Source organism: Equus asinus, chromosome 13, assembly GCF_041296235.1.
Source record: "Equus asinus isolate D_3611 breed Donkey chromosome 13, EquAss-T2T_v2, whole genome shotgun sequence".
Classification (NCBI taxonomy): domain Eukaryota; kingdom Metazoa; phylum Chordata; class Mammalia; order Perissodactyla; family Equidae; genus Equus; species Equus asinus.
The window spans coordinates 30,594,296-30,720,831 of record NC_091802.1 but is presented as its reverse complement, the minus strand read 5'-3'; the positions used below and the strand labels follow the sequence as shown (position 1 = coordinate 30,720,831).

Genomic DNA, 126,536 nt, shown 5'->3' with positions numbered 1-126,536 from the left:
GTTAATTCTTTAATGTTTGGTAGAATTCTCCTTGAAACCATTGGGCTTGGATATACCTTTTTGGGGAGGACTTTTTAAATTTAATAATTACTTCATTTTTAAAGCAGTGTTAGGTTTAGAGAAGAGTTGAGCCCAAAACACACACAGCTCCCATATATCCTCTGTCTCCCGCTACCCAACCACACCCCAACACACAGTCCCCATTATCAACATCTTACATTAGTGTGTTACATTTGTTACAATTGATTAATGACTATTGATACATTATTATTGATATGTACTATTATCTCAGTGTTGGCATATATTGGTTGTCTTTTTTCAGTTTGAGATCTTCCTTATTCTTGATATGATGAGGGATTTTTTTTTTTAAAGATTTTATTTTTTTCCTTTTTCTCCCCAAAGCCCCCCGGTACATAGTTGTATATTCTTAGTTGTGGGTCCTTCTAGTTGTGGCATGTGGGACGCTGCCTCAGCGTGGTCTGATGAGCAGTGCCATGTCTGCGCCCAGGATTCGAACCGACGAAACACTGGGCTGCCTGCAGTGCAGCGCACGAACTTAACCACTCGGCCACAGGGCCAGCCCCTGATGAGGGATTTATGGTAGAAATCTGAACATTTTCATATTATGTTCTGAGACTCTGGATCTTATTTGTTCTGTTTTAGCTGGCTTCCTCTGACACTGCTCTGGTCAGGGAGGGGAGGTACTGCCTCTTTCCTGCTAGGTGGGGATGGTCCAGTTTCCCTACTAGGGCTCTGTTGACACCTGAAGGCAGGAGTGTGGGGAGGATCCTTATTACTGCTGGCCACTGCTGCGAGTTCCTTATATAAGGTCTTGTTACTGCCAAAGGGGGTCCTCTGCCCACTGCAAGACATGCCAATAGTCAGGAGGCAAGGTGGTAGAAGAGAAAGGACTTTATTAGAGGTTGCTAGCAAGAGGGAAGATGGCTGACTCATGTCCAAAAGAACCATCTCACAGAACAAAGACTACAAGCCAGTTATACGTGGAACTGGTCTCCGGGTTGGGGAGGTGGCTGGTCTCTGAGTGGAGCAGACATCTGGTCCCAGCTCCTGATGGGCCTCTGTTTTACTGGATCTGCATCAGAGAATGGAGCAATCTTTCAGTTGTCATTGATGATGGCTGTCAGCATAGGCTCTCTGCCTGGAGGTCATCACATTCCTAAGGAACTCAGAAGAACAAAGTTATCATCTTAAAGCAGCTGGGAGGGGCCACAAACTCTATAGAGTATGTCTTGGCTAGTTAGTCAGAGGTCATTTAGAGTTTCAAAATGGTTTCCTTTCTACAATATGCCTTCTCTAACGTCAACCTTGTGTTGAGCCGGTATCAATTCCCCTGTCAGTTATACCCCTGGCATAATCGTATGCTGGTGTAGAGAATAGGGCTGTTGTGTTCAATCTGGCTACTTCCTGCTGAATCAGGGTGATGTGAGGGGGCCCTGGCATTGAAGAAAGTTACCCTCTTCTTAAAATGGGCCAGGGGGTTTCTAAGAGGGAGTTGTGCTGTCAACCTGGACGCCTTGGTGGTTAAGGTGGATAAACACTTTATTCCCAATGTAATCACTAAGCATAACAGTAGACCTATTAGTACTAAGGTGAGGCCCCCTTTTATTATACCCACAAGGACCGATCGGATCCCAGCTGGTATCAAAGAGAAAAGGTTAGTAAACCAGCCACCTAAATCTCATAAGAAAGAGGTTTGATGGTTTATAGTTGTCTGTGTCCAGGTGGCTTGTTCCTTTATTTTACTAATGCTGGTTTCTACCTGGAAAGAAGTATGGATATAAGTGCGGCAGGCGGGCTCCCAAAGTTAGGCCCATACTGTGTGAGCAAGTAACCAGGTGTTTAATGAGAAGTATTTCTAGAGAGACAAAAAGAGAACAAGGCTAATGGTGGGAGCAAATTATAAACCAAATCTGAGCCCAGGCAGCAGCCAGTCAAAAAGATTTTGAGCTGTCAGAGTTGAAGCATATTTTGCAGTTTGAAATGTCTCTGATGGTGTCACCAGGTGTTCAGGTATCTTTCTGAGGGCTTACACAGCAGCAGACATGAATCTTCTCTCAAGTTGATATCAAGTCCTCCAGCTTCTGTTTGCAAGGCTTCAGGAAAAGGGCGGGGTCTGCTCTCAATGATTCCGAATGGAAATGATGGGAAAAATCGAAAATGCTAGTTTGGAGATTTGCAGCCAGATATTTCAGGAGACAAAAAGAATTCACAATACAGTCCAGTTAACAGATATAACAAAAACCTCAAAGACAATTAACAGAACTAGAATCTAATATCCATGAATGTGTACTATCACTTCTACTGAAACATAATTTTTCTCTCTAAAATCACCCTCATTCTTTTTATAAAAGATAGCCAAAGTAAGATCAAGTGGTTTGCAAAATAAGTCTTGTTTCAATAAAACTTGTTCCAATTATTTACATAAGTGCAGCAAGAAGAGCAATTGATCATATAGGCTCTTTTAAATCTGCTTTGCTGGAACTTTTTATAAGAAATCTCAAATTGAACGTTAAAGGCCTCTCAAGGCCAGAAAAGCCAAGTCAAGGACTTGCCATCAGATTTTGCCTGCAATACCTATAGATTTGGGTGGATTCCTCTCTTTTCGAGGTCCCCAAAAATATTGAGGTTCCAGGCACCTGCCAGATAAATGACCTTCCTTACTTACCAGGTAGGTTGCTAGGAAACAAGATACCAGGCCAATATTTCCAAGTGGCTTTATTCTAGAAAGTCAAACTTATTCTTCAAAAGCTGTCTTGTCATATCTGAGTCTGTATGTTTCTCTCAAATATGACATTCCAGTCAAAGCCTTGGTTATATAACCAGTGTTTCTAACTGTGCCCTGTTTTAAGGAGAACAGATTCTTATTGAACTTATGCAAATAACTATATTGCCATGAAAATAACCCTACTCACTCACTCACTAAGAGTTTCCAAATTCTGGAGGCATCAAGTAGGGAAAAAAGATAAATGTTTCAATTCTGCTCACAAAGGTATAATTGTACCAAATTACTATAAGTCATAGTTAGCATAAGAGAAAAGAGAAAAAGATTCCCTTAAATCTGAGAAAACAAAACAACCAATAAATCAGCAATATAACAATGAAAAGCCACAAATTATAATCATCCTCATCGGTTCATTCAGTGCTGTGTAGTCGATTCTTGACCTTAATCTTGTGAGCAGTTTCATGAAGTCAGTTTCTCCGTTAGAGTTCTGTAATTTCTTACCCAGTTCAGTTTATGATATGAAAGTTTATCAGAAACCTGTACTCTAGAGTAAGTGCCAGAGTCTTTTCCATGAATTTCTCTGAAGATGAAACATATTTGCAAAAGCATCAGAGCAAAACAATAACTGTCTGTAAACAATGAAAGACTCAAAAATGGAAATTGATGAAGAAATTTGGTTAATTTTGTGACACACAACACTTTAAAATAACCAGAATTATGGCTGAAACCCAGGACAGATCAGAATTTTAGGAATGTTATACAATTTCAATACACCTGTATCAATAGCATTCACTCACATAATACCACCTAAGAAAGTTTATCATCACTTATCTGACAATGCTTCCCATGTAATTTAACAGACCAAATAAGCCTAATTAGCTTAGTACTTTCTTCCTTACAGGAAGAGAGAGCAAATTTCTTTGGGAAGTCTCAAGGGCCCTCTAAAAACCCTCAGAGAAATTCTCTTCCTTCTTTCAGGTCAAAAGAAAGCCTTATTCAGGACTTGAGTATTTTTTCAGGAGTGGGGGGACCTCATCAGAAATATCAAAAAGTTTAAAAACACTTGTTCAGATAGAAAACAACACTCAGTTATCTATTCAAAGTGACAACAGAAACGGTCAAGAGCAGTTAAAACAGTCAAAAAATCTTAATATAGAGGGGCCGGCCCAGTGGCGCAGTGGTTAAGTTCACACGTTCTGCTTCTCGGTGGCCCAGGGTTCGCCGGTTTGGATCCCGGGTGCGGACATGACACCGCTTGGCAAGCCATGCTGTGGTAGGCATCCCACATATAAGGCAGAGGAAGATGGGCACGGATGTTAGCTCAGGGCCAGCCTTCCTCAGCAAAAAGAGGAGGATTGGCAGCAGTTAGCTCAGGGCTAATCTTCCTCAAAGAAAAAAATCTTAATATATAGACCTCAGTCCTTTTGAACATAGGAAATTATTTTAACAGATTTTCTGTCTTTTAGGTAGACTTAGACTTAGTTCAAGAAAATTATCCTTTGAGAGAAAACCAAATTTTAATTTTTGCACCATCTTATTTTTGACATTAAATCTCATTTACTCAATTGGATTTACTTTCATCTTAGTCAATTTGACCAAGCATAAATCTCTCCTCAGAATTTCCCTTCACAAACCTTCAACAACTTTCTTTTTACCTTCAGAATTTGTCCCACGCTTTCTTTCTTCCCTTGTAGTACTTTAGAACAAATTTATCTTTCTTAACACAACAAACAAAAATACTTCAATTCCTTATAACTTCTTTACTGAAAACATATATTTTACTTTCCTAAGAATTAACTATATCACAAAGGCACAGGAAAATCCACTCAAGTTTTCGCCCAGATGGAGTTTCTTGGGCACAAACCACCCAGTTAAAAGTGTTTCCAATTAGTTAAAATGCACCCAAGGGGTGAGTCTCCGGGGATGCTTGAGACATTCCCCATGGCATTGAAGCTGGTGTCCGACAGACAGTGGGCAGAGAAGGGTGCAGAGCCTGAGTGCAGGCATCAATAGTGTTAAGATTTGGTCAAGTCCCACTCAACCCAGGGCACTTAGTCCCTGAGCCAGCACAAGGCAAGCCAGGGAAGCAGGAGGCAAAGGCCTGGAGCTGGCTGGGGACTGGGGCTCCCAGTGCTGGGGTTGAGAATTAAGTCCAGAAGGTCCAGGTTCTGCTCAGGTCCAGCCTGAACTTAACCTCAACTTGCTGACAACAGAGGAGGTGGTGAAGGAGACAGACAAGGAAGGGAAAAGAGGGGATCAGGCCTCACCCTCATGGCCTCTTCCCAAGGGTTATGAAGATAAGGGTCACACAAACAACAATTCCCACACTGGGACACACTGCCCCAGCAGGACAGTTCACAGAATAAATTACAGGTTTCCTACCCTCGTAACTGACTCAGCAGGTGCCTAAAATATTTGACGAGTCAACCATCAAGAGAGAGTACCCCACTTGGGGTTGCTGGGGTGATCAAGCCCAGAAACCAGATGGGGGGCTCCCAGGGATACAGCCTTTGACTCTTTATAGATTTCTTTGTTTCTTGGTTTGAAAGCTCAAAAAGAGCCCAAAATGGCCACTCTAACTTTAAATTATCCTGGGTTATCTTGCCAGCTGTTTACAGTTATCTCCAATTTTAGGGGGCCTTTCCCAGGTGGCTGCAAACAGCAAGGTAATTCCAAAGATGGTTTGTTACAATCACCAAGAAACTCAGTCCCCAAATAGCCAATTTTAATCTATTTACTGACAAAGACACAGACACACAGGAAGACAAGATACCAGTGAACTAGTTCCCAGATTTAGGGTATAAAGTCCTACAACTGTTCCCACTCCAAGTGTGTGCCCAGATGGTCCTATTGGACCCCAGATGGCCCTGCCATAAACGGAAGGACCCCAGATGGAGGGGAAGGGAGTTCACAAGTGTCCTCGAAGCAACTTACCCTTTCCAGATTGAGCCCATGGACTCACCAGATGTAGCCATTTCTCTCTCTACCATAATCAGCATTAGGAGGCAGCCGGTGTCGGCACGGGAAAGCAGGAAGGGCAGCTCCCAGAGACAAAGAACCTCAGCAGCCGCTAGGGACCTACCCAAGGGGTTGCCCATCCAAGGTTGAGTGGCCACGAGCAGGACTCAAGGGTCCCTTCTTGGTCACCAAATTGTTACCGCCCAAGCTGGGGTTCTCTGCTCGCTGCAAGACATGCCAATAGTCAGGAGGCAGGTGGTAGGAGAGAAAGGACTTTATTACAGCTTGCTAGCAAGAGGGAAGATGGCCGACTCATGTCCAAAAGAACCATCTCACAGAATAAAGACGACAAGCCAGTTGTATGTGGGGCTGGTGGCTGGATGTGGCTGGTCTCTGGGTGGGGCAGACGTCTGGTCCCAGCTCCTGATAGTCCTTTGTTTTACTGGATATGCATCAGAGAATGGAGCAATGCCCTATACCCTGATCTTTCAGTTGTCATTGATGATGGCTATCAGCACAGGCTCTCTGCCTGGAGGTCATCACATTCCTAAGGAACTCGAAAGAACAAAGTTATCATCTTAAAGCAGCTGGGAGGGGCCACAAAATCTATAGAGTATGTCTTGGCTAGTTAGTCAGAGGTCATTTAGAGTTACAATATGGTTTCCTTTCTACAATATGGCTACTCTAACGTCAACCTTGTGTTGAGCTGGTATCAGTCTCATCCTGGCTAACGTGTACAAATGGACTCAACTTAACTCATTAATCTCTGGTTCCTGATTTGCTTTTATTTGAGTTTGGAAATTCAAGAAATCAACTGTATTCCAACGCATCCCACATATAGAGTTGAACTCTCATTTCTGTTGTGGTGCCTACAGGAATTTACATTTAGAAACTGAAGCTGAAAATAGGGAGCACAAAACATCCCTCTGGCCTATCTGGGTTTCCCTGGCTCATAAGAATGTTTTCTAGTCCATTTCTTCTCCCATATTTTCCTGCCCTCAATCAGCTTTGTCCAGCACATCTACACCTTGCTCCATTCTTGACCTGGGGACTTCGTTATGAGCCCCTGACTGCCATCATCCTAGTGGAGTTTGTGTAGTTACTCGCTGTGGCAATTAGTCCTGTTCCTTCAGGTAATTAGTTCCTTCAGGTGACTAGCTTTGAAGAGGAAGGACACCTGTCATTGCACTAACATCATAAAACTAACTGACTATGTGACTGCCTGCCCAACCCTCTTCCCTGGATTCGTCTCACCTTTGGTGAAGCCTAAATTGGTAGCATGCCAGCAGTCAGTCGGCCCAGACTTACCCAAGTTCTCTTAGACTTTATTCTCCAACAATTCTCCCATTACTTGTAGCTCCCTGAATATGCTGGGGCCTCTCAGGCCCTGCACATAGCAAAAGAATAATTTATTCCAAACTTGGAAAAAGGTACAATGATGACTGCTTGGCTTTCCGATATCGAGGTATAGCATCTTCCAATAAGCCTGTGTGTCTCTCCCGTATGACACTCTCAAATACTACTTTGTGATCAGGGACTATTTGGCCAACCATTCAGGACAGCCTGATCCTCAACTCACGGAGTTCACAGTTTAGCAAGGAAGATAAAATTAATAAGATAAATAACCACACAAATGATTATTTAAAAACAGTTATGATGAGCATCATGAAGGAGACATACAGGATGCAATGAAGATCCATTAAGAGGTTCTAGTCTTAATCTAGTCTGCAGTGTTAAGAAAGACTTCCCTGGGAAGGGACATTTAAACTGACTGCTGAAGTTTCCACAGTCACTAGGCAATGTGCAAGGGAGAGAAAAGGTGCAAAAGAGCATTCCGTGCAGGTAGAACAGCACAGCACATGCGAGTGCACAGAGAAAGACATGCACAGAGGGAAGATGAAGTGAACACACACCGGGAGAAGACAGCCACGTAACACCAAGGGTCACCCGCAAGCATCTGTACCCAAAATTCACTGGAGGGGCCTCCAATGAGCCCCCAACCCACCTCCATCATCTTCTCAAACCCTTCCCAAAATACACATAACAGTTTAAAAAATAATTTTTGCAAACACTGTTTTGAGATAAGTTCCCAGTATCTTTCTTCCAATCCTATTGTGTCCTGTAAAGCCCTATTATATTTTTGATCTGCCCCAAGAGGACAAGTTTACATCAAAGAAACGCAAGCAAGTTCAAATTGATCTACAAGCATCACCTTTTAAAAAATGTTCTCTAGCCGCTCCCCATCAGAGACATTTCGGCTGCCTCTTTACCCAGCCTTGAGTCTCCTTGGCTGGTCTTTCTCTCTACACAGACTCCCTTCTTTTCATCGATCTCCCTTCTTTCCTCTCTTAGGAGCAGAGCCACTTTCTCTCACAGTCCTGTGCTGTGCAGTTCAGTAATTCTTTGTTGCCTTGACTGACGCCCTATGCTCTCAGCTCCCACCTCCTAATCTCAAGGAACCTGTAAAGAATTTTTCTTAAACAAAGACCATTCCAGTTTTTAACTGAAATGTGGCTGCTGGCTATTAGAAGAATAAACTTTCACCTGGTTCCCAGGTGTATTTTTATGGTTTCATTTCCGTGATTATAAACTGTAATGAAAAAGGGAAATGTTAGTGTTTGCCCCAATCAAAGACCATCTAGTGCTGAAGGCCAGATTACAGAGCAGATTATAGGGCACTTACTCACAGCTTGTCACACTTACGCCACACTTGTCAACACTTGTGGCCACCATAAGTGCCCCATTGTTTGATGATCCTTGTGTCACAAGTGCAGTTTGGGGGTTCCAGAACTTGATGAGCCTTTGCCTATATCATCAAAAGCCTCCACTCTGGAAATAATATTGGTTTAGAAAATAGACAAAATAATATGTGTTTCAGCGTCAAGAGCTAAGACATCTTAAGAATGGGCTTCTAAAATCCACCAGGGGTCTGGTCTCCCTTTTTTCATAGCTGACTTTTCCCCTACATTTTATTATAAAAATATTCAAACATAGTGAAAGGTTGAAGAAATTTTGTAGTGAGCACCCATATATCCACCACCCATATTCTACCATTAACATCTTACTGTGATACTTGCTTTGTCACATATTTATCCCTCTATTCATTCCTTTTTCCATCCATCAATCCAACCTATATTTTGGACGCATTTCAAAGAACATTGCTTGCATACACTGATACACTTCCCCCTAAACTCCTCAACAAGCATATCATTAATGAGAGAGGAATTTTTGTTTACAACTTTTTCCCTTTTGAGGCAAAATTTGCATATTATAAAATGCATGAATCTTAACTGCACATTTGCTGAGTTTTGACAAATATATACATCTGTGTAACCCAACACCTATCAAAATAAACCTTACCATTACCCTAGGAAATTCCCTCAGTTCCCCTCTCTGTCAATGCCTGCCCTTTATCCCCCAGGGGCAACCATAGTTCCTAGTGGACGTTTACAACATTGTTTTATCAGGCAATTCCCTTGCCCTTATCAGTTTCCCCATCATCCCTACTGAATAAGCCCATCCCATGAGGAAAGAATAATAATAATTTTAAAGTTATATAATACATTTTTAGCCTTTTATGCAATAGTATCACTTCTCCTATTTCATCTTTGAGAAATAATGCCAAATATGAAAAATACCATATGCAAAAATATACTTATTATAGTGTTATTTTTACAGTGAAAAAGTGAAACCCTAAAAATCTCTTTTGGGGGGGGTGAGGTGAGGAAGATTGGCCCTGAGGTAGAATCTGTTGCCAATCTTCCTCTTTTTGCTTGAGGAAGATTGTTGCTGGGCTAACATCTGTGCCAATCTTCCTCTATTTTGTATGTGGGAGCCTCCACAGCACAGCCTGATGAGTGGTTTGTAGGTCCGTGCCTGGTATCCGAACCTGCAAACCCTGGGTCGCTGAAGTGGAGAGTGTGAACTTAATCACTATGCCACCAGGAGGTCCCTAAAAATCTAACATAGTGGAATGGGTGTGTGTATCTGAGACTCTGGTGACACAGACCATCTTGGAAGCTTTAGATAGGAAAGGCTGAGAATAATGTTTGTTACTGTCAATGCAAATAATCCACAGTCAATCTATAAATCAAAATTGGAGTGAGTTTATTATGAGCCAAGTTGGAAGACTATAGCCCAGGGCTTTCCTTCCCCAGGGAAGGAAGGTCACCAAAGAAGAGCAGTGTGCAGAGTGGTTATATACTGTCTTGGAACAAAGAGCATACATCCCATATGACAGAGATATCTCTTTTACTACTGTCACGAGATGCTCAGCTGGCACAGCAGGTCAGTGGTCACAAGGTGAGCACAGCAGGTGGTAATTAATCCTTAGTTTCCAGGAAGAGATGCTTATCCTTAAAGAAATGCCAATATGGGAGGAGTTATATTCCTATCTTTAAGAGCATCATTCTTGTCTGTGGGACATAGTAAACGTTTAAAGCAGATGTATAGTGCATGCTCAACAGGCCACATCAGGCCCTTTTGGAAAAACAAGGTCAGGCCAAATGTTTTAAAACAAGTGGCTTCCTCATATACTCCAATATATACTAATGCCTTTCATTTGTTTATCAGTTACACAGTTATTTCTTTTTGACTAAGGGTTTAACTTTTTTTTTTGAGGTCACATTGGTTTACAATTGTGTAAATTTCAAGTGCACATTATCGTATTTCAGCTTCTGTACAGACTGTGTCATATTCACCAGCAATCATCTAGTTTCCATCCATCGCCATACACATGTGCCCTTTACTCCATTCACCCTCCTCCTACCCTCTTCCCCTCTGGTAACCACCAATCTGCTCTCCTTGGCTATGTGTTTGTCTCTTTATCTTCCACATATGAGTGAAGTCATATGGTATTTGTCTTTCTATGTCTGACTTATTTCACTTAGCATAATACCCTTGAGGTCCATCCATGTTGTTGCAAATGGCACAATTTTGTCTTTTTTTGTGGCTGAGTGACGTAACTTTTATGTATATCTTTCATACATTTCTCTGGAGGCCCGATCCCAGCATCGGCATTATGGGATTTTACAGGAAAGGGAGAGCTGCGGTCATATGTACTTTGTTTTTCTGTTTTGTTTTTTGTCTTGTGCACTTTCGAAACAGAGTATTTAGAAGTAACCCAAGGGGCTGGCCCGGTGGCGCAGCGGTTAAGTTCACCCATTCTGCTTCTTAGGGGCCTGGGGTTCGCTGGTTCAGATCCTGGGTGCAGACTTGGCACCGCTTGGCACGCCATGCTGTGGCAGGCGTCCCACATAGAAAGTAGAGGAAGATGGGCATGGATGTTAGCTCAGGGCCAGTCTTCCTCAGCAAAAAGAGGAGGATTGGCAGTAGTTAGCTCAGGGCTAATCTTCCTCAAAAAAAAAAAAGAAAAAGTAACCTGAGCGTCATATAGCCTCTGCATAATCTTGTTTTCTAGTTCTGTGAAGTGAGTTATTCAGTATACCCTAAAGTAAACTGACCTTACACACACACACCCACGAAAACATCTCTCTCATCCTTTTCCTCCCTTCCTCTTCCCAAACCTCCAATTCCCTCTTCAAAATGACGGTTGTGAAGATAATGTTAACACAGAATTACGCTGATGACAAATTATCGAGAGGAAAAACACAATAAAAATTTTTATTGTATTTCAAAAGATGAAGTTAAAGACTAGAGGAAAAAAATATCCCAAAAGCCAACAATGATTATGTAAGATCTAAAATTTTTTTCAAATTTCCGAAATATCTAAAATATACATAAGTTTATAAGAAAAATAATTTTAAAAACAAATCTGTGAAAATGGAATCCCCCAGTTTCCAACGACCACCTGGTTCAGGCTTAATCTGATTTGGGGCAGATGTAGCAGTTTTTGAAACGCCAGGCCTTTTGTTAGGGAAAGAAAGGATAGGCGGGGCAGGAAGCATCGGCCTCGTGGTGTTCCTCCGTCGCACAACCCAAGTCAAATAAACGCACTAAACGCCTCTTCCTCTCGGCTAAATCCACCAAAAGGCAAAGAACCACGTGGTTGTGCGGACAGAACACCCACAGCGCCTTTGCAGAGGTTCTGGTTGGCCCGCCCCGCAGAGGGCGCGCGGGACATTGCTAGCCGCCTCGCCCCCCCAGGCCCCGCCCCAGCCCCGCCCAGGCCCCCCCAGGCCCCGCCCCGGCCCCCCCCAGGCTCCGCCCCAGCCCCCGCCCCAGCCCCGCCCAGGCCCCCCCAGGCCCCGCCCCAGCCAGGCTCCGCCTCAGGCCCCGCCCCAGCCAGGCCTCGCCCGCCACCGTCACGTGCTGTGGCGCGGAGTCCAGCCTGTTGCCGATGCTGCGCCTGGTATTCGTCATGGAGCTGGCGCCGCGGAGCTCTCCCGTCCCTCTGCTCCTGCTGCTTCTGGGCCTGAGCGCGGGTAGGTTGGGGCAAAAGGTGCATCCGCAGCCGGTGCCTTCTTCTTTCTTCAGAGATGAAAGTCTATTAGTGGGATTGTGCTTCTTAAAGCAAATCTCTTCCCGCGGTTTCTACCTTGCGTAACTATGTTGCTTTTGAACTTCACCCTTTTTTTTTTTTTTTTCTTTAATTCACAGTGCTTTTTCTACCCTTTTCTGGCTCTGGGTCCTCTGGGGCTCCTTTCTTCCCTGCGCCTAGATAGTAGCAGTTGTGCAAAACATGTGATTTGGAGAAACTGCTGATCAATGAGATTTCCACGATTTTAAAGGCACCTCCCTTTTCCTGCCGTGATTGGCTGCTAAATGGGATTATGAGGTTTTACTATTTTCTGCTGAAACATGCGGCCCGAACGACCCCGAGAAATCCTACCACGAATGGGACGTTTCACTGACGTTCGGCCTTTCTCCCTCTACTTGATCAGAACGGACAAAGTAACATCTCCCCTCACCGTGCTCCTTTTGGTAAAAACAAATTCGTGTTTAATAGGATGACTTGCAAATTGATTTTTAGTCTTGTCTTTGAGCAGAGTATCTCTTGGTCTGAATCAAGAACTGAGAATTCGAACTAGTCACAAACTTGCCTTGTGATCTTGGGCAAGTTGCTTAACAGTTCTCGTTTTCCCTTTTGTAAAGTGGGAATCATGTGGCCTTCCAGCTTGTGTCTGGGAAATGTTGTCAAATATGTTGACCCCCACATTTTAGCAGTGGTCACTGCCAGGGAAGGGAAGGGTGCCAGAAGTTAGGTCAAAAGGGACCCGAGCCTTATCTGTCATTTTCAAGGAGACTGTAATCTCGTGTTACTGGTAGGTAGAATCTTATAGCCACATCTGTAATATTCTAGCCGTTTATTTTGCTCCTGAAGCCACTTTCTGGTTTTCTTAACCCCTGTCCTTATCAGTTACACAACAGCATTATCTATCTCCTCGTCTACTCCCTTCTCTTTTGGAGATGAGTTTTTGTTCTTTTACTTGCCATAGGGGTTTGAAGGGCTTAAGAAAGGAAGAAGTAGAAGGCAGAAAACTCCAGTCACTAAGGATCACCCCTCTCATTACCTTTTAACATCCCCTTTTTTTACCCACAGAATGGTATTTCAGAAAAAGATACTGTAATTTGAAAGTTGTTACTTTAGCAGAGTTGACATAGAAAATGTATTTAACCTACCCTCTTCCAATACATAGTTTACAGATGCTAGAAAAGTTAACTAAGGAAAATTGGAGACGCAGGATTAAAAGATATACACACACGCACACACTCGACTTTTGATATACTTTTTGCCAATTGCCTTCCCCAAAAGTTATGCCAGTGTGCACTCTTGCCAGGAGTGCTGAGGGCCAGTCTCCTGTCTCCTGTGGACATTGAGCACCTGCCATCATTTTTTGCCTATCGAATAAGCAAAGCTTTTTAGTGGCCTCATTATTGCTTTAATTTTCATATTTTTGGATATTAGTGATGTTAACCATTCTTTCACAAATTTATGAGACATTTGTATTTCCTTTTTCATAAATTATTTCCTCACAGACTTTACCCATTTAACTGTTAGGATCTTCCGTTTTTGAATTGATCTACATGATTAAGGAAAATTACCTTTTTTCATATTTGTTGCAGATCTTTGTTGTTTGCCTTTTAATTTTATTTTTGATGTACAGAAATTTTGTTGGACAGGAATGTAACAAGTTTCTGTCCTCAACTCTGTTGATATTTTTCTTATAGTCTCTGGTGTATGCTTACATCGTTTTCCTATCCAAAGGTCAGAAAAACATTCAATTGTATTTTCATATTTTTTTAATATTTAAAATTTAGATACTTGATTCACTTGGAATTTATTTTGGTTTATAGTGTTAAGAGAGGACTACATTTCTTTTTTTTTTTTTCTTTCAAAAAAGCTAGCACTTGGGGGCCGGCCCGGTAGCATAGTTCAGGGCCAGTCTTCCTCAGCGAAAAGAGGAGGATTGGTGGCAGATGTTAGCTCAGGGCTAATCTTCCTCAAAACAAAAAAAACTAGCAGTTGTTCCACAATAATATAGTGAATAATATTGGCCCCACAAATTTGTTATGCCTCTTTAATCATATAGTAAATGAGATATAAAAACCAGCATGTTGCATTTTGAGATTTTTCTTTTTTCCTTATCTCCACAATATATTAGAGTGAGTAAATTGCCTAAAAGGTAAACCAAATCGTCTCTAGCCTAGCGTGGCCATCTCTACTGTGCTTGGAATTTGCCTGGACATTAGACATTCTTCAGGAAAACCAAATCGTGCTTCTGTTTCAGGAGCTGTCATCAACTGGCCCACAGAGGAGGGCAAGGAAGTGTGGGATTATGTGACTGTCCGGAAGGATGCGCACATGTTCTGGTGGCTCTATTATGCTACCAGCCCCAGCAAGAACTTCTCAGAACTGCCCCTGGTCATGTGGCTTCAGGTAAAAGTGGCTTCGCTGCCTGGCCAGGGTGGGCCAGGTTTCCCCCACTTATCACTTTGCTTGCTCTTAAGGGCTCACAGCCCAGGGGTGAAGGCCTGAGCTGGTCCAGCAGTCAGCTGGGGATCGCCTAGGCTTGGGGGCTCCGACATCCTTCCAAGACAGGCAAAGGCAATTGTAGAGCCAAGAAGGCCAAATCAGAAGGTGGGGGATCCTAGCCTTTTGCCAGGGTCTTTTATATTATATTGCCAGGCAGTGGCAGGAACCCTTCCTGGAAGCTCCTGAAGACATAAGCTGATAGGAAGTGTTCTGAAGGATTCCAGAGCAAAGTCCAGTCCTCCTCCCCCCTTTCCCTCTCCTCCCAGTCCTTCCCTACACCCTAACGTCTTGCCCCCAGAAAAGCTGACCTTGGAAAGGACTCAGCCTTTTGCATCTTAGTGTTAAATATTGGGCCCTATCCTTCTCCCTAAGTGTGTTGCATTTTTTTTTTTTAAAGATTTTATTTTATTTTTTTCCTTTTTCTCCCCAAAGCCCCCCGGTACATAGTTGTATATTCTTCGTTGTGGGTCCTTCTAGTTGTGGCATGTGGGACGCTGCCTCAGCGTGGTTTGATGAGCAGTGCCATGTCCACGCCCAGGATTCGAACCAATGAAACACTGGGCCACCTGCAGCGGAGCGCGCGAACTTAACCACTCGGCCACGGGGCCAGCCCCAAGTGTGTTGCATTTTAATTGACCTCTGATTGTAGGTCGGAAGGTGGGGAGCTGGTTGAAAGGTGTTTGGGGGCAGGCAGAGAATCTTTCCTTGCATTCCTAAAATATCTAGCCAGAGGTGGCCCACACCCTCCCCACCCTCCCTAGAGATCGGGAGGGGTTGAGGCACACAGTCTTGCTTCAGCCTTTGGAAAACGTAGGCATGGCCCAGCTAGGGCTTCACGTTGCTCACTGGTAAATAGGGCATCCTGGTTCTCGCCTCCATGAGATGCAAATGTCACCTCCTCTGAAAATGTCGGCCTCTTCATAAGCAGCCTCCCAGGCCAGTCCATGCAGACTTTCTGGTGAGACAGAGCGAAGATGAGCAGTTTGCAGGGGGGACCTTTATCTCTCAGGATTATCAGTGTCTCCTTTGAAGGCTGGTGGTTAGGCTCAGCCTGAGGGTGCAGATATGAAAATACCTCAGGAGAGGAAGCCATATATGTAGGCCAGGGAACTTCTGTCCACCCCGGGTGGCTGGAGATGAAGATGCAGCATGGGTGTCAGGAGGGGCGAGCGGGGGACAAGCCCAGGTCTGCCAGACTGGAGACCTGACTTCTCCATGCCTTCCTGCCACTTAACAGCTATGGTAAGACACTTCCCTTTGGGCTTTGGTTTTCTAATCTGGGGAATTTTAGTGGTTTTCAAACTTTTTATTAATCAGCAGAACTGAAAGCTTACTTTCAGAGCCAAAGCAGAAGAAAACAGAAGTGCTGAGGCTGGGGTGGGGGCTGGGCGCCGATCCCCACCCAGTCAGCTCCACTTTGTCACATGCTGCCCCTTGGCACTTTCTGGGCTCTCTGGAACACAATTTGTAAACCACCGAATTTCAGAGGTTGCAAACCTTCCTTTTGGTTGACTGCAGAGTAGGGTTGTTTTTTTTAATTAGTTGCCAACATTTTAAAATCAAGACATTTTCTTCCTTTTTCCAAAAATCAGGAAATGTAGCCAGTTGGGACCTGAATTTACTGTCCCAAAGCTGGGTGGTGGTGGCTGCCTTTCAGACGGGGCCTGAGGAGGAGCTCCTTTGAGAAGGGGATCCCTCTGCCCACACGTGACTTCTCTGCTCCATCTGGTGCAGTTTCTGGCCCCTGGAGGCCGTCTCATTTGTGTCTTTTGATTAGATTAACCCTACACCACTGAGATGCTACTTGAAGGTTATCAGCTGGCTAACTAACCAGGCTACTCTTCATTTCCTCAGAGGCCCAAGGGAGAAGAAAAAAGATTATGATTAAGGAAGAAATAATTTATCTAGATTAAAAGGAGATCTTTTAGGTAGCCTACTGAGGACGCGTACACTGACTGCTCTGGGCGGGTCTCTGAGAATCCAAGTCACGTCATCTGAGTGGAGCAGTAAGCTATGTTAGGTACACTTTCAAGTCGTGTAAGCGTTTCAGTTGGTCCGCTGACACATTTACCGTATTTCAGAGTCACTGGGTAGCCCGGGACTATGACAGCACCCCATCCCAAAGTTCTAGTCAAAAAAGCTTTTGTAGTGGGAAGTTCTCAAATAACAGAAGTCTCCTCCAGCCAGCTTCTCGTTGCCATTGTCGGGGACGAGGGGGGTCATTGATGCCACCACAGCTTATCAAAAGCAGCATGGGAAAATGGCATTTCTCCCACAAAGACCAAGCTCCCTAGGAGACCCAGCTTCCCTCCTTTTGCTTGGTCCTGTCCCATCCCATTAAGTCCACTAGGAAAAAGGGGCCCGGCTTCCATTCGAGGATGCATGCTTGCCCTTAATTTACTGCATAATGCATGATAAGCATTTTTCAGTGCTGCCACATAGTTTGTGATTCTAAATGGTGGTGTCACATTCCATCCTGTAGATGTGTCATGAGTTACTAACCTGTTTCCTGACTGGGGGTCGTTGGAGTTGGGTTTTAATATCACTGTGGTGAGCAGCGCCCTCTGGTTTGTGAGCTTTTTTACCACTACGTTAGGAAGTCTTAAGATCAGAGTGTGGACAATTAGAGGGATTTATAGCCTTCCACTTTTATAATAGTTAGCTTGGTTTAGGTTCAAAACATTAAATGGTTTCATAAAGTCTTTCCCTGGTAGGGTCCTCTCGTTACCCCTGAGCCCTGCCTCTGTGACATCTTTTGTCTTTTTTCTTTGGATTTCCCTGTACAGATTGCCCTGACTTCTGTTTGGCCTGAGCTGTTCCCTTTCATCTTTGCGTATCTCCATCTGCTATCCACTGTGCTCATGCACAGGGATGGAGCACCCTTTTATTTGAGGCCCCAGGCCTGTCCCCTTGCCTCAGCTGATCACGCTCTCCTCATAGCCTCCTCAATTCAGCTGGCCGCTGAGATTTTGTCCAGCAAAGCACTGACCATCCTTTGCTCTGACCATCTCCTGAAGGGCCTCCTCCCCTCTCTCAGCTGTCGGAACACAAGGAGCCTCTGCCTCTCACCGTCTGGGCCCCCCAGCCCTGACTTCTCTTCAGAATCCTACCTTGCCATTGGTCCTGGATGCCCGCAGTATTGAGTGCTCCGTGCTCTGGGGTGTCCGCATTTGCGACATTATATCCTGGGGATAGACTTGACCAAATTGCCCCTCAGCCTGGGTCCCTTGTCCATCCTCAGGGACACTGGTGGGATGGAGAGTCACAAGGCCCTGGGTCCAGTCCTGGCAGAGCCCCTAATTACCACATCCCCTCCCTGGGCCTTACTGCTTTGAAACGAGAGGAGTTGGACAAGATGTTCTAAGGTCAGTGAGCCCCATGGCATGCCAGAGTTCAAGCTCAGAGAATCAGAGGCTGGAAAGTTCCCTCTGGGACGCGCTTAGCCCAGGTTGGTTCCTTTTAGAAAGGTTTCAGCTGTTACTGGGGGACTCAGTGCAGACGCCCCTGGTTCGCTGGATCAGTTGTGTCTTTTGTGTGGGGTTGACCCAGCCATCGCTAAATCATAAATCATTTATAGTGGATGTGGTCATCATCGCCATGACTCACGTTTGATTAATGTTTTCTCTGGGCTTATGTTTGTTTCTTTTCTGTTCCACAGGGTGGTCCAGGTGGTTCCAGCACTGGGTTTGGAAACTTTGAGGAAATTGGGCCCCTTGACGTTGATCTCAAACCACGAAGAACTTCCTGGGTACAGTGAGAATGGCCCCTAACTGAATTGCCCAGTGGCCTCTCTGAGGCTGAGCCCCAGCCAGCCCTGCCCCTTCGTGGGTGGGGTCACAAGTTTAGCAGCACCATCCTGCCACCCCTCTCCTCCTCCCTCTGTAGGCTGGGACCTTGGGCACCTGTCCACAGGCCTCCTTTCTAGCCAGCTTCTCCCTTTTCTCGGGACAGTTTATCCCGAGATAAATTGTCTTTCTTGTTTTCCCCTCCTCAATGACCTTTCTCTCCACTGGCCTGCAGAAACCTTCTCTAGCAGACACCCTGGACCTTGTCATTTCCCACATATTGGCCATCTTTGCAGTCTGACTCCCACCCTCTGGCCACAACTTCCAGTCCTTCCCCCCTCCTCCTGTCTTGCTTCCTTACTTCATCAAGACTTCACACCCCTTGTCCTCTGCCCTTTGGCTGTCTCACTAGTCCCTCCCCTCATTCTTAGCTTCACTTCCTCCCTAACCCCTCTCTGATCCCTCCCCACCCCACCTCCTGGCTCCCTTATCTTTCTCCCTTTACAGCCTTGCCATGCCAACCTTGGGTCAGTCCTGTACATCTGCTTGGCCCCTGCCCCCAGGCCGCCAAACATTAGCGGGCAAAACACACTTCATTCCTTTGGCCACCCAGTCACACCTACCTAGCTATACTCACATCTACTCTTCTTTAAGACTCAGTGCAGGAGCCAGCCCCATGGCGTAATGGTTAAGTTTGGTGCACTCCACTTCGGCAGGCTGGGTTCATGGCTTTGGATCCCGGGCAAAGACCTACACCATTTGTTGGCCATGCTGTGGTGGCAACCCACATATAAAGTGGAGGAAGATTGGCAACAGATGTTAGCTCAGGGCTAATCTTCCTCAGCAAAAAAAAAAAAGAAAAGAAAGAAAGAAAAAAAAAACCCAAACACTCAATGCAGTTGACCTCTTCCTGAAGGTCTCATCAGTCCTTTGAGTCTCCCATCTGTCTCCACACTGGTCTTCCTAAAGTACATTTTACTCTTACCTCAAGGTTTTTAGACATGCCGTTCCCTCAGCCTGGAACATTCCTGTACTCAACTCCAACTGAAATATCACTTGCATTTGCAGTAGCAGAGTGCCCCACTGGCTTGTCCCCAAGGCCCCCAGAACTAAGAGGGTAATATAACTCAGATAGAGAACCTGAGTAGAAGTGAGGGGTCTGGGCCTCAGTCCTAATGCTGCCATTATCTACCCAACTTTGTGACCTTGGACAAGTCCTAGGCCTTTTCTGGGTTTTAATTTCCTAATCAATGGAGGGCATGGCTGGACTGTGTCATCACTAAGGCTTCCAGATGTAATATTCTATGACTCTAAGCCTCTTCAGGAAAGGTATTAGAATAATTCTTTTTTTTAATTTGAGGAAGATTAGCCCTGAGCTAAGTGCTGCCAGTCTTCCTCTTTTTGCTGATGAAGACTGGCCCTGAGCTAACATCCATGCCCATCTTCCTCTACTTTATATGTGGGACATCCCTACCACAGCATGGTGTGCCAAGCGGTGCTATGTCTGCGCCCGGATCCGAACTGGCAAACCCCGGGCCACCAAAGCGGAACGTGCGAACTTAGCCGCTGCGCCACTGGGCCAGCCCTTGGTATTAGAATAATTCTGTTCTCATAGTGTACAGGGAAGCCAGGCTCGGGTGGAAATTGGCTTAATCTTGAAGAAAACTGACATGTGGTATTCAGCCCTGGGCTGTACTCTCACTGCTTCGAGCTGTTGCTCGGACTGAAGCTGCCAGGTCTGCCTGTGCTAACATATTGCTTCTAGGGCATTTGTACCCTGTGAAAAGTGACAGCTGAGATGCTTTGATCCCCACGTATATGTTAATCTTTCCTTCCTGTCTCTCCTTTCCTTTGTCTGTCTTTGCTGTAGTAGTCTATGTTCTTGTCCCTTATTTTTTTAAATCCCTTTTAGAAACAAGATCATAACCACACCAATGGCCTCATATTTGTGTTTTTTGTTGAGCTCATGTAAGATGATCAAAAGTTAATTGGTGGCTGGCTGACTGATGGCAACATGGGATTTTCCTCTGTGCCGTGTAGCTCCAGTCGGCCAGTCTCCTGTTTGTGGATAACCCTGTGGGCACTGGGTTCAGTTATGTGAACAAGAGTGACGCATATGCCAAAGACCTTGCCACAGTGGCATCAGACATGATGGTTCTCCTGAAGACCTTCTTCGGTTGCCACAAAGAATTCCAGGTAAGCAAAGACTTAGGGACCGCTCAGCAAGGGCTGGGATTCACAGCACGGCGACCATCAGAAGAAACTTACACTCCCCCAAGAGTTCGATGCTCAGCGGGTTCCAGAGAAAACCTTTTTGCACCCAAGATCAGGTTGTGGACTTTTGTTTCTATCATCTCTAAAGATAATTTTTAGCTTGAAAGAATGACCCTGGTGCCAGTATTCTAATCAGACATAATAATCAGATATGGGAAAAACCAACAAAAGTAGACTTGTTGTGTCTGGCCATTACATGCAATAGAAACTTGAAATTAATTCCTGTGAATTAAGAGACATTCAGGGTATTTAATTCTTTGTAAATTTCTTTCTTGCTAGACAGTTCCATTCTACATTTTCTCAGAGTCCTACGGAGGAAAAATGGCTGCTGGCATCAGTCTAGAACTTTATAAGGTAATGGGGATATGACTTTGTTGTTTTGGTTTCAGACAGAAACTGATTGTGTTACTTTTTATACTCACCTGATATTGAATATACTTTGAATAGGACCTTGTACATACAAAGTAAGAATCTGTAATAATAACCATGAAAAGTTTCAAAAAGAACAGTAAAGGATGCCTTACCAGATATTGCGCAAGCTATAAACCTATAGGGAGTAAAACAACATGGTACTGGCCTAACAACAGACAAATAGGTTAAATGCAACAGGATAAAGAATATAGAAACAGATTTTATATATATATATATGTATATGTATCTGTGTATGTTTATAGCATATACATATGTATCATATTTACATATGGTCATATATAAGTACTAAGAGGGCTGGGGCCGGCCCAGTGGCACAGCAGTTAAGTGCGCACATTCTGCTTCGGTGGCCCAGGGTTCGCTGGTTCGGATCCCAGCTGCAGACATGGCACTGCTCATCAAGCCATGCTGTGGTAGGTGTCCCACATATAAAGTAGAGGAAGATGGGCATGGATGTTAGCTCAGGGCCAGTCTTCCTCAGCAAAAAGAGGAGGATTGGCGGCAGATGTTAGCTCACGGCTAATCTTCCTCAAAAAAAAAAAAAGATTTAGTCTTTAACAAATGAAGCAGTATATGTGCATAACAGAAAATTAGAAAGTACAGCAAGCACATATTAAAAAATTAAAATTTCTCCTTCCCACCAGATAGAGATCACCACAGTTAACACCTTTGTGTATAGCCTTTAAATCTCTTTCTGCACTTTTGTAAAGAAATCGCTTTTTTAACCAATATGAGATCATATTTTACGTGATGTCTGCAGCCTGCTTGCTTCCATCGCTAGTCCCCACCTTCCCACTTCAGCAAACTTTTGTCTCAAATATTCAGGCTTCCTTAATAATCCCAACGTGTCCTTTATGGCCAGTTTGGCTAAGCCAATACTCAATCCAGATCCGTGAATTACATGTGGCTGTGATGTCCCTAAGGTCTGTTTTCATCTAGCACAGTCCCTTTTTTATGACCCTGATTTGGTAAAGAATCCAGACTCCTCGATTTACAGAATGTCCCATTTTCTGGATTTGTCTGGTAACATCTTCACGGTGTAAATTTACTTTAGTCCTCTCTTCACTGTTTCCTACAAAACTGGAAGTTATATCTAAAGGCCCGATGCATTCAAGGTAAAAGTTTTGGCTAGATTATATTACAATAGGTCAGTCAGGAAACTGGGGCCCAGAGGTCATCTCCAGCCCACGACCTGTTTTTTACGTTTTCATGGGGTGGGGGTGGGGAGGATTAAAAGAAGGACATTTCATGACACGTGAAAATTATATGAAACTCAAATGTCAATGTCCACAAATGAAGTTTTACTAGAACTCTCATTTGTTCCTTGGTTGCCCGTGGCTGCTTTAGCAACACAGTGGCAGAGTTGAGTAATTGCAGCATAGACTGTTTGGTCTACAAAGCCTAAAATATTTAACATCTGGCCCTTTAGAGGAAAAACTGCCAAGCTCTGATATTGGTGATGTTGTACACTTCATTTTGCTTCAGATCAGAAGGCTCATGATGTCTCGATCTAGTCTGATCCCTTCATCACGTTCTTACACCCTCCCCAGGCCAGAAAGTTATCTGGGCAGTGTGATTTTCATACTATAGGGACGTCCGCTTCATCCATCTTTCACCGAATGACTTTAACATCAATTTTTAGTTCTCACATAAATCAGTAACTTCATTACGAGTTTCAAAGTGATGGTTTCCTCCTCCTGTCATTTTGTTCACGTCTCTTAGCTCATATTCTTAAAGTGGAACTTTCTCTCATCTGGGACTATTTAGGTAACTTGAAGTAAGTTCCTTCTGGAAAAGCCAGTTAAATGTGTAATTCTTTCTCTTTAATTACCAGTGTTCAGTCAGGATATTCATCGTTTTCTTATTTCAGCTCTCTGAATAGCTTGTGCATTCACCTAATTCAGAATTCAAGAAATGTAGAAGGTATACTGTAACAATCCTCCCTCTTGCCTCTGTCACCCTCCCCTAAGACACTCTGGTATTAGTTTCTTCTGGATCTTTCTAGAGGTATTTCATGCCTGTAAAAGCTAATTCATATATATTCTTTCTTCCCATTTTTATACAAATGATAATATATGCTACACTATATACTTTGTATGATATATTCTACAATAAATATATATCTACATACAGTCATGCGCCACTCAATGACATTCCAGTCAATGATGGATCATATATACGATAGTGGTCCCATAAGTTTAGTACCATATAGCCTAGGAGTGTAGCAGGCTATACCATCTAGGTTTGTGTAAGTGCCCTCTGTGATGTTCGCACAATGAGAAAATCACCTAACAACACATTTCTCAGAAGGTGTCTACGTCGTTAAAGACACATGATTGTATATTCTATGTATCTCTTTTTTAATTTAACAAAAATAAATAGTATTTTATATAAATGATAGTGCACACTACACTATACATACTACTACGTATATATTTTATATATCTCTTTTTTTTTTCTTGGTGAGGAGGATTGGCCTTGAGCTAACATCTGTTGCCAATCTTCCTCTTTTTGCTTGAGGAAGATTGTCACTGAGCTAACATCCGGCGCCAATCTACCTCTATTTTATGTAGGATGTAGCCACAGCATGGCGTGACAAGTGGTACTAGGTCCGCACCTGGGAGCCAAACCTGGGAACCCCAGGCTGCCAAAGTGGAGCGTGTGAACTTAACCAGTACACCACCGGGCCAGCCCCCAATCTCTCTCTCTTGTTTAATTTAACAATGTACCTTGGAGATCTTTTCATATCAGTCCCTGAAGAGCCTTGTTAATCTTTTTTCAAGGTGCATCATAGACCATGGAAATAACCATAATTCGTTTAGCCCATCCTATTGATAAATATTTAGTCTGTTGCTAATTTTCCGCTTCTGGGCAGATGTATTATTTTTAAACATATAAAGGAGCAGAGGGGCAGGAGCTCCTAGTCCTAAGGCATCAGCACACCCTCGAGGACCTCCTGAGGAGGCCTCCCAGCCCTTGAGTGACTGTCACTTGGACAGTGCTGATGTACCCAAGGAGCCCCCTGAGCACCTTGTGAGAAATCACAGACCTCAGGGGTGGCTGGGTCCCTCCTAAGGAAGATAGAGCTGCACTAGACCCCACACACGTCCTGCCAACCCCCTTGTGAAACGGTAGGGAGAAACTCCAACACCTCCTACTCATTTTGCAAATGGCGGCAGGAGAGAGTTACTCTTGCTCTCTAGTGGGTATCTGAGGTCTTTGGATGCCCAGGGAATCTTGGAAAGGGTGGGCAGAAGTTTGCTGTGCTCGGGAAAGGCAGCGTGTAAAGGCTTGGCTCCCTCTGTCGAGGACGGGATGGAGGCCCCTGGGTGCCCATGCAAGGCTGTTTCTTGGCTTCTTGTCCTTCAGGCCATTCAACAAGGGACCATCCAGTGCAACTTTGCCGGGGTCGCTCTGGGTGACTCCTGGATCTCCCCTGTTGGTAAGTACAGAATTTTCAGGTGTTTCTTTACTTCCTTTCCCCATCCTTCCCTGTGACTTTGGGCTGTGTTGTCCAGATCACACAGAACAAGGCAGCAGAATTTTCTGGGTCTTCAGAGAAGTCAGCCCAGAAAACATTTGCCTCCGGAACATCCAAGAAATTTGGGGATGAGAACTCGTTTACAAAGCACCCACCATGGGCTGCTACAGGCTGAAGCAAGTTCTCTTATTTGATTGTCACAACGAAAGAATCCAATGTTACAATTGAAGACGTTCTAAAGACTCAGAGAGGTGACAAAATCTGCCCTCTGACACACAGAATGAGTGGCCTGGTCGGGATTCAAACCCAGGTCTGTTTGTCACCTTGTCCCTTCCACCACCCTGATGCTAGAATGAACATTTGGGGTGAGATTCCCATATGTTGATGGGAATCACCATTATGTTGATGGTGAATCAAGCTTACTCTCAGGTCCTGCAACGCAGAGGGTCGCAGTTTCATGACCTTAGCATCGTTGAGAGTGCAGAGGAAAGTTGTTTATGTGGCAGACATCCAGGGTGTGGCTTCAGACACCTGAAATAACCACCTCGGTGGGGTTAAATCTAACACAAGATTTCTAAATCCTAGCACCATTGACATTTTCCTTCGCGTACTTCTTTGTTGTAGAGGCTCTCCTGTGCGTTGTAGGGTGGTTACCAGCATCTCTACTCTCTAAATGTATTATCACCCCAGTGTGACAACCAAAAATGTCTCCAGACATTGCCAGATGTCCTCTTGGTCACAAAATCGCCCCCAGTTGATGACTACTGTTCTCACCTAAACAAAAGGTGACTTTTCCCAGGCAAAACCAAACTGTACAGTGAGAAATCAGAAGAGAAGTTACCCCAGAGAAGTGAGGGGAATAAGCCAGGAAGGGACCTGAGGGAACTTTCTAGGCCGTCTGTGCTCCCTATCTTGATTGGGGTGGTCATTACATGGGCATATGCATTTATCAAAACTCATCTAAATATATTTATGACTTGTGAGGTATGATTGTGCCTCAGTTTTAAAAAAATAATTTATAAAAGATAATATTTCCCCCCTAAAAGAGAGTTGGCTCCTCACAGAGCCATGTCCCTGATGGATTCGGGCTATTCTGATGCTCCTCGGAGTGGTAATTTCTTGACCTCATTCTTGGCAGCTCCAGGGTAGGACTGACATAGCATAACTGAGAGCCGTGAGTCGGCACTGGAAGAAGGGTTGTTGGTTTGTCCTTCCTGGATGGACCGCTGAGGACATCAGGAAGCTGCAGGGCCTTGACCAGAGGCAGGAAGGTCCAGCCGGTTTCTTACCAGACGTCTCACTCAAAATGACAGCACTGGCCCTTACACTTCCTTCTGGGGTCTCATCACAGTTTCCTAACACCCCTGAGCACTTTGCATGTGTTAACTTCATTTAGTGCTTACAACAACTCCATCAGATGGATGCTGTCCTTATCCCGATTTTTCAGATGAGGAAACTGAGACTCAGAGGTTAAGCACTTTTTAGAGTCACACAGCTCAAGCCAGGATTCAAATCCAGCGTTCAAATCCAGGCAGCAGGCACTAGAATCCAGGCACCTGACCATTACACTACACTACCTCCACAAGACCAGCAAGTTTAGCTTCCAGGCTTTGCAAGGGCTAGTCATCCTGGCCAAAATCTATCTTTTCACTTTGCCATGACCCACCTCCCCTTATAAATCTTCCTGCCCAGCCCTTACTCCCTCCTTCCAGATCTACTTTAAGTAGCACCCCTCTCTCCCAGAAGTACTCCCTTTTTGAGGGGGAGATACTGTTAATTTTCATGAACAATAATTCATTGCTTGCTTGGTAATAGGTGTTGTGCTAGGTGCTACGAAAGATGCCCAGACACACTCCACGTCTTCAAGAAGCTCTGCCTGGTTCAGTGTGGTACCCAGAGCCACCTGCGACTGTTTACATTTAAATTAATTCAAGTACATAACATTTTCAATTTTTCAGTTGCACTATCCACATCGCAAGTGCCCAGTAGCTACACGTGGCTATTGGCTATCGTTTTGGACCACACAGATATAGAACATTTCTGTCATCACAGAAAGTTCTATTGGACATCTCAAATCTACATCAGAGGCCAGCAAACTATGGCCGACAAGTCAAATCGGTCCTGCCACCTGGTGACTAAGTTTTTTATTGGGACACAGTCACGCCCATTCACTTACATATTATGTGGCTGCTTGGAGGCTGCAACAACAGAGTAGAGTAGTTGCAACAGAGACAGGCTGGCCTGCAGAGCCAAAATATTTACTGTTTGTCCCTTTGCAGAAAGAGTTTGTCAATCCCTGGTGTAGATCAAGTAGGGGATGGAATCCATGGGAGAATAACAGATGATTCTATATTTGAAGAAAATAAGGCGCCAGCTTGAAGGTTAAGTGGAGCGGAGAATGGTACTAGGTCCTGGGAGACCCGGCATCCCTGCATTTCTCAGGGTGTACTCTGAAGAATACCAGGCCAATGAGGTGCTAGACAAAGGGCTCTGTGGTCAAATAAGTTTTGGAAGTGCTAAACAACTGCTCCATCTCCTCAAGGTTTCACAGGCACATTAAAGGCTCTGAGAAGTCCTGCAGTAAAGAAATGTGTTTTACTTTGTATAACCACAAAGACTTACCTGAAGAATCATTTTTTCTTCCTATCCCTAGATTAAAATCCTTCAGAACTGAGGTTATTTGAAAAATACTTTGAGATGCTTGACTTTAGGGAAGCATTGAAGGCTTTTAAGCAAAGAAGTGACATTCAAATGTGCTTTATAAATTGTGGTCTTTGATACTTTGTTGGCACTTCTCTTGATGGCACTAGCCTTACCTGGTGTCATGGTAATTGTGAACTTGTCTAAACCAAGCCCAACTATTCTCCTTGAGGGCAGGCATTGTCTTACTCATATTTATATCTTATAAAGCTCCATACAGGCCCTTAGTAAGTTCTCAAAATATTGGTGGAATAGAAATGAATTGATTGGCAGTATAGTAGCCACACACTCTTGAATTACAAAATCATTAGTCTTTCTTCTGTAATTAGCTCTTGGCAGAAGCTAATGTCCCCAAATTGGAGGAGTAGGCAGGATGCAGAGCAGAAATGCGGGGGCGGGGAAATATTTTAAGCTGGCAGAAAGTCTGGAAGTCTGCAGATAAGAGCATCCCCTGTACGTGCGTGGCCCGCCTGCCGTGTCATCACTGACTGTGACTCCCTTGCTGGGCAGTATCAAGCCAGGTTAGCGTGCCATTAGTCCTGAGTCAGTACAAGGGCCCCCACCCCCTCATCCCACCTCCCAGCCACCGAGACATCAGCCCTGCATGGGCACTGTGAGTTAAGGAGCCCTCAGACCCAGGGCTGTTGCCTTTCCGGCTTCTGCCTCTTTCTGCTTTGGGAAGGAGGTTAGTTAGGTTTTTCTTTGGGAGAACAGAACCACAAACTGACTTTGTACATCTGTGGTTTCTTTTAGACTCGGTGCTCTCCTGGGGACCTTACCTGTACAGCGTGGTAAGTAGATGAGTTCTTACTTCTGCACCCTCCGTGGTAAGTGGCCCAGCTGACCTCTTCTGGCTCTGTCCCCAGGAAGGACAAAGCTAGCTGGGTTTGCCTGTGTGGTTGACCCTGCTCCCTAGGGACTGTTAGTCCATATCAAATTGGAGCCCCCAAGCAGCAGCTGGCCTCGAGGACAAATTTAAAGAAACATCAGCACAGTTATCCCATTTCTCCAGGTACAAGAAACACCATTTTTCAAATCCCTCCAACTTTTTATTATAGAAATTGTCAAATATGCAGAAAAGACGAAAGATCATGGTGAACAACCATATCCCCACCGTCTAGACTCAGTTAACACATTGCTGTATTTCCTTCATAATAAATATGTGGCTTGTGATAGGATGCTTTCGTCTGTAAGCTCCCTTTTCTCCTTCCTCCTGCTCGTCCTATTACCCATCCCTAACTGAGCAATGCCAGATTTGTGTCTCTCAGCCAAGCGGGCCTTTCTGTTCTTGGTTTGCATTCCAGTCTCTTCTTGACGACCAGGGTCTGACAGAGGTGTCTCAGATTGCAGAGCAAGTGCTGGATGCTGTAAATAAGGGACTCTACAAAGAGGCCACCGAGCTGTGGGGGGAAGCGGAAATGGTCATTGAACAGGTATCAGGACACGCACGGGGGCCAGCCCACTTGGCTTTTTCTCGTGAGTGAAGGGTTCCTGGTTGGTGGTGTCAGGTTTGGTGTCTATGCTGAGACTCCCCACAAGTCTGAAAATGATGGCATCCTAAACAATAAATCTGACGGGTCTGAGCAGTGACAGGGTTAGACAGCCACCCAGGCCTGCAAGACTTGTCCCTTGACTGAATGTTTGGATTCTAGAAGAAGGACTATGTCTTGCAGAGGTGAATGTTTGGATCCTGGCCAAGCAGCCATCTGCCCAAAGTGAGCCAGAAGGGAAGAAGGCCCAGCTGAGGCCTCGAGTGTGTCAGACCCTCTGCAGCTCTGTTCTCCCTGTAAATTAACACATGGGCCTGTGGTTTTCTCCTGCAGCCTCTGAGCTCCACTCACATGAGCTGTTCACTACCCCTGGGAGACTGGGCTGGCACGGCTGGTCTCTGAGCCTCCAGAGCTGCATTTCTTTCTGGTCCAAGCAAATTTACAAAGTCAGAGCTATCCCCGGATAAGATGGAGGGCCGGGTTCTTTTCTGTTTTGCAACTTCGATAACAGATACATTAGGAAACAGCCAAAGGGGCCAGCCAGTGGCGGAGCGGTTAAGTTTGCACACTCTGCTTCGGCAACCCAGGGTTTGCAGGTTTGGATCCTGGGTGCGGACCTGCACACTGGTAATCAAGCCATGCTGTGGCGGCATCCCACATAGAAGAACTAGGACTTTACAATTAGGATATACAACTATGTACTGGGGCTTTGGGGAGGAAAAAAAGAGGAGGATTGGCAACAGATGTTAGCTCAGGGCCAATCTTCCTCACAAAAAACAAAACAAAACAAAAAAACAGCCAAATATACTTTTTTGTATTTCAGAACACAGATGGGGTGAACTTCTATAACATCTTAACTAAAAACACTCCCATGTCTGCAATAGAGTCAAGCCTAGAATTCACGCAGAGCCACCTAGGTGAGTGAACCTTAAAGTTGCTAGACTCCTGCCTTAGCCTCCAAGCAAGAGGCAACCAATTTTTTTTAAAACCTTTGTTGACCCATAATATACATACCATAGGATTCACTCGTTTTAAGTGTATAATTCAGTGGTTTTCAGTACATTCACAGAGTTGTGCTGTCATCTCCACTGTCCCGTTCTAGAATGTTTCCATCACCCTAGAAAGATCCCTTGTATCAGTTTGCAGTTGATTCTCCTGCTCCCAGCCCTGGGCTAATCTGCTTTCTGTCTCTCTAGATTTGCCTTTTCAGACGTTTCATATAGATGGAACGTTGCAATAGGTCATCTTGCATCTGGCTTCTTTCGCTTAGAGAGTGTTTTTAAGTTTGGAAACCAACTTCTGCACGCTGAATCACGATGTCAGTCCTCCTAAAGGCTGGACGGAGTTGTCTTTCGGCTGACTCAGCCTCACTGCGGGTGCCGAATGCTTGGCATCTTCCCTCCGTAAGAGGCGCATAAAGGCTGCAGGAGTCCTGGATTCCTCTTCTCAGCTGATTTCCTTTGGCCATGCCAGATAATCTCAGTGGCCCCGAAGGACATAAAATGCAGCAATCGGAACTATTGAAGCATCTCCACTTTCAATGTGTTTCAGACTTTGTCCCTCCATCTGGGGTGAATCAAGGTGATGCTTTTCATTTTCCAGCTGAATGCCTCCCTCTTATGCACAGCATCTCCAGCAGTTGGAAAAGAGGTTCTCTTGGTCTTATTTCCAGTCCTTTGACTCACCATGTACCAATTTGTTTTAGTTCGTCTTTCCCAACGTCACGTGAGACACCTACAACCGGACACCTTAAGTCTGCTCATGAATGGTCCCATCAGAAAGAAGCTCAAAATTATTCCTGAGGATTGCTCCTGGGGAGGTACTTATGTGACTTACTTAAGTGCAATTTGTAGGGTTGGGGGTGATAGATGTGCAAATTTAAAGGCCTTAAGTTGTAGAAAGTGTTTTGTTGGTGGTGATGGTATGTTGCAAATAGAACAGTGTTATTATCCACGTTTTATAGATGAGCAAACATATACAGAGACAGTAAATGACATGCCAAAATTGGTTCAAAATGAGGGGTTCAGTGGCCAGCCTGGTGGTGTAGTGATTAAGTTTGTGCACTCCACTTCAGTGACCTGGGGTTTGCAGGTTCAGATCCTGGGCGTGGACCTACACACTGCTCATCAAGCCATGCTGTGGAGGTGTCCCACATACAAAATAGAGGAAGATTGGCACAGATGTTAGCTCAGCAACAATCTTCCTCAAGCAAAAAAGCGGAAGATTGGCCACAAGATGTTAGCTCAGGGCCGATCTTCCTCACCAAAAACAAAACAAAACAAAATAAGGGGTTCATAGGGAAGTGAGTAGGGAGAGAAATGAAATGATCAGTTATGAGACTGGTTATAAGTTGATAATTGTTGAAGCCAGGTGTGGGTACCTGGGGATCATCAGTCCTCTATTTACTTTTGTATCAGTTTGAAGTTTTCCATAATAAAAACATTGAGATAAAAAAGCCATGCCCAAGACCACAGGGGCTTGCAGGTGTGGATTCCAGACAAAGGTCCTTTTGGACAGGCTTTGACCAGCTCTCTGTGGCCGGCCTCCCCAGGCATCCTGATGCTGGATATGGTCCAGCGTCTACTGCTTTCTGGTCTGAAGGCCATAGTGAGGAAATATTGGGGTCCCCAGAGACCAAGGCCAGGTAGAAATCTTGGCTAAGTTCCTGCTCAGTCCTATAGGGAGGCATGATGAGCAAGTGGGACTCCCAGGCTCCTGGAGGGGAAACGCTGCAAGCTGAGGAGGGTTTCGTCTGTGTCTAAGGTGCCCCAAACATGTGGTCGGGAGGCCTTTCTCGGGCGGCCCTGTGACAGCTGCTGAGAGGCTAAGATGTGGCTCTGGCCCTGGCTTCCTCGTGGGACACGGGCCATCCTCCCAACCCGCAGTCAGCGGAGAGCTCATCCTAGACCCGTGTCTTCATTCCCCCTCACCCATTAGAGCTTTCTAGAAATGAAGAAAAAAGTTAGATCAAATAAAAAGAATTACGGTGTCAGAGCTGTAAGGGATGGGTACAACTGTGGGGAGCTGTCATGGCACTGAAAAAAAAGCTCATGAGAACACATCTTGTCAGCTCAGTGCCCTCATTTTATCTTTATGATGGTGTTTCCAGCCCGAGCTTCTCTGCTTATAGGGGACCCTCCCCACCCCATTCCTGCCCGGTGTGGCTGGACAGGCAGGGTGACTACATTTTGGCAGAAGATGACTGATACAGAAAACTCTCTTTGGCTCTAGATGTGTCTTTGTGTGGTCTGGAAAGGACAAATTGTCCTTGGCCAGTACTCATAATGTCTTGAGCTCCAGTTTGTGGTTAAGCCTATGCATACTGTAGAGTCAGCCAGGCCTGCATTCATATCCCAGCTTGCCACTGACCAGCTATTTCACTCTGGGCAATTTTCTTAGCTCTCTGAGCCTCATTTTCTTTAACCATTGCACAAGTTAAGATTCTTTACCTCCCAGGATAGTGATGAAGAAGAAATGGGCTGTTGCTTGTAAAGTGCTTCCTTATTAGCACAGTGACTGCCAAATAAAAATAAATGTGGTGGTTGCTCAGTATTAGGAGGATGGTGGTGGTGGTAGGAATCCAGCAGGAATACCGTGCTGCCCGTCTCCTCTCTGGCCAGTCATCCACGTGGCTTTACTGAGGACCAGCTTGAATTGGTTTAGGTCTGATTTGGTTTATTACGAAGGTAGCCCCACTTGTTCAGAACTTAAAACTTGGCCCTGGTGTCATTCAGCAAAGGAGGAAAATGAACATTGGCCCAGAACCACGGTTTATGCCCTTAGAGGACCAGCCTAGAGGGTCTCCAGGTCTCGTTTCCTCACTAAAATGCATCCGATGTCATCACAAGCGCTTGAGTGAATAAAGCACATGTGCTGTTTGTGCTTCTCGTCCACCCACCTGCTCGGGGCACGGATTTCTGGGCGGTGGGTCCCAATTGGTGAAACAGCCCTGTCTGCAGTCTTTGTTAGATGCTGCACAGTGGTTGCATGTGGGTGCCAGAGCCCAGGATGCTCTTGGCTGAAAAGTGCCTCTTGTTCTGGCAGATTCCAAGCTGCTCCCTCTTTCTCCTCCCCCTGTGCAGGCCAGGCTACCGAGGTCTTCCTAAACATGGAGAAGGACTTCATGAAGCCAGTCATCAGCGTCGTGGAGGAGTTGCTGGAAGCCGGGGTCAACGTGACTGTGTATAACGGACAGCTCGATCTCATCGTGGACACCATGGGTAGGAACCCCCTCTGAGGGGCACATGGAGGCAATTTCATGGGTTGAGCTGGAAGGGGACTGGCCTTGGACACATCAGTCTTGGGGCTGGTGACACTGAAATGCCAGGAGGAAGCCATTTCCTGTTACATCCCTCCACCCCTGACCCTAACTCATCGAAGAGGGCAGAACTACCTGAGGCTGTGACCCCTCAGAGAAGCCTGGGCCCTTAGGTACGATTAAGGAAAAGAACAACACCTACCCCCATCACAAGAATAAAAAAGAAGACATTTTCTTGGCCATTGGACAAATACACAATTTAATTGAGGGAAAACCTCATTTTTGTGCATTGTCACAGCAGATGGTAAGCACGGCAAGGTGAGTTAAGACTAAACCCTAACAGCTCTGTAAACCCAAGGACCGAGGGGAAGTGGTCTTGATGGAGTTCCTGTTGCCCTGGCTGCCACCACGTGCTCCCTTCCAGTGTCAGTAGGGCCAGGTAGAGGCTCAGAGGCGGGTTCCCAGAACCAGCAGGCAAATCGAGGCACGTGGTCTGGTGGGTGTGATATGCTTCTTGAAGTCAGCAGGACTGAATATTTTTGCAACTTGTGAGCCAAGGGCACCAAGGGCACTTTGAAAAGGCTCCGCGTTTCTTCCCTGGACTGCCCAGGTGATCTGTGTTACTGTCCCCTCACCCCTGAGACTTCTCAGTCCTCCTGACAGCCCTGTCGCCTCCAGAGCTCCCCAAGCTTCCTCCCTGCAGAGCCTATGGCAGTGGGAGACTCACAGAGTAGCCACACTTCACAGTTCTCGGGTTTGCCCCGTCATCCTGGGTATCACTGGGAGCTTGCTAGAAATGCAGAATCTTAGGCCCCACCCAGCCCTCCTGAATCACATTTTGCATTTTAGCAAGACCCCAGGATGAGTTTTGTGCACATTGTGGTTTGGGGAACACCAAGTTGTAGGACCTGAATTTTTTTTTTCTACTCCACCCAGCTGTTAATGCCAGGCCCTTCTTTGTCCCTGTCGCCAGGTCAGGAGTCCTGGCTGCGGAAGCTGAAGTGGACAGAACTGCCCAAATTCAGTCAGCTGAGGTGGAAGCCCCTGTACTGTGACCCCAAGTCTTCTGAAACGTCTGCTTTTGTCAAGTCCTACAAGAACCTGTCTTTCTACTGGATTCTCAGAGCCGGACACATGGTGAGAGAGTCAGCTTTTGTTCCAGACTAAATGCTTCCGAGAGGGAAGCCACGGGCAGTGGATTATGCGCGCAGGCACTGTCTGGACTGGTCTTACGGGTTCTTTGGGCTTGGGCGTGTTTCTAAGTCTCTACCGAAATTCTGCTATTAGCACTTCATTCCTTTGGGCCTAGAAGTTCTCCTTTTAAAAAGCAAATCCTCCGAGAGAGTTAAGCCAGGCTCCCGGTCCTTTACTCTTTACCTTAAATGAATATAGTGCTACTTTCCTCTTAACAATTTGTCCTGAAGGAACAATTCGTGCTGCGGGAAGAAGGGAGAAATTGTCTTTCCTTGACATTTTTGGGGAGGGAGAACCAAGCTCTGGGCTCTGTAAAGCTGAGTCACAAGTGCTTGCTATAAGGTGGGGGCGTGTCGTCCAGCACCGGCGGCTCCAGAGTTTCAGTTTGGAAGAAGCTTTGGGTGCAGCGATGGGCAGTGAGACTGTGCCATTCCTGCGCCTGCGGAGCGAACTTACTGTTTTCCCTCAGGTCGTATGTTGACTGAGTGGCTATCCATGGGCTGAGGGAGATGATGGAGGGATGCATCCACTACACCCTCGCGTGTGCACACAGGTGTGCGCACACACTCACCTGCAAAAGAGTCAAAGTGGGGAGTGCCAGGAGGCAGGAGGGCCCAGATGCTTCCCTCATGGTGATGCCTTGATCTGGTCACTTAAAGTCAGAGTCTCTCTTCTCCCCTAGATTGCGGTTTCCCGGAGGAGATTAGTTGAGAGTGACGTTAAGGCTCCCTCCAGCCTGCCCTCCTCTCTTAGCTCCCTTGTGCCTCCGACAGAAACTCCACAGAGAAAGGGCTGAGGGCAGCAGTCTGGCTGGCAGGGGGGCCCAGGGAACTGGTCTTAAAGCTCTGTTGGCACAGCAGGCACATGGTGTGCTTAGTTGGATGGCTTAGGAGTTACTAAGAGAGATTTGGGGGGACCAAGGTGCTCTCTCCACAAGCCACTCCTTAGGGTCATTAGTGGTTCTCAGTTGGGGTCAGTTTTGCCCCTCAGGGGACTTTGGCAATGTCTGGAGACATTTTGGTTGTCACAGCTTGGGGAAGGGTGCTACTGATATCTAGTGGTTGAGGCCAGGGATCCTGGTAAACATCCTACTATGCACAGGACAGTCTCCCACAACAAAGAATTGTGCCACCCAAAATGTCAGTGGTGTCATGGTTGAGAAAGCCTGGTCGGGAGGGAAGGCAGAGCTGGGGTATTTGATAGACTTGGTCTCACAATATTTTTAGGTGTCTGACCGCAGACCACTTATTCTTAACCTCTCTGACCCTTAGTCTTCTCTTAAGAACTTCCCAGAAATGAAGATGCTGCAACCTTTAAGAGAAACCAGCATTTCTCTTTGGTTCCTTTATTTGATGAGCAAACCTTTGAGTGTCTCATGGCTGCTAGTCACAAAGATGGATGGTACCATCTCTGTCCTTAAGGAGCTCATGGGCCAGAGGGGCAGACAGGCAGAGGCTGTAATAACATGGGGCTAGAAGTGTTCAGATGGGCGTTGGCCGTGGGAAGATGGCCCAGCCCAGGCTTGAGGGTCTGGAAGACTGGGCCCTAAACGATGAGTAGGAGTTAGCTAAGTAAGGAGGAGGTGTGGGAGCAAGGACCATGGCTTGTGCAGGTCCAGGGGAGCCTTCAGACACCCGAGGCCTCGAGGGACCCTGGGAGAGAGAAGGCTGGGAAGGGAGACTATACCACGTTAAGGAGGTCAGACCTACCCTGAAAGCAATGGGGTGCCGCTGAGGGGTTTTAAGCAAAGGAGTCAAATTACCAGATTTGTCTAAGAGATAGCGTTCTAGCAGCAGAGGGCATGGGACAAGACTGGAGCAGAGAGCCAATCTAAGAGGCTCTTATGGGGGCTGGCCCAGTGGTGTAGTGGTTAAGTTCACCTGTTCCGCTTTGGCGGCCCAGGGTTTACCAGTTCAGATCCTGGGTGCAGACCTATGCACCGCTTATGAAGCCATGCTCTGGTAGGCATCCCACATATAAAGTAGAGGAAGATGGACATGGATGTTAGCTTAGGGCCAGTCTTCCTCAGCAAAAAGGGGAAGATTGGTGGCACATGTTAGCTCAGGGCTAATCTTCCTGGAAAAAAAAAAAGCAAGAGGCTCATATGGTAACCTAGAGGGAGAGAAGTAGAGGGATCTGATGAAGTGTTGGAGGGAGAATTGGCAGACTTGGTCCCTGCCTGCAGAACAGCCAGGTGGGATGTCCACAGGGCAGTCAAACGTGTAAAGTGTGTGTATATGGATCTGGAATCAAATGTTTGTCCTTGGAGATAGAGATTTAGGAGTCAAATATGGAAAAGCCTGGGGACACCAGTATTTAAGAAGCAGGAGGCAAAAGAAGGACCTGAGAATGAGACTTGAGAAAGGAGTGGCCAGAAAAGTGGGAGGGAGACCATGGAGACATGGCATCCTCAAAGCAGAGAGAGAGCAGTCGCGCGAATGCTGCTGAGAACTCAGATGAAGCACTGAAATATGAGCAGTGCTTTGGTTACACTGATGTCTGTAGCGGTCCTGGCGAGCATTTTTAGTGGAATGGCAGGTGCAAAACCCAGAATGGAAAGGCTGGAGCAAATGGATGAGCAGTGAGAGAGAGAAGACCACTTCCTCTAAGAAACCAGAAACGAGTAGCCCCACTCTTTTTTTTTTTTTAAAGATTGGCACTTGAGCTAACATCTGTTGCCAATCTTTTTTTCTTCTTCTTCTTCTCCCCAAGCCCCCCCAGTACATTATTCTAGTTGTAGGTCCTTCTGGTTGTGCTATGTGGGACGCCACCTCAGCATGACCTGATGAGCGGTGTGGTGAGTAGGTCTGAGTCCAGGATCCGAACTGGTGAACTCCTGGGCTGCCAAAGTGGAGTGCACGGACTTAACCACTCAGCCATGGGCTGGCCCCAAGCCTACCCTTTTAAGAAGTTTGGTCTGGAGAGAGAAAGAACAGGCAGCAGGACACAGGGTTATGAGGGCAATTTTTTTTAATGACCCTAAGTCTCTGAGTGCCTTCAATATTGACCGGGGAAAAGCTAGTAGGAAGTCTTGGAGCACACCACTATTACTAGAGAGGGGTCCCCGTGGAGGCAGGTAGGAGGGCAAGGGAAGAGCTGACCATGCACTTGCCCATTTTCTCTTGGTTTGTCACACATAGAACAAGAGGTCTGTTGGGGGCAGCCTTAAAATAGTTCTTGGAGACTATTATTAAATCATCTGCCAACCACTTCCCCTTTGGTTGAGTAAATGTCACTTTCGTATTCCCCACTGTGCCTGTGCCTCCTGGGGACCTTGCTTGGCAGGAGAGTCAAGGACAGGAGTGGGCTGTAGAAGATCGTGGAATTTCAGAACTTGGAGCCATCTATTATTCTACTCCCGTCTTTGTGGAGGAGAAACTGAGGGCTCTGCCCCTCCCCCTTTTAATGCTGGGTGGGAAGGAGGTTTTTTTGTTTTTGGGGGGTTTTTTTGGTGAGGAAGATGGCCCTGAGCTGGCATCTGTGCCAATCATCCTCTACTTTGTATATGGGACACCTCCACAGCGTGGCTTGGTGAGCAGTGTGTAGCTCCACGCCTGGGATCAGAACCTGCGAACCCCAGACTGCCAGCGTGAAGCGTGCAGACTTAACCACTACGCCACCAGGCTGGCCCCAGGAAGGAGAGTTTTTAAAGGAATTATTCGAAAAATCTAAGGGAACAACAGAACAAAGTTGAATAATAATACAAAAATGGGGTGCCGCTCAAAGTATCCTGTTTGTTTGTTTGTTTGTGTTTGTTGACACTTTTGCTGTTCGCTCCCCTCTCGGCCTGTTTTCTACTTCATTCCCAGTCTGGGATCCCTCCTTTGCAGAGAATCCTTGAAAATGGTTAGAATCTTCCCTCTTCCTTGACCAGGGTGGGTCCGAGAACCATCAGCACAGCCCTTATAAAGAAATCAACAGACCAGCCCCAAATGGAGTAGAAGATTCTTTCCTAAACACCACCTTCTCCAGAGCCACACCACCCAACACACCTGGGGCCCAGGAGAGCTTTTGTCTGGTGCAGGGGTCACGTCACAGAAGGGACCCCTCTGTAAGGGGTGCACCCAGGTGTAGCTGTCCTCCCAGTTTGCTATCAGAATGCTGGCATTCTTCCAGGGAGCAGGGTCTCAGGATGTTACCCCTAAACTCAGCCCCAGGAACAGAACCAGGGGTGCTAACTCCGATACTGCTTGGTTCTAGGTTCCGTCTGACCAAGGGGACATGGCTCTGAAGATGATGAGGCTGGTGACTCAGCAAGAATAGGACAGAGTGGGCTGGAGGTGAGCTGGCTCGGCCTTGGCACGGGAGCGGAAGCGAGCACCCTGAAGCTGTAGGAAGCACCGACCTCCCCTGGAATCCGCCCTGGACCGTGACTGTGAAGGTTCCGGTCAGCTCCACGCAGAACAAAATCATTGCCTCTGTGGCAGCTTGGAAATCTAGGGGTTTTTTTTTAATGGATTTGTTTTCATCAAAATGAAGGATTGAAATAGATTAACATTTTCTTATTACAAAAGCAAATTATGAGGCCGGCCCTGTGGCCGAGTGGTTAAGTTCGCGTGCTCTGCTTCGGCGGCCCAGGGTTTCACCGGTTCCGATCCTGGGCAAGGACATGGCACCGCTCGCTCATCAGGCCATGCTGAGGCAGCATCCCACATGCCACAACTAGAAGGACCCACAACTAAAAATACACAACTATGTACCAGGGGGCTTTGGGGAGAAAAAGGAAAAATAAAATCTTTTAAAAAAGCAAATTATGTGATTTATAGAAAAAAAGGGAAATACAGATAAACAAAGTCCAGGCTAAATACCCATGTACTCCTTTCTCAGGGATAAGCACTGATATCCTTGCAAATCTTTTTTTGCCATAAATACATATATATTTTTTACAAAAATGGAATCCTTACTGTGTCTTATTTCACTGTCTACTTTGTTCACATATCTGTATGGCCTAAACACCTTTTCATGCCAATAAATGTTCTTCTGTAACATTTTTAATGGCTGCTGAGCATTCCATTTTATGGATGTGCCATAATTTATGTATCAAATGCCCAATTGTTTCCCATAAGCAGTTTCTAGTTTATCACTATTATAAACAGTGCTTGGTGAGTCATCCTGATAGTTATATTTTTATGCACATCCTTATTATTTTTTTACAATGAATGCCTAAAAGCATGATCTTTTAGTCAAAGGATTGTAACGTTTCTTTAAAATTAAAATGATGGAGCCAGCGCTGATGGGCTAGTGGTTAAAATTTGGTGCACTCTGCTTTGGTGGCCTGGGTTCAGTTACCAGAACCACACCCCTCGTCTGTCAGTGGCCGTGCTGTGGCGTCTCACACAGAAGAACTAGAGGGACCTACAACTAGAATATACAACTGTGCACTGGGGCTTTGGGGAGGAAAAAAAAAAAGGAAGATTGGCAGTGGATGTTAGCTCTGGGTGAAACTTTTCCAGCAATAAAAAAAAACAAAGAATTGTTATTTAAATAACTAAAATTAAAATGAATTCAGGACTTGTAAGGGATTTTTTTGAATTTTGGAGGGTTTTTTGCTGACGAAGATTCACCCTGAGCTAACATCCACTGCCAATCTTCCTCTTTTTGTATGTGAGCCACCACCACAACATGGCCACTGACAGACGAGTAATGTAGGTCCACACCCAGGGACTCAACCCAGACCACTGAAGCAGAGCATGCCAAAGTTAACCACTAGGCCACCAGGGCTGGCCCCAGGACTTTTAAGTTTTAATTCGGGGCTCAGGGTCTGCATAAGGGACCTGATAGCTTCTATGATGGCCCTGAAAGAAACACCACCTCCTGTAGTTGTGGAGCTGAGATATTAAAAACCAAACCTAAGTCTATTCCTGCAAAATATGGCATAATACTTAATAGCAAGTTATGCCTACATAACCAGCCCCTTCTGATCTGAGACAGATGAGCTTCCCCGGGCAGAAGCTCTCCACACTTTCCCTATGGTTCGCTGTTGGAAAGAGAGCATTCCTCTGCGTGTGCCCTTGGACAAGGAAGAAGATGAGAGGCCTGTGCTGCATCTCCCTGGACTCCACCAATGCCTATCATTCTCCTGATGCTTTTGCTGGGTATCCTTTGCTGGAAAAAATTTTAGCTATGAAAATAACTAGTTACTGAGTTTTATGAGTCCTCCTGGCATTTGGTTACAACACAAATTGAATTCCTAACCTCACAGGGTCTCTTTTGTTAGTAGTTAGGGCATTGGTGGGGAAGGAATGCGAGTCTGAACATTAGGATGGGTCATATGCGCAGATTCCAAGGAAGCTAAGGACCTCAAACCTTTTTTGCCACTAGAAGCAGCCCTTCCATCCCTGCCTGAGGATGTTAATCATCTGTTACCCTGAGGTCTTATAATCAATTCCCAGACTTGCCCATGGCCCCTATTCTTGCTAGACTACATCCTCTCTCAACTGATACCCATGCCTTCATGGGGAGTTTCCTGTGATCAGTCGACTAAGGAAGAAAAGTCTTGGACTTGGTTTACAGACAGTCCTGCGTGATCTGTATGCATCACCTGAAAGTGGACAGCGACAGCTCTAGAGCCCACTCTGAGACAGCCCTGAAAGGTGGTGGTGAAGGGAGATCCTCCCAGTGGACAGAACTTGGAGCAAGTCACCTGTTTGTTCATTTCGCCTGAAAGGAGAGATGGCTAGAAGAATGAGTGCACCAAATCGTGGTTTGGCTGGGTAGTTGGACTTGAAAGGAAAGGGATTGGAAAATCGAAAGGAGGTCTGAGCAAGAGGTATGAGGAGAGACCTCCAGACGTCAGAGTATGAAGATATTTTTGTTCCAAGTGAATGTTCACCAGAGTAGAGGAAGATTTTGATAATCAAGTGGATAGGATGGCCCATCCTGTAAACATCAGGTAGCCTTTCCCAGCCACTCCTGTGGACTCATGAACACGGTACCCATGGTGACAGCGATAGAGGTTATTCATGGGCTCAGCAACATGGACTTGCACTCACTAAGACTGACCTGGCTACAGCCACTGCTGAGTGTTCATTCTTCCAGCAGAAGAGACAACACCGAGCCCCTCATATGGCACCATTGCTTGAGGGGATCAGCCAGCTACCCAGTGTTAGGTTGATTACATTGGACCACTTTCATTATAGAAGAGGCAGCAAGTTGTTCTTACTGGAGTTGACACTTCCTCTGGAAATAGATTTGCCTTCTCTGCCCACAATACTTCTGCCAAAACTGCCATCTGTGGCCTTACAGAAGGCCTCATCCACCATGATAGTCTTCACAGCAAGTGAAATGCAGCAGTGGGTTCAGGCTCTTGGAATTCACTGGTCTTACCATGTTCCCCATCATCTCGAAGCAACTGCCTTGACAGATGGTTGATTGGCTTGTTGAGGATTCATTTACAGTGCCAACCAGGTGGTGACCCCTTGCAGGGCTGGGGCAATGTCCTCCAGTATGTGGTATATGATCTAAATCGGCATCCATGTTTCTCCCATATCCTGGATTCAGGAGTCCAGGAATCAAGAGATAAAAATGAAAATCACTCGTCTCGCTATTAACCCTAGTGATCCAATAGTCAAATTTTTGCTTCCCATCCCTTCAACTTTAGCCTCTGCTGATCTAGAGGTCTTAGTTACAAAGGGAGAAATGCTTTCACCAGGAGACACAGCAAAGATTCCATTGAACTGGAACTTGAAGCTGCCATCTGGCCTATTTGGGCACTGAATCTGCAGGCACAGTACTGGCTGGGGTGATGGATCCTGACTATCGAAGAGAAGTTGGGTTGCTACTACACAATTGGGGTAAGGAGGGAGAATGCAGGAGAGCCTTTGGGGCATCCCTTAGCACTCCCATATCCTCTGATTAAGGTCAATGGCCCAGACCCTTCACAAAAGGTTTGGGTCATTCCACCAGGCAAGGAACTATGACCACCTGAGGTGCTTGCTGGGAGCAAAAAAATACGGAATAGATAGCAGTTGACAGTAGTCATAAATACTAGCTGTGACCTTGTGACCAGTTGAGAAATGAGAACTATAATAGTTATGAGTATTTCTTCCTTATTTTGATGTGAATATATTTTAACAAATATTAATCAATTTTTTAATCTCCTCTCATACCTTTATCATCTAACTTAAGATGTGTTCATAATAAATAACTTTATATGTAAGTATTTAAGTTACAAGATGTCCAAAACTGAGTATGAATCAGCAGGAAAATAATGAACATTATCCAAAGACAAAGAAAAGAGCTCCAGTGCTCTTCCAGGGAAAAGGTTAGTGTTTTTGGTTGTAAGAGGGATAGTTGTGTCATTAAGCATGATTTTGGTACTTTTTTTTTTGAGGAAGATTAGCCCTGAGCTAACAGCTGCCTCCAATCCTCCTCTTTTTGCTGAGGAAGACTGGCCCTGAGCTAACATCCGTGCCCATCTTCCTCTACTTTATATGTGGGACGCCTACCACAGCATGGCTTGCCAAGCGGTGCCATGTCCGCAGCTAGGATCCGAACTGGCGAACCCCGGGCCACCAAAGCAGAACATGCGCACTTAACCGCTGTGCCACCAGGCTGGTCCCTAGTACTGTCTTTCTTTGGAGATTAACCGTGGTTTAAGGCAACATGTGTAGGTGCCAAGTCGATAAGGGATGGACTGTGGTGTCTTTGTAATGTTTCAAGTTGCCTAGGCTGAATTACACTTTCCAGATTTACCTTTCCTGTATGCTTTTTATTAGAATGGCTCACAAGATTAGAGACTGTGGTAGAGATTTGGAGGGTGGAAATGAGGCAGCAGCCATTTTTAGCTCAAACATGTTGTCATTTCTCTGCTGGCTGGGCTCCAGCTTCCCTTGCATCCTCCTGGAGCTTCTCTGCCTCCTTGGCTGGGTGAGTGTGCTTAGCTCTGTGGTGAAGGACCCAACTTCTGGCATGAGTTTCTGTCCCAGCTACTGTCCTCATGACTCCATCTCATGTTGTGGGATTCAGATTGTTCTTGCACTGCTCTACTCTATATCTGATGTCCCTTCCTGACAGCTTGCCCTGTGTCTGTCCATTTCAAGCATCAGGCTTGAAGACAACAGCCCCACACTGCACAGGTCAAATCACTACAACCCACACATGCATGTGCACGCTCACTTCTGCTTCTTTGAGTAAATCCTGACTGACTCAATTACTCAGATTTCGTTATTTCTTAATAGATTCAAAGTTTTCCTCAACTGGCATCTCCATATTTAATTATGTCTTTCTCTTGCCAATACATGTGAACAGCAACTTGATCAGACATAGAACTCTTGAGTCGCATCTTTCCCTTATTATTGGCATCTAACGTTGCTGGGAAATTTGAAACCGACTGGACTTTTTTTTTTTTACTTTTATAAACAATCAGTTAATTTTAATATCAGGATGCTGTACACGTCTTTGTTTAATCTTGTAAATTGGTAACTTCAGATGGTTATGTTAATGCTTATAGTTTTTAATTCACTTTGCTTGACATTTAGAGAGCGTTTGATCCACAGGTTCAGATCTCTCGTTCAGCAATGTTGCCCAGTGTGTTGAAATATTGTTTCAAGTTCTTTTTCCCACTTTATTGTCCTTTAGTTTTCATTTCAGGTACTTTTAGTCAAGACTGCCATGAATATCGCTACTTCAATTTTTGGTCATGTCAAATCTACACTTTGATGTTTCTAAAGTGCTTTTATTTTCTGTTTATCCTTAATTTATTTTCCCTATCTATGCCAGCTGCTGTTTCACCTTGTTACTGTTGTCTTCTCATCTGCTTTTTAATTTCTTATTTCATGGCCTCTGTATTTGCTTAATTTCCTTGACAAGGAGCAAAGTATTTCGAGTTTCCTACCAACCCTCCAAGGAATGCTCCTCGTTTATCATTTATATTTCATGTTAACTTCCTCCATTTTAGTTGAGGTTCAGTTGGTTTGGTTTTCTTCGTGTTCGTGTGTTTGCTTTTTTATGCATCCGTATCTTTGAATGAAGGGAGTTATGGGATCATCTGATTCCCCATCCTGTGCATCTGGTTATTTTTCAGCTTGTCCACTTAGTTCTTATTCAGGAAGATTGGATGTTGGGATCCTCATGGACTGTGTAGTCTTTCAGCTGCCCACAGGGAGCTGGATGCTGGGATCGTGGGCAATATGTACTGGGAACTTATTCCCTGTGGCCCACTAACGGCAGAGGCACTCAGATTTTTTTGTGTTCCCCTACTGCAGGAGGGACCAACCACTCTGGTAAGAACGAAAGTCCAGAGAGACCTAAGGACTCCTTATCTGATGGGTGTGCTAGTTACCTTACCTATTGCTGCATAATAAATTACCCAGAAATATACGTAGTGACTTAGAACATCTATTATGTGACGTTTCTGTAGGTAAGGAATCTGGGTATGGCTTACCTGGGTCCTCGACTTGAGGGTCTCTCCCAAGGCTGCCATCAAGGTGTTGACAAAGTCTGCAGTCATCTCAAGGCTCAACTGGGGAAGGACCTGCTTCCAAGCTCACTCATCAGGTTGTTGGCAAGACTCAGTTCCTCATGGGCTGTTGGACTGAGGGCCTTCTTCATTTACTTGCCATGTGAGCCTTTCCACAGGGCGGCTCACAATGTGGCAGCTTGCTTCATCAGGGCAAGCAGGAGAGAAGAGTCAGAGAGGGAGCAGGAGCGAGATAGAGCCCACCGTCTTTTACAACCTAATCTCATAAGTGTTATCCCATCACTTTTGCCTGTTATATTCTTTAGAAGCAGGTCAATAGGTGCCACCCACATTCAGGTGGAGGAGATGACACAGGCCATGAATACCAGGAGGTGGACAGTGAACATCATCAGGAGCCATTTAGAAACTTCTACCATGGAGGGTCAGCACTCACTTTTCTCATTCTTCCCTCTGTCTTTCTGCACCTCAGCACTCTTCTCGTCAGGAGCAGGGTCAAATGAGAAAGCATGGTGATGTGTGGCCTTTCAGGCTCTCCTCTCTCCCCACACTCCTGTGGTAGGAGAATGGGCTTCCGCATGGCCTTAGGTTCAAGTCCAAAATCCTTAACTAGACCCAGAAGACTTAATAGAATCAGGCCCCTCTACAGTCTCATTTGGTGTCTCTCCACCCCTAGCTCTTTTCACTGCAGCCATATTAGAAGTAGGGTTCTTTGAGAGGACCCTGTAAATTGTACCCTTCTTCCTTACTCAAGTTCTGAAACAATTGAAAACAACACAAAAAAGTGCAGATAAGAAAAGTAAAATATGTGAGAGGACATAGCTTAGAGTTTGAGTCAAAATGCACTTGCTAACTCCCAATCCCCAGTCTTGACCTTGGACCAGCCCATCTAAGGGAAAAGTGGAGTGTGTAGGGCCCACACTGCCTCCCACTTATAACCATGGGCCCACCACGACCAGTTAGAACTGACCCCATCCGTTATCAACAGAGTGACTAAGAATTGTTTTTCAGAAAATTTGCAAAGTCATGTAGCCAAAGCACGCACAGAAGAGGAAATCTTGACCTGAAATGACCGTGGAATCAAGGATTCTCCCCATGGAACCAAAGGACCGGGACATGACCAGAAAGTCGGACTCTCATCAGATGCCAGGGGTCTGTTGTCCAGGAAGATTTGGTGTTAAATCCCCTTCCCCACCTTACCATAAATGTTTAAAACCTTACTATAAATACTTAAGCCCTGCAGTCAAAACCTGCCCCACCAGCATCTCCGCATGCCAGCCAGTTTTCCAGACTGTTTTCCCTAGACTCTTAAATCTCACCCCAAATCCTGAATGGAGAAGACAGATCTGAGAGCACATGCCTCCTGTCTCCTTACAGTTTGATCTCGCAGTGAGGCTGCTTTTCTTCTCCCAAAGGCTGATGCTGTAATAATTGGCTCTTCATGCATGTCAGGTGGCGAGCCCTTGCTCAGTAACACACTCATCCCGGCAGAGATGGAAAAAGAAAAACCAAGTCCCCCAAACGAAGACCTATGCTAGATTGGCTCTACCCAGTCAAGAAATGTAGACCAGCCTCTGTGCCCCACTGTGATGAGTACTGTGGGTTAGCTCTCAACCTCCAGCCCACCCTTGTAGGCACCTTCCCAGCTGTAGAGGTCAGAAAGCCAAAAGCTATACTCACAGACTCCTTTGTAGCTAAGGTTCTGGTTGTAAATAAGGTGGAAATTAGATGGCGGCCCTTTTTTTTCCTTTGCTGGAAGCCAGGTTGTGGAAACGTGGTTTTTCTGCAGCAACATTCCAGCACCCATTTTTCCTGCTATGAAGAGGCGGCTGTGGTGGCAGCTTCTTGTCGGAGTTCTCCTGGTCCCTGACTGGCGACTATGGAGGTCTATGTTAAATCAGCAGTTCCAGCAGAGGGTCAGAGGTAGTCGTTCCACAGCGGGCCAGTTTTCCCATGTTCTCGGAGTCACCCCTGGAGGCCTTATCCCAGAGCCAGCTCTCCCCTCCTTCTGCTCTTTCCAGCGATGTTGTAAGCACTGATACTTGGTAAGTTCTTTCCTACCCAAAATATCTACAGTGCTTTCTAATTCCTGCGCTAAACTTTGAATGATGCTGTAGGGTAAGTGCCTGACAATTAGCTTTTTTTGTTGTAATGTAAGTGCCTGACACTAAGCTTTTGGTTGCCATTTCACAGACATCCATCTCAAATAAACATATTGCCAGCTACACAACCAGATGAGCCAGGCAGCCCCAGCCATGGATTTCCCCTTTTAGAAAGCCCTGAGTGACCTAGATAACTGACCACTTGAGTGACCCTGATTCCCTTCCTGTGCTTTAATTCCTGCTCTTATGTTTTAAATTCACCCATAAAGAGAGAACCCATGAAACCCTTGGCACCCCACTCTCCACCCCAGTAAAGGCAGAACCCAAGGTCTGTGCTCTCTCCTTACCCATGACCTCGGTGTGTGGCTTTCGGGCATGCCGTGTACCCTCCAGGGCTTGTGAGTAATAAGCCTTGTTTTCTCAAAGTTCCCTGTTGGTTGTTGTGAGGTGCATCTTGTAATCATAGTAAGAGCCACAAGGGCTGGTCCAGCTACAACATTGGCTCCAGTGTGGGGAGTAGAGGTTCACCACAAGTAGTAGGGCCCAGGCGAGTGCTGCCAGGCAGTCCTAGAAAACAGCATCCGTATAGGCTGACACAAAACAGATACTCATCAGATAGCTCACCCTTCCTCACTGGTGAGGAATAAAGGGGGGCAAGAGGGCAAGAGTCTTTAGGGAAGACTTAAAACCAGAAAGAGGGAAGCAGCATTTCCCCGTGCCACTCTTCAACACCCAACACTGCACTTTTCGTCAAGTCCCTCCTGCCCCTCCCCACCGAGCTACTTTCTTGGTTATCTTTCAGGTCTCAGCAAAAACATGGCCCCCTCCTGGAAGCCTTGTCTGCTCCCCCAGACTAGGTTAGAACCCCCTTACTCACTCTCATAGCACTCTACCTGCACTTTGTAATCCTCAGTCTCCTTGTGATTATGTCCTGTGTTCCTGGTACATCGTAGGCCTTCAGTTATGCAGTGGTTGGCTGGCTGATTGGCATTCCATGGTGGGAATGGGGAACCAACACAGTGCGCCTCCTCCACATTGTGAAGTGCAGCCGCTGAGCTGCAGGCTTGGTCTACATGAGTTTGCGCTATTGCAGGCAGCTACCTACCTCATTTGCTGTGACTGGGATTTCCACAGTCAATGATGATACCCACTTTTTGCCTTATCTGTTCATGAAAATTAGTCACATTTCCTTATTTTTAAAAACTTGGCCTTTTCATTTGTGCTGCTCTCTTTCCAACTCTCTTGGCAGATGTGGCTCACTGTAGCAGGATTCTTGGGAACAGTGTCTTCAGTTATGCCAAGAAGAATGGCATTTCTCACAAGGAAGTGTGCCGCTGACTTAGAGCTGTCTGTTGCAAGGTTAGTGGGACTTTATGGAGGTCCCTATCTATGCTGTAGTGTAGATAACTGAGAAGGTTGTAGATTGAATGTGCCAAAACTAAGAGCCTTCTCTGTCTTAAAATGGATTTGTCTTATAACTTGGGCCACTTCAACTGCCCAGATGGGTCTTCTGTGACTGCACCCCAACCCTGACCTCGTCCCCGGATTATGAAAGCTCTCTGTGCTCACAGCACACTTGGTGCAGTCTCTGACAGGACTGACTCCCTCAAATCATCATTATCTGTTTTTTCACCTGTTTTCCCCGTCAGGTTATAGAGCTCTTCAAGGGAACAGAGTGTGTCCTGCTCATCTTTACATCCCAAGTACTTGACCCAAGGCCTTACACATAAAGAACACTTGGTAAATGTTTGTCAAACTGAACTAAATTGTGAACATCACATAGGGAGCCTGTAGCCTACCTAAGAAGTGGAAAAATACATTTCCCGTTTATGCTTCCAGTTTCATTTGGGACTTGGGTGATGTCGGACTTCCCTTCGCCATGCAATCCGTCCCGGATATCGATGGGGCTGCCTTGGTGAAGAATGGTTCACCCATCCTTTCACCCATCTCTCACATCACTTTGAGACCTTAGATGGTCTCTTGCTGGGTGCACATTCATTGTATCATCTAAAGAGGTATGTCTGTTAGACAGTTGTATTGTCCAACTTGGATCCAAGCTTGGGTTTCATTTTTTCCATTATCTCATCAGGGTCTTGATGAGGAGTTTCTCGATGTGTCGGGTCTTGTTGGAGATACATAGAACTCTGATCAGTTCATCAACAGACACTTTTGGTTTTTTACTAATCTAAAAAAGTTTTCATATGATTTTTTTCTTAAAAAAATATTTGATCTTAAAACAATTTTACACACACACAGAATTGCCCTTCCTACCTCATCATCTTATAACAATTTGCATTTCTTAATACCATACTAACAATTAACATTTATTGAGCACTTGCCGTGTCTAAAATGCTGGGCTGAGCATTTACATGCCTCATCTCATTTATTTTTCACATCAACCCCATGAAATGGACACCTTGAAAACTATCCTATTTTATTTATGAGGAAATAGGTTTAGAGAGATTAAGTATAAGCTTTTCCAATTTTGATCCCCATGGAAATTTAATTTTATATGGTTTTTAATCATTGTGTGTTTATATATTTTGCCCTACCCTCTTTTTTTCTACTTAATAGTATTTCCTATAAAAGTTTCTGGTGATTGGAGCTTCTGGATTGGTGAATACATCAAGATTCTGGGAGGGTGATGTTCCAGGAGAGGGCATGGGAGCTCCACGTTCCTCCTCCCATACCTTGCCCTATGCATCTCTTCCACTGTTCCTGAGTTGTATCCTTTATAATAATAATAGTCACAGTAAGTAAAGCACTTTCCTGAGTTCTTTGAGTCATTCTAGTGAATTATCGAGTCTTGGAGAGGGGACTGTGGGAACCCCCAAATTTGTAGCCAAGTCAGATCCTGTCCACCCTGTTTGCAACTGGTGTCTGAAGTGAGGGCAGTCTTATGGGACTGAGCCCTTAGCCCTGTGGAGTCTGATGCTAACTCTGGATAGTTAGTGTCAGAATGGAATTGAATTGTAGGATGCCTAGTTGATGTCAAAGAATCAGAGAATTGGCTGTTGTGTGGAAAGCCTCCACACATTTGGTATCAGAAGTATTGTGAGTAAAAACAGCGCTTTTGGTGTTAGAAAATGTGGGATTCGCTAAAACAGCCCGTGCCCACTGAAACATGTGGTTCAGGAAGAAAAAGAATTAAAGGATGCAGGATGAGAAACCTTTGATTCCTGGGTGGCCACGTGGCCACTCATAGGGTGGTGCAGCAGCTGTGCTGCAATAAGTTACTAAAGGTAAAAGTTACTAAGGGAATGTAGAGTTGGATCCACTTCCCAGGGAGTTGGTTCATTGGATGTATAAGAAATACAAGCAAATAAGAAAAAAGCAAAATATACAGTCCGTTGGTTATTGGTATCTATAATAGCTAAAATAAATTAAAAGAGTGCTAGGTCAGATCTTGATGCTGAACCAAACTCAGATTTCGATCAGTCTGAGCTTCAGTCACTAGCGTCAAAGCCACCTGCAAAAGGAAGGATTAAGCAAGACAACAGAGAGTACCCCTAATACCCCTGGTCACCAAGAAGATGGTCCTCGCTGAGGGAGGGCAAAACCAAAAAACTATTGAAACCAGGAGGTACAGTGTGAAGGAGCTGTTGAAACCGGAAAACAATCATTGACGATTAAGTATCTAGGTATTAAAGTTTTTTCCTTTTTGCAATTACTGATTATAGCTTTTAGCTGTTTCACCCACCCATTGTTAACTGTGCTGCTTAGGCAATATGCTATCTGACTCCCACTAGGCTCCTACAGAGAACATCTTCCTGGAGCCTGGGTCACCATGGTAATGGGTGTGTGAGCTGTTTTTCAGGAATTAGAACTCCTTGTCCACTCCAGGCTGGTTGAGACCACCAACTCATCAACTGGGCCCACAGAGATGTCCAATAAGCGACCTTTTGATGTCAAGACGCTAAAAACTCCACCCTCAGATCATGCTAATAACACCGTCATTTTGTAAACATGGGTCCTATGAAGAGGCATGAAGTCTGACTACACTTGCGCAGATCATCAATTACCTCATCTCTCCTCACCTCCAATCACCTCTCTCCACATTTCAGACCACCTTGCCCCCCCCCATCCCATAAATATCCCTGAGCCCCTATTTTCAGGGAAGTGAATTTGAGGCTCATGCTCTCGCTTCCTCACATGGCTGCCTTGTGAGTAAACCCTCTCTCTGCTGCAATCTTGTTGTCTCAGTGTTTGGCTTTCTTGGTGGCGGGCAAAAACAAACCTGGTTTGGTAACACTGTTGCATTTGTGGGTTGGTATCATCAGCTTCTTGAAGAACCTTTACTGAAGTGAATTGTGAGAGTGACTAATCTAGGGGCAGTGTCTTTGGTTTTGAATGCCGCAGAGTAGAAGAGCATGTTTGGGCTGATGTAGGACACACGGCTCACTGTGGAACAATCGCAGATGGCTGTACGTGGTCCAGACACATCCCAGGTTATTCCCGAGGAAACAGCCAGCCTGATGTAATCCACCGGAAGGTCTGTTTACCCTGGGAAGAGGGATATCTGACTCTCCCTATAAATGCCGAGAGGAACACCCCACATGAAGTAGCTGATATTCTCCATATGCAAGCCATGTGGGACTGACTTTATGACAACCAGATGAACATCCTTGTTACCCAGGCCGTGGTGAGTGCTGTGGTTAGGGGGGCCCCTTTTGCACAGGCACCCTACATAACCTTACTGCTGCAAAACCAGCAATAATCTCAGAAGCTTTATTGAATTTGCTGTCTCAGCTTCCTCTCAGGGGTTTTGCAGATGCTAATAAAGACATTAGGTTAATTAACAAGAGGATGCTGAGAGGCAGCGGGGAGGGTCAAGGAACTTATCCCAGAAGGTGAAACTCTTTAGAAACAGGATAAATAAAACTGGACATTAATGGGATTGAAACAGAGGTCTTAGTAACTATTAAGCACTAATAACTATATAGCACTAGTGAAGGCTGGGTAGACTAAAGCAACCCTCTGTTGGGCCCCCAAACAAGTCTGGTCTATTTACTTCAGCTTTGAGAAATTTTTTTTAAATTTTTATTTTTTTAAAGATTTTATTTTTCCTTTTTCTCCCAAGGCCCCCTGGTACATAGTTATATATCTTAGTTGCAGGTGCTTCTAGTTGTGGCATGTGGGATGCCGCCTCAGCATGGCTTGATGAGCGGTGCCATGTCCGCACCCAGGATCCAAACCAGTGAAACCCTGGGCTGCTGCAGCGGAGCACGCGAACTTAACCACTCGGCCACGGGCCGGCCGGCTCAAGAGAAGTTTTTTATTAAATTTAAAAAGCCGGCAGGCAAAGATTACAATGAGAAACCTAACCTGGAATAGCCTGGGGCAATAGCTAGGCAGATTAACCAAGATAAAGACTGTTAAAGTAACCAGATTCGGCCCGAGATAGAGTCACTCATGCTAAACTCCAGGTCAGCAAACCAAAACTTCACTAAATTTCTACCCTGGGCTCTCCCAGAAAAGGAGGGCCTAGGTCACCCAATCATCACTTGCCGCTCAGCATAGGTTACCTGACCCAGCTCAAAGACTTCCCTTTGCTCCATGTGTGGAAAGAATGCTGCCTTAACCAATCAGCAATTGCCCACGATATCTTCCTTGTTCCTGCTCCCTTGTGCTTGTAAAATCTCTTGTCTTATACGGCTCTTTAGAAGTCCTTTCTATCTGCTGGATTGGATGCTGCTCAATTCATGAATTGCTGAATAAAGCCAATAAGATCTTTAGAATTTACTCAGGGGCCGGCCCAGTGGCGCAGCAGTTAAGTTCGCACGATCTGCTTCAGTGGCCGGGGGTTTGCGGGTTCGGATCCCAGGTAGGGACATGGCACCGCTTGTCAAGCCATGCTGTGGCAGGTGTCCCATATATCAAGTAGAGGAAGATGGGCACAGATGTTAGCTCAGGGCCAGTCTTCCTCAGCAAAAAGAGGAAGATTGGTGGCAGATGTTAGCTCATGGCTAATCTTCCTCAAAGTAAAATAAAATTTACTCAGTTGAATTTTGTTCTTTAGCAAGACTGACAAAATGCTAGGGTCCCTAGGCTCGTCCCCTTGCTGAGGACCCAGTGCCTTAGGTACTTGAGTGGGTAAAATGATCCGGGAGTGAAAAAGAAAAGTTTCTGGGACTCCTTGATGTGAGACCCCCATGCACTGTGGTACCAAACTCATTGGTGAAGCCCTGATGCCGGCTTCAGCGAGACAGAGAGAAATGGAAATGCAAGGATTGATAGGATGAAGGTGGAGGTTTGGATGAAAATTGGAAGGTTTAAACAAGCTTTATGTCTCCTTTACCTGAATGTTTTGTGGGAATGGATATCACGTCTGACTGGGGAATGCCTCCCCTGTCTACAGTTAGAAACGTAAGGATTGATGAGATTAAAGTGAAAGTTTAGATGAAAATTCATGTCTGAAGTGGTTGCATCTCTTTTACCTGAATGATTATGGAGATGGACATTGTATCTGACCAGGGAATTTCTATAAAATAGAAAGCATGGAAATCCACCCTTCAAGCAGTATTAATTGGACATGCTCAACGGGAACCAATAAGATGGCCTGAGCCCGAACAGACTAGAGTGTGGAGAGCTGATATCAACAAGTTCTCTGTGCCGTAGCTCTAAGTGGAGCATCCACTGGGGCTTATTGTGAAAGTCTGTGAGTGCCTCCCAGCACCGACGACTGAAACTTGGCTCTCGAGATTCCCATTCCAGGGTAATTACTAGCTTGCTATCGGACCTTAATTGAAACTGCCCCTATGACTGAAAGCCATAAAACAGCCTTCAGTCTAAAATGCCTGTCAGGTCTTGGGTGATGTCAGAAAAACACTCATTGGGGAGGCCAGTGCCCAGAAAAGTTCCATAATGAAATGGAAATGGTTACAAAGGATCATGCTACTTCTGCAATGCAAGGATGATGTACTTACAAGCAGGGAGCTTCTTTTCGCCTTGGACTGATGTGTGAGGAGCTGCCAGATTCTGTCATCACTTGGACGGTGCCTTATAAACAGCTCTCAACTGGCCAGCAAAGAGCGGCTTGGTTTATTGTTGGCAGTTGTAAGGTAAACAGACAATATCCTCTTTGGAAGGCCACCATCCTGGTCCAAGAAAGGTAAAAGCAAATCAGCGTGGTGGGCTGGATCCCATGCTATTTTCCTAGCAGTAGTGGAAGAATTAAACAATGATAAAAGCTCCTATATTTTGCTTTTTATCTACTCATGGACAAAGGCCTATGGCTATGTAATGAAACCTCCATAAAAACCCTAATCAACAGGATTCCACATTGAGAGGTTTCAGATTGGTGAACATGTCACAATGCTGGGAGGGTGGTGCACACAGAGAGGACAGGAGCTCTGCACCCCTCACTCCAGACCTGGCCCTGTGCGTTTCTTCCCTTTGGCTGTTCCTGAGTTGTATCCTTTATAATAAACCAGGAATAGTAAGTAAAAGATGGCAACAAAAAAACCTTTCCAGTTATTTATGTATTTTTACAGTTATGTATTGACTCATAGTAATTCCATGAGTTGGTATATAATGGTTTATGTCATTCAGCCATTGTTGGTTTCTCTATATTTATTGCCACAAACTTTCTATGTCTGCAGCAAGATAATATTTTGAAATATTAATCTTTGTGATTTTCTTTTCTGTCCTACTGAGTATATGATTCTTCACCTAATCATACAAGGACACTAAAATGCCTGGAGAAGAATTGGAGTTATTAAAACAGGAATGCAAACAGAAAGAAACAGTTAGCTTTTGACTTTCCGACTTAAGCTCTTGAAGAAAAGAAAAGGCATTGGGAAATCAAAAAGACCCTGCAAGGAAAGGGCAGAGAATATGTGTGTTCACAATAGATGGTGTCAAAGGTAAACAAAGCCGAAAACAGTTAAAGTGGTGAGGACAGATTTTATTCAGTAACACTACCGCAGTAGGGAACGGAGTCCAGCATAAACTGAACTCGACGTCAATTTGTGCAGAGGTCTGAGCTAGAATTACAAATTTGGGATCAATGGTGTCAATTGCCTGCCCAATATCAATTCTCTTCTTTTTTTTTCTTTTGATTGACATATGATTGACATGTAACATTATGTAAGTTTAAGGTATACAACAGTGTTGGTTTGATACATTTATATATTGCAACATTCGCTAATACTTCTATCATGTCACATATTGTAATTATCATTTCTTTTTTGTGGTGAGAACAATGAAGATCTAATCTCTTAGCAACTTTGGAGTTGATAATACAGTACTCTTGACTGTAATCACTATGCTGTGCATTAGATCTCCAGAACTTATTTATTTGCTACTTGCAAGTTTGTACCCTTGAATAACAACTCCCAATTCTCCCGCGCCCCAGACCTGGTAACCACCATTCTACTCTCACTTTCTACCAGTTCACCTTTTTAAAATCCCACATATAAGTGATATCATACAGTATTTGTCTTGCTCTGTCTGACTTATCTCACTTATCATGATGCCCTCCAGGTCCATCTATGTTGTTGCAAATGGCTGTATTTCCTCCTTTCTCGTGGCTGAATAACATTTCAGTGTGTGTGTGTGTACATATATACTTTTTTTTTAAATTCCATCAGAGTCTTAAATTATTCAGAGTGCAATGTGCCCAGTTAAAGATACCTTCCCTGACTTGCTGGCTGCTAGGCATGGCCAGCTCTGACCAATGAGAGGTAAGCAGAAGTCGCTGGATAAGAGTTCCAGGAAACTTTATACAAAGGGATAGATTAGACTTGGGTGCATTTTTGTCTTTCCCCCATCTTCCTGCCCAGAACGTGAACTTGAGGCAGAGGCAGGGCATCTGTCTTGTCATATGAGGCAAAAAGAACATGAGAATGAAAGCTATGTGAGGATGGTGGAGAGGAACAGTCGCAGGTCCCTGGGACATTGATGACGTTGTGGAGCTCTGTGCCAGCCCCAGATCAGGAATTTGTGTCTCACTCATTTGGTTAAGCTAGTATAGTCACTTCTTCTGTTCTATGTAGTGAAATGCAATCCTAATACTGATGGCAACTGAACCCAAGGGCCTCGATGAAATTGCCCAGGGAGAGAGTCTAGACTGTGAGAAGACAGGAGGGCCTAGAGAGTCCTATGGGAACTCGTAACACTCAATGGCCAGGTAGAGAAGGCTGACTTGGAGAAGAAGAAACCTGAAACCAATGTTTAGGAAGGAGTACTTGGAAGTACTTCCAAGACCAGGAAGCAGAAGGGTAAAAGAACCAGCTCAGGGGCCAGCCCAGTGGCATAGTGGTTAAGTTCTTGCACTCTGCTTTGGTGCCCTTAGGTTCAAGCTTCTGATCCCAAGTGCAGACCTATACACTGTTCATCAAGCCATGCTGTGGCAGCGTCCCCATATACAAAATAGAGGAAGATTGGCACAGATGTTAGCTCAGGGCCAATCTTTCTCACCAAAAACACCCCAGCTCTGTAGCCAGATTACCTGGATTCGATCCTAGCTCAGGTCACTACTAGCCAGGTGACTTAGGCAATTGACTTAACTGGGCTGTGCCTTGACCTCCTTATTCATGAAATGGGGATGATAATAGGGCTATTGTGATGATTACATATGAACGGCATGCACAGTAAACCCCTGGCCAGCATTAGCTGCGATTGTTGTTAATCATTACATAGAAAGAAGACCTTTTTGGTTTTGTTTTTGTTTTTGGTAAAGGCTAATCTCTTGGGAAGCCTGCAAATGGTATTATCCTCCATGGGATTACAGACATTAGTCAGCAAACAGGCCTAATGAAAGACGGTTCCCTCCAGGGTGTAGCAGAGTTCCTCCAAGTCTGCCTGGCTGGCCCTGTAGTTGTACGCTGGTGAAAAGCTTTCCATTCAAAGAACGCTTTAGAAGCGTTCGTTGAACCCCTTCCATGTGCAAGGACTGTGTTGGATGATGGCGGGATACAAAGATGAATGCAGTACAGCGTGCGTGCGTGTGTGCGTCGGGGCTGGGGGCAGGGGAGAGAGATCCCTCTGGGGCACCAAGAGCAGCTGCTACCCTCTTTTTCCACTGGGCTTGAACCACGGCAGATGGGAACCTGGAGAGACACCTCATGAAAGCTGGGGATGGAGCTCACTTGGCAAAAGGCAGAGCCAAGTGATGGAGAGAAACAGAGTCCCAGCACCTTGACGTGTTTGAGCCCTGGATCAAATACCACCTGAAGGGAGAAACCTTCTCCAACTTTTCATTTATGAGGTCCAAAAATTGCTAAAACCACTATGAGTTAGATTTTCCTTCACTTGCAACTGAAACAGCCCTAAATGATGCAAGTGACACCTAATTAACATTCGCCTCCTGCCTTAAAATGTACTGCTTTGTTTGCAGCTGTTAATGCCTAATTAAATCAACTGTTGAAGTTGCATAGCCAGCCAGTTTCAGAAACTGGAGTAAACCCTAGGTATCATTGTAAAAAGATTGTATTAAGGAAAATTTCAAATACAAAAGTAGGGACAATAGTATAATGAACAACTATGTACCTATCACTCCATTTCAACAATTGTCAATCCGTGAACAAACTTAATTTCACCTGCCTTCCACCCCGCAAAATGGATTGTTGGGTTTTTTTTAAGATTGGCACCTGAGCCAACATCTGTTGCCAATCTTTTTTTCTTCTTCTTCTTCTTCTTTTTCTCCCCAAAGCCCCCCAGTACATAGTTGCACATGGTAGTTGTGGTCCTGCTGGTTGTGCTATGTGGGGCGCTGCCTCAATATGGCCCAACAAGCGGTGCCATGTCCACACCCTGGATCCAAACTGGCGAAACCCGGGGCCACCAAAGCAGAATGCACGAACCCAACCACTCAGCCACCGGGCCGGCCCCAAAATGGATTGTTTTAAAGCATGTCCCATGCTTCATGTCACCTGGTTGGTGTCCCCAGGTGACAGGACTGCATCGTATCTGCCCAGGAGCAGAGAGAGGGGAGGTCTAGCCCACTTCAGACCCCAAGATTCCCATGGCAGAGGGTGTCTTCTGATGCTGGCAAGTCAAAACAGGTGACTTTCCACTACAAGTGGTATTAACAGTCATGTGGCAGAGAGACGGAATGATTAGGAAAAGTTTTCAGATTGGAAGAAAGATTATACTGAGCCCTATGAGATGCATAGAAGGTAAGTACCTAAAGAAACTAGAGAATAGGGTTTATTTTTATTTCTAATAAAATAAATAAGTGTAATAGTAAGGAAAATTGGAAAATAAAGAAATGTAGGGAAAATACTCATTAAAAGTCTCATTAACCAAAAAAGCCATTGGCATTTGGTTTCTAGTGCTGGTTGGTTGGTTGGTTTTTTCCCTCTCTCTTTACATTAGTTTTAACTGTACTATATTTTTACTTAACAGGCCAAGCAGTTTTCTATGTTACTGAGGACTCTTTACAAACATGTATTTTTAACAGATACATAATATTTTATTAAGGACATATTCCATAGTTTATTTGATCAATCTCCCGTATTTTGGCCTTCTGATTCCATTTTTTGGTGATTATAAAGAACTATGTGATATATATTGTTCTGCTTAAGACTTTTTCTGTATTTAGAGTTATTTAATTAGTATGGACTACCAAAAGCAAAATTATGAATATATGAACATATGGACATATGAAGTGGAGCATTTCTAATACTGATTTTACGCCATCTCATATTGTTATACAGTAATCTCAAGAGGCACTTCGAACTTCTCGAGATAAAATTGATAGAAACTGATTAATTTTAAGAACATAGACCCTAGAGTATATGGCATAGAAATAGAATTTTTAACTGGGCATATAGTCATCCAGAAAAAAGGACTACATTTCCCAGCCTCCCTTGTAGTTAAGTGTGACCATGTGACTAAGTTCTGGCCAATGGGATAGAAGCAGAGGTGTTCCCCCAGCTGCAACTGGAAAACTTCCCCAGTGGGTGCCTTTTGCCCTCTTTTTCTCCTCCTTTTTTCATTTAACTGCCTAGAATGTGGATGCTACCATTTGGGACAATGAGCATAAGGACCAAATCATAGGCATGGTGGGGAGATGACTTAGAAGCCAGGGTCGCTGAGAACTTTGAAGAGTGGAGCCATCATTCCACTTCTCCATCACTTCTCTCTCTTTACATGGGAGAGAAACAACCTTCTATCTTAAGTCACTGGAGGTTTGGGTTTTCTACCACGTACAGCCAAACATAATTCTAATAACAGGGTGGTTTTAGAAACTGGGAATAGCATTGTTACACTCTTTTTCATACGCCCAGAGAAGTGAAGAATTACTGCCAAGGGAAAAAGCATTTCAAATGTACTTTGAGACTGTGTCCTTCGATTTGGCTTCATCAGCATTCCTGATCGCAACAAAAAAGAAAACTGTAGTGTCAGCCGCAGGAAATTCCAAGTAAAGCTATAGGATTCATGTCATTCAACTTCCAATTTAGTTGCCTCAAGTGTAAAGGAAAAGAAGGGAGTTGGGGCACAGTAAACGTCTCCCAGTTTATTATGTTTCTGCAGATTACCCTTTCTACTCCAAGAACTACTTACAGGCTCTCTTGAGAGAACTGCGATCAAAAATACAGTGGCATTTGGCATCTCTTTGGGAGCACATTTAACTCTGCTCCTAGAAGAATAACCTGTTTTAATTTGCTAAAGCTCAAGTCAAATCCTATTTTCATCTGGGCTGGGCAAAAGAAACCACTGAGAAAATATTTTAAAATAAAAATACCACTCTGAAAAAGAGAAGCAAAATGCCAAGTCAAAAGAAGGTTGTGTTAGAATGTACTTTAGTTATAGTAAGTCAAATCTGGTGAAAACACAGAGACTTTGGGGCTCAGATCTAAAATATGTTAGGATTGGGGAATCATGCTTTTTGGTTCCTCAGAAAAAGTGGTCATTTCTGGTGCAGTGAAGAGAGTGCAATATTTTCTTGTGCTATTTAGAAGCAATCCTGGTGCTTGCTTTTTCCTGCCATTAGAATTTGTCAGCAGTCAAAATTAGATTCAGCAATCTTCAGAAAGAAGAACAAAGCTGGAGGCATCAAACTCCCTTATTTTAAACTGTACTACAAAGCTATAGTAATCAAAACAGTGTTGGGGCCGGCCCCGTGGCCGAGTGGTTAAGTTCACCCGCTCCGCTTAGGTGGCCCAGGGTTTCACTGGTTCGAATCCTGGGCGCGGACATGGCACTGCTCATCAAACCACGCTGAGGCGGCGTCCCACATGCCACAACTAGAAGGACCCACAACTGAAAATACACAACTATGTACCGGGGGGCTTTGGGGAGAAAAAGGAAAAATAAAATTTCAAAAAAATCTTAAAAAAATAAAATAAAAAACAGTATGGTATTGGCACAAAAACAGACTACATAGATCAATGGGACAGAATAGAGAGCCCAGAAATAAACCCATGCCTATATGGTCAATTAATCTATGACAAAGGAGGCAAGAATACACAATGGGGGAAAAGATAGTCTCTTCAATAAATAGTGTTGGGAAAACTGGACAGCCACATGCAAAAGAATGAAACTGGACTACTTTCTTACACCATATACAAAAATAAACTCAAAATGGATGAAAGACTTAAATGTAAGACCTGAAACCATAAAACTCCTAGAAGAAAACATAGGTGGTAAACTCTTTTACATCAGTTTTAGAAATATTTTTTAGATATGGCTCCTCAAGCAAGGGCAAAAAAATCAAAAATAAACAAATAGGGCTACATCAAACTAAAAACCTTTTGCACTGCAAAGAAAACCATCAACAAAACATAAAGGCAACCTACTGAATGGGAGAAGATGTTTGCAAATGATATATCCAATAAGGCATTGATATCCAAAATACCTAGAGAACTCATTCAACTCAATATCAAAAAGACAAAATATCCAATTAAAACACGGGCAGAGGACTTGAATAAACATTTTTCCAAAGAAGATACACAAATGGCCAAGAAGCACATGAAAAGATGTTCGACATCACTAATCATCAGGGAAATGCAAATCAAGACTACAATGAGATATCACCTCACACCTGTCAGAATTATCAAAAAGACAAGAAATAACAAGCGTTGGTGAGGAGGTGGAGAAAAGGAAATCCTCATATACTGCTGATGGGAATACAAATTGACGCAACCAATTTTTATGGTGCAACCATAAACCATACTGTTTATGGAAAACAGTACGGAGTTTCCTTAAAAAATTAAAAATAGAACTACCATACAATACACCAACACCACTTCTGGGTGTTTATCTGAAGAAAGCGAAAACACTAATTCAAAAAGATATCTGCACCCCTATGTTCATTGCAGCATTATTTATAATAACCAAGATATGGAAGCAACCTAGGTGTCCATCGGTAGGTCAATGGATACAGAAGATGTGGTGTATATACATATACACACACAATAGGCCAGTGCGCCACTATAAAAAAAATGAAATCCTCCCATTTGTGACAACATGAATGGATCTGGAGGGTATTATGCTAAGTGAAATAAGCCAGACAGAGAAAGAATACCCTATGATTTCACTTATACATGGAATCTAAAAAAAAAAGTCAAGTGAACAAACAAAACAAAACAGAAACAGACACATAAATACAGAGAACAAATTAGTGGTTGCTAGAGAGGAGAGGGTGGGAGATGGGCAAAACAGATAAAGAGAAGAGGTACAAACTTCTGGTCATAAAATAAATAAGTCACAAGGGGGTAATGAACAGCATAGGGAATATAGCCAACAAGATTATAATAACTTTGTATGATGAGATGGTTATTAGTCTTATCAGGGTGATCATTTTGCAATGTAAATAAGTGTTGAGTCACTATGTTGTATACCTGAAACTAATACAATATTGTGTGTTAACTATACTTCAATTTAAAAAAATGAACACAAAAAAATCAGGGACAGACTCAAAAGCAAAGAGCTATTCCCAGTTGACTCTCTCCAGAATTAAACAGCATCATCAATGACGTAGCTTAATTTGATGTCCCTTGGGTACAGAACTCTCTTTGGACCAGATCTCCCCTCGCACTTCCTCTCTGCCAACCACGTGTGATGGATCTGGCCAGTTTCTGCAAGATCCCCTCTTTCCCCTTAACTCACCCTGGACTGAAGCTTCAGGTACTTGCGCAGCCGTCTCTCCAGCGAGCTGAGGGGCGGCCATCTAGTTTTGAGATCGCACAGGGCGAGCCAGCTTCCTCCTGCCGGTCTGCATACCTCTGGACTACTCCAGTCAGTTGCTGTTCACCTGCGGGAAGCAAACAAATAAAGCTGAGTGTTGTTTTAGGCAAAGCCTAACAGAGATAGCAAATCTGTCTCAAAAGGAATCATAGATATATATGGATACATATATATAGTGTATCCCAAAGCCAATGAGAGTAAAAAGAAACATGTCACCATCCTGGGCCATTCTATTACGATAATAAATAATTAACCTTCAGCAGGTCCAATTACCCATTTACGTATGGACTTCAGGAGGTTTCTGATGTTACGTCTTTTTCAGAATAGATATTTCACTTCCAGGGTAAAGGAGATGGGTGTAGAACTTGGCAATGAAATCTGTACTCTTTTGGAGGAAAAAGGACTGCGTTTAACTTGAATTGATGATAGATTTTAACATTATATTCCAGAGTGTTCCACCAGGGTAACAGCTCATTATTACCCTGTGCTTTTTCTTTAAAAGCTGTCCGCCTGCTGCCAAGGGGCCCCGAAGGTTGCCTTTGCTCCTTGCTCGCTTTCCCTTTAAGAGTCGTTAGCTTTTAGGCTGGTTAAGTTCCAAGTGCCCTCTGGACTAATTGGCACCCTGTGAGGATTTTCCAATTTGGGAGAGAATGAGCTTGTTCTTCAGGGAAGGTTCTTCAAGGTAGTTGCTCTCTGAGAGCTTCTTGCCCCCGCCTTCGGCAGCCTTCACCAGAGACAGATTCCTCTTGCTGTTAGGAGGAGCTAGAAACTCACAGACGGAAGAATAGGAGCTCAGGGCAGACTTGCTGAGACCTTTGAAACCAGTGCCCTTTCGAAAGGGAGCGAGCAGGGGAAAGGCCAGCGCAGGCAAAAGCAGCTGAACCACCCACCCCACCCCCCAGGACAGGCACAACAGCTCTGGCTAGACATTTCCAGTCTTCCTTTTTCTAAAGAGCTTCAGCGCAGGGGGTTGGTAGAGGGAGCTAATGTATTAACCAGGATTCCAAGCAGGGAGAGAGAGCAGCACTTACTTGAAATAAATATTTAACAAACCACCTGGACTGGAGGTAGGTACCCCAAGGATTGCTGGCTAAGAAAAGGTGGTGGCTCAGCCCAGCAAGACTCCAAGAGGAACGTGTGTGTGTCCAGGGGGTGAGTGAGGAAGCATGAGAAGAAAAGACGTGGAGAAGAGGGAAGTCCTCTCTGAGCCACCACCTGCCACCCCAGATCGGGGATGTGTGGGAAAAAGGCTGCAGTGGAGGGTGGGGTGACAAATAAACAAGTGATCGCCTGGAGGGAAGCAATGAAGAGTAAAATGGAATGGTTGTTTTCCGTGAGTTGTGGGCTGTCGTCCTCTTCCCCAGCTCTGCTCTGAAATCTGCAGGGAAGTTTACATTGTCCCCTGTGGTGAGTGTGGGTGCGTGCATCCTTTCTGTGGAAACTGAGGAGGTGCTGAGTTGTATGGTCTGTTGACATTGGGTGAAGAAAAGATGGAGCAGTGCTGGACACAGGATATAGGACCAGCTGGGTTGTGGCACCTTTGTTCCTCTGGGTGTTCACATTGCAGTCCTGGAAAATGGCAGAAAGGAGGTGACAGCCAAAGTTGGTTTTGGGTGGAAAAGAGGAGGCTCAAAGCTGAACTGGGGGCCATCCCCCAGGGGAGCGCTCCAGGCTCGATGTGAACTGAGCACTGCCTGACTCTAAAGCTCATGCCTTGATCATCTGGATAGTCGTGTCCTTCCTCCTGCCCCTGGACAGGGCTTTAGAACTGTTGGAATTAGTGCCTCATTGCGGCTGGCCCCAGTTTCTGGTAGGAGGAGCATAGCATGGGGCATAAATGCATGGGTTGTGGAGCCAGAGTCTCTGGGTTTGAATCCTAGCTCAGCCAATTACTAGTTGTGTGACCTTGGACTTGTTATTCGGATTCCATATACCTCAACTTCCTCTTCTGCAACAGCAAGACAACAATAGGAGCTTCTTGTAGGGTTGTTGGGGGAGTAAATGAGATTATGTCCATAAGAATTTTAGCACAATGCAATAAATGTTAGTCATTATTTTCTAACAACAACACGGGACCACTCACTCCATAAACAGCCCTGAAGCTCAGCAATGCTGATGTTATTTTTCTATCCATCTTTCTGATGCACAGAAAGAGTTCAGGTCCTGGAGCCAGACAGACTCGGTTCCAATGCCAGCTCTACTCCTGATTGTGTCACTCTGGGCTAATTACTTAATCTCCCTGTAAAAGAGGTGAAAAACATGAAAACTTGCCTGGCCGAGTCCTGTCCATCTGGTTTGGTCATGAAATGATCTGGCGGCTCCCCTGCCCTACTCTGCTTTGCTACCCACATATTCTAAACAGCTCTGAGGGCTCCTAGGAAATCAAACTTTTCCCATATTCAGTTAAGTTTGGCTGGAGTTAAACTCACTTGGTGGGAAGTGTTCCCTCTGTGTTGTGAGGGAAGCCTGTGGGCCTCACCTTAGCACCTTGCTGGGTGGGTTGGCTGAAATATGACGGGGTCAGTTCAGCGATATGGGCTGTTTGGAGAACTGCTGGGAATCCTAAAATTGGCTAAGATGGGATAAACTAAGTCAAACACATTTATTGTGAGGCAAACTTGTCTCTTTTTCCCTCAGCTTTGGGCAAGTCTCTATGTTAGCTGCCCCTCCCCCTACACTTCCAAGGGCCTCCCCAAAGGCTTTTGTCACTGAATACCACCATCTGTAATGTTTTCTCCTCCTAGGATGCCCAGCTCCATTATAGCCCCTCCAGTAGGCTTGATTTCCCTCAGCGTGTCGCATGGGGGACCAAGACATTTTGTTTGGCTGTTGGAAGAGTAACTACAGGAAGTCGAAGGAACTGGGAGCATATATATCCCCATATATAGATAGATAGAGATGCGTTGAAAATGCCCTGGGAGATTATCTCTGAAGGCTAATGATGGCTATCTCTAAATGTGGGATAGCATGGTTTTATTTTGGTGTGGCTGTACTTTCTAATCTTTTCTGTAATGAAAAGGTATGGCTTTTGCAATAGAGGGAAAATAATTGTGAAAAATAAAAGTGATAGTCTCAGCTAGAAAATTCATCCAACAGGTATTTATCCAGGCTGTATTGTGGCCAGCACTGGGCTTGGCACCCAATGAACTAAAGGAGTAAGACCCCTGCACTCAAAGAAACTGCAACAAACTGAGGGAAACCTTCAACAAGCAAATAAATGTCATGACAATGTGGGGTGCATGCAACAAAAGAAATGACCTGGGTGCTGTGGTTGAGAGTAATGGGAGGAGGCTGTGTCTGGTGGATCCTACTTTAGAAAGCAGTTAACAGATGATGTTTAGGCTCAGACCTTTAGGAGGAAAAGGAGCCTGCAATGCAAAGAGTGGGTGGAAGAGAGTTCTAGACACAGGAAGTGCCTGTGGGATGGTCTTAAGGCAAGAGTGAGCTTGACACAGGGAGGGACTGTTCGGGGAGTGAAGGCGAGATTGTGGAGGGTGCTGGCGCCAGCTCATGCAGAGCCTTCAAGCCTTGATAAAGAGCCTGGTCTTTATTCTAAATCCAAGAGGGAGCCAGTTAGGAAGCTCTTGAAAGAGAAGAGGTTGGGGGGTGTGGGTGGAGAAGGAAAGAGGTGCACAGACTGAGGGCATTCTGAATGGAGAACAGATAGACAAAACATTGGATTGGAGGTGGGGAATGAGAGGCGGAGGTGCCATGGATGCCCTTTCCTGGCTTGGAATTATTTATCAAAGTGAGGCAGACTGTGGGAGGAACAGGCGTGGACATGTCAAATTTCAGACGTCTGGGTTTACTAAAAGGGCAGCATTCAGAGGCGGCTCAGCCCTCTGATGTGATCAGGCCCAGCGCAAACAGGAGAAACGATTCACCAAATTGCTTTGGCATAACTTAACAACTTTAAAAGTTCTAGTTCCTTATTTATAGAACTCTTAGGGATGTAAAAGAGTCACATATAATTTTGCATTGTACTTTCTTTCATTTTATGGGTGACAGCATGTGCATGGTGGCATTTGGTAGTTTGGGGTTTCATAAAGATAACGAGTGTAATCCTCGTGAATGTCAAAGGTCTACTATAGATACAATAGATGATGCATTGCACGAATTTCCAATAGAACTTTATGGAAAACATAAAGTGGCTAGTTGGTGTGTGGTCTGTGGATAGACAATAGTTACCCTTTATCGAGCACTTACTATGTGCTGTGCATTCTGTTACACTCTGTAAATATCCCATTTAGCCCCATAGTACTTATCATCCATTTTTGTGTGAGCAAAAAAGACTCAGAAAGGTTAAGCAACTTGCCTAGTGTCATAACTCTAGCAAGGGACGGAGTCTGTATATGGACCCAGGTCTGGGCTGACTAGGAAGCTTGGGTGTCTATGAAGCAAGTGTTGTCCTTGGTAGCAGAATGGGTTATCTAGGAATCCTAGGTTGGGATGGGGTTGAGAATGAAAACGGTTTATTGAAGAGTGACATTCATGGACAGACAAGGCCCCACTGCAGACTTGTCAAAGTCTCTGCCAGCCCAGCATGGAGCTCTGAAGCAAAGACTGCCCATTGAAGAGGTCCTCCATTGGGTAGAGATGGCTAGGCCCTTGTACAGCTACCTCAGCTCAACCCTTGGCTGGGGAAAGCACTCCAAGAAAAGCATGATCTCAGCTTGGAAGCTGGGCTGGACCCCAAGGGCTGTCAGTTAACTGTATTCCTTGCATCTGGGCATTTAAGATCCCCTTAAATGGGGATCTGAACAGTGCATCTCCTTGGCTGCCACCCGCTCTAAAAATTGCCAGCACTCCTTTCATCCAAGAAAAGACAGTGCATTATTTATCTATTGTTGTGTAATAAATTGCCCCAAAATGTACTAGCTTAAAATGACAAACACTTATTATCTCACAGTTTCCATGGGTTAGGAAGCCAGGCATGGCTTAGCTGGGTACCTCTGGCTGAAGTTCTTTTACAAGGTTGTAGTCAAGCTGTAGCTGAGGCTGCAGTCTCATCTGAAGGCTCCCTGTAGTTGGAATATGCTTCCAAGCTCACTTGCATGGTTGCTGGAAGGCCTTGGTCCCTCATCACATGGGCCTCTCCACAGGACTACCTCACAACATGGCAACTGACTTTCCCCAGGGTAAGCAACCCAAGAGACAGCGAGAAAGAGGACTCAAGGCAGAAGTCATGACCTTTTATAATCGAATCTTGAAAGTGACATCCCCTCACTTCTGCCACATTCTGTTTGATAGAAGCAACTCAATAAATCCAGTCTATACTCAAGGGATGTACAAGTACAAGAATACCAGGAGGTGGGCATCATTGGGGGCCATTTTAGAGGCTGCCTACGATAGGCAGGTACATATTCAAATAAACAACACTGATGGCAATAATAATTTTACCTACCATGTATTGAACACTTGCTATGAGTCAGGTGTGGTATTAGGCTCTTACCTACATCATCTCCAGGCAGCTCCTTTATTCACCCAAGATTCATCAGGTGTCAGGCCCCATGAGCTGCAGAGAACAGAAAGACAAAGGAAGTACACTTCCTGCTTTTGACGTGCTCATGTCCATAGGTATAATTTGTGTCAACTTTACAGAGGAGGAAAAGAGGTCACACAGTGAGCAAGTAAGTGGCTGAGGTAGGAGGCCAAAGCTGGTCAGTGTGACTTCAAGGCCATAACTTTTGTGAAGACAGCATACTCCTGTATCCACAAGCCCACAAACATCACTAGCCTAAGAACAACTATGAGGAAGGAACAAGCCACAAAGAATACATACAATATAATTCCATTTATATGAAGTTCAAAAACAGGGGCTTGTGTAGCAGAGCACAAGTAGCAGTAACACTAAAGAGAAAAGCAAGGAAATCATTTCCACAAACTAGGATAGTGGCCATCTCGGCGGGAGAAGGGGAATGTGATGAGAGGGTACACAAGGGACTTCTGGGGGCTGAGTACTATTCTGTACTTGGTGGTGGTGGTTATATGGGCGTCCAATTTTTAAGGACGCATTAAACTGTACGTACATGTTTTATTTATTCCTCTGTATGTATGACATATTTCCCAGCAAATAGAATCACAGTAAGAACAACTATGTCAAGTGGAATGTTATTTGCCAAGTGCAGGCACCTGTGATGGCAGGTAAAGCGCTCTTTGCCAGAGACAGGAGGGGCATAAGGCCTTCTTGCCTTTGGCAATCTCCCACATAGATGAATTCGCAGCCTGGCTCACCACTATGTTCTAGACGTGTGTTACACCCAGAATAAACTCTGAGGAGGACAGTGCTTGGCAAGATCCTGTTGCCATTTGATACAATGTGTCTGAGCAAGTTGAAGTTTTTCTGTTCCCGAAAGGGGGGTTGAAGAATGAAACCTAATTCACATTTTAACAACAGTCACTTAGATCTTTACCCAGCAAAGAGCAACTTTGTACAACAGCGTGAGAGAGCGCTCAATCCCAGGGTATCAGAGAGGAATTAGGTTTTAATTTATTCCCTTTCAGAACCCGTTGAAAGGCAGAGGGCACTTTTAGGTTCGGTTCTGTTGGCGATGTTGCAGCCAGACCAGCTGGAAATACAGGAGGGCTTCCGAAACCAGTCTGTCCACCGGGAGGATGAGGGCAGGGGACTGGGAGATGTCCTAACTCTTTGGGGGATTCTGAGCTCATTGGGCCCAGTCCCACCTTGGTCAGATGGAGCTTTCTTTGCTTTCTGAGTTACCAGCTCTCTAGATGTCCTGGGCTTACAACAAGGCTCTATATCTAGACTTGGGGAGTGGTTACCTGCACCTGAGGTAGGGTCACATGGAGCTGAGGTGTGTTTTAGGGCCCAAAGATTGCCCTTCCACTGTCAGTTGGAGGCAGGGAAGCAGGACAGGTAGAGTTGCCAGATAAAGTACTGGACTCCTGTTAAATCTGAATTTCAGATAAACAATGAATAACTTTTTAGTATAAGTATGCCCCAAGTATTGCATGGGATATACTTATACTAAAAAAGTATCCATTGCTTATCTGAAATTCAAATTCAGCTGTTCAGTGGAGCATTCTGTCTTTTTATTTCCTAAATTTGGCTACACTGGGAGGGGACGGTACCTAGCATCTAGCAAAGGGAAGGACAACTGGGTGCAGCAGAATGCTCCCAAGCTCTGTGGAGCTAGCAATCGATACTGCTTTCTTGATCTGCTCACGATCTCCATTTCTCTCCCTTTCCCCAGCCCTTGGAGGCTTCTAACTAGTGTATAGGCTGTGCACCTAATCTGCACCACATATTTGATAATATTCAGGAATTATTATTATGTTGTGTGATAATGGCATTGCGGTTTTTTTTGAAAGGAGGTCTTATCTCTTAGAGATATATACTAAAGTATTTATAGATAAGCGATAACTTATCTGACATTTGCTTCAAAATAATATGGCGGGGGGGGGCTAATATATATCATCAAAAAAAAGGGCAGATGCGGTGGCCAGGGACTGGCAGCAGAGGAGGGGATGGACTGCATAGGGGCACAAGGAAATTTGGGGAATGACAGAAATGTTCTGTATTTTGATGATGGCGGGGTTTCAAATTAGTTAGAAACTTATGTCCACACACAAACCTATACACAAATGTTTATAGCAACTTTATTCATAACTGCCAGAACTTGGAATGAACCCAGATGTACTTCAATAGGTAAATGGATAAACAAATTGCGGTACTTGCATACAATGAAATATTATTCAATGATAAAACGAAATGAGCCACTAGGGGGTTATGGGTGGGAGAAATGGGGAGATATTGGTGAAAGGTTACAAACTTCCAGTTATAAGATTAACAAGTTTGGGGACCTAATGCACAGCATGGTGATTATAGCTAATAATACTGTGTCATATATCTGAATGTTACTAAGAGAGAAGATGTTAAATGTTCTCACCACAAAACAGAAATGGTAACCATGTGATAGGATGTAGGTAGCCGCTAATACTACTGTGGGAATCATTTTGAAATTTATAAATGTATCAAATCAACATGTAGTCTTTAAATTTATACAATGTTATGTGTCAATTATACCTCAATAAAGCTGAAAGGAAGAAGTGAGCCACCAAGTCAGGAAAAGACATGGAAGACCCTTAAATGCATATTGCTAAATGAAAGAAGCTAGTCTGAAAAAGCTACATACTGTATGATTCTAACTATATGACATTCCAGAAAAGGCAATACTATAGAGACAGTAAAAAGATCAGTGGTTGCCAGGGGTTAGTAGGGAGGGAAGGGAGGAATGAGTAAGTGGAACACAAGTGATGTTTAGGGCAGTGAAACTATTCTGTCTGATTCTGTATATGACATTATGCATTTATCAAAACCCATAGAACGGTATGACACAATGAATGAGACAGTGTAAACTATGGCGCTTAGTTAATAATAACCCAGTATCAACATTGATTCATTAACTATAATAAATATATCACACCAATGTAAGATGTTAATAATAGGAGAAAATGTGTTCTTGGAGAGAGGGGGTATATGGGAATCCTCTGTGCTTCTACCAGTTTTTCTGTAAACCTAAAACTGCTCTAAAAAATTGTCTGCTAATTTCTTAAAAAGTAAGGAAAATAGAAGGAAAAAAATCCAAATGAGATATTTTGGAATTTCTCAATAAAAACCAGTTGCTAAAAAATCATTGAAATTAGATTTAATTGAGATAACTATGAATGACTGGAAGAAAATTATTAGAAGGATTTTACATTCAGGTTTCCTCTGAGTGACTCCAAGTTCTCATTGCACGTTAACCTGAAAAATGGAAATTCTAAAAACTGTTAAAAAGATGGACAAAAACACACAATCATGTTACTCTACAGATGTACTCTGCAAGCATGCCCTCCCATCTCTTTGTTTACCCAGCAGTAGTTTTGCATGTAACCGCGCTGTATTCGCCAACTTTGTTTTCTGATTCTGTGGGAGGGTTACTCATGTTCACAAAGGGTGGGGTATGCAGGGAGGCCCTCTGGAAATTTGATGAGAATGAGGGGGAACTTTAAAATATCAACCCAGCCACACTTACAAACACTTGTTGGAATTGCCTCCATGGAGGCTGGGATCCTGTGCTGTTAGAAGCCTTCCCCTGACGGGCTGGCCTTGGTTTTATTGCTTTGTAACCATTGGGAACCAGCTTCTGGCCAAGCGTCTGGGAGGGCACACCCAGTTCCCAGCTCTGGCTAGATGTGAAAGTGAAAGGTTCTCATTGAACTCTGTGGGCTGGGAACAGAGCCACCTGTCAGGAGGAAGAACAGGTTGCGCCTAACTCGAGGGTGCTCCCAAGTGGCTGTGGACCAGCAATGGTCCCTGCAGAGAGAGGCAAGAAGTGTGAGCCAAACCGTAAGTATATAAGTGTGAGTGCATGGAGAGCACGGAGGAGTCTGGGGTACAGAATCCTTGACTGTAACTTCCACTCGTGGCCTGGATATGCCAATATTGTCACAGGGTAAACCCGGAGCTTAGAACAACTAATCAATGGTAACTGATGTTTATTCGGCACTTACTCTGTGCCAGGCATTGGGCTACACGTTTATGCAAAATATCTCATTTAATCTTCACAACAATCATAATAGGCAGGCCCTATTTGTACCTCCATGTTATAGGCGAAGAGATGGAGGCACAGAGAAATTAAGTAGCTTGCCTCAGGTCACAAAATTAGCATGTGGCAGAGCTGGGATTTGCACCTGGCCTGCTGGACCCCAGAGCTTGTTGTCTTCATCACCATGCTAGTGAGGAGGAGGGCAAAAAGATTACAGAAAGTGTTCCTTAAATGGCTACAACGGCTTTCAGCTATTACTGCTTGATGAGGGTGATAGATGGGTCTGCTGATAAAGGAAGAAGCTAAAAGGGGGAGAGGGGTGGGGCTGGGATGGCAAACAGCTGTGACAAGTGCCCTCAGACTGGAAGGAAGCTTTTCCAGGTCAGAAGTGTCTGTACCTCGAGTGCTTAGCATGGTGATGGACACAGAGGCGGTGCTCAGTAAAGGTTTGCCGAATGAATGCAAGAAAGAATATGTTTTTGGCCATCAAAGCCATTTACATAGAATTACCTCCTAGGCCCCTAATAAACATCTGATTGCCTGCTGATGATATTTTTTTTATTTAGGTAAAATATATTTAGCATAAAATTGACCATTTTACCCTTTTTTAAGAGTATAGTTCAGTGGCATTAAATACATTCACATTGTTGTGCTATATACAACGACACAGAGATTAAGAAACCAACAATCCCTTTCCTCTCTAAACTAGTCAGCATTAGAGTTGGTCAGGATGGCCTAAATTAAGCTGTGGGAACAAAAAACTCCAAAATCTCAGTAGTTGAAAAAAATAAGGTTTATTTCTTTCTCATGCTATGTGTCCGTCACAGGTCAGCTGGGGGCTCTGTTCCACGTTACTCTCACTCTGGACACCAGGCTGACGTGAGAAACACCAACTGGAGTACCGCTGGTTGCTATGGAGAGAGAAAGAAGTGGGAGAATTTGTATTGGCTCTTAAAATATCTGCTCCCATGTCATTGGTCAAAGCAGGTCCCGTTCCACATCTAACTTCAAAGAGGATATGGAAGTATACTCCCATCACGTGTCTGGAAAGAAGGAAACAGGATGTTTGTGAAGAGCCTGAGAATACTACACGACTCTTTCAGTTGCAAATGACATAAACCAAATTTTAATTGGCCGAAGCAGAAAAGGGAATTTGCTGACTCACGTAAGTGTAGGGGTTGTTTGGCTTCAAACACGGTTGGATCTAGATAGTCAAAGATGTCTTCAGTGTTCCATCTCTCTTCTGTCTGGTCCTTATTCTCAGCTAGCAGCCTCCCAAGTCACGACAGAAATAGCCATCAGCAGTTTCACAATTATTTTCCATCAACTATAAAAGGGAGAGTCTCAGGGCAGTGTGGTGGCATAGTGGCTGAGTTCGCACACTCCGCTTTGGCAGCCCGGGGTTCACTGGTTCGGATCCTGGGCATGGACCTACACACTGCTCATCAAGCCATGCTGAGGGAGCATCCCACATAGAAGAACTAGAAGGACTTACAAGTAGGATATACAACTATGTACTGGGGCTTTGAGGAGAAAAGAAAAAATTATTTAAAAAAAAGGGAGAATCTCTTCCCACTCTGTTCCACAAAAGTACCTGGAATGATTTCCATTGGCCTAGATTGAGTCACATGTCCATTCCTGGTCCACTCTCTCTGACTCTGATTAGTCTGGCCTGATTCAGGTGCCCAGGCTTTTGGAGCTGGGAAGTGAGTCAGCCCCACTTGAAAACTGTGGATGGATAATGGGGGAGGGTTGTCTTCTCCAAATGAAGAGATGATTCCATTACTAGAAGAAGGGACACTGGGCAGGCCAAAACAAAAGATATTCATCGTGTTCTCTCTTCCCTTTTGTGGTGGGTCAGATGCACCCGTGATGGAATCCTGTTGGAATGTGTGACCCCAGGCTTATACCTGCTACCGCCCTTCAATTTATGCTCAAGGAAAGGCTAGGGCTTACTTCTCTGAGCAAGGTGTGGCGGGGAGGAGCTGCTTAGAAGTGGGCTACGGAAGAGGAATGATCAAAGATAAGTTGAGATTGGAGCCCAGAGAGTGAGAGAGCAATAATGCCACTAACAGAAATTGAGGGATGAGAAGGAGAATCAATTTTGGAGGGGAGAGTTGAGCTCTACATCTTGAATTTGAAATGACTGGGATATGCACGTAGAGCAATCCACAGGCATTTGGAGCTGCAGAAGCATAACTCTGGATAACTCTGGATAACTCTGGGAGAGCTAGATATTGACTTGAAAATCATCTGATGATAAGAGGTAGGCTATCCGGAGGCCTGAGACACCTGAGGGAGAAAAGGAAAGAAAAGAATGTGGTCTTCCTTGGGAAATATCCCCAGCTAGTGGGTGAGACAAGGAAGGGGAGCCACCAAATGTGACTGAAGAAGATTGGTTATAAGGATGAAAAGGAGATAAAGGGTAGTTTCTACTTCTCAGAGATGTCCTCAACTCTCCTCAACAGGGAAAGGATGAAAAACACTCTCCATGTCATTTCCTCTGACCTCACTCTCACTTCTGATTTTCCTTCTTTTGATCCTGGATTGTATCGTTATATCTCTGTGATCTACAAACACCCCTGCACATCCATGTATATGATGATATGCTTGATTATACTTACATTTGTTTCTGTATGTCTTTTGATTGTCAGTTGCCTGATTCACCTACTACCTGTTGATCTATCCCTGTTTTTACTCAAAAGATTATTAGAAGATGATGCTAAGCGGAAGTCTTATCGTATTGATTAAAAACCTGAGCTTTCTCAGCAGAACTGGGCTCTAATCTGTGATGTCACTTACCACTTTTGTGGCATATTTTAAATTACTCAAGCTCTGAGACTTAATTTCCTAATCTGTGAAATGGGGATAATGATATCCACTTCCTAGAGTCACAGAAATGACTAAATGACATGACTTAATTGGAGCTCTTAGCATAGTGCATGGCACATAAAAGTAGCTACCATATATTGAGAATTTATTTTCAATAATAACGGTAATAAAGCAGAAAATTTGAAGCCATGAAAAGCCTTCATAATATTGTTGATTAAAAAGGCAGACTGTCAAATAACATTTACAATATGACCTCATTTTTACTAAAACACATGCACACACACACACATACACACACACACACACAAACACAGGACTGGAAGGATATATAGCAAAGTGTAGCAGTGATAGTATGGGTAGGATTACAGGTGATTTTTGTTTTATTATATTTTACTTTGCTCATCTGCAGTTAGCTGTATGTTATTTTGCTTATCTGTGATTCCTGTAGTTTGTACAATACATAGCCACTCCTTATGGAATAATAAGAAAACATGTCTCTATAAAAGACAGAGAAACAGTGAGTGATTTTTCTGCAAGACCCAGCAAAGCTGAACTCACAAGATGCCCTGGGGTGGGTAAGGTACCAGCTTATTTCGTCAGGCTTCAGTTGTCCTATTTTTCCGTGTGTTTGTTTTTTCACTCTCCCAGGCTGTCTTTGAGGAATGGAAGTACTGCTCTCAGGGAAATCCCACCCCACAGACTCTAGGCTCTTCTGACATGAAAGAGCCTGGAGCAGTCCATCCCTTATCTGGATGTGGGCACAGATTGCCACTAAATTCTTCCCTTCGCAGCTACCCTTGAGGGTCTGTGGTAATAGAAAGGAGCAGTGCTGTAATGCACGAGAAATCTTCTAAGCAACTGAACCCAGAATGTTACCATCTGCATGTACTTCTTATTTTTTGGATCAGCAGATGTACTGCTCCAACAATTAGGGACAGCTTGCATCCCACGGTACACAGTGGCTGACAAATGGGGAAAGCACCTCAGAGGCTGGGACATGACGGGAAGGTGAGGGGCTAATTCATCCAGCAGATCAATCATTTGAATAATTAATATGTAACTTCCCTAACTCTTAATAGCTGTAGGAGTTCACACAGACCAATGGCCTTTAAGTAATTAGGCTTTGAGAGGGGAAGATTAGCATAAACTTAAATCTCTCTTCACTTCCCACAAGACTGGTACTCACAGTTCTCAAATACCAAATACTGGTGACCTGGGAGTCTGGAGGGTGGGAGAAAGGAGTAGGATGGTTTCCTCAGCTGGTAAAAGAGTTCTGAGTATTCTGAGTTCGCCTGTGAGGCCACTCCGCACACATGCTTGGTTTAGTACGTTTCACACTTTCAGAACTCTGTTGTAATTACACACGTGCACTTGATCCTGAGACGCACTGGTACATCAACAACGGGCTAGGTAGGTTGAGGAAGAAGCTGGGGATTGGGGTGACCAGGGCTTGGCAAACTGATGTGGCTGCACAGCGAGCTCCAGGAGGCTCTGAGGATCCACACCTGAGGAAGTCAGATCTGGTGGGTGGCAACCAGGCTTCCTGCCAACGTTTGTTGGGCCCAGGTAACAACACAAATAGAGACTCATGTACCATATGTCTAAATAATTAAAGTGTAAAATCAAGCTAGCAAACGATTAAATAAAACACATCCTAACTCTCTGCTTTAACTAGTTTCATCACAACAAAGAGAACATACTTTCATGACAACAAAATAAAAAAAATCCATAAAGCTGTGGTTTTTAAATGAGTGAAAGCCAGCAAAACAGCAAATACGATTGAATGTAATTATCACTGGAAATGTAAACTCAGGGAATATTAATTTCAATTTCCTTGGGTTTTTTTCTTTCTGGTGGTTCATCAATATATATATTACTTGTTTGCATGACTTTTGAAATCTAATATATTACTTTTATAATAATAAAGAAAAAGAAATATACTACTTTTGATTATAGTTTGTAATATAATCTAATTAAATTGAGTAAGATTTACTTCTAAATATGTTGTGTATGAGTTCTCTTACTTTAAAACAAATTAATAATCTCATTTTGCATTCTCCATTCTATATGGTGATCATCTGATGCATTTTTAAACCTATATTATGTGTTGAATATTTTCGCATCACATTTTGAAATAATTTCTACGAAACCTAGAAAATTTCCATTATTTTCTGTAAATTTTGAGCTGTCATTGCCACAAAAAGCATCATGTTTGATTAAGTATTGGAGATAAATATTATTTTATAAGGACATCCTACATCATTTAAGAACATCATTTGTCTCTGTTGAATACTATTTTTGTTTGGCCCTTTATTCAGTCTTTAAAAAAATTAATTCTAATAGTCGCGTATGCATTTTTTTTTTGTGTGCACAAGTGATATTTCACTTTAGTCAAGAACCTAAGTGTTTCCAGGCACAAACACCTTAACTGGCCCAAACTGATCTTGTGGACTGGTTATAGAACTCTGTCACAGCAGTAACAAAATATTTGCTACCTAGGATGTAAAAACATATAAAAACTATTTCTACAATTTCTTTCTCTATCTAAAATAATTTTGCTGTAAAATTAAATACTAAATTTTCTGCCATGTTCAGGCAATGGAAAATTGTAATCATTAATTTGAATTGAATTGCATTTTGCTGGGAACATATTTACGCTGTCAGAATGTGACAGCCATTTTTCAGGATCTCTATCCAATAAGCGTAGTAAAGCTCCAGAGGTTTTTCAGTTTTCACATTCAATTGCAGCTCTTATAAATGCAATTTTCTTCATATGCTAATGGACAGGCAAGAATTGCATTTGGCTTTCTGAGTTATGACTTTATTATGAATAATTCTTTTGTTGTTTTCATTGTTTTAGTCAATAATTAAGTCTGCATTTAGTGAAGAAGATGAAGTTGCAGGAATTTCATCTGAGGTTTCAAATTGTGGGTTGGAAGATATTTTTGTTCATTTTCATTTGATTAGTAATGAAATCTTTATTAAACAAAGAATGTGTAAAGTCCTGTCTGCAAACTTTAAGTGGGTCACACTCAAGAGAAGTCTGCCCCTCCCATTGTTTCCAGTTTTTAGACATTTAAGAAGACTATGTTCTATTTCATTTTCCTTCAGCCTTTTTCTTCTCTGAGCTCCACTTTTGTATTTTCTATCTCTATGGTGATCTTGACTTGTACTCATTTTCAAAATTATTTAAATAAAGCTGAAATTAATATCTAAATTGTTGGAAAATTTACATCTTATTAAAATTTTTATAAAGAACTATAATTCTAGCATTCAATGTGCATCTAGTTGACGATTCATATAATGTTTATATAGTGTTGCATCTAGACCTGCATTTATACAAATCTGAGTTACATGAGTTATGTAATGTTACAAATTATTCCTTAGCTGTCATTTGCAACTGTTGCAAACACCAGAACTATGCACCACTGGGAAAAGATACCTTGTTATGCAAGAATCTACTGCATTCATGCCAGCTGAGATGAAAGATTTGACAACTTAATAGATTTGTCTTTTTTTCTTAAGTGCTTCCTCCTCCTTGCACTCTGAAGCAGTGTCTAGCTCTCTGTTAGCAGCACTGCAACTTAGAAACCTTCATGGCATTAGATTTCAGTCCTTTTTGTTCCAAGGACATAGGGCGAGAAATGCTAACAAAGCAATTTCTTAGGACCTCAACAGTGTAAGTGATGGGAACAAATGTTTAGGGTTTATGGAGTGTGCCGTGCCAGTCCTGAGTGCCAAATCCCCACTGACGGGCCCCCTTACATTCCCTCATACACCTGTTGTGTTTGTGATATGTGGGATCCTCCAAAGCTCAGGTCTAACCCCCTTTGCCTGGGTTAAGGGCAATAGTGGCCAATTTGGTTGTTGTCTTAGGAACTAGTGAGAGATCTTTGCAGAGTAGGATCCCTTTGGGAGTGGGGATCTCCCAGACTAGAGACTGGGAGAAAGGAGCCACCCCAGGGGAGATTTGGGAGAGAAGGCAGAGGCAGACAGACCATGAGGCTAATGAAGCTTAAGCTTCAAGGTCCCGCCCTTGCACAGATTGCTCCAAGACCCAAGCCTGATTTTGTGTTCTTTTCCTTAAAGCTGGCCCCCAGCTCGCAAAACTTAAGGTTGAAAGACTTAAGGTGGGAAGCCAGGGCCCAAGCTAGACAGGTTCAGGGTGATTCAGGGCAGGTGCCCTTCCAGCAGCGTCCAGGAGTACTCAACAGGAACCAGGGGCACTAGAAGCAGAAGGTCTCCGCCACTCAGCTGGGTCTCACAGTGACATCAAAAACTGCGGTAGTGAGATTCATACAAATCTCTAGAGCAGTGCTGATCCGTAGAAATATAATGCAAGTCACATGTGTAATTTTAAATTTCCTAGTGGCTAGGTTTAAACAAGTTAAAATAAACAGGTGAAAGTAATTTTAATAATGTTTTTTAGGTAACCCAATGTATCCAAGACATTAACCAAGTCCTTAAAATCTAGTGGGTACTCTACACTTACAGCACATCTCAGTTCAGACTAGCCATGTTTCAATCGCTCCACAGCCCTATGTGGCTAGTGGTTACCACATTGTCAGCACAGCTCTAGATAACCCCTCAGCCTCTACCATCCAGACAATGCTGGCTGGGGCACTGTATTAGTATCCTATTGCTGCTGTAACAAGTTACCTTAAATTTAGCAGCATAAGACAACACAGATTTATTCTCTTACAGTTTTGGAAGTCAGAAGTCCAAAATGGGTTTTACTGGGCTAAGATATGGGTCAGGCTGCCTTCTTTCTGGAGAAACTGTTACCTTGCCTTTTCCAGCTTCTAAAGGCCGCCCACATGCCTTGGTTCACGGCCCCACATCACTCCAACCTCTGCTTTGTAGTCACATGTCCTTGTCTGACTCTAACCCTCCTGCATCTCTTCTATAAGGACCCTTGTGATTTCATTGGGCCCACACAGATATTCCAGGATAATCTCCCCATCTTAAGATCCTAACTTAGCGATACCTGCCAAGTTCCCTTTACCACGTAATGTAGCATATTCACACATTCTGCGGATTAAGATGTGGACATCTTTGGGGGGCATTATTTGGTCTACCACAGGTATTTAGGAGAGGCTCTGAGGCTTCGGGGGAAAGTGTCAGGGCCTCTAGCCAAAATAGGGTCAGGAAAAGAAGGAATAGCTCCATTTTGCCCGGAGTAAGAACAAGAATGAGCTGAAATTCCATTGGAAGAAAACTAGAGGAAGCTGAAGGTGTTGTTGAGTCTTAAGGGGAAAACCTGGCTCACGGTTATCCCAACTAGCAGCCTCTCCCGTTTTGTTTTTGTTTTTTTGCCATTTAGGAAACATCACAGTTATCAGTCCTAGAATAGAGCTTCTCCTCCAAGGACCATATTCATTCCACGCCACCCCCTCCCCCACTATCTGCTACACACGCACACCCCCTTAGGGCACAAATCAGAGGCAGGACTCACAATATGCTCATGGTAGAGTGGATCTTTTAAAAATTAAAATACTCATTGAATAAAAAATTAAAATATAGGGGCTGGTCCCATGGCCGAGTCGTTAAGTTCGCGTGCTCTGCTGCAGGCGGCCCAGTGTTTCATTGGTTCGAATCCTGGGTGTGGACATGGCACTGCTCATCAAACCACACTGAGGCAGCATCCCACATGCCACAACTAGAAGGACCCACAACGAAGAATATACAACTATGTACCAGGGGGCTTTGTGTAGAAAAAGGAAAAAAATAAAATCTTTAAAAAAAAATTAAAATACACTTCATTTTCTTAAAAGAATACTACTAAAATGGGACAATGGGCTCCTGACCAAGGACTCAGCAGTAAATAAGTCAGAATTGTGGTAAAAAATACATCATAAGAGGGGCCAGCCCGGTGGCATAGTGGTTAAGTTTGTGCGCTCTACTTCAGTGGCCCAGGGTTCGTGGGTTCAGATCCCAGATGCAGACCTAGCACTGCTCATCAAGCCATGCTGTGCCAGCATCCCACATACAAAATAGAAGAAGATTGGCACAGATGTTAGCTCAGTGACAATCTTCTTCAAGCAAAAAGAGGAAGCAATCTTCCTCACATACACACACACAAAACATGCTAAGAGAAAAGATTATAAAATCTGCAATCACCTAGAAGAACAAAAGTGTGCTGCTCCAACTTCTGCAAAATGGACTTAGATGGACTCTGCACAATGATTACACAAGGAGTCCAATGAGGAGTAGAGTGCATGGAAGTGCCATTGGATCATATGTTTGAACTACAGCCCAATTTGATGGCTATCATGTAGTCAGTGATAACCCCACTCAACTTGTTAGAATTTAGGATGGCTCATAGGAGATGATTAATGAGCCAAGCTATCTCACTGATGCCTTTATTTTCTCTTGATATATTTCCCTGCAGCAAGCAGAAGTATTTAAAAGTATTTCCTTGACTCAGTACAACCAGTGTTCAATGTGTTATTGGTAATGATGGTCATCCTAGCCGACCTGCTCCAGAGCATTGAAGAAACAAGGCACATTGGAAGGGGTGGGAACCTGACACTTGACACACCCACCCAGGGTATGTCCTGGGAATGCAGCTCACAGGTGTGAGTGCTGGGAGGCGGTCTACTTTGGCAGGCAGAACACAGAATCTAGGGAGCAGGGCAATTGATGATAAGCAGTTGTTCAGTAAAATAGGAGGCATCAGGGTCATCTGATATGACAAGAGGAGGATAGAGGGTAGCAACAGAGCAGTAATAAATTAACACCCTTGGCATTCTTGGATGCCACTCACCACTTAAAATACCTTTGAGTGACCCCAAGGATCTGTGACATGCATTCATTTGTCATTTGCCAAGACAGGCATCTTAAACACCTCGCACATGGGAATGAGTTGAGTGAATGATCGGTATTCCATCTCACCTCGACTCTGGTCCTTTGCTCATGGTTGGGCATGCAGCAACATTCCTTAGGTAATTACAAAATAACAATAAGCACAATAGCTTTTTCTTTGGAACAGAAAGTCAGCTGCTGCCGCCGGTATCAAACTGAAGAGAAATTCAACCAGAAAATGAAATACAACTGAATGTCGAACTCAGCCGGGTTGGGCTTAGAGGGATGAACAGGTCCACTTGTCCTCTACACAAAAAAAGAGACTGAAGAAGCTGTTTGAGTATGCACAGAAACTGTCATCAAGGGAGAGTTCAATTTTAGTGAAAGTTGAAAAGGAGGTGAATATGTGGTGCGAGGCTATGCACAACAAACAGGTGACCCTTTGGTTCTGGAGAACAAGTCACCTGCACAAACAATGTAGGGGTTCACAATGGCTTGGGAGAATCTTGCTCAAGCATGTCATGGGTTTGCCGCAATCAGAAATCAAACTTGTAGGAGCTGATATCTGGGAAAGCGCGTTTGCAGGTAGCAGCTGTTGCTCCGGCTGGAGTTCAGAGGCAGGACTCAGGTGGGGCTTGGGGAGCAACGAAGCTAGGCAGGCACTTAGTCCTGGGAGCCCTGGAGGGGATGCTCAGCAGATAATCAAAATGGCATTTCTGGCTCCTGGAGCAAGGCAGAAGCCAGCCAAGAGAACCCAGGGCAGGGGCAAGAAGTCAAAGCTGACCTCGGAGCAAACTTACCTTTGTGCTATGTCGCCAGGCAGCAGACTACACATCCTTAACCTTCCTGTTCTAAAGTTGGAATCAGTCCTAAAAATTATGGCAGGGCCAAGCCTACAGATCTGAGAGGAGGATCGAAGGTGCTTAGGTATAGAGAAGAGGGCTGCAGAGCTAGGAACCTGGGAAGGTGTGAGAAAAATCGCCCAAGGCGAAGCGCAGCTGGCAGCTCGGGGTCAGACTGTTGCAGAGGCCCCGGTCAAGTCAAGCATGGTAGCATCTGGTTCTCCTTCTTTACAGGAGAACCTTTACAGGAAGTTCTCAGTGTGTGGCTGCCTGGATAAAGGTTAGGGCAGTTTGTACTGTGCCAACTTGAATAACTTGGGATCTACATTTCCCAGAGTTCTCTCCCTGTACAGGTCCAGGCAGGAGTTGGTCCAAAGAGGAATGTGCGCGAGACAGAAGGTGGAGGTGGAGCAGCAGCTGTTGCCTTCTGAAGACTGTTGTGGTTAGAAGTGGTTGCAGATAGACGCAAAGGTGCCCATGGGTTCCAGCCTGTCCTTGTTCTCTCCTCCTGATCTACGTCTTCTTTCCAACTGCTGACCCTCTTGACTGACAGTGGCCCTCAACTCACCACCAGATCCTTGACAGTGATCCACAAAGGTGCTAGCTACCCAGAGGCACAGCTGCCCACTGACCTCTCACGAGCCTTGCCTCAGCCATGCCATTTCAGTGCTGGATGTGCTTAACTTCTATGATTGACCAAATGGTGACCTCTCTTCTGATCACCAACTTTCCTCCTGATCCTTCACTTCCCCAGCTCCTCCCACCATTATGTAAGATCTCCTTCCTCTAATAATTTCTTTTCCTGTAACTTGTAGTGTTTCAGCTTCCCTGAATAACTTCTGGCTGTGTGACTAGCAGCCTGTGTAGACTCCTGGGAAATTGAAGCTTCCACCTGCTTATTTATTGTGAAGAGTCTTTGGTTGTAAGAGACAGCAAGCCATACTGAATTTATTTAAGCAAAAAAGGGGACCTTTATTGGCTCATATCCTCAACCCACTCAAATGAAGGGGTGACTGGAGCCAGGGGTTCAAAAACTACTGGTCTCTTATCTCTTCTGCTCTTTTCATGTTAGCTTTATTCTTTCCTCCATCGGGAAAGACTGATCAGCCCAGGGTTGGTCAAGTGTCCCCTACCTGGTCCAATCACAGGCCAGAGGAATGAGGCATTGGAACCGACCCAGCCTGGATCACTTGCCCACCTCTGTGACGCAGGGTCGAGTCAATTATCAGAGGAAATGTAGCACAAATGTGGCCACTGGGAGTATTGTTGGGAGCCAAGAAGCTGCCTTCATTACATCTACTGCATTCCATTTTGTAAGTTAAACTGGGCACTTTGGAGCACAAGAAAAGTTCTTTTTAGCTAAGGTACCAAAGAGATATCCAGCAGTTGGAAGACACAAATAGATTGCCTAGGCCGCTCATGGAATCTGATATTACACTAATGTTTAAGAACTTCTTGCACTATACTGGAAACCTTACAAACAACCCCCAGGTTATTATTGGGCATCTCTAGATGGAACGCTAAAACATGTCTCATTAGAGGCTTGCTAAGACAGGCAGAATTCTAACAATGAAAGAGCTAATACCTTCTTCATTTGTGGATATTCTAAGAAACAAGAGAATGAAAGGGTAAGAAGAAAAATGTAAATCTTAATTAGGAAGCAAAAGGAGTGACAGATGGAGACTTACATCTTTACCACATTGAGTCTTCCAAACCACAAACATGGTACCTCTCCATTCGTTTAGGAATTCTTTTATGTCTTTATCAATAAAGACTAAGTTTTCTCCGTAGAAGTTTTGACCATATTTTATTAGACTTATTCCTAGATAGTGTGTATATTTTGGTCCTATTACAAATGGTATTTTTAAAACTAAATTTTCTAATTGTTTGCAATTGGTGTATAGGAAAGCAATTTTCTTTTCGGCAAAGATCTTATGTCTGGAAACTTTAATGAACTTTCTCATTAGTTCTAAGGGTTTGTCTGGAGAGGCTGTTGAATTTTCTATATATTATCTCATAATTTTCACATGAAAGTTAATTTTCCTTAGGTGACAAATACAAATTAAGTAATGTAAATTTAGGACCATAATACCCAGTATTAATTTTTCCCTGCTTTAATAAGTAACATTTATTTAGCTCTTACTGGAAATCACATGGTCTATGGAAGTGTTTTGCAAAGTATGTTCCATCAACCAAGAGAAGGTTTTCATATTTCATATTATATTCTTTTCTTGGCAATTCACAAAGGCCCTGAGAAGTCCTTCAAAGAAACCTCTCTACCTCGGTTAAATCCTGCAATACAAATGTACTTCATCAAGGAACCCCTTCAAGTAATACCTCTAGCCTTCTGAGGAACTATTTTTTATAAAGAGCACACTTTGGGAAATGATGGTCTCGAAACATAGTCATCATGAAAACTAGTTAACGCCAATACTTTTTCAAAGAATCGACCATCTTTTTCATTATATTCTTTGGAAGCTAAGCTGGGTAGGACAAGGCTCTATTTGGCTTTTTCTTTCTACTCTTTAGTCTTTAACAATAACTCCCTATGACTCAATGCCAGCATTATAAAAGAAAGAAAAATATGCATATTAATCTCATGAGACTATTTGAGACTTCTATTCCTTAGGAAAGGGCCACAGCTGGTCACAGTGGGAGATCATCCTTATAATTCCATCAATACTTTTTGAGTGACATGCAGATGACATTTTTTTCTGCTTTTATTCCTCTTCCTGCTAACCCCTGGCTATCACTCCTATGCCATATTTTTTCCTTACATTGTACAGAACCACACGTATTTATCAAAAGCTGTCCTTTCTGTGTTCTGGATTACGTACAAAGGCTACAAATTTGTCAGAGTACAGCTAAATAAATGGAAATGGAAAAACCCACAAGTAGGAACATATTTTATTAGGGTAAAAAAATTCTAATTATGGAAGTTTTCTTTGTACTGCTATTTCTGATCAGACAGAGTGTTTATTAGATCATTTGACAGGATAATGATGAATGTCTATCTCAGTGGGTCTCACCCTGCTGAACATCAAAATTATTTGTGGAGGTCTGAAAAAATAGAAATACCTGGGACCCTCTGAATGAGAATCTTCAGGCGGCAGCTTAAGCACTTGTACTTTTAAAGGCCCTGAAATTTAGTCTCTGGTATTTATTTTGTGGCTTTTCTTTTTTAACAAACCATTTTTCCATTTGGGCTTGGCTAAATTTTCCTTCTAAATTTGATTAAAATAATAAAGAACAGGGGCCAGCCCAGTGGCATAGTGGTTAAGTTTGCATGCTCTGCTTTGGTGGCCTGGGGTTCACTGGTTGGGATCCTGGGTGTGGACCTACACACCACTCATCAAGCCATGCTGTGGCAGCCCCCTACATAGAAGAACTAGAAGGACTTACAACTAGGTTATAGAACCATGTACTGGGGCTTTGGGGAGAAAATAAAAACAGGAAGATTGGAAAAGATGTTAGCTTAGGGCCAATCTTCCTCACCAAAAAACAGCCTGCAAAAAAAAAAGAAAAGAAAAGGAGGCCATTAGAATCATCTTTAAAAAAATAAATTAAAAAAGAATATTTTTAAAGAAAACAAATCAATTCCAAACTCACTTTCCAAATGCTAACAAATTTTTTCCACATCTGGCTCTAGTCCTTGTTCATGTGAAGAAATTTTTGAATTCTGAATTTGTCACTTAGCATTTTACTTTTTAAATTTCCATGCTATCCTATAGTGATAATACTTGTCACTTTAGGAATTGTATAATATCTCAGCAAGTATTTCTTTGTATCATAACTTAGCTTACAATTCCCTTACTATGGGACATTTAAGCTATTTCTCTCTTTTTAGTTACTCTAGAGAAAATGGCAATGAAGAATTTGATGTGTATGGATTTTGCTTTTCTTTTGAACCAATTCCCTTGGGATAATTTTCTGGAAATCTAGTTATTAGGTCAAAGGATATGAACGCTTTTTATGACTCTTGTTAATGATTACTAAATTGTTTTCCAAAACGTTGAAGAAAATTGAGAAGCCATGCCCCAACTCCATGGCCTAATTGCTGAGGCTCTCAGGGAGGGGCAGGCAATACTAGAGGTCTGTTGGGTGCTTCCAGGACAGACAGGAGTGGCTCCAAACGTACCAGTCGTATCACTCTGCTTAAGAAGAAAGGCACGAAACCTAACAACCTCACCAGTATTAAGGCTCTGCTGAACCATCTCATCTACCGTGTGCAGTGCTTTCTTGCATTCTCTCTAATCCTCAAAATAACCATGCGGAATTAGATCTTACTGCCCCTCATTTTACGGAGGAGGAAAGGGTGGGAAGAGAGGCTTGGTAACTCACCTGAGGGCCACATAGTGTGTTAGTACTGAAATGAGCATTTGAACCCTGTGTTTTGCTGCTGCTATGCCACACTGCATTTCATACCACTGGTTCCTGAAGCAGCCACAGAATCTCACCAATTAGATACCTCCTAAGTCATAAATTGGCTGTAAAGTGGAATATGATAATAGAAGTGGTAGGTTTAAAATGTCCTCAATTCTCTACCTCTTCTCCGACTTGGAGGTGGGGTCTATGGATGTTCCCCTTGCATCTGGGTTGACCCGGGGACTTTTTTTGACCAATAGAGTACAGCATGAGTGATGGTGTCTAGGTCTGGGCCTGGATCTAAGACACCTGGCAGCTTTAGCCTTCATCTTCTTGGAGTCCTAAGCCACTATGTAGAGAGGTCCAGATTCCTTGCTGGAGAGACCACAAGGAGAAAGAAATAAATGCTTGGCCATCCAGCTGTTCCAGCCATTGCAGTTGAGGTACTAGACATGTGAGTGACCCCATCTTGGATCCTCCAACCTCAGTCAAGTCCCCCAGCCAACAACATGTGAAGCAGAAACAAACCATCCCAATGAGCTAATAATCAGTGGATGTTTGGGGGTGGTTTGGTATGCAACAATAGATAACCGAAGAAATATATTTTATTTTGGTGAATGTCAAATGCAGAAAGAGTACCAGTGATACATTCAAGCTTCCCTGACCCTAAAACAAGCAGAATGAAACTCATGGACATTTATCACTTCTCATCCCACCTAGTACTTACCTCTGTCACAGCGCTGACCCCGCCGCACACGGTCTTTGCGTATGTTCACATCCACCTTCCCTACCAGATAGGGGTATTCACCTTGGTAACCACAGCACCTTACACAAAGCCTGGCAGAAAATAGTTGCTTAATGCCTATTTGTTGAATAAATCTTGACTTGCTCTTGATTGATTGATGAAAGCACTTGGAATAATAGCTTTTATTTCTTGGGCTCAGCACTGTGCAGAGTATTTTGTATGGATTATCTCATGTAATCTTCACAACAACCCCATGAAGAAGGGTCTGATTATTATCTTCATTTGACAAATGAGGAAACTGAGAAGGTAGGTAACGTTACTTAGATAATAACTGTTCTTTAAGTACTTATGCTGAGCATGGCAATACTTCAGGCTTTGGCAGCAATTAAATGAATGAAGCCATTGCAGTGTGGTGTACCAAACCCCAAGAAGTCTGGTTGGCTGATTGTGTCACGGTAGACAGCACTAGCTCTGTCAGGACTTGCTCCCAACTGCAGGAATGTCGTGGAGGGTCATGCAGGTCATGTCCTGCACAAGGGCATCTGGCCCAAGGGCAGCGGCAGCTGAAATCCAGGATGTGCTATTTTACTCTGCTCACCATGGAGCCTGGCACAGGGCAGTATCTGCCTGGGGGCAGGGACACCTGTTGCCTAATTTGCACAATGCCACTGTGTGGGCTAGTGGCAGACCTGGGTAGAACACATTAGTCTGTGGGAAAGTGCAGCGCCTGATCAAACAGGAGACAGAGGTTACTAAGAAACTTCCCAGGTTTTAGAATAAATAGTGTGAGTGAAATGGTTCCAATGGAATGGCAGGGGGTGCGTGGAGGCTGGGAACAATGGAAGATTTGGGTGAAGTGTGTGAGCTCCCGTATTGCTACATGCTCTGCCTCATCACTTCTGGGAGTGGATCATCTTGGCTAAAGGCTTCCAGGCCTGCTGGAGAGTTGGGGTGAGGGGCTGTCGTGTTGCCCCCATCACCTCCATCGCATTCAGACTCTGATGGAAGGGATGGGGAGGTGGGGTGTCTCATCCCCAGGGGAGTTCCCATCTCCCTGCAGTTATTTGACACTCCTGGATCTTGTGGTTTTGGACCATCTCAGCTGCAACGGTGCAGAGAAAGGTATGCAAACTAACAGAAACACTGCACAAAAGGTCATAAACCCCACCCAGAGAGGGCTCACAACAGTTTTCTTATAGAGCCCAAGCAATTCAAGCATCCATATACAGGCACCCAGCATGGTCGGGGGCCTCCTGCGGGGACTCCCATAGTTGGGCCAGAAAGAGATACCTTCCATGGAATAAAATGAGGTAGGTAAGAGTCTCTGATGATTTAACTGCTTCTCTACATGCACGAGCTTGGCTGTAGTTGAAGGACCTAAATTGGTTTGCGTTAGAACTTCACCCTGTCTGAAGTAGTTTGTAGAGTTTCTTAGGCTTAACTTCCAAACTGAAGTGCCAGTGGAAGAAGCTGGGAAGAGTGAAGGGGCCTCTGGGAAATAGCCAGCCATACTGCCAGCCACCCACTGAACAGAACCAGAATTAAGATCTTAACTATACGGCTGGAAATGTCCCCAAAAGTATGAGGTGATGATGGTGCTGGAGCCTGGGTGGTGCCTATTTGAGGCCCCTTCATCATAGCCACTTGGGTGGGGCCTATGCCCTGTGAAGCCATAGCATCTTGGGTCTGGAGGGGAGGAAGGGGACAGCCACCTTTTATTATCTGCTGAATGACTTCACATTCCTTTTTTCTACCCGGCATCCATGGGTTCAAGAAAGAAGGGCACTGTATCGGTTTCCTAGGACTGCTGCAACAAAGTACCACAAACTGGGTGGCATAAAACAATAGATCGATTGTCTCATAGTTCTGGAGGGAAGAAGTCCAAAATCAAGGTATCAGCAGGGCTGAGCTCCCTCTGAAACCAGTAGGGGACGCCTTCCTTGCCTCTGCCTCACTTCTGGTGGTTTGCTGGCAATCTTTGGTGTTCCTTGGCTTGTGGATGCATAAATCCAATCCTTTGTTGTCACACGGTGGTCTCCCTGTGTGTCTGTCTTCACACAGCTGCCTTCTCATAAGGATACCAGTCATATTACATCAGGGGCCCAATCTACCCTACTACGACCTCAACTGAACTAATTACATCTGCAACGGTCCTATTTCCAAATAGGGTCCCATTTTGAGTACTTGGGGTTAGGACTGCAACATATCCTTTCTGAGGGGACACAAGTCAATCTACAGCAGCCATGCTTCTGTATAAATCTGCTCCCTGGTTTTCTAGGTGTGCCTCCTGCAGCACTAGAGTGAGCTGGTTAATCCATGGGCTTCAAGTCATATTGCGTGGGTTAAAACCTTGCCTCTGCTGCTGTGTGACTAAAGGCTATAAAACGAGACTATAATATAACCAGAGTATCTAGTTTTTGAGGTTGGCAGAGGATTAAGATAAAGTACTTTGCACAGTGCTGGGCATTAAGTGCTCATTAAGTATTGGCCATTAGTATTGTTTATTCCCCAGCTCTTTCCATTGACTTGTCTAGGAGCAGATCATTTATTCTTCCCTGCAGACACACACAGTCCTGGGGCATAGCCAAGTGCTTCCTCAGTTTAAGGGAATAGGGAGTTGGGTGGAGAGTGGGAGGGGTTGAGTTCCACCTGTTTATTCAGTTAAACTGAAGGAGTAAAGACACTCCTTCACTGTATTGCCCATAAAGGGGACAGTTCATATTTGTGAGCACTGAAAAAGTTCCTTCTGTAGATCCTTCCTGTAGGAAAGGCAGGACATTTCTCAACTATGTGCCCCCTGAAGTTGGAGGCGCTCTCAAGGGAAGACAACTGGGCTGACTTTTTAAAGAGCCTCATGGATGATGTTTTGATGAAATTCCCCACGGCCCTGTATCAAGCCCTCACTCAGCTTTTCGTCAGACTCAGAAACTTCACCACGTTGGAGTCCCAGAACTGAAAGCTGAGTCAAACAAAAAACATTCACGAGATGTGTACCAGACGCAGAAAACAAGACAGCCACTTACGTAATTTATAATGACAAAAATCTACCTGTCAGGTGGACCAGTGCCTTCCACAGTGCCTCATCAGAATGTTGCTCGGTGGGTATGGAGTCAGAACGAGGGGCATGAGTTGTATAATGTCAATGAATCATTGCGTCGGGTTCTGATCTGACCGTTTCCACTTATCCAAGATGGCAGCTTCTAGATTAGATCACATTGGGGACCTCCTCCCTTAGGTGGGCATGGCCCGCTTCTTTTTTTTTGTCTCCTTTGGGTGCTTTATTATTCATCTCCTTTTGACTGACATATTCCTTTTTAGATATGGCTTTACCCTCTCTCTTGCTCTACTTACCAGATCCTTATTCTTTTTTTTTTTTTAACATCAGGATAATATCAGAGAATCTGACAGAAGCTATCCACAACTATTTCTGCAGAAAAGCGCCAACCTTATAAAACCATCTGAACAATTTCATGGGGTTTGTGGATGTCCTTGAAGCTGTTTTATGACTCCTAGCTTAAAATCCCTGCCTTCAGCGGACCTTTGCCCATTTAGAATTGATGTTAAAGTTTAAGTCTAACAGCATCATCTTATTTTCCTCATGGCCAAGTTCTTAGGATCACCTTCCACCCTCACCTCTCTTCTCATTCCTCCACCTTCTAATCTTAAACTAGGGCCACCCCATGACCTCTGAACTGCCCTGACCTGTGGCCACCTCCTAAGCCACAGCTGCTGGATCTCTGGTTATGATCTCAGCTAATCCTGTGCTCTCATCTTCTCCCCTTTGACTCCTGTCTTGTACTTTCTCTCATATTCCAGTTACCCCTCTCCTCTATTCTTCCCTCATTCCTTTCATCCTGGCAGGCATTGCCCATGTCCCCACACACAGGATAAGACTGACAGATTAATCTCATTTGCCCCCTGCTTTCTGTCCCTCCTTCCCATCACCACATTCAGAACCTCATCTCCCTCTTTCTTCTACTCCCTCCCTCTCCCCATTTTTTCCTACCAACGCTTTCCTGTACTTACCCTCCCTGGACATCATTTTCTCAGTTTCTTCCCTGTAGACCATTCCTACCTCCACCACCACCAGGGCATTGTCTTTCCTTAAAATATCTGCTTTTTACATGATTTTCAATACATATTTGTATTTCCCACCCAGACCACTCCTCTGAGGTCCAGACTTGCACATCCAACTTAAGTACTGTTTGCACTTAGATGTCACAAAAACAGTACAAACATAATGGGTCCAAAATGAAACTAATGATTCTCTGCCCCTATCGTCCCCCACCTCAATAAACTGTACCCCATTTCACGTAGTAACTTAAGCCAGAGGAAGCATCATTCATTGTCTCCTTTTCCTTACCCCCAATAACATGATGGAGTCTTGTTGCTACTACTTCCAAAATATATCTTGAGTCCCAAGCAGCCTCTTCATACCCACTACCATGACTCTTAGCTCAGGCCAGCATCATTTCTCACCTGGACCACTGCATCAGCCTCCCAACTGGTCTCCTGCTTCTATGCTGGTCTTTCCCTAATCCATTCTTTCCACAGCAGCAACAGCTCCCTTTTAAAAACAGAAATTATATTATGTCGATCTCTACTTAACTCTCTTTAATGGCTTCCCATTCATTCACTAAACACATTTTTACTGAGTGTCCTCCATGTGCCATGCCCTCAATAATGTGTCCTCTCATGAATGTCAGGTAAACAGTATGTAGATAGCGGCAAGTACTATGAAGAAAAATAAAGAAGGGGTGAGAAACAGGGAATTGTGGAGGTGGGGAGGAGGAGTGGTTACAATTTTAAACAGAGTCAAGGGAAGACTTCACTGAGAAGGTGACTGAGTAGGTGACCTTTGAGCAAAGGACATGAAAGAGGTGAGGGAGTGAGCTCTGCAGAGTTCTGCAGAATATTCCAGTTGGAGGGGATAGCAAGTGCAAAGGCTTTGAGGTGGAAGCACGCCTGGCTTGGGGGTGCTGAGCAGAGCAGAATACAATTCAAGCTTTACTATGGTTTATAAGGCAGCCCAGTTCCCTCACTGCCACCCTCCAAAAAACAAAACCTCCTCCCTCTCCCTTCTTTTCCGGTCCCCCCCCCAACGCCCCCCCCCCCCCCCGCCCCCATTCCATCCACACTGATCTTCTAGTTCACCAGAAGCTGTGTCCTGTTTTTGCCCGTGTTGTTGCCTCTGCAGGACATACTCCCCAGCTCTTATTCCCAAGTACAATTTGCAAGGCCAGCTCCTTCTCAGCCAGCAGGTTTCAGTTTAAATTTCACCTCAGGCCTTTTCTAACCACAGGACCTAAAGTACGTCTCTTCTTGTTACTTCTTTCCTCTTTCCGCTTCCTATTTGTTTCCTTCATGGCACTAATCACACCGTGCATCAGGACTCACATATACTACATGAATTGATACCTAAAACTCAATAGGTAAATGGCATCTCACTGTCCTTTAAATTTGCATTTGACTAGTGAAGCATTTTCCCAAGTAATGGTGAGTTCTTAGCACGATCTCTTTTCTATATTTTGCCCAAACCAATATTCACTTCAAGTCCTTATGTTTTAGGACCGGGCGCAGGCCTGGCCAGCCGGGACCCCACCCACTTGTCTGGGGGCAATTTATTTTCCCAAGTTTCCCGGAGGAGTCAGTGACTCATGGTGATTATCATGTCCTCACGGGAATTATTCCAAAAGCCAAACCCACTTAGAGGAAAATGTTCCACTTCGACATCACCAAGTTGTGAAAACGGGCACAAACGCTGCGTTTAAGCGGTGCCAGGCACTCCCATTACGCGGTTATTATTAAGCAATTATTAACGGCCACGGGGCTATGCATTACAATGTAAGGCCAGTTACGGGGAAGCAACGGGAGCCCTGCCGCTCACCCGCCCCTCCGCCTTTTCCAGGGGGCCCTCCGTGACGACGCAGGCAGGTGGTCCAACTGACCCCTCCAGTCCGCTCAGAGCCGAGGCGGGAGAACCCGCGCGGGAAACGCGGAGCACTCCTTTCTGCTTCCCGGGGTTCCGAACGCTCCTGCCAGGCCCCTCTCCCGAGCCCCGCCGAGATTACAGCTCATCTCGCGAGAGCACGAGCAAGGCCCGGCTGCGGGAGGCGGCGGCGGGATGTTGGCCGAGCGCTCCACACCGCGCCCCCTCTGGCGCAGCTGGGAGCGGCGCGGGCGGGAGCGGCCGGCGGCGCGCACGCGCAGGTGAGCGGAGCGAGCGCGGGGGCACGAGGGCGGGGGGCGGGGCCTTGCGTCGCGCCGCGGGCACGTCGCTGCGCGTCCTCAGTATTTAATGTCTCTGTGTTCCACCGGCCTGGGCGAGCACGTGGGGGAGCGGCCGGGGTGCAGCGCTGCGGGGCCGGACCGCGGGGCCCAGGCGGGAGCCGGGGGGCGGCGGCGCGAGGGCTCTGCATCCCGACGGGCGCCGAGGAGCTGGTAAGTTGGGGCCGCCCGTGGACCACCTGCCGGGGCCCTAAGGGCCATGCCGTCTGGGTGATGGGGAGCCGAAGGTGCAGATGCGGGGTGCGACGCGCGTTCCAGGTGTCCCGGGGACCAGTGGCTCCGGACGCCGAGCGCGTGCGGAGGCTCTCCGGCCCGCCGCCTGCTGTCAAGCAGGCCCTTCCTTCCCTTCCGTCGCCTGCGCGCCCCCTCGTCCTCCCCCCCGGGGTTGTCTGCCCGCGGATTCCCGCTGACAGGTCGCCTGTGTGTGGCTGGGGGCGCGCTCTGCAGCCGCCCTGTGCCCCCCACGCCCGTCACCATCCTCGGGGGCGGGGGGCGAGGACGCGACCGCCGGGCCACCCCTCTGAGGCTTAACTTTCCCCGAGCGCGCACGCCCTCCCTTGACACAGACCTGGGCGCGTCCCACCCAAGGTCGCCCAACCCCACACGCGTTTACTTTTCAAAGGTCGTGTGTACCCAGTCTGAGCAGGGAGAGGCAGCGGCGGGGCGGGCTGTGGGCAGGGCCAGGTGCTCAGAAGGGCGAGGAGGTCCCCTAGGGCCCGCAGACACTCCTCTCCCCGCCCTAGGGTTGGAGTTGAGTTGGTCACTTCAGGAACCTCGCCCAACTTCTGGCCCCTTGAGCTCGCCCTGAGTTGCTCCCCACATAGGCCCGGCGGTGGCCAAACCGAGCAGGTAGCTCAGCCCCTGGGAGTTCAGTGCGGCGAACCAGGGGTAAGGGCTCTGTCCGCGGAACCGGGAGGATAGGCTAGCAGACCGATTGTTATTGGAACCGGTCTCGGGTAGAGGGACCACTTGATCCGAGTTAGGGTCCCAAGGTCCAAGCCTTGGTGTCTCGAGAGGATTCGCATTTGCAGCCCCTTAAAGGGTGACTGGAGAGGCGGAGGCCGTCCTGCCCGGTGTGCCCGCTGACTTCATGCCCCAGGGCGCGTAGGTCACATGTCGCGCTCCGCCTGCACACCGCCCTCCGCCGGCCGGCGGTCTGGAGGGACCACACTGGTTTCGGGGTTAGGATCAAAATTATGCTTGGAGAGGCTGTGGTCTGGACGCTTCGGGGGCGGGCTTTCCACCGCTTCAACTGTTTTGCGCCCTGGGATGCGGTTCCTCCTGTTTCCTCTCCAAGGGAGGCTTAAGGAAGGAAAGGAGCTGGTGGTGGTGGGCGGTGCCGAACCGACCTGAGACAGCTTGGAAGCCCTGGGCGTTTCGCGATCTTCCTCTCCGGTGGAGATGCCCAGGTTGGTGGGCGCCTTCCTGCTCCTCGGCCGCCGCTAACACAAACCCGGTGGACTTCGCTTCAGGTGTGAGTGGAGGCCTCTCAAGCCGGGTAGGGTGTGGTATGGGCACGGCAATTAGGTTAAACTAGCCATCTTTCCCTTACTGAAGTGCAGGCTACTTGGTGTTTAAATTTATTTCCTGCAGGAAAATCTGGGCTGCTGGACACCTGTACAATCTGTTGGTTGGTCTCAATTACTGATCAAGGTACACGGTCCACAAAAATGCTAGTAATTTTGGCAACGAGTACCCTCATTGTGCCCTTGTAGCTAAGTCTTTCCCAAATTAGTTTTTTGTTTTTTTTAAGTATTTAGAAAACAAAGCTTGGAATCTTAGCACCACCCATCCCTTTTGCTTTTAAAGGTACAGAGCATCTTTGAAATGGAGAGAGGGCAGCATCATTTGATCATTTATCAGATTCCTCTTCTCTTGGCGTTCATGTGGTTCACCTGCTGGTTATTTAAGACTTTCTGAGCACTGGAAACAAGTGAAGTTATGTTTTGAGAGCTTTTGGACTTGTGTTGAGCCTTTCGTCTTTCACCACTTAACTAGTTTTGTGGGTTCTGGGTAATAATTCCTGAGTATATATATTCACAGATTAAGTATGGCCCTGGGTGAGCGGAGGTCCTCTGGATCCTACAGGCATGCAAATCACTGAAATTTCAGTGCCTACCTGGATTGAATAGGCTGTATTGTCACGTGTATTGTTAGGTGATGGCCCAGAATTTGCAAGTAACTGATCTAATCCAAGCCTGTGAGTGGATATGTATCTAGTTAGAGCCCTTTGTATGAATATCAGTTCCTTCTCCCAGCTGTTTCTAGGAAATGCATTCACACCTGGCCACTGCAGGGTGACAGTGAAGGTGTCTGTTGTAAGTGGCCTGCTCAGGTGCCAAGTGGATGTATCTCCAGTGTAAGGTTGCTGAGCATCAATATTTTAAATCAGTTTGTTTTGCTCCACCTGGTAACCCAGATTATTCTTGGGCTTTGGACCCAGGCTGGCTTATAGCCATGTTCGTGGGAGAAGGTGAGTTTTAAGCCTTTACAATGTTCTCGCTCCTCATCTCAAAGACCCATTGAGATAACACAGTATTGTGAGGCTTGGCGCTGTGCCTGGTAAATGATGAGTGCTCAAACATTGTGTTCCCCCCCCCCACAAAGAATCTCTGAGACTGACGTTAAGTTTCTCTGGAATCGCTTGAATGATTTGAATTTTATTAGAAGTTCCCCTCACTCCAGCCTCTGACCTGGAAACTTGGTTGGAGGGAAAAGGAAAACAAATTGGTTTCCCCACACTTTGCCAGCCAAGCCTCCTGGCTCTAGCCTGCAACCACGCAACTGGATCGAGTGAATGTTTCAGGGCTTGGGGGAGCGGGCACCCCATGTGCCTAGCCAGTGGTGCCTGCTAGCCCATTCTCCCCAGGCCACTCCTTCCTAATCTTCCTTGTGAGTGCACCTTGGTCTGTTGTGCTGTTGTGGGGAAGTTGATAGTTTTGTGTTAATGCTTTCGGCTTGCCATTCTGAAGAGTTTTCTTCTGCTCTGGGGAGGTGGTGAGTCCTATGGGCCTCTTGTCCCACCGAAATCATCTCATATTGTTTGAGTTGCTAATATATGTGGGATGTGTTTTAATCCTAAACCTTGCTTTTTGGGGCAAGTTCTGTTTCTTCCACATTCTTTGTGGTGTAATACCTCACACAGGTTTCAGCTTTGCTTTGTGATCACTTAACATTAAGTACCCATTATATGTGGCACTCCAGTGAGCAAACCTGGCCCTAGTACCCAATTTTAAACTTGGGCCGTGGAAAACATGATCAATGACAATGTTCTGAGTAGGACAGAGTCTAGCTTGAGAAGTAGGTGGTGGGGGGGGAGTGGGAGAGGATGCCTTTTCCTTGACAGTAACTGTGCTACATGAGTTTCAAGCAAACATATCCCTAATCCTTTAATCCTCACACCTCTGTACAGTTGAGGAGGAGGGTGAAGCTGGAGGTCATCTGGGATTGTTTCAGTGGCTAATGAAAATGCAAATCAAGGGGTAGAGAAACTGACAAGTGTGGATTCGGACTTAAACTAGGTCCTCTGGAGGGCTTTTGTGAGAAGCAGCAAGGAGGTCAAGTCTGTGGGCTTTTCCCCTAATCTTTCTGTTGTTTTCTAAGCACATTGTTGCGGTGAAGGAGTGTGTGTGGTTATTCAGCATCAGAGGACTGGCTTTCAGTAATAAGTAGCTTTCAAGGTGTCCTTAAGTTTCTTTTCCTCCTAAGATGGTTCTACTAAATGGTCTTCGCTCTGTCCAGGTCCTCGCTGTTTGGACTTTCTACAGCTCAATTTGATAGTTTGCAGCTGTTGACAGTAAACATTCTGTTCCCATCTGGTAGTACTGGCTGGCTGCCTTGGTTTAGCAGGGTGTCGCTGAGGCCCGTGCACTTAGGAACAAAGCAGGGCCCCAGGTGAGTTCTGGAAGTCAAGGTATGCAGTGCTGAGGGCTGAGGAGACCTGTTTCATGGCTGGGTTTAGCTGACTAGAGCCCTGGAGTGGAGGGGTGGGCCTGGTGCAGCTCTCAGGGCTGAAACCTGGCGGTGGTTCTAGGCAGGTCTGTTGGTCCCCTGGGGTCTATTTCTTTAGCTGGTAAAAGAGTTGGTCAGCATCAAAGGTGTTCAGATTATGCTCCTGGAAGCCCTGGCGTTAGAGTCAGGTGCCTGCGGCTGCGGGAAGGTGGAGTTGCCTGCAGGGTTGTGTATTGGGCGGGAGGGGTGTGTTTGGGCTCTGACGCATGGCTCAGTGGGTAGTACAGTCCAAGACTAAGAACCCTCAATCCACTGTTTCAGGTGCATCTCAAGTTCTCTTAGCTCTAAGGTGCTGCTGTGCTAAATATTTTTGATTTCTAAGATACCTCTATTCTCATCTCCTAAATAAATCCTAAATTTTAAATAAAATTTAAAAATCAGTTCGTGAGTGACGTCAGGCACAGTTCAAGTGCTCAGTAGCCTCTTGTGACCAGTGGCTGCAGTACTGGACGGTGCAGGTCTGGAACATATTCATCATCACAGAAAGTTCTATTGGATGGTGCTGGTCTTTGCCCAACTCTGAAAGGTTGTTTGGGCTTAGTCTTCCATAGTCCACAGACCCAACAGCTTTGGTGACAAATTATTTATGTATCAGCGCTCTCCATGGCATGTTAAGAAGCAAGTTCCGGCCTGCCAGTTGGGAGGGCGGTTATCAATTATGAAACAGTTTGAGGGAGGAGCATAGTGAGGGGTCTGGGGATGGGAGCATGAAGCAGAAGGACCAGATGCCAAGCCCTTGGGAAGCTGTTTTGGCGTGAGACCCTGTTTGTTCTCATGAAGGTCCTTGCTGGTTCTCCAAGCCCCGCGCTCACTGTCCTTGGTCTTCACACGTCAGCATATCTGCTACTTGGTCCTTCACCCACCTGATGACTTCCTGCAGGATCCCAGTGTGGGCCCTCTGCTAGACCAATTGCAGACACCTTGCTAACCAGCCTCATTTTTATCCTGCGCCTCCACTGCATTGTTGCAGAAGGCGCTGAGGAGAGTCAGGCCGCAGTGGGGATCCTGAAGTGTTGGTGTGGGGCTGGCTCTGGGACGCAGACTTTATTTCCAGATGCCCCCTTATCTCAGTCCTCGGCCTACTCAGTTTGAACTCTGCTAGACTGACCTTTGACATGTAATGTGAGATCTCTCTTTTCTTGGAGCCGGACAGCTTAAGATGCATAACAGAAACTTAGTGAGCATCTACTGTATACCTGGCATCTTAGGGGTTTTTTTTCCAAACGATTCCCTTTTCTATTCCCTCAGCCCTATGAGGTTAAGTATTTCTAGGCTGTATGAGGAAACTGAGGCTCTGAGGAAGTAAGTTGATCCCAGGGCACAGTGAAGGCTGGGCTGACCTTGGACGTAGATCGAGGCTCTGTCTCCAGCTTAATGCTCAGAGACTGTTTCATATTTACTGCCCCATTATCCCTCCATCCTTATCCGGAAGATGAAACTGGGTTTTTAAAAGATTAAAATCGTTTATCCCACAAGCTGAGTCAGACTGTTGGGTGTTTTGAGTCATTTCAGCCCTATGAGGGAGGTGATCGTATCCCATTTTACAGAATATTTTCATTTTCCAGGAAACTGAATTTCAGGATCTTTAATGATCTTGGCTTTCCTAAGCCATGTTTTATCATCATGTTATGCAACCATTCAGTGCCTTTGAGCTACACAAAAAATGACTATGACTAAGGCAGCCTCCTAGACTAGGTAGCTGTGCCTTAGGGCCTGCAAAACTGCTCTGAAGGCTATGGTTTAGCTCAGTTGCCTGGTTCAAAAGACAACCTTGAACTAACTGATTCCCCGGCTAATAATAATGTGGCCTGTCAGACCTCACATGGAGGTCACGAGACCATCCCCTGGCCCTCAGCAGGCTGTCACCTGGGAGTAGCTTGGTCCCTGTTGGAGGAGGAAACAGGATCTGTTCAATCCCAGCCATCAGCCCCACGCTGCACTGCCACCCCCGCCCCTTCTCCTCCAGCCTTGGCCTGGGACAACAGCTCTGAAGGCCAGTGCAGTCTTCTGGAGATCTCCTTCTTGCACCTCCTTGCTGTCCCTCCAAAGAGAAAGGAGCAGAAGTGACTTGCCTTGAGCTGCCTTGGAAGGAGGCCTGCACTCAGATGTGCCCTGAGCTGTCTCTGGTTAGAAAAGGCCGTGCTGAGAATAACCTTCCTGCTTTGTCCTTTGACTTTGGTGAGGCCCACCCGGCCAGGAATGTGCTACTGTGCTATTTTTAGCAGGTGGCATCCTTTAGGAGGGCCAAGTGCATGTGGCTTCAGTGTACAGGGCAGGTCCTGGTGCCAAAGCTGCTGTTGCCTCCAAATCAGGAGAAGAAGGAGAGAAAAGTCTCCCTAGAAACTGTCATGGAGTGTGTATGTGTGGGAGGTGGCCCCTTAGCAGGTCTCTGGAACTGCCTTTTCTATTCCAGCTCTGTGGCAGGGACCCAACCCTGCCTCCTGGGCCAGGCCCGCATGTGACCGAGGCAGTCCAGTGAGCCAGGAATTCCCTGTGGAGGGGCATGAGGACCCCTTGTTGCCTCACCAGCCAATCTCAGGAAATCACGTAATCCCATTTTCATGGGAAGTGACCCAACCTAAGGGCAGGTTATTAAAGTGGCACTAAAAACTCTGTAAAACTGTGGATCTGCTGGCAGCCTGATTACTGGAGTCCTTTGGCTTAAACTAAAAGAAAAGCATAAGAGGAGGCAAAACCATTTCCCTCAGTAGGAAGTCTTAGTGGGGAGCCACTGAGGCTGAGGAGATGTGAACAAGGAGTGTGACACACAAGTTCTGGGCTTCGCCACCACCCTTTCTTTTCTTTTTCTTTTTCTGTTCCTTCTGTCTAATTTGGAGCTGCCAACTCCAGCCCATCTATTTGTTTCTGATTAAGAAAGCTTCGAGCCATATAAGGTCCTCTGTTGCTTATGGTTTATGTTGGCTGGAGAGCGAGCTTGTTTTCACAAAGTCTGATTCGAAGTAGCAGCAAGGGCTGGTGTGGGGCACTGTGTGTGTCTGTCCCCAGCCACCCCCCACCCCAGGGCAACACCACCTTGTTGGAACAGATTATTTTGAGGGGGTGGGAGCTGAGGGTAAGGGTCTAGCCGAGGCTCTTGAAGACTGTTGTGTGATGCAAGCCCAGGTCTTCCTGGCAAATGCACTTGCTGAGAACTCGAAGTGAAAAATGAGTCCCTGTGTACTTACACATTGTGTACCTGTCATGCCACCAGCCACAGAGGCATCCTGTTTCTGGAATCAGCTTCTGTTTATTAATTAAGAAACTACCGCCCCCTGGCTCTTGGTACAAGTCGGTTCCCCTCTCTGGAGGAAGTTCGGGGAACCTGTTCCTCCGGGTTCTTGACTTTCAGCAGTGCTTCTGCCCGGTGATGCTGGGAAGCCATTTTTCTGGCAGCAGCCCTCTGACCTCGTCCTCGCCTCCCTTTCTTGCTGTCTCTTGAGTCAGCCAAGCTTGTTCCTGCCTTAGGACTTTGGCACACGTTCTCCCTGCCTGGAACTTTCTCCCCCTCTCCTTTCCCTGCCCTCCCGGATCTTGGCACGGCTGCTCCAGCTCTGCAGCCACCTCTTCGGAGAGGCGTTCCCAGACTGTTGTATCGAAAGCTCCCCACTCTCCCCAGCATGCTTATCCACCTTTCTCACCCTGGTTTCCTCATCTAAGCTACAGAACTCAGAGGTGATCCAGTGCCTATTTCTCAGCTCTCCCAACTAGTACCATTCTGGATGCACAGGGAGTATAGTTAATTCATTACATACACGGGATGCCTAGGGCTCAGTTCTCTGAACCGGTGGAGAGAGGCTGCAGGTTTATTATGTTTGCTTGTTGAATCTTCTTTGCTATCTTGTTATCTGAAATGGGACTCCCTACCCCTCCCTCCACCTTTGCTTCCTGAGGGCTCTTTCCATTGCATCTACAATGGAACCCAGCTCACAGCGGGTATTAAAGTCTTTATTAAATGACTAGCCCTGAGGGGTCCTTCTACCTGATGCTGGTGGTGGAGTGCAGAGACCAGATCCCTTGGCTCCAAAGGGTCCAACTATCAATAAGCACGTCCTTTTTTTGATTATTGCTGTTTTGTCAGCAGGGCAGTTGGGGATCTCTGGAGCAAAATTGGCATCAATTATTATGGGAAAATAAAGCATTACAAATTTGTACATAAATGAGTTGACTTAATACGTATTTATTTGTTATAATGGTTAACAAGAAACAAAGCTGTATGGTAATGGAGCATCCATTGCTACTTCTATATAGCTTAAGAATGTATTTATTTTCTATCAGAGCATTGCTGGTGGAAGGATTTGACTTTTGACTCTGAACAAGGTTTGGAAGAACAGCTCTTTGCCCTGAGTGCCCCCCACCCATCCTGTTCTCTTCCAGAGGCAGCTGCTCTCAATTCCCTGTCCTTTCTGCCGTTTACCTCTATTTCTAAATAGTATGCCCTCCTCTCCTTCCTTTTTAATGTTGTCTGTTTTGCTTTTCTGCTTGGCTCAGTCCTGCACGTTTTCCGCCCTCATCCTCTTGGTGCAGAGGTAGCACAGCGTGGTCAAGTTGCTGTTCGGAGTGTACATTGTTATAGATGTTGCTTCTGGCTGCAGAGTTCTTAGTTTTCCATGTTTGCTTTCTTGTCCCCCCCTTCCATTCTCCTCTCCCAGTTAATTTCCTTTATGTCTTTAGCTTAGTTTCCTGTGTCTCTCACCAGTACTCTGACTCTTCCCTGGGCCTTGGCCATGCTGTCGAGCTCCTGTCCTTGGAGGGGAAACACCTCTCATTGTGCTTCGACATTCGGGGTACGTGGCATTTGTACGGTGCTCCTGGGAAGCACCCCGTCCCTGGCTCTGCTTCCCCTTCATCCTGGGAAGTCCTTCTTCCCTCCTCTTGTGGAGCTTCCTGGGTTGGTGCCCCCTCCTTTCTTAGTTTACTCCCTTGTCTTGGTGAGGCCATCTTCCGGCAGCTTGCTGAGAAAGCGTGTGAGGGTGGGCAGCCAACAAGAAGCAAGCTGATTCAAGCACAGGGACAGGCCCCTTTGAAGGCATGGGTTGCGGGGTTGCTGGGGGTGGGTGGCTGAAGACAAAAGAGTTGGTGGAAAGTTGACAGAGATGACTAGGCCCCCAGATGCCTTCTGCCACTCCAGTAGAAGATCTGGCTTTACTTTATGGAGTAGCTTAAATGAGAGGGATCTGGATTTGAGCACCAGGTAGTGGTGAAAATGGGTGCTGAATGAAAGTCTACGTATTGAATGGTGCAGGTCAACTAGCCCTTGGCTCCCACATGCTGGCTTTCAGGCTGAGATCCTCTCATCTCCCACCCCAGGACATTAGAACATTCTAATCTGGAGAAACTGGCAGCCTGATTCCTGTTTACCCTCCCCCCAACCCTAGTTAAGACGCTTGCCTGACTGTTGGACCAGACTTCTCAGTTGGTCGGTGGCAGGGGGTGACAGTAACAGGCCCACTGGAGGAGAAGTCGTTGGGGGTTTTTGCCCTAAAAGAAACTGGAAGATTTGAAAGTGCCTTGAGAACAGTGCATTTGTCTGATTCATTTGTGTGTCCCACTGTGCTTTGTACCCTGTAAGTGCCAATAAAATTGGTTGAATAGAATTTACTTTATGCCTTTGTGATTTCTGAGTTGGTCATATTGCACTATTCGCACTAATTTTTGGGAAATCAGTGTCTTACCTCTTTGCCCGTTGAGGTGGTGGTGTGAAGGGGTTTCGCCTCACACTGACATCTTTTCTGATTCCTTTTGGAGGCATGTGTCATCTTTATTAGCTTTTAAGTGACGTCATTTTCGTTGTTGGATCACAGCTTCATACCTTCTGGGCCGTCTCGTGGAGAGTTCTGTGGTGGGCGGGAACTCTGTGTACCCAGGAAGGCTTTCCTGGCACCTGCTTTCGCCATTCTCAGAAACCTGTCCGAATTCACTTGTAAAGCAAGATGAGTGCCACAAGCTGGGGGTGAGGGGCAGGGTGGACGTGGCGCAGTCTTTAAAGTTTTCTGAAACCACATTCCTACCCTCTAAATGAAGCAATGGGAAGACCTTTGTAGGAAGTGCTGGTTTTTTCCTTTATCGCTTGAAGCCTGATGAGGTTGGACCTGCCGTGGGGTTGGTCAGCAGAGGAGGAGGGGTCTGGGCAGTTCACCCTGGTGTGGTTCTCTGTTGTACCAACTTTTCCAAACTGGGAGTGAGTTTAATTTTTTATTGAACGGGAGGAGGAGGAGCTCTTAACTTGAGCCCATGCCCAGGATGGGATTTTTCACTTCTGTCTCTTCTTACCTGGAGCTCCTGGTACCTAACTCTAGGTTTCCACTTTGGCTGGAGAAGGCTTCCCCGAGCAGGTGATGTTACTGGCTTAAGCCTCCAGTCTCCCGGAGAGCAGGCTGGAAAATGTTCTGTGACGTGAGGACAGCTGGTTTACCCAGAACGGGGCGTGTGGCTGGTCTAGCTGCACTGGGCAGCTGGCTGCTCTGCGGGACCATCACAATGGAGGGTGTGGGGGACAGCCCTGGGCAGGACCTCACAGCCCCTCTGTGAGCTAATTGGGAATCTATAGGGTGCCACTGTAAGTCACAGCTCACTCAGGCCCGCTAAGGATGAAGGTAACGAGCCTGTGAACACCGGGGCTGGGCTGAGACCAACGCACCTGAGGCATGGCTCCAGCACTCTGATCCCTGGGCCCCAGCCATGCTGCTGAGGTTGAGTGGCCCAGCTTACCATCATCCTTCACCCTCAGTGGCAGGACCAAACACTGCCCAGCAAGGTAGGCGTTGGCCACGGTCGCATTTATCCAGCTCTTAGGTTTCCTTCAGTTCTGCTGGGAACACCCTCTAGAGCTGCGTTACTAGGTAGCTACCAGCTCTCTGTGGCTACTTATATTTAAATTAATGTTAAATTAAAATTCAGTTCCTCAGTCACACTGGTCACATTTCAGGTGCTTAGTAGCCCCCTGTGACTAAGTGGCTGCCAATATTAGACTGCAGTTGCCACTTGGGGATCACTCAGACCTTTGCCTCTTGTGACCTGCTCTGCTTTGGCCATCTCACAACTGCTGCGACCCTGTGGTTCCCATTGCCTTGACAGTAAAGGTCAAACTCCTTTTGTCTGGCCCCTCCCAGCTCTTCAGCTTCAGCTCCTAGGACTTGTTCTGCTCTCCTCTGGGACTGGCTGCCTGCTTCCACCCACAAAGGCACCTTGGGTTTAGAACCTTAATTTACGTCATTAACCCGCCATTGCAGCAGCCTCAGGAGATTCTCGCCTTCTTTGAGACAGCCTTCCTTGGGTTCTCTTTGCCCACTTCTGAAATCGAGCTCAGCTTGATGCAGGGATGTGTGAGAGAGATGCACACACAGAGATTCTTCCACCTGGATTGTGAGCTTCTGGTGGACAGAAACTTTTTCTTGCAGCAACTTAAACATATTTGAATGTATGTGCCTGATCTCAGCCTGGTGCGGAATTAGGTAACTGCACCCTCTACAAACCAAGAGGCACTCTTGTGGTCTTGCAAAGACCTCTGTGTTTGTGGTCTTCCTCCAGCATACTTGGGGAGGGAAGGGGAGGAGGGAGGGAGGGGCCTTGGCCTGAGTGCGAGGCAGCCAGTGCTGGGCTTTCGGTTCTGGACCATGTGGCTATTGCCTCTCCTTGGAAGGCCTTCTTCAAGGGAAAGCCCCTCAGCAAGGACTTGATGTGCTGGGCACAGTAGAGAGGGAATGTCTTGAGACTCCTCCTGTTGGTGAACACTGGGGACAGTCTTTCGCAGTGTGAACACATAACCCTGGAATAATGGAAGATATGTTCAAATTTCAACCTAGAGGGTCTGTAAAAGTCCATTCAGAACACAGAGTGGGTGTGGCATCCCATACCAGGCCCAAGCCCTGACTTGTTCTTGGCTCCTAAACTCTTGTTTTTATGATTGACTTTCCCATCAATTAATTACGTGTAGCTCTTTTTCCAAATTGGCTTAGTCACTGGGACCAACACTCTTTGTACCATTCCTGGAGATTTGTCTTCTTGTTTAGCAGAAGGCTCTAGACTGTGGTGACCCATTGGTTGTTGGGGTTGGGAGGCCATTGCTTCTGCAGAGGTAAGCTGTTCTGAGAAGTGCAGGTTCCTCTGGGAGAAGAAGGAATCCCTTTAGAAGCTGGAGTGAGCAGGTGAAGCTGAGGCCTGTGGTGGGGCTGTGGCTCGTGCCTGCCTTCAGCCCTGTGTGACCACTGGGCAGCCAGCCAGCATGCATCTATTCGCAGGCAAATGGACCTGCTAAAAATAAGCAGGCAGCTATTTGATTCCAGCAGATTCAAAATAGCCCAGTCTCCACCCGACCCTCGCGATGGCAGGGCTCTGCTTCCTTCTGGAGGCAGGTCTGCCCGAGTGTCCTGGGCCTCAGGAGGTGGGGACCGCCTTCAGTTAGCTTGTGACTGTGAAGGCCTTTAGACTCACAGGGTTAAATGCCACCTATGTCTTGGGAGGTTCAGGTTAAAAAGAAAACCCACATAGAAAACCAGGGCAAAGAGAGCAACTCAAGAGTCTGGGCCCAGAAAAGGAAGGTAGCACAGAGCCTTCTTCTTCTTTTTTTTTTTATTGAGTTATTGATAGGTTACAATCTTGTGAAATTTCAATTGTACGTTAATGTTTGTCAGTCATGTTGTAGGTGCACCACTTCACCCTTTGTGCCCACCCCCCACCCCACCTTTCCCCTGGTATCCACTAAACTGTTCTTGGTCCATAGTTTTAAATTCCTCATATGAGTGGAGTCATACACAGATTATCTTTCTCTTGCTGGCTTATTTCACTTAACATAATTCTCTCAAGGTCCATCCATGTTATTGCAAATGGGATGATTTTGTTCTGTTTTGCAGCTGAGTAGTATTCCATTGTAAATATGTACCACATCTTCTTTATCCATTCGTCTGTTGATGGGCACTTAGGTTGCTTCCACGTCTTGGCTATTGTAAACAGTGCTGCAATAAACATTGGGGTGCACAGGACTTTTGGGATTGCTGACTTCAGGCTCTTTGGATAAATACCCAGTAGTGGGATGGCTGGATCGTATGGTAGTTCTATTTTTAGTTTTTTGAGGAATCTCCATACTGTTTTCCATAGTGGCTGCACCAGTTTGCATTCCCACCAGCAGTGTATGAGGGTTCCTTTTTCTCCGCAACCTCTCCAACATCTGTTGCTATTAGTTTTAGATATTTTTGTCATTCTAACGGGTGTAAGGTGATATCTTAGTGTAGTTTTGATTTGCATTTCCCTGATGATCAGCGATGATGAGCATCTTTTCATGTGCCTATTGGCCATCAGTATATCTTCTTTGGAGAAATGTCTGTTCATGTCTCCAGCCCATTTTTTGATTGGGTTGTTTGATGTTTTGTGATTGAGTTGCGAGAGTTCTTTATATATTAAGGATATTAAGCCTTTGTCAGATATATGACTTGCAAATATTTTTTCCCAGTTAGTGGGTTGTTTTTTTGTTTCAATCCTGTTTTCATTTGCCTTGAAGAAGCTCTTTAATCTGATGAAGTCCCATTTGTTTATTCTTTCTATTGTTTCCCTTCTCTGAGAAGGCATGGTGTCCGAAAAGATCCTTTTAATACTGATGTCAAAGAGTGTACTGCCTACGTTTTCTTCCAGAAGCCTTATGGTTTCAGGTCTCACCTTTAGGTCTTTAATCCATTTTGAGTTTATTTTGGTGAATGGTGAAAAAGAATGGTCAATTTTCATTCTTTTACATGTGGCTTTCCAGTTTTCCCAGCACCATTTGTTGAAAAGACTTTCTTTTCTCCATTGTATGCCCTCAGCTCCTTTGTCAGAGATAAGCTGTCCATAGATGTGTGGTTTTATTTCTGGGCTTTCAATTCTGTTCCATTGATCTGTGCACCTGTTTTTGTACCGGTACCATGCTGTTTTGATTACTGTTGCTTTGTAGTATGTTTTGAAGTCAGGGATCGTGATGCCTCCTGTTTTGTTCTTTTTTCTCAGGATTGCTTTAGCAATTCGGGGTCTTTTGTTGCCCCATATGAATTTTAGGATTCTTTGTTCTAATTCTGTAAAGAATGTCATTGGGATTCTGATTGGGATGGCGTTGAATCGCACAGAGCCTTCTTAAGGCTGAAGTGTACATGTGCACGCGTGAGGCAGCCCTTTCTGAGAACTCGGGGGGATCAGGGCTTCCTACACCACCTCATCCTGGCCTGTCAGACCGCGTAAAGCAGGGAAATGGCACCTTACCGACTCCCAACAAGTCTGTTTGACGGATGAGCTTGGCCCAGAGAGTTGAAAGTGAAGGGCTCAGTTGGGGAGGGACTTTTCTTGACCGGCAGGAAGTGGGGCCTTCGGTCACCCAGAGTTCCCAGTGAGGCGCCTCCAGGCACCCGGCGCCCTTAGCAGAACCCAGCTGGGCTCCGTGAACATGCCGCCTTTGGGTGGAGCGGCCTCTAATCCTAGGGCCACTTGGCTCTGTCCTTGGTGGAGATGGCTCGTGTCACTAATCATGGTCCCCTGACAGCAGGGAAAGAATGAACCATGTCTTCCCCCCCATCTGGGGATCTCAGACCTCTCTTCTCAGAGCACTCCAAGTCCGAGTCAGGCAGTCCCTGTCCCTGGAGGCAGTCATGGGCAGGAAGGCTTTGCCCGGAGCTGCTCTTACCGCATAGAAGCAGTGGCTCCTAGTTCTCAGCTTAGAGTCTCTCAGCTCTAGTCTGAGTGGTGGGCCGTGGGCACTGGGGATCCAGGTGGGACATTCAGGATTTCGCGGGTTGAGTGACGTGGCCTCAGGGTAGCAGTATTAAACGCCTTCTAGGGGGCCCTCCCGGCACAACAGCAGGGGGTATCTGGCTTGGAAATGGTGCAGAAACAGTGCTTCCTGAGCTGTAATTAGCTGAGTAGTTACAGCTACCTGTCTGTAGGGGGCTGTAGATCATGGGTCTCGGGGCTTAGAGCCTCGGTCTCTTGGGAGCAAGCTGGGCTGGGAAGGTGGGTGGCAGCAGTGTGCCCGTGAGCTACGGAGCAGCAGGCAGGGAGCCTGTGTTGTGGCCCCAGGCAGCTGGTTCTGTGTCAGTGTGAACTAGGACTGGGAACAGAACAGATGAAAGTGGAGGAGGGGGGTGGGAGGGTGGTAGAGGGGGCGGAGGGGGCGTGGCACTAATATGTGGGCCAGGTCTGGGTTATGGTGTGGATCTCTTGGGGTAAGGACCAAAGCCAGACTGGAAGGTATGTCTGAGTCCTGGGCCTCTGCCTTCTTACAGTAGTAGAGCCAAGTTCTGAGGGGGGAGGGGGCAACTGCTGGAGGGGCAGAACCCCTGGGATCAGCCCTTAGTTTCAAAGGGGCAGTGGGATGAGGGACTCTCCCAGCTGTTCTGAGAGGCAGTTTGTGTCTTGGGTAGCAACTCTGCCCATTACACACACACGTGCACACCTAATTAAGTCTGTGATCCTGGGCCCTTGGTGTGTAAAGGGGAGACTGCTGCCTGTGGGTCATTCAGACAGAGGATTCTTTTTCTTTGTTTGTCCCCCATTCCTTTTCCTCTTTTTCTGAGATCAGAGAATTGCTGCAATACTCTGGTAGTCACGACTATGAACTCTGCTGAAATGGGATTGCCTAGTTAATAAGGAATCAACCTAAATTTACTGACGAGGAGAAAGCCTAGGTTCAGGCCCCAGCCCCACTCCTGTTGCGTGCGACCTGTTGGTGGGACTTGATCTCCCGACAAGAGGCCCCATCAGGTGCGTGCTGCCTTCTGAGAGCCCCTTCCCCCCATAGCCTCTTTGCCTTCTCAATTTTTGTTTTTTTTACGTGAAAGACATTGAACATAAAGCCAATCTCCTATAATCTACACTCTTTTGGGGTGTGCAAGTTGTTGCAGAACAGTGATTCTCCAACTTAACGGCTCTTTGGAATCACCGGGGTTAAAAAACCCGCTGCCCAGGCGTCACCCTCAGATTCTGATTTAATGGGTCTGGGTGCTGCCTTGGGATTTTAAACCTTCCCAAGTGGGGCTAATGTGCAGCCGAGTTGGAGAACCACTGTTAGAGAAATTAAAAATCTCTCTTTCTGAAAGGAAAAATGAAGACCATCTCTATTCGCAGATAAGAAGAAGCTATTCGAACTGCTGAATGAGGTCAGCAAGGTTGTGGGTTACCAGATCAGTGTGCCAACCTTCCCCTCTCCAACACTGAGAGGCTTGGTGTGCATCCTCCTCAGTTTCCCCTGGCATTATGTGGACGTAGACATCACACACACACATGGTCTACAGCTTTCATTTTCTGTTTCACAGCAGTTTTCCCATGTCAGTGCGTGAGATCAGCTTCCCTTTCCAACACTGGTGTGTCCATGCGTTCTGTAATCTATTCAGCAGTGATTCCTCTGAATTGTTTCAGATGCCGCCCCCGAGGACCTCCTTATATATGGACCTCTGCCTGTGCAGAGCTGTTTTTTCTTTTTGGAAAAGATTCGGGGTGTGAGACTTCTGGGTCATAGGGTATGGTCATAAAGTTTTACGAGCAGTACAAACTTCCCCTTTTCTTGGTTCATACAATGCCTCGTCCCCACAGACCCATTAATTAGCGGGTTCTGGATTTAATGTGAGGCAGAATATGAGTTCCAGTCCCTTGGCTGTATGACCTTGAGTTACTTTAACCTTTAAGATGGTAATACATTCCAGGGCAGCCCAGTGGCCAAGTGGTTAAGTTCGCGTCCTCTGCTTCAGTGGCCCAGGGTTTCACCGGTTGGGATCCTGGGCGCGGACATGGCACCGCTCATCAGGCCATGCTGAGGCGGCATCTTGCATAGCACAACCAGAGGCACTCACAACTTGAATATACAACTATGTACCGGGGGGGCTTTGGGGAGAAGAAGGAAAAAAAAGATTGGCAACAGATGTTAGCTCAGGTGCCAGTCTTTTTTTTTTTTGAGGAAGATTAGCCCTGAGCTAACTGCTGCCAATCCTCCTCTTTTTGCTGAGAAAGACTGGCCCTGAGCTAATATCCGTGCTCATCTTCCTCTACTTTATATGTGGGATGCCTGCCACAGCATGGCGTGCCAACCGGTGCCATGTCCACACCTGGGATCTGAACTGGCGAACCCTGGGCCGCCGAAGTGGAACGTGTGCACTTAACTGCTGTGCCACTGGGCTGGCCCCTGATTTTTGGTTTTAAGAAGACATTATTTTTGCAGACAGAATAAAATTTGCTGGCGTGGGAGGGCCTGAATACAAGGATTCTAGAGTAAGTCCATCACATACCTCTAATGAGAGCTAACTCTGCTTTGTGAAGCACTTAATACATATCTCAACTAATCCTTGTGCCAAACATTCTTTATGAGATGTGTCTCCACCTTAAGATGAAGAAAATTGAGTTTTCTATCTCCTTTACGTGTCTACTGCCTTCTTCTAGGCCCTTATTGTTTCTCCTTGCCTGGATCTGACTGACTTAGGTCTCCAGGTACCTTTCGCTCCTTTCTGCTCCCAGAATCACCTGGAAATGTAGTTTGGTGTGTAAGCCTTGCAGACCTACGCTCGTTCTCTGTTGCCTACTGATGAAGTCCAGACTCCAGGACCCTCTTCTAGCCCACTAAACAACTTGAGTGTCTGAGCATGACCTCTGTCTCCATGCCACTGTGTGTGTTTTGCTGGTTCCTCACCCTGGAGCATCCCTTTATCCTTTAAAAAATCGTATTCATCCCTTGTTCTGGTTCTTTATTACTGTGTAACTGCTGCTTCATTGACTCATGATCTTGTGGGTACATATGAGGGACATGTGTATGTGTTGATTCCATGGGTGTTTAAAAATGCTCCAATGTCACCTGAATAGATAAGTGTTCTGGGAGTTTAGAGAACTAAATCTTTAAACATAACTTGCCCCTTGGGAGAAAATAGGGAGAATTTGGTGTCGAGAAGTGATGAAGAAAGGGAGTTGGATTCAAGAGAAGTCTCAGCTTGTTTCACGGGAGTGTGCGTGGATGAGGAAGCAGAAGGGGGAGGTGTCTCTTCCTGCCCACCCTCCTCCAGCAGATCACGCAGAGTCGTGGGTGTGAACAGAGGGGGGGCGCTCGTTTGGGGGCAGGGAGAGGGAAAGCACACCTGTCGGTTGTCTTTCCCATGCACTCGCATCAGGATCCTCCCGGGTGACTCTCACAGCATCCCTCTCTCCTCTCCTCCTGTTCCCCCAGGTGTAATTGCTTCAAGCCTGCAGGATGGCCATCCAGTTCCGTTCGCTTTTCCCCTTGGCGTTGCCTGGAATGCTGGCGCTCCTCGGCTGGTGGTGGTTTTTCTCTCGTAAAAAAGAGCATATTAGCAGCCATGACGAACAGGTGGAGGCCAGTGCCGTGGAGCTGAGGCCGGACCCTGCCCTCAGTGAACCACTCCCTGGGGAAGACGCCTGCCCTGGAGTAGTGTCCACACCCCCCAGCGTCACACAGCCGCCAGAGAAGGAGCTGTCCACCGCGAGCAGTCCTTCCACGGAGCCCCCAGCCTTGCTGCGGGTGCATCCAGCCTGTCGCAGATCAGAGTCCTCAGGCAGCCTTCCTAATGCCACGGACATGAGATTTCGACCGGGAATGCGCAAAGACGACAGTACAAGGGTAGAACTAGCCCTGACGGGTGATGAAGCCAAGTCTGTTCCTCCAGAGTGTCCCTCTCCATCCCTGAAGGGTGTTCTGTTCCCCCATGAAGCAGTTGAGGCATGTAAGCGAGAGTCCACTTTCAGCAGGACAGCAGGGCGGGGCCAGCAAGGTGGCGCAGCCCCCACTGAGAAGCTTGGCCTCGGAGAGAAGGCAAGAGAGACAGGCGGGGCCGAAGGCACTGGTGACGCAGTGTTGGGAGAAAACTTGCCGGAAGAAGGTATGTTGTCCCAGGAGCATGGCTCTGAATTGCAGAACGGCAAGGCTCCCGGCCCAGCTCCCTTGGGAGGAGGGGGAGAGGAAGGGAAGAGCAGCCCGCCCCCGGTGGAGGAGGATGCAGCAGGGAAGTTGTTGAGTAGCTTCAAGTCAGCTCATGTGGAGCTGGCGAAGGATGATGAGACGCCGGCACCCCAGGTCAGAGGTGGCAGAGCTCGGGATGGAGACTTCACAGGAGAACTGCGCAAAGAAGAGACGTTGGATAAAAATGAGAAGATTGAGCAGGCTGCCTTCGAGATCATCTCCAAAGTGATCGTGGAGGCAACTGAAGAAGTGCTGGCCACCACGATGGGCAAGATTGCAGGTCGGGTGTATCAGGCTTCAGCTGGTCAGCTCCAAGGGCAGAAGGAGGAGAGCTGTGCCCTGGTCAGCCAGAAAACCTCCCTGGGGCAAGATGCCGGGGAGCCCACTCTGGCCACAGCAGAGGCAGCCACAGGCCCGTCAGACGCTGCCCTGCCCTCTCCAGGCCTGCCGGCAGAGGACCTGTCACCACCAAAGACCTATGTGAGCTGCCTGACCAGCCCTCTGTCCAGCCCCACTAAGGATGGGAAGCCAAAGAGCTCCGCATACCACATCTCCCTGGCCCCCTGCCCACCATCGGCCACCCTCCCCAGAGAGTCGCTAGACGAGGCGAATGTCCTGGTGGAAGATGCGGGCTGTGTCACCTGCATGTCCGACAACTGCCAGGGTGGCCCGACTTCAGTGGCCTCCTCTGGGCAGTGCTCAGATTCTGTCAGCACTTCAGGGCTCGAAGACTCTTGTGCTGAGACCAACTTGAGCCCCAGGGACAAGGCCATCACCCCGCCGCTGCCAGAAAGTACTGTACCCTTCAGTAATGGGGTGCTGAAGGGAGAGTTGTCAGACTTGGGGACTGAGGATGGATGGCCTGTGGATGCGGAAGCAGATCATTCGGGAGGTAGGAGGGTCTTGGGTGGTCCTCACTTAGAGGACCGGGGGTGGTGTCCCTTTATTCCATAGGGAAAGGGTGCTGGTCTGCCTCTCCCTCTCTACTTCTCCAGTAATGGTCTCTTCAACTCTGTCCCAGCTGGCCTGCAGAAAGTTGGGTACAGCATAGAGCTGGTGGGTAACTGGGAAGTTAGGCTACGCTGAACCCCAAAGCCATGGGAGCTGTAACTTGATTCAGCAGCCAGTGACCCTCCCCAGCCCTTCCGAAGGAACCAGCTCGCAGGTGGCTTCACCAGTGAACCTATGTGTGCCTCGTTCTCTCTTTTAAACCTCTTAATGGAGAGGCAGCCTTAGCTTTAATTCCCTTGAGTACCAAGAATGGGTGTGAGCTTTTTTAATGGTTTATTTCCTTTTAATCATGTGCTTGTTCCCACGTCTTCACCTGCTTTCCTTCTCCAGAAGCTCTTTCCGGGTAAGTGCCCAGAGAATGGCCCCAGCTTTGAATTGAGTACTTGCGGGAGGCTCATGCTTCCCGCCTTGTTGTTGTCAGCTCCTCCTTCGCAGACAGCCTCAGCCACTTTCTTTCTGTGCAGCTGCAGCTCCACCCACCCCGGGAAAAAGAGGGGTAATTTGGTAACGAAGTGTCCACTGGGTTTTTCGAGTGCTGACCCCAGCGTAGACAGTTCAGACCGCTAACGTACAGGTCAGCAGCTCCTGACCCTGGTTTCTCAGCTACCCCGGGGTATTTTCGTTTATCTCATAGAAAGAGGCCATGCAGTTCCTGCAGAGGTCTCTGGCTTGTTGCCCTGGAGCCGTTCCCTACCATTTCAACTCCAGAAAGCCTGGGAGCGTTAGTACTTCAGCAGCATCTTGTGTGTACCACACACTGCTTTTTGTAATCTCTAAGATGCTATTGATTAAGACGCTGCTGTTTTATGTACCACTAAAAGAGAAATAAATGCTGCTGATTATGGTATAGAAGACCAGAGACTGTAAGGTGCACCCTAACTTCAGAGATGTTAAAATGTTTTTTCTTAAAAAAAAAAGCATCTTAAAATTGGTGAAAATCTTTTAAGAATAAAGGAGTTTCCCTTTGTCTATTGCCCCTCAGCTAATTCACAAGCCCCTCAGCCTCATCCTGCCAACTCTAGGTTGATTGTAGTAGCTACTCTGATGGGTGGAAGGCATCTGAGTTCTGGCCTTGCAGGAGCAGAGGCTGTGACTGCACCGAGCCGAGGTGGTGGGTGGGGAGGCGTGGGGATGGCAGATGGAAGCCTGGGAGCTCCATTCACCAAGCGCTCACTCGCGCCAAGCTCCAGGCTCGTGCCTTCCGCGCATTCTCACAGTAGCCTTGCCTTGTGTGTGAGGAAGTTGAAACTTCGGGTAGTCTAGGGACCACCCAGCTGAGCAGAACCTGGCCTTTGAGTGCAACCCGCTGCAGTCCCGGTGTGGTCTGAGCCACCCCTAGGTGTTGTTGGGGTGGCAGGTATCAGCCAGCCCTGTTCTGTCGGGCAGAGGCTGGGGCTGTGTGTGAGCGGAGCGCCTGTCAGCCTGCTTCTGTGTCTAGCAGGCTGGCTAAGTGGCTGCCCTAAGGAGGGGTGGTTCTCCCTGCCTGAAGCCCATCCCTGGTGTGGAGGGAGGAGGTCACTTTGAAGGTGACTCTTCCTTAGCTGGGAGTGGAATTCATCTAAGCCTTACTCCTCTGCATCCAGCCAGCACATGGATTGCCTGGCAAATGATCACATCCAGGGTTTGGAGAAACATGTGGAAAATAACCCAATTAGTAGAATCTCAGGAGTGATCTATTTCTGGCAATTGAGTCGTCCATATTTAAGCTGCAGCCACTTTTCTTAAGCTGGTCTGGCCCCTGTTTTTCTGTGCTAGTCCCTTTGGCACACTCCTGAGAGAGAGTGGAGCTGCTAAGTGGGTGCCAGCGCCCTGCTTCCCACTCTGTCCCCTTGGGAATGAGCTTCAGCTCCGTCTCTGACCGGGGGTTAAGACCCGCCATGAGCCCGGAAGAGCATTCAGAGTTGCACAAGTCAGGCCTGAGCAGAGGGAAGGGAGGGCTTCCCTCATCCCCTTCTGGCAGGGCCCTGATCCGGATGAGAGCAAGGGAGAACGCTACGTAGCTCGGCGTGGCTGAAGGCCACTGCCCATTAGCCCAGGCCTGGGGCCTTTGGGACTGGGGACCCCTCGTCTGAGGGGCTGGCATAGCTGGAAGGGTGTGGACCAGCTGTGACTGGTTGGCCTTCGTGGAGGGCTGCAGCAAATACCTGGCTTCTGGGACCGTGTGGACCTGTTGGCCTGTCCCCTCCCCCATGCCATGGACTCTCCTTCCTGGGCCAGCGTCTTTCTTCCCAGTTCACCACTTGTCTCTGCTCCAGCAGCTGTGGCTGGGTGTGGCTGCCAATTAAGCAAGTGGGACTGTAAGTGACAGGCTAAAATTAGGTGTATCTACACCCCCAGTCCTCCTTTCATTGGGGTTGTTCTGAGCCTTCTAGACTGTGACTTGACAGTCACCTGCCAAGCTTGAGGAGGGGGCGTGGGGCGGGGGACTCCCGGGAGCGTGAGTTTGGAAGTTGTGCATTATTAACTGCTCTGAGCCCGTGTCTGTGTGTCTGTGTCTGCTGCTTCCTCCCCTGCAGGTTCGGACGGGAACAGCATGGATTCGGTGGATGGCTGCTGCGGCCTCAGGAAGACGGACGGTTTCCAGAATGCCCAGGCAGGCTCCACTCCTAACAAGGTCGACCTCATCATCTGGGAGATTGAGGTGCCAAAGGTAAGAGCTGCCAGCTCACAGTTCCCTGGAGGCCAGAGTCATCAGGTTTGTGGGGTGGGGTCCGAGGGAGGGACAGCAATCCAGAAGAAGCCCCTGAGTGAGCCAGAGGCTGGAGGAAAGGGAACGCCACACTTTGCAGGGTTCGCAGAGCTGCCTGCAGAAGGGAGTTCCCCCCGCTGCCATCAGGGGTGTCCTGTTCTTGTCCTCTTCCAACTCACAGGCCTGCCTGCCTCCCCTGGGGCTTTTCCCCTGTGTGCTCAGGCTCAGATCTGTTTGGAGATGCCGACAAAGACCAGACTGAGGACGTGGGCCGGCCAGGAGTCCCTTCACTGTGCTCTGCTCAAGCTCTCCAAGGCAGAGTGTAGTTCTAATTAAGCACAGCGTAAATCCAAATTCTAGAGAACTTGAAAAGCATAGAAATGTAGGAAGAAAATAAAAATCAGCTCGAATCCTACCCCTGAGAGTGCGAAGACTTTTATTTCCTCCTCCTCTTGCACCCTGTGGTTTTTAAACAAAACTGATATTGTTGCTTTAATTAATGCTTTTAAATATTTAACAATTTAATTTCCCTGTGTTATTCTTTGAAAATGTAATTTTAACTGCATTATTCATTGTGTGAATGTCAATTGACTTCACGGGTCCCCAATTCCAGGGTGCTTAAGCGGTTTCTAGCTTCTTGCTGTTCTAACTTACAACTTGCTAGCTTGAACTTGATGTTTATCTCTGGGGCTCAGAAATAATTGCAATCTCTGGGGGCATTTAGCTCCCTGCTGCGGCAGAGGCTTGGCTGGGTTTGAACTCTGGGTCATGCGGGCTGCTGTGACCCGGGATGCTGGCTCCCTCGGTTGTTCCCTCCCCCAGTGACCCTGAGAGTGAGTGATCCTATACTCTTCTCCTACAGTGGTTGCAAAGGGCACATCCAGGCAGCTCTGGGTGCCGAGGGACTACGGCCCTGGTGGCTCTGCTGGGGTGGGGTCGTTGGGGATTATTTCAGAGCTCCTCTTACGTCATGGCTAAGTTTGGCTGCTTCTGTCCGCCTTGAACTCTGGTCTGCTGGCCCTTGTGTTCTGAAGGCTCCAGCCTGCTGTCACTTGGCAGCAGGAGCCCAAGGGTTCTTTCTTGGACCTTTATTTTCAAATTGAGCCCCTTTGTCTTTGGACCTGAGTATACTGGAAGAGATGCAGGAGTTGTAAGTCGGCCCTTGTGCTGGGGAAACATCTCATAGTGTGGATTTGGGAAGAGAAGATGCTGCCTTCGCAGCTGTCTGGATTTGGATCGTGCTGTCGGGGATGAAACGGGAACTGCCTGGTCCTGGAGCCAGACTGCCTAGTATAACTGCTTCGTAGCTGTGTGAGCTTGGGCGAGTTACTTAGTCTCTCTGGGCTTGTTTCCTCATCTGTAAAATGGTGACAAAGGTTTCTGTTTCATAGGTACTATGAGTAAATGTGAGTGCTTAGAACAGTGCCTGGCAAATGAGTGCTGACATGTTAACCTTTAATAATGTTTGAACTTGCCCTTGTGTCAAACAGACGCAGGTCTTTGGGAATATAGGCAATTGGTTTCTCGTTAACTCTCATATCTCTTTCTTTCTCTCTGGAAGCACCTAGTCGGTCGGCTAATTGGCAAGCAGGGACGGTATGTGAGTTTTCTGAAGCAAACATCTGGTGCCAAGATCTACATCTCAACCCTGCCTTACACCCAGAACATCCAGATCTGCCACATAGAAGGTCAGGGGCCGCTGCTGCCCTGTGTTTGGTTTTCTTCCTTGAAATGTAAAGCCGTCTGAGCCTCAGTTGCTCCCCTGGTGGCCTCTAAGCCTCTGAGTAGAAAACCCTGCTCACCCAGGTGGAGGGAGCACTGGGTGTCTTCCCTTCAGCCCTTGTCTCCAGTTTAGGTGCTTGAGGCAAGGAGAGGCAAGGGCACTCGGACGGAGGGCCAGGGGTCCTAGGTTTATAGTACCCCCTGCCCCACATGGCTCCATCACAGAGCAGAAATGTGTCCCCTCTGGTCAATGAGGGCCAAGTCTTGCCCATCTCCTTGCCTCCTGTTGCATTCAAAGCACGGGTCACAACAGCAGATGTATTGTTTGAAAGGTCAGTGGGTTTGAAGCCCCTTTAGAGGCCTATCTTCCTAAGGCAAAACTTGGCATTTTGGCACCTTAAAGATGTACGTGAACTCTAGGAAAAGTCCTGAAGGATGGGGAGTGTGCCTGAGTTTGGTTTTGCAGAATTTGTCGTACCCACTGTGACTGTGTCCTGCTTCCACCCCCATTTAGGCTCTCAGCATCATGTAGACAAAGCACTGAACTTGATTGGGAAGAAGTTCAAGGAACTGAACCTCACCAATATCTACGCTCCCCCACTGCCTTCACTGGCACTGCCTTCTCTCCCAATGACTTCCTGGGTGAGCATGCTCCTGGGGAACCAGGACTTCCGATACTCCTTTCCCCCATCCTACCCAAAACAAGAAACTCCCAAGACCATGGGCCAACAAGGCCAAGAGCTCATTGATGCCAGTGTCCTCTCAGCTCTGACCTCCGGTCATTTCCTCTTCTGGCCTGTGTTCTCTGGGGTCAGGATCAGGGCTGGAATGCTGGTAGGAAACCAGAGGCCTCTCTGTCCCTACTTGAAGGACCCCTTGCCCCTGGCTCTGCCGCCTGGGCACCCTTTGTGTTTTCAAGGCATTTGCCTAGAAAGGGTTATAGTCCATCCAGGGGGACATGGTGTGTCCAGACTGGCATGGGACTCCACAGCGTGTCCAGAGTCACAGTCTAACACCTCTGAGGCCTGGATCAGACCCACCATTGTGGGCTTGGATGGGCTTGTAATGGGTCGTCATGTTCCTTTTTCCCTGATGAGCGGGTGTGGTGGTGGCCCTGGTGAAGGATTCCCTTCCCCTTCCCTCTTCACAGGACGTACCTAGATTATAAAGGAGAAGGAATCCCCCCGAGGCCCCAGAAGCCAGCTGGCTCTTTGGAGGTTGTCCTGGGAGTTTGGCAGGAGGAAAGGCTGACATCTCGGGGCCCGCTGTGTGCTGGGGGCTGCAGGGTCTTTTGGGGCCTGCCACTCATATCCTGCGGCGTGCCTCCAGCCCTTTTAGGGCCTCATCTCATTGGGAATAGAATTGAAGGGTTCTGTAGGCCAAAGACCACTGCATTTCACACAAGTGGGCTGAACGTGCTGCTTCAAGAAAGCTGCCTCCCTGACCTTTGTTCAGGACGGTTGACCTTTTGGTTCTGTATCTTCACCTCCAAAGACCCTTGTGCTTTGGGGGAAGGGATGGATGTTTGGGAACTGAACCCCACTCCATGCTTCCCTTCGGAATCAGGGTTTTTTGCAGAAGGCTTGGCCCCAGGCCCACTCTCTATTTCTAAATCATTGAGTGGTTGGTAAGGCTTCCTTCCCTTGTTCTCTGTGTGGCTTGGTGGGACTGGGGAGGAGATCCCAGATGCCTCAACCAGCAGCGTTGGGGCAGGGGCGGAGGCCAGGACACTTCTTGGGGCCACCTGATTGGAAAGTGGACTAGAAGCCCTGTTGTGTCTAGTCGCCCTGTGTGTTGCCTGTAGCTTAGCATCAGCAAAACTGGCGTCTAAGAACAAGACTTCTAGGAACCAGTCTTGGCTTCTTTTAGGGCCTTTAATGTGAGGCCTGGCCACTGAGCAAACCTACTTTGCAAATCCTAGAGTAGGAATGAGTTAGAAGGGTGTCTGTGGAGTGTAGAGAAGAGCAAATACAGCTCAGACTGTTGCAGACCTTGACAATGGACCCTTGCCAGCAGAAAGGCAGAGTAGAGAGATGCTGTCAAACCTGAAGCTCCTGGGGTCAGCTGCAGGCCCAAAGGAGCTGCCTGCAGGGTGTGAGGCCTGCCCACCTCTTTTTCTCGGGTACTTTGTTCTCAGTGGCCACCTCATTCCTGATTGCCCTCCCTGGATGTTACTGACTCATCAAAAGAGGTGGGGGCAAGGGAAGCTCTGGTTTGTGGCCCTGGCCCAAGCCAGCAGGTCCCTACCCCAACCCTCCATTAACAGCTGGCTCTTGACAGCCTTCCTACCACCCTGAGATGAGGCCGCCTCTGGTGGTTGCTCGTGGTATTGCAGGACAAGGGCTCCAGTGGTGTCACACACTTTCCATGGCTACAGTAGTTTTCCTTGACCCTCTACCATCTGGGTTTCTTTGGGTTGCCATGGCCTTTTGAAAGATACGCTGGGGCCTCGGGGCTTCTCCCAGACCTGAGAAAGGTTGCTGCAGTGCCCACTGCCCCCTCCCCTTCTCTGCAGCTCATGCTCCCCGACGGCATCACTGTGGAGGTGATCGTGGTCAACCAGGTCAATGCTGGGCACCTGTTTGTGCAGCAGCACACGCACCCTACCTTCCACGCGCTGCGCAGCCTGGACCAGCAGATGTACCTCTGCTACTCCCAGCCTGGAATCCCTACCTTGCCCACCCCAGTGGAAAGTGAGTGCTGCCCTGGGAGTCAGAGGGGAGTGCTGGGCTCTGGCCAGGCCAGGGGGAGAAGCATTGGGGTGGCCTGTTCTGCCCTTGCTCTTGACTGGAGGAGGCCATTCTGGGATCCTTTGTGGGAATAGCATCCTTGAGCTCTTACCATTGGTTTGGAGTTTCTCCAGACTGATTGTCCTGCTAGCCCAAGCTGGTGTTTCCATTGGTTGACAGATGGGTTGGAGTGGAATATTGACGCATGGATTCAGATCCCAACTGTGCCACTTACCTGTTGAATGGGCCTGATGCCCACTTGTTCCAGGAATTGGGGTTGGATACTGTATTATGTGTTAAGTACCTGGTGCAGATGCTGGTTCCCGTAGAAGCTCCCTAAGAGCAGCAGACCCCTGTGGTGGGTTGGCTCTCTCCATTTGACAGATGAGAAAACTGAGCCTCTGAAGGCAAGTGACTTGCCTGAGTGACAACTGAGCAGGAGCTGGAATCTGAACCCAGTTGCACTCCTGAGCCTGTCATTTGTCACTATGATCCTTGTTGTCCTTGTTAGCAAGAATTGAATGTCAGGACATCTCTCCACCCACCCCATCAGGGAATCCTAACCTGGAGCCCCCCAGTGGGCTTCCAGGCATTAGGAAAATGTTTGACATTATCTGTAGCATTGTTATGGTTTTTTCCTTTGGAGAAATAAGGATTTAGTTTTCATCAGATTTTCTAATGTTGCCTCAACCCAGCAGTAAAGACCAAACTGGAGTCCAAGAGGTGACTGCACCAGGGGTCAGGGTCAGGACACAGTGTGGTGGGCTGTGTCTCACAGGCCCTCATCCCCACTGGCCTGGGGCAGCTGCTGAGGGCACTACTGGGTGACCTCACCCCATGGTTCCCTCTGTCCTGCCCCAGGGTAGGGTTGGTGACCATTGGGGCACTTGTTCTCCAGCCTTACTGGCTCCCCAGGGCATCAGTGCCCTCAGCACCTTCCTGAAGCCAAGGCTAGAAGAAGTGGGCTCTAGGCCTGGGAGTCCCCTTCTGATCAACTTCTGAGTTGTCATGGGCTGGAGCACCCTTGAGATACCAGGCCCCTGAGATCTGCTGCACTTGGGGTTCTTGATTCTTTCTGGGACTTTCTCTCAAGTCCCCAGTCCCTGAGTTTTGGATTTTACTTGGTTTATTTCAGTTAATCTGCATTCATCTCAGGCTTCGGAAAGTTTCAGAGTAAATACATGTGGATGCGTGCTTTTTGGTCTGGATAGCTTTCTGGGCAGCACATAGATGCTGGGCTGAATGTCACATGTCCGGGTCCTTCCATTGGCCAGTCTTGGCTCTTGGAGGCTTTGGGGACTCCTTGCCGTTCCTTTGCCCTGTGAAGGTGCAGGCTTCTGAGAAGGAACGTGGGGAGGTGGGTAGCATTGACCGGCGTGACCCTTGTTGCCCTGCCCTGGGCCAGGCGTGTCCACACACTTTCCTCCTGCCCTGTAGTAACGGTCATCTGTGCTGCCCCTGGTCTGGATGGTGCCTGGTGGCGAGCCCAAGTGGTAGCCTCCTACGAGGAGACCAACGAAGTCGAGATTCGCTACGTGGACTACGGCGGCTATAAGAGAGTGAAAGTGGACGTGCTCCGGCAAATCCGGTGAGTCGAGACCCCTCAGGCAGACAGTCATGGGGCCTGCCTGTTGGGGGATGTGTGATTTCTGCACAGCCGGCTCAGTCCTCCAAGCCTGGGGCACGAGTTAATTCCCCCGCCTGCTGCCTACTCTCTTTGAGCAGAGTCTGATGTTAACAGACTCCATTGTTCACCTCAGCCAAGCTGAGCTAGAAAGGCCTGTCTCGTGGAGGGAGTCCCCCCAGTGTCACACAGCAAAGGGAAGCAGGCTTCTTTCTGGGAGTTTGATGCGAGAAGTGCCGCTGAGGTCAGGCTGCAGCAGGGCTGGCGGGCTGCATTCTGGCGTGCCGGGCGCTGTGGCCTGCTGCCCGTCACATGCTTCACTTCATCCTGGGTTGTGGGGGTCACGGCGCTAAGCAGAAGGCAAATATCAGCTGGAGGGAGTCAGCCTTCAAGTCCATGTTAAATGTGCTTCTTTCTTGCCTTTCTAGGTCTGACTTTGTGACCCTGCCGTTCCAGGGAGCAGAGGTCCTTCTGGACAGCGTGATGCCCCTGTCAGGTAACAGGTGGGGCCTCTGGCCTGGGGAGGCAGTTGTTTGTTGAGAGGTGGCCTTTCTCTTTGGGGGCCCTCATTCTCACCTGGAGGGCTTATGCTAAGAGATTGCTGCCTCTATCTGTTTGATTGACTGGTTCTGGGCTGAGGCCCGAGAACTTGCATTTCTAACAAGTTCTCCAGGGATGCCAGTGCTGCTGGTCCATGGACCACCCTTGTCAGGTCCCTGCTCTAGACTTGACCCAGGCCTCCAACTTTGAGAGGCTTCTGATACTGGTACATTCCAGAATGTAATTGAGACCGAGAGTCTTTGCACCTGTGGTTGGAGGTGGCATTGAGGACCACAGCACTGCTCAGCCGGGCCTTGGCCCCTGGTGGCATTGTGGGGACCGTCCTAACACTCACCTATGTGGTGTCTTGGACTGTGATCACATCACCAGAGGGAGGGGGACTGGTGGTACGATCCTGAGCAAGTTATTTAGCCCTCTGGGAAATGGGGCAGCACCCCTCTTCAGGGTGGCTGAGGGAATTGCATTAACCCAGCAACTGGTAGTAGACAGTGATCACGTGGCGGCTATTCATGGTGTGTCCTAGGTCATATTTGTAGGCACCAGTCCATTCATTCCACTCTCTTCCCTCCCCACGTTTGCCCTCTCTAATCTTTTTTTTGAGGAAGATTAGCCCTGGGCTAACTACTGCCAATCCTCCTCTTTTTGCTGAGGAAGGCTGGCCCTGAGCTAACATCCATGCCCATCTTCCTCTGCTTTGTACGTGGGACGCCTACCACAGCATGGCATGCCAAGCGGTGCTATGTCCATACCCAGGATCCAAACCGGCGAACCCCGGGCCGCCGAGAAGCAGAACGTGCAAACTTAACTGCTGCGCCACCAGGCCAGCCCCTGCCCTCTCTAATCTTGATCTTGTCCACAGCAACAAAGTGCATAAGAAACACCACAGTTTAGCTGGAGTCCTGTTGGCTAGAACACTGGGCAGAGGCTTTGTTGATTTTCCTTTATTGCTCCTGTCCAGCCTTCCTCTCTATTTCTGTGCATCTCAACAGTCTGTCCAGGCCCAGCTGAAACACTCCTTCCTTCATGAGCCTTTCCCAGACCTTCATAAACCTGCCTCTCCCATCCTTACCAGCTCTTGCTGTGAGCATGTTCTTGTACGTAACTTTTATAATCTATGAAGAGCGCTGTCTCAGTGCTCTGCCCACTGTAGAGTCACTGCCCGTCTTGGGCTGTGTGGCCAGCTGCCTGGATTTGACTTCTACCTTCACCTCTCTGGGAGCTGGTTGACCTTCGGCCATCAACCCTTGTCTCTGTTCCCCCTTGTAAAGCGAGGATAACACCTGCTATCTCATGGGGTGTTACTGATTCGGTGGAAGAACACAGACAACGTGATCAGCCCCCAAATAGTGGTGGTGGTGATCTTTGCATTGGAGGCAGAGTTTCTGTCCTTTGGTCCTCTCTCCCCAGTGGGTAGGTAGCACGTAGCAGGGACCCTGAGTGTGTTCAGGTGGAGGCCTGGGCTCTTCTCCAGTTCCACGGCAGCTTCTGGAGCGTTCTACTTGGAAGACTCCTGGAAGTTGTGTGACAAGAATGCTTTGCCTCAGTGAGAATCTAAATGTCACTTTCCCTTCTCATTCTAAAGATGACGACCACTTTTCACCTGAGGCGGATGCAGCTATGAGCGAGATGACAGGAAACACTGCCCTGCTGGCTCAGGTGTGTGGCTGGCGGGTGGGAGCGGGGCAGGCTGGACAGAGTCTGTCTGAGGAGCCTCCTGCCAGCTTTGGCAGTGCCTCCTGCCCTCGCTTTTCATGCATCTGGTCTTCTCGGGAACTGACCTTTGCATTCCCTCTTCCTGGGTTGGCCAGCAGTTTTGTGTTGTGTTTTTTTTTTTTTTTTTGAGGAAGATTAGCCCTGAGCTAACTGCTGCCAATCCTCCTCTTTTCGCTGAGGAAGGCTGGCCCTGAGCTAACATCCATGCCTATCTTCCTCCACTTTATATGTGGGATGCCTACCACAGCATGGCGTGCCAAGTGGTGCCATGTCCACACCCGGGATCCGAACTGGTGAACCCTGGGCCGCTGAGAAGCGGAGTGTACAAACTTAACCACTGCACCACCGGGCCAGCCCTGGCCGGCAGTTTTTAAGGAGAGGTGCATGGAGTAGCTTCTAAACATGCTTGGGGTTTTTTTGTTTGTTTTGTTTTTTCAGGTGACAAGTTACAGCCCGAATGGCCTTCCTCTGATTCAGCTATGGAGTGTGGTTGGAGATGAAGTAAGTTCTGTCCTTCTTTTCCTTCTAAGTTATGGGCCAGCAGGAATGAATTAATTCTACCATTGCTGCCTTGTAAGCTAATCGGAGGATGTAACTATGCTAAATGTCCCCTGGGGGGCACTGGTCCAATAGCCAGAGACATTTTTGGTTGCCACAGTTGGGGGTGATGACGCTAGTGTCATCTAATGAGTAGAGGCCAGCGATGGTGCACTATACAATGGTGTGATGGCATCGTAAAACACCAGTGGGCCTTTCTGGACGTCTGTCCATTGGGTTTCCTCCCCTCCATCCCATGGTATTAAAACTTAGATTTCTTCAGTGTATTGAAAAGCCTACCCTCATGCCAACAGGACATTTAAGTAAACGCCCCTGTTGGCCTAGAAAATGAGTCATGCCCCCACCGCTGTTGTGCCTGTTGCCTGTGGTGGTGGCCTGGGACTGGGAGAGGAAGGGCCCAGGCTGCCTTGAGAAATGACCCCGAGATGCCGTGGGCAAAGCTCTCAAGGGGACTTTGTCTTCTAGGTGGTGTTGATAAACCGGTCGCTGGTGGAGCGAGGACTTGCTCAGTGGGTAGACAGCTACTACTCGAGCCTCTGACCCCGTCCTCACAGCCGCTGCTGGAGTCCTTTTTGCACTGTTGAAATTGGGCTTGGCACTCAAGGCAAAGACTTTACATCAGAATAACAAACGTTGTCCTCCCCAGAAAGTCCTTTTTTTCATACTGTAGTCACGTTAAGACATTTTGTCTCTGAGACAAGGAAGGAATGGTGGGTTCTCTTCAAGCCATAGGATGATGTTTAACAAGCCAGTTGGTTTAACCTGGTTCCAAGCTGTTAAAAAAAAAAAGTGGAAGAAAACAATCTCAACCAGATTGTCCTATTTCCCCTTTATTCCTTCCCGCCTCCCCTACCCAAACCCAAACCTGCTGTAGCAGACAGACCAAGGAATGTGTTGCTTGCTCGAGAGGGTTTCTTCTGCTTTAAAATCTTTCTTCAGGGAGCAAGACATGAATTAACTAACTGGTATCGATCACTTATACCGCTCACGTAAATGAATTTATGATGTTTAACCAGTTTTTATAAACTTCATCTAGGTCTCTCAGAAGGCAGACTTTTTAATGCATATGTAGATACCAGGCAGTCACGCCTCTGGCCTTGGTCCGTCAGGGAGGGAACTGTTATCTTGCCAAGCCTGGTTGTAATTTGTAACCATTTTCTATTTGTGCAAACTCTGTAAATATGTGTTTAAAAAAATGTAATATTTTGTATAAGATACACTGGAGAACAAAGGGAACTCAAGATTTTTCCACAGCCCACGTCACCTGTGAGCAGAAGTTACTTCTGCAGAGGACAGCTGCCCATCCCAGCTCCTGCCACGGGCTCGGCTCCGTGGCTCCTGCAGACTGGACGTGCCGACTGTATGGGGTAGATTGATCCTGGGATTTTTTTTTTTTCCTGTTTTGCTGTACAAATTTGTTAAAAAAAAATAACTCATTGAATTACCTTGCAGTGGTGTGCGTTTGATTCTTTTTTAGACTGGCTTCAGCATTGTGCGATTTAAAATAAGTCACTTAAACTTATATAAATCTTGAACTGTGTACATGATAGCTTTGAGTACATTTTTTCCATGGTGAAAAAGATTGGGGGTGGGTGTGAAGAGGTAGTTGTGAGTGTGGTGGGCTTGGAGGAGCCCGTCTAAAGGAGACCCATGGCTCGTTGAAGATAAAGTTTAGCCAGCAA

General features: G+C 46.3%; 2 protein-coding genes and 2 long non-coding RNA genes across 15 annotated transcripts; 3 read left to right on the top strand and 1 right to left on the bottom strand.

Annotated features, from left to right (window-relative positions):
* Positions 1-11,927: 11,927 nt before the first annotated feature.
* Positions 11,928-38,998, top strand: SCPEP1 (serine carboxypeptidase 1). Its single transcript, XM_070482950.1, has 13 exons — positions 11,928-12,084; positions 14,392-14,540; positions 18,295-18,384; positions 20,462-20,617; positions 20,975-21,049; positions 24,494-24,566; positions 28,059-28,096; positions 28,610-28,738; positions 29,619-29,712; positions 30,501-30,614; positions 32,878-33,015; positions 34,027-34,190; positions 38,448-38,998. Exons 1-13 carry the CDS (start codon positions 12,000-12,002, stop codon positions 38,508-38,510), a joined length of 1,368 nt encoding a protein of 455 aa, XP_070339051.1. The 5' UTR covers positions 11,928-11,999; the 3' UTR covers positions 38,511-38,998.
* On the bottom strand, positions 38,984-93,236 carry LOC106837981 (uncharacterized). 9 transcript variants are annotated; one of them, XR_011493768.1, is made up of 8 exons: positions 92,989-93,235; positions 91,520-91,607; positions 67,354-67,416; positions 61,824-61,968; positions 53,693-53,863; positions 47,660-48,888; positions 46,345-47,333; positions 38,984-45,420 (listed from the first exon to the last, which is right to left on the bottom strand). It is a non-coding gene; the product is annotated as an uncharacterized lncRNA (long non-coding RNA). The 9 variants fall into 9 exon arrangements; XR_011493766.1 differs by having other exon boundaries at positions 38,984-41,737; positions 44,632-48,888; positions 92,989-93,236; XR_006512450.2 differs by having other exon boundaries at positions 46,345-48,888.
* On the top strand, positions 62,178-73,745 carry LOC139040036 (uncharacterized). The gene is made up of 2 exons (XR_011493770.1): positions 62,178-62,968; positions 72,280-73,745. It is a non-coding gene; the product is annotated as an uncharacterized lncRNA (long non-coding RNA).
* A 39-nt stretch (positions 93,237-93,275) lies between the features above and the next one.
* On the top strand, positions 93,276-126,303 carry AKAP1 (A-kinase anchoring protein 1). 4 transcript variants are annotated; one of them, XM_014851814.3, is made up of 11 exons: positions 93,276-93,481; positions 111,498-113,139; positions 115,775-115,908; positions 117,509-117,635; positions 118,184-118,311; positions 120,185-120,362; positions 121,836-121,986; positions 122,451-122,518; positions 124,166-124,239; positions 124,735-124,797; positions 125,320-126,303. In XM_014851814.3, the coding sequence occupies exons 2-11, from the start codon at positions 111,522-111,524 to the stop codon at positions 125,392-125,394; spliced, it is 2,616 nt and encodes an 871-aa protein (XP_014707300.1). In that variant the 5' UTR covers positions 93,276-93,481; positions 111,498-111,521; the 3' UTR covers positions 125,395-126,303. The 4 variants fall into 4 exon arrangements, with proteins under 4 accessions (XP_014707300.1, XP_070339049.1, XP_070339050.1 ...); XM_070482948.1 differs by lacking the exon at positions 93,276-93,481 and adding an exon at positions 94,050-94,216; XM_070482949.1 differs by lacking the exon at positions 93,276-93,481 and adding an exon at positions 94,467-94,800.
* The last annotated feature ends 233 nt before the right edge of the window (positions 126,304-126,536 follow it).

Excerpts from the sequence above, each read along its gene's own strand:
- SCPEP1 (XM_070482950.1), top strand. The coding sequence starts at position 12,000 with ATGCTGCGCCTGGTATTCGTCATGGAGCTGGCGCCGCGGAGCTCTCCC. Across the intron at positions 20,618-20,974 it reads GTTGCCACAAAGAATTCCAG|ACAGTTCCATTCTACATTTT; the intron begins GTAAGCAAAGAC and ends CTTTCTTGCTAG. Across the intron at positions 28,097-28,609 it reads GACCTTACCTGTACAGCGTG|TCTCTTCTTGACGACCAGGG; the intron begins GTAAGTAGATGA and ends TTTGCATTCCAG.
- AKAP1 (XM_014851814.3), top strand. The coding sequence starts at position 111,522 with ATGGCCATCCAGTTCCGTTCGCTTTTCCCCTTGGCGTTGCCTGGAATG. Across the intron at positions 121,987-122,450 it reads GACGTGCTCCGGCAAATCCG|GTCTGACTTTGTGACCCTGC; the intron begins GTGAGTCGAGAC and ends TTGCCTTTCTAG. Across the intron at positions 124,240-124,734 it reads ACACTGCCCTGCTGGCTCAG|GTGACAAGTTACAGCCCGAA; the intron begins GTGTGTGGCTGG and ends TTGTTTTTTCAG.